The sequence below is a fragment of the Microcaecilia unicolor genome, chromosome 3, assembly GCF_901765095.1.
Source record: "Microcaecilia unicolor chromosome 3, aMicUni1.1, whole genome shotgun sequence".
NCBI classification, from domain to species: Eukaryota; Metazoa; Chordata; class Amphibia; order Gymnophiona; family Siphonopidae; genus Microcaecilia; species Microcaecilia unicolor.
The window spans coordinates 321,593,070-321,737,248 of record NC_044033.1 but is presented as its reverse complement, the minus strand read 5'-3'; the positions used below and the strand labels follow the sequence as shown (position 1 = coordinate 321,737,248).

General features: G+C 43.0%; 2 protein-coding genes across 2 annotated transcripts; one reads left to right on the top strand and one right to left on the bottom strand.

Annotated features, from left to right (window-relative positions):
* The first annotated feature begins 10,749 nt into the window (after nucleotides 1-10,749).
* Nucleotides 10,750-38,034, top strand: LOC115464691 (vomeronasal type-2 receptor 26-like). The gene is made up of 6 exons (XM_030195049.1): nucleotides 10,750-11,051; nucleotides 12,865-13,156; nucleotides 23,686-24,192; nucleotides 27,516-27,743; nucleotides 36,520-36,646; nucleotides 37,148-38,034. The coding sequence occupies exons 1-6, from the start codon at nucleotides 10,750-10,752 to the stop codon at nucleotides 38,032-38,034; spliced, it is 2,343 nt and encodes a 780-aa protein (XP_030050909.1).
* A 28,582-nt stretch (nucleotides 38,035-66,616) lies between these two features.
* On the bottom strand, nucleotides 66,617-130,982 carry LOC115464690 (vomeronasal type-2 receptor 26-like). The gene is made up of 6 exons (XM_030195047.1): nucleotides 130,819-130,982; nucleotides 98,039-98,330; nucleotides 96,165-96,947; nucleotides 75,015-75,218; nucleotides 72,023-72,149; nucleotides 66,617-67,515 (listed from the first exon to the last, which is right to left on the bottom strand). Exons 1-6 carry the CDS (start codon nucleotides 130,980-130,982, stop codon nucleotides 66,617-66,619), a joined length of 2,469 nt encoding a protein of 822 aa, XP_030050907.1.
* Nucleotides 130,983-144,179: the final 13,197 nt, after the last annotated feature.

Here is a 144,179-nt window from a genome sequence, read left to right as displayed (position 1 = left end):
TATGATTCGTTTTAAATTTGCTACTTTGTAAATTCATCGCATGCCCCCTAGTCCTAGTATTTTTGAAAAGAGTAAACAAATGATTCACGTCTACCTGTTCTACTCCACTCATTATTTTATAGACCTCTAACATATCTCCCCTCAGCTGTCTTTTCTCCATGATGTGGTGACCAGAATTGAACACAATATTTGAAGTGTGGTCACACCATGGAGCGATACAAAGGCATTATAACATTCTCATTTTTTTTTGTTACATTTGTACCCCGTGCTTTCCCACTCATGGCAGGCTCAATGTGGCTTACATGGGGCAATGGAGGGTTAAGTGACTTGCCCAGAGTCACAAGGAGCTGCCTGTGCCTGAAGTGGGAATCAAACTCAGTTCCTCAGGACCAAAGTCCACCACCCTAACCACTAGGCCACTCCTCCTAATAATACCTAACATTCTATTTTCTTTCTTAGCCGCCGCAGCACACTGAGCAGGAGGTGCGGTCTCCAGAATTGCATGCAGTACTCTAAGTGGGGCCTCACCAGGGACTTATACTTATCCCTTCTTTTTTTCCTGCTGGTCAACCCTCTCCTTATGCACCCAAGCATCCTTCTGGCTTTGGCAGTCACCTTATCTACCTGTTTGGCCTCTTTAAGGTCATCAGACACAATCACCCCCAATTCCCGTTCTTCTTTCATACACAGAGGCACTGTAACCCCTATATTGTACCTTTCCCTTGGTTCTTGTGACCCAAGTGCATTACCCTGCATTTATTAGCATTAAATCTTAGTTGTCAATTATTGGACCATTCTTCGAGCTTCACCAGATCCTTCCTCATGCTATCCACACCTACTACAGAGTTTGGTATCATCCACAAAAAAGACAAATCATACCAGACAGTCCATCTGCCTTATCACTCACAAAGATGTTAAAGAGATCCAGCCCGAGAACTGATCCCTGTGGCACACCATTGATAACATCCCTTTCCTCAGAGCATGCTCCATTTACCACTACCCTCTGTCTCCTCCCACTTAACCACTTTTTGACCTAGTCAGTCACTATAGGACCCATACCCATACCAAGGGCACTCAGTTCACAATCCAATCCAACCTATTATATGTCACCATAGAATCCTTTACAAAGAAGAAAACAACAGCCTGAAGCGAATTATGTTGCAATTCCACTAACCACCAAGAAATTACTAACCGATGTTAAAAGGAATTTGACAACCAGGACATATGTAGAAGAAAGCATGTACTGAAGTAACGCATACAAGGTGGTTAGTCTCCAGAAGAAGACGTAGCAGTCTCTGGTTAGTCTCCAGAAGTTCGAATAACTTCTTGGCAGTTATCTCTGTTGAGTTTTTCAATAATCTAAAACTTCCTACAGTATTAAGGATATTAGCCTAATATAAAAGTGTCTTTTAGTTTATACAGTATATTGTATGATTTATTTAGTGTTTCCTTCTTAGATGGTAATGAAATGTATTTAAAACTCTGTAAGAGCACTCGTTGCTTGTTACCCTAATTACAATAACTAACTATAAATGAAGCGTTGTCCTAGGGGTGGGTGTGAAGACTAAACTAGATCCTGCAGTGCCTGCTAGATCTGTTAATGCTGTGGTACAAAGTGGAAAAGACTATGGTGATTAGTTGATAAAATTTGCTTTTTATATTTTTATTTGCCTAACACTAACCTACAATTCCTCCTTTAAACCCCAATATTTAGGTTCCCAAAGCACAAAGCAAAATAGCATTCACTTACCAGAGAAATGTCTTCTCAGAAAGAAAGTTCAGTGGGACCTTTCCTATTTATATAGTTTTGAATCTAAGGGGCCTTTTTTAAACAGGCTCTTTGAAGCTGACTCAGCAACCTATGCAAGTATTCTACTTCCCCAACACCTTAATTAACACTTAATTGAGGTCACTGGATGAGCTACCTCTCCAGCAGCCAAGGAACAGAAAATAACTGCCTTTAAGAACAAGAGTTTTTGGCTGTTTAGTTTCTACCTCTAGAAAAGGTTTCAGTTTAAAACTATGGGAAAAATGCCTATTTCTAGAGAAAATTTCAGTTTAAAACTATGGGAAAAGGGTTTGTACACTATCAGGCTTATTTTTGAAAGAGAAGGGTGCCCATCTTTCGACACAAATCGGGAGACAGGGTCGCCCAAATCGGCATAATCGAAAGCTGATTTTGGGTGTCCTCAACTGCTTTCCGTCGCGGGAATGACCAAAGTTCACGGGGGTGTGTCGGTAGCATAACGAAGGCGGGACTGGGGCGTGCCTAACACATGGGCGTCCTTGACCGATAATGGAAAAAAGAAGGGCATCCCTGACGAGCACTTGGACGACTTTACTTGGTCCATTTTTTCTTACGACCAAGCCACAAAAAGGTGCCCGAACTGACCAGATGACAACTGGAGTGAATCGGGGATGACCTCCCCTTACTCCCCCAGTGGTCACTAACCCCCTCCCACCCTAAAAAAACTTTTAAAATATTTTTTGCCAGCCTCTATGCCAGCCTCAAATGTCATACCCAGATAGCTCCCTGACAGCAGTATGCAGGTTCCTGGAGCAGTTTTAGTGGGTGCAGTGCACTTCAGGCAGGCGGACCCAGCCCATCCCCCCTACCTGTTACACTTGTGGTGGTAAATGTGAGCCCTTTAAAACCCACCACAAACTCACTGTACCCACATGTAGGTGCCCCCCTTTACCCCTTAGGGCTATGGTAGTGTTGTACAGTTGTGGGGAGTGGGGAGTGGGTTTTGGGGGGTTTGGGGGGCTGAGCTCACAAGGTAAGGGAGCTATGCACCTGAGAGCAATTTCTGAAGTCCACTGCAGTGTCCCCTAGGGTGCCCTGTTGGTGTCCTGGCATATCAAGGGGAGCAGTGCACTATGAATACTGGCTCCTCTCATGACCAAATGTCTTGGATTTGGTAGTTTCTGAGATGGGCGTCCTCAGTTTCCATTATCGCCGAAAATCAGGGACGACCATCTCTAAGGTTGACCTAAATTTCGTGATTTGGACATTCCCGACCGTATTATCGAAATGAAAGATGGACGCCCATCTTGTTTCTGTTCAATATATTTGTGAGTGACATTGCCGAAGGGTTAGAAGGTAAAGTTTGCCTATTTGCGGATGATACTAAGATTTGTAACACAGTGGACACCCCGGAGGGAGTGGAAAACATGAAAAAGGATCTGAAAAAGCTAGAAGAATGGTCTAAGGTTTGGCAATTAAAATTCAATGCGAAGAAATGCAAAGTGATGCACTTAGGGAGTAGAAATCCAAGAGAGGCGTATGTGTTAGGCGGTGAGAGTTTGCTAGGTACGGATGGGGAGAGGGATCTTGGGGTGATAGTATCTGAGGATCTGAAGGCGATGAAACAGTGTGACAAGGCGGTGGCCGTAGCTAGAAGGTTACTAGGCTGTATAGAGAGAGGTGTGACCAGCAGAAGAAAAGAGGTGTTGATGCCCCTGTACAAGTCGTTGGTGAGGCCCCACCTGGAGTATTGTGTTCAGTTTTGGAGGCCGTATCTTGCTAAGGATGTAAAAAGAACGGAAGTGGTGCAAAGAAAAGCTATGAGGATGGTATGGGATTTGCATTACAAGGCGTATGAGGAGAGACTTGCGGACCTGAACATGTATACCCTAGAGGAAAGAAGAAACAGGGGTGATATGATACAGACATTCAAATATTTGAAAGGTATTAATCCGCAAACAAACCTTTTCCGGAGATGGGAAGGCAGTAGAACGAGAGGGCATGAAATGAGATTGAAGGGGGGCAGACTCAAGAAGAATGCCAGGAAGTATTTTTTTCACGGAGAGGGTGGTGGATGCTTGGAATGCCCTCCCACGGGAGGTGGTGGAGATGAAAACGGTAACGGAATTCAAAAATGCGTGGGATAAACATAAAGGAATCCTGTGCAGAAGGAAGGGATCCTCAAGAGCTTAGCCTAGAATGGGTGGCAGAGCTGGTGGTTGGGAGGTGGGGCTAGTGCTGGGCAGACTTATACGGTCTGTGCTGGGGCTGGTGGTTGGGAGGCGGGACTAGTGCTGGGCAGACTTATACGGTCTGTGCCAGAGCCGGTGGTGGGAGGCAGGGATAGTGCTGGGCAGACTTATACGGTCTGTGCCAGAGCTGGTGGTGGGAGGCGGGACTGGTAGTTGGGAGGCGGAGATAGTGCTGGGCAGACTTATAGGGTCTGTGCCAGAGCTGGTGATTGGGAGGCGGGGTTGGTGGTTGGGAGGCAGGGATAGGGCTGGCCAGACTTATACGGTCTGTGCACTGAAGAGGACAGTACAAATAAAAAAGTAGCACATATGAATTTATCTTCTTGGGCAGACTGGATGGACCGTGCAGGTCTTTTTCTGCCGTCATCTACTATGTTTACTATGTTTCGATAATACAGGTTTCCTGGCCACTTCGCCGGGACATCCTGCGAGGATGTCCTCAGGAAAACTTGGGCACCCCTTTTGATTATGCCCTCCATGGCAACTAGTTTATGATGCTTGCTTCTCTCTCTCTCTTTTTATTCCCCCCTTAATACTAAACTAGGTCCTGCTTGCTTTTCCCTCTCTCTCTCTTTTTATTCCCCCTTAAAACTAAACTAGATCCTGCAGTGCCTGCTAGATTCTATCTGTTAATGCTGTTGTACAAAGTTTTTAAAACTAAGTGGAAAAGACTATGGAGATTAGTTGATAAAATTTGCTTTTTATATTTTTATTTTGCCTAACACTAACCTACAATTCCTCCTTTAAACCCCAATCTTTAAGTTCCCCAAGCACAAAGCAAAATAGCGTTCACTTACCAGAGAAATGTCCTCTTCTTCTGTACACGCAAGGGACATAAGATTTCTTGATGAAATCAAGGACAGCTTCATGGAACAGCTAGTTCAGGAGCCGACAAGAGAAGGAAAAATACTAGACTTAGTCCTTAGTGGTGCTCATGATCTAGTGCAGGGGGTAACGATATGAGGGCCGCTTGATAACAGTGATCATAATATGATCGGTTTTGATATTGGCATTGAAGGAAGTGAAACTAGGAAATCAAGTACGCTAGCGTTTAACTATAGAAAAGGTGATTACGACAAAATGAGAAAAATGGTGAAAAAAAGACTGAAAGGAGCAGCTCGCAGAGTAAAAAACTTGCATCAGGCGTGGATGCTGTTTAAAAACACCATCCTGGAGGTTCAGGACAAATATATTCCACGTATTAGAAAAAAGGGAAAAAAGACTAAACGTCAGCCGGCGTGGCTAAACAGTAAGATAAAGGAAATCATTAGAGCCAAAAAACAATCCTTCAGAAAGTGGAGAAGAGAACCAACTGAAAGTAACAGGATAGATCATAAGGAATGCCAAGCCAAATGCAAAGCGGAGATAAGGAGGGCAAAAAAGGACTTTGAGAAGAAATTAGCGTTGGAAGCAAAAATACATAGTAAAAATTTTTTTAGATACATTAAAAGCAGGAAACCGGCCAAAGAGTCGGTTGGGCCGCTGGACGAAAATGGTGTTAAAGGGGCGATCAAGGAGGACAAAGCCGTAGCGGAGAAATTAAATGAATTCTTTGCTTCGGTCTTCACCGAGGAGGATTTGGGGGGGACACCGGTGCCGGAAAGAATATTTGAAGCGGGGGAGTCGGAGAAACTAAACAAATTCTCTGTAACCTTGGAGGATGTAATGGGTCAGTTCAGCAAGCTGAAGAGTAGTAAATCACCGGGACCTGATGGTATTCATCCCAGAGTATTAATAGAACTAAAAAATGAACTTGCGGAGCTACTGTTAGAAATATGCAATCTGTCCCTAAAATTGATTGTAGTACCGGAAGACTGGAGGGTAGCCAATGTTACTCCGATTTTTAAGAAGGGTTCCAGAGGAGATCCGGGAAATTATAGACCGGTGAGTCTGACGTCGGTGCCGGGCAAGATGGTGGAGGCTATTATTAAGAATAAAATTGCAGAGCATATACAAAAACATGGACTGATGAGACAAAGTCAGCACGGATTTAGTGAAGGGAAGTCTTGCCTCACCAATCTAATGCATTTTTTTGAGGGGGTAAGCAAACATGTGGACAATGGGGAGCCGGTTGATATTGTATATCTGGATTTTCAGAAGGCGTTTGACAAAGTGCCGCACGAAAGACTCCTGAAGAAATTGCAGAGTCATGGAATCGGAGGTAGGGTATTATTATGGATTAAGAACTGGTTGAAAGATAGGAAGCAGAGAGTAGGATTGCGTGGCCAGTATTCTCAGTGGAGGAGGGTAGTTAGTGGGGTCCCGCAGGGGTCTGTGCTGGGTCCGTTGCTTTTTAATGTATTTATAAATGACCTAGAGATGGGAATAACTAGTGAGGTAATTAAATTCGCCGATGACACAAAATTATTCAGGGTCGTCAAGTCGCAGGAGGAATGTGAACGATTACAGGAGGACCTTGCGAGACTGGGAGAATGGGCGTGCAAGTGGCAGATGAAGTTCAATGTTGACAAGTGCAAAGTGATGCATGTGGGTAAGAGGAACCCGAATTATAGCTACGTCTTGCAAGGTTCCGCGTTAGGAGTTACGGATCAAGAAAGGGATCTGGGTGTCGTCGTCGATGATACGCTGAAACCTTCTGCTCAGTGTGCTGCTGCGGCTAGGAAAGCGAATAGAATGTTGGGTGTTATTAGGAAGGGTATGGAGTCCAGGTGTGCGGATGTTATAATGCCGTTGTATTGCTCCATGGTGCGACCGCACCTGGAGTATTGTGTTCAGTACTGGTCTCCGTATCTCAAAAAAGATATAGTAGAATTGGAAAAGGTACAGCGAAGGGCGACGAAAATGATAGTGGGGATGGGACGACTTTCCTATGAAGAGAGGCTGAGAAGGCTAGGGCTTTTCAGCTTGGAGAAGAGATGGCTGAGGGGAGATATGATAGAAGTGTATAAAATAATGAGTGGAATGGATCGGGTGGATGTGAAGCGACTGTTCACGCTATCCAAAAATACTAGGACTAGAGGGCATGAGTTGAAGCTACAGTGTGGTAAATTTAAAACGAATCGGAGAAAATTTTTCTTCACCCAACATGTAATTAGACTCTGGAATTCGTTGCCGGAGAACGTGGTACGGGCGGTTAGCTTGACGGAGTTTAAAAAGGGGTTAGATAGATTCCTAAAGGACAAGTCCATAGACCGCTATTAAATGGACTTGGAAAAATTCCGCATTTTTAGGTATAACTTGTCTGGAATGTTTTTACGTTTGGGGAGCGTGCCAGGTGCCCTTGACCTGGATTGGCCACTGTCGGTGACAGGATGCTGGGCTAGATGGACCTTTGGTCTTTCCCAGTATGGCACTACTTATGTACTTATGTACTTATGTAACTGATTAAAGAAAATACATATTGATAGAAGTGTATATATTAAAAAAATAGGCAAGAATGTCCTGGTATTTAAGAATCATGGTCAACTTATGTGTACACATCATACAGAGGAACATGATAAAATGATGTAATATCTTTAAAATGCAAAAAAATAAAAATAAAAAATGTGTGACAAAAAAGGGGGAGGGAGTGCAGAGCAAACAATAGGAAAAAAGTAAAAAAGCAAAAATATGAAAAAAGGCACTAAAATATCATTAACATTGTGATACTAAGGATAAAACAACAATGCAAACTAAAAAAGTTGGTTGCAAAAGAATAAACATAAACCTGCTACAAAAACTATGAAATATCAGAGCTGTGCTTTCCTAGGGTGGTTATGGAGCAGTGGGGAGAAAATGTAGAACCACAGAATGAACTGAGTGAAAATGGCGTATAGATAATGCTGAAAACTCAAAGTGCCAAAAAGGAAAAATAAAAAGCAAAAACATGGAACAAAAAAAGGAGAAAATATAAAATTAAAACTGCCAATGTTGGAAAAAAGTGCTGAGAAACATGTTGATAAGAAAAAAATATTCAGAAGCCAGACTGCAAGCATTGGTTATGTGGAGAGTTCACACAATGCACATCTTTTCCCAATGGCCAAAATGTACACCTGAGGTCTCAATAACCCAACTTCTTTTAACTTTGAGCTCCTGTGTGCGCTCCAGTATTCCTCTACCCTGGCAGCCAACTGACCCCAAGATGAACAGGGGATTCAATTTACTAACAGAACACTGGAGCCCAGTACAGCTCTCTTGAGTTGTGCCGAGAGCTTTCATATGCCTTACCATGCCTCCTGCACTGGGCCACTCTGAGCAGGCTGCTCTTCTGTGTATATGCTCTAGCTCCAGTATCCCCAGCACTGATAAGTGCTGCTTTCTGATGTCCCAGACTGCCTCAATTGGACCCAGGGTGCCACTTTCCACAATTCTGCGGTTACTTCTGGGTGTGATCCCTTGTTCTGTCTTGTGAATGCCTGTCTGTGCTTTGTGTGTGAAGAAGTCATTTAAACTTGTTTTGTGTATGGTAATAATGGTGGGTGGTGAGATCAGGAGAGGGACAGGGAGGAGAGGGGATTACAGGGATCCCAGCATGTCTAGCACCAGCCCTGGTTGTGATTAAAGGAAAGAAAGTTATCAGGTAAGACATATTTTTTCCACACCCATTCTCCTAACACATTAAAAAATTCTTCATGTGTTTATGAAAAAGCAAAATCTTTTTATTAACAGGAATGTGTGAAACTTGCCAAATCCATTTCTGAATTAAGGGAAATAGTCTGCAAATTTATTTATTTATTTAGTAATTTATTTATTTATTTATTTGTAGCATTTATATCCCACATTTTCCCAACAATTTGCAGGCTCAATGTGGCTTACATTTGCCGTAATGGCGGTTGCCATTTCTGGGTAACAGAATTACAAATGGTAATGTGTAAAGTTGCATACATACATGATAACATACATGTAACATAACACACGTGAACAGATCATGGTATAGATATATATCATGTGCATATATATGTTAAGGAAGAATAAATTATGGTAATATATGAAAGTTCCTGAGTAAGAAATTGGAAGAATAAATTATAGTAATACATGAACGTTCTTGAGTACGAAATTGGGTTGTATCATTCTTTAGGCCTTCGGTACTGTGTTCCATAGCTGCGTGCAGATGTATGAGAAACTGGTCGCGTATGTGGATTTATATTTTAGTCCTTTGCAGTTATGGTAATGGAGATTGAGGAATGTGCGTGCTGATCTCTTTGCATTCCTGGTAGGCAAGTCTATAAGGTCTGACATATAGGTTGGGGCTTCCCCGTGAACGATTTTGTGGACCAGGTGCAAACTTTGAATGCAATTCGTTCTTTTAGTGGGAGCCAGTGTAGTTTCTCTCTTAGGGGTTTGGCGCTTTCGTATTTCGCTTTCCCAAATATGAGTCTGGAATTAAACATTTGAGCTCCCAAACTGTACAATACAATGTCCTTACAGTGCATGACATCAACAGGGAGAAAATGCTAGTCTGAGAGTTTTGAAAGTGCTTGATATGCTGACACAGACTGTATATGGTGCTCAGCAGCCAAGGGATAGATTAGGCTGTTAGGTTACCTGAGAGAGTAAGTGGGAAATGTGGGGCATTAATGAGAACGTGGAAGGAGGAGGCTAAGACAGAGGGTCAGAAACTGTATTGTAAGGAGGAAAGGATGGTGAATTTGAGGAACAGCCTCCCAGGGCAGATGAAAACAGTATCTGAATTTAAGAAAGCTTGGGACAAGTACATAGGATCTCTAAGGGAATTAAAAGGAGAGTAGATGGTATGGATGATGAGACTGCATAGGCCATATGGTCCTTGCCTACATTTTCTCTGTTTCTCTGTGTTCTCAGCCCACTGACCTAACCATTAGGTTCCTGCTCCACACAACTCAGTTTCTTGGTGTAGAAAGTGGTACATATAAAGAAGCAGCCTGACCATTGTTCCATTATCTTTTCCAGAACTTATGGGGGGGGGGGGGGGGGGGGGGGGGGTCAGTATTCAGTCAGCATAATATCTGGCTTAAATTAAGAGTTGACACTGGTGTTTAACATAATCTATACAGTCAAGGCCATTATCTATGTAGGTAGTAGGACTGAATCTACTGATAGTGTGATGATCTTGCTGGTTTTATTTGTTTTGCTTAGGCCATATGAATAAATCTGTATCAAGCAGATTTAATTATTGCAAAGTCTTGCGGTTAAAGATGAGAAAGATGGGGTGCAAGATGGTAGTAATGGGGATCAGATGTGCTCTGCTATTCAAGGTGTTGGATTACCAAGGAAGGGACACAATAGACTACTCTGGAGAGATACTTTGTATCAGACTCACTCCAACTGGAATCTCTGATGTATCTAAAGCAGTATAGACACAATAACTGCAGAGTGGATGTGTTGTAATACATGTTACACAATGATACATAATGTGTTATCCTTAACTGTATTATAATGTGTTACAGTGTGGTCCGCATAAACATTCTAATCAAATTTATATTTGTCTCTAAGTCAATGAAGACAGAAGATCCATAAGGATATATTTAAAAAGAAGCAACCTATATTTCTTGGTAAATGCAGATGTCAGGAGCAGATATCCCTTAAGGCTGAACCTCTGAGCTGTAGGGCCCAACAGAGACCATATTGTGTCCTCACAGGCATTGGAGCTCATCTAGAAATAAATAGAGTGGTACTTCACCATAAGCGTTACAATTTTGCTGTCTTTCTTCATCTTCCTTCTGTGTAAATGCACAGGTCTACTTCACTGCAGATTAATACTTAATGTTTTCTGCCTATTATTTAAATATTCAATTAGCTAGCACCATCAGGAACCATACAACATCCCACGCCATGCTGAGCTATAACATTTGGAGCAGGAAGAGCAAACATTATCACACTGGCAGAAGCAGAAGCTCTTTCACATCCTTAAAGGTGGAAGCTCATCTGATTCTGCTTCTATTGATGCTTTGTGACATCCTGTGGAAGATGACTGAGTGTCAGTGCACACTTGGAAACTACCTATCAACACAGCTACAACCAGGTTACCGTAGGGATGGGGACATTATGATCGGGGGACTTGTAACTGTAGAAACCTTTTACCCAGATAATCATCCATCCTTCACAACTGTTCCCCCATTTGTTGGACTGAGCTTGTAAGTAGCATCCTGGTTTAATTCCTATATGAGACAGGCTTGAAGGTGTTATTTTTGGTAGGTCACTGGCATGAGCTGCAAATATATCCTGATGACATTTTACTAATACTCTCACATTAAATCTGAGTTTTTTCCCTTTGAAATAGGCCCTGGGGAAGAAAGACCTGCTAAGATTTTTATCTGCTTTATCTGTGAATACATTGTGACAATACACAACTAGATGTGTTGTTGTCTCTCTCAAGCCCTCATACCTTTTGGGCAGGTTAAAATATACTTTTACCTGCATCTAATTTTTTCAATGAACAGAGTGGAAACTTTTATGACAGTTTGAAACCCTGGGTAAAAGTATTGTGAAAATTGACCTCCCCACATTTTTCCAAAGCACTTTTGCATTCTGGTGCTGTTTTGTATTGAATTACTTTAGATATCCACCATACTCTTCATGAAAGAACAAATTCAGATCTTTTTTTGAGGTTCTCCCTTTCTTAATTCCTTTGACATCCTGATAATATTCAGCTTTTCATTCTTTTGAGAATACTACTCGTTTGTACCTTCTTCAAAGCAAGTAAATATTTGAAAACTTGCGTTATATCTTGCTTTTTGTTCTATTGTCGAGTATGTCTTTAGCTCCTGCAGCCCCTCTGTGTGTGACTTCTTCTGCAAACTATCCACCATTTTGCTCACTTTCGTATGAATTACCTCCATCCTAATTCTCCTTTAGTGCAGAAACTTTACTTCAGCTGAGGTAGCCACCCCACCCAAGGTTGATATCTGATCCCGAGCAACCTAGTAGCCACAGCACCACTGACCTTTCACTCCCACCAGTTCCACACCCATTCTCCTAACACATGTTTAAAAAAATTCTTCATGTGTTAAAAAAAAAACTTTTATTAACAGGAATGTGTGAAACTTGCCAAATCCATTTCCTGAATTGCTGTTCCTTCTTTGTCTACTGTTAACTTGAAAAATGGTGACACCTGACAGGAAGGGAAATAAACACACCCGATACAGCAATCCATAGTGTGTGCTATTTTTCTATCATTGCACATTTTCTAGTGCATCAGTAATTTGCTTGTCATTAGTTTACTGTATCAAGAGTAAAGTTCTGCACCTGCATTAGAACATTTTGTGCTGAAGCTCAATGCAACCCTCTAATGCACAGATGACTACATTCATCACTTGACAGCACATAACTAGTGAAGTGTTTGTCTGGAATGTCCATTGAAACCTAAAAACACACAATCTGTGCAGTAAGATTTAGGAAATGTATTTGTGTAAACAGTTTTCAGCCACAGATGTAGTAACCTGAGGGGTTTCTTGAGTTGTCTGCCGTTTTGCACAATAGTCAACTAGAGTTACCCATAAAAATGAATTGGATAACAAACTTATCCATGAAACTTTAATTTAGTCAAATAAGTTGAGGTTTAGTGGTCTTATCCCACCTCACCTCCTTTTCCTCATGGGTCTGGCCACATTTTTTTGCTGTGGATTGGGAATTTCCACATGTACTTCCAACCATGCTGTCTCCCCTGATACCATTTCTTCATCCTACGTTCTTTGGCTCCTGAATAATCTTCAGTGGGGAGTTTATATTTTTAGTTCAGATGGATGAGCAGAGAAACAGCCGTGCTAAAGTCCATGTTGGTAGGATATGCATGTATCTGCTAAACCTGGAGAATGCACATTTTGGACTTTGATATCAGACCAATATGTAAAGTTTGTAACAAACAATGCTTCTAACCCTAATCCTAAACCTTTTTCACTCTTGTCTACTGTTAATGTCATATTTTAATGATACTTATTGTCCTTAAAGTCCTGTACCGTCGAACTATTACAACTTCCTGGCCTTTGTGTCTGCGGTGGAGGAGATTAACAACAGCTCGGAGCTTTTACCCAACCTCACACTGGGGTTCCACATTGAGAACCCTTATGACAACTTTTTCTTAATGTATAGAGCTGCCATGAATATATTTTCAGGAATGGACACCGGGATCCCAAACTACAGCTGCAAAACATCTGGCCCACTGTTTGCTATCATTGAAAGTCTTCCACCTGAGCATTCGAGCCAATTTTCCAGCCTGTCCAGGATATACCACTCCCCACAGGTCAGGGAGCATCTTTGATTTCACTTTGTTTCCTCTTCTATAATCTGGTTCAAACTTTAAGGACAATATGATTAATAAGTTTGATGAATTATTTGAACCCATGAGTGTAAAATTATTATCGCTCAGTGTAAGAATTCTGAGAGGGAAATTTCTTGTAAGTATTGATTTATTGTATAATAGCCAAACTAGTGTGTGTGTGTGTGGGGGGGGGGGGGGGGGGGGGGGGGGAGGGATTAAGCAGCAGTTTCATTATAACTATTGTAACCCAAGGGGTTAACATTTATAAATATGTTCTTACCTGCGGCGTTGGTGGAGGATGGAGAGGCAGGGCAGACTGTTTGAAGGGGACTGCGGGAGGCGTGTGCCAGGTTTAAAGGGAGAAGTTTCAGGCTACAAGAGCCTTAAGGTATAAAGATTTACATTAATTCAACATGCTGCCTGTATATATATATATATTTAAAAACTGTGTATTTTGGTTTAAAAACGCTGTGGTTGTCTGCTGTGGGGATTTAGAATGTGAAAGCTTGTGGCAAGTGCTCGAGCCTGGGACAGTGATGTCAGTAGGTTCTAAAAATTACGGTTGGTAGTTGGGAGGTGAGTGTTAAGCTGGTCAGACATGTGTTAAAGGTCTGAGAGCAGCTGTGGGGAAAATAAATTCATTTTCAGACATATTGAGTGTTCATTAAGGGTACTGGTGTTAGAGAAAAGTGTGATTGATGTTAGCTGTACTATTTTAAAAGCCTTCCGCGTCTGTACAGGCTTATAGCGTGTGACAAGTGTGACTGAGAGCCGTGGCTCAGGGCTGGTAACTAAGTAGCACAGCTCTGGTATGTATTAAAATGCTGTAATTGGCTTAAAGTTTTAGGGATTAAGCTAAATTACGCTACAAACTGAGAGGGCATATTTTTGGTTAATGTGCCTGAAGAAATTCTAAAAGTATTACTATTGAGCCTGATTAGCTTTGTGAGGTGATTTTAAAAGAAAATACCTCTCTGAAGGCCGTGTATGTGGTTGTCCCTATTAATTGCAGGGATTTAGAATTCTAATTTTGGGAAATAAAAGAAATTATTTATGTGTCATATTTTCTAACGAAATATTTTGTGGGAGGGATAGCGTAGGGAGTAATAATTATCTGTTTTTTTATTGGGATGAGCTAGAGAGGGAAGTAATGAACTCTGGTACATTAAATTTTTTAGGTTACAGTATTAGGTAGATTTTAGGGTCTTCCTTCCCTTTCTGTTATTAAAGTTCAGTGTAGTAGGTTCCTGATCGGGGGGTTCCAGTGATCTTCAAGCAAGAATATGGTACCCAATGTTGAAAGAAAGAAAGAAAGAAAGAAAGAAAGAAAGAAAGAAAGAAAGAAAGAAAGAAAGAAAGAAAGAAAGAAAGAAAATAAAGTATCCTTTAACGCCATCTATAAGCTGAGGAGAAACTACAAAAGGACATTAGTTGTAGAAGTGTAGAATCATATACATTTTATATTTACCTTGCGTTATGAGAAGAAAAACCTGAAAGAGAAATAAAAAACAAAGAATCAATTCTTGACAGCTGACATATCCTGAATGGTTACTTTTTGTTATTGCATGCATGTTTAAGATATAAATGGAAGAAATACTTATCTGATGTTAGTGGTATACTTTAGCCGGGTGAGTGAACCTATGGGAAAAAAACAAAGAAACAAATGTCAACAGCTACTGTTGTAAAACTTGTAAAAGTCAATAAGCAATCGAAACAAATGCTCTAGAAAATTTAAACATAGAAGTTTAAGTGTTATGTGTTTGTTGTGTAAAGAACAATTTGTGAATTTATTACAATCCGCTAGTGAGCAAGTTATAAATACTGAATTGCTGAGTTTAAAACAAATGTTTTAAATAAAGTAACTTTTAATCAATTCTACTTTTCACTAGTTTTTTTTTTTTTTGTATCTCCTCTCCGCTCCTGGTGTGTTTGTGTCACTCGGTCCAGACTACATTGGAAACCTGAATCTGAGCACATTTGGTAAACCAGGAGTGGGGGAGGGGATTACACTATTAATATTCCTGAAAGAAACAAACCAAAGTATCAGGTAGCCTGGCTTCTACTTCATGGAATCAAAGGCAAGTTGCTCTAACTGATCCCAAGCTAAAAGGAGAATAAAATAAACAGTCATACAACTTTTTGTGGCAAACAATATGCTGACTGAAGATCCTGTTCCAAAGAATGGCAACTGCTACAAGGTGGGTAGATTTATTCTTCTAACCCTTACTCAAGCCAACAAATTCTCCAGATGGTTAGCCTCACATGTGAACCTCAAATTAAAGCCACAGTTATATAAAGGGACTAGTAAAACATGCCCGTTTCAGGTGCAAATGAAACGGGCGCTAGCAAGGGTTTCCTCCCGAACCCCCTCTCCTTGCTCACCCCTTCAGCGTTGTGAAGGCACTGACCGCCATTGTTGCGGACCTCATCAACGCACGCCAATGCCACCTTCAATGTGCTGAGTCGTTGGTTGTGAAGCCACTGAAGCCATTGCTCCGCCCTCAACGTTATCACGTTTGACGCAAGGGCGGGGCCCCAACACAGTGATTTCGGTGGCTTCACCACCACGAACCCTTCGAACCGGAAGGAAGTGCCCGGAGGAACTGACAGTGACGTTAGTGTCCTCAGAACGTTGAGGGGGAGTTTTATTATAAAGGGATAATTGAGAAAGTCAAATGTTTAGAAAAGTCTATGAGTCTTATAGGTCTTGCCTTGAACTGCTACAAAGAGAATGTATACCCCTCAGTTGGGACATCTTGCCTGGCACAAAGATTGTATACCCAGTGCTTTTTTTGTGAGGTCCATCCGGTGGTGTGCTGCCTGGAGCCGGTTGTTCTTCAGGGAAAGCCGGCTCTCCTCCCTCCCTCCCCCGAGCTACAGCATCCCAGTCATACCTGAAGGCAACGGATTCTTCGGGGCAGGCAGGAAAGATCCCCAGTCTTGCCTGCCCGCTGCCAGCACTGACCCTCCCCCGCTGCCGGATCGCTCTTTAAAAATGGCTGCCGAGACTTCCAGCGGCGGCCTTGTGAGACTTCTGCTGAAGTCTTGGAGGCCGCCTTTTTTGTCTCGGTGGCCATTTTGAAGAGCGATACAGTAGCGCCACAGGACAGTCAGCGCCAGCAGTGGGCAGGAAAGACTGGGGATCTTTCCTGCCTGCCCCGAAGAATCCACTGGACAACCTAGGTGGCTGGAAGGGGGGGCAGGGGAGAGAGGACAATTGCTGGGCATGGGTGGCTGGAGGGGGGCAGGGGAGAGAAGACAATTGCTCGGCATGGGTGGAGGGGGGCAGGGGAGAGAAGACAATCATTGGGCATGGGTGGCGAGAGAGGGGGCAAGGGAGAGAGGACAATCGCTGGGCATGGGTGGCTGAAGGGGGGCAAGGGAGAGAGGACAATCGCTGGGCATGGGTGGCTGGAGGGGGGCAGGGGAGAGAAGACAATTGCTGGGCATGGGTGGCTGGAGGGGGCAGGGGAGAGAGGACAATCACTGGGCATGGGTGGCTGGAGGGGGACAGGGGAGAGAGGACAATCGCTGGGCATGGGTGGCTGGAGGGGGGCAGGGGAGCAAGGAGAATCGCTGGGTATGGGTGGCTGGAGGGGGGCAGGGGAGAGAAGACAATTGCTGGGTATGGGTGGCTGGAGGGGGGCAGGGGAGCAAGGAGAATTGCTGGGTATGGGTGGCTGGAGGGGGCAGGGGAGAGAGGACAATCGCTGGGCATGGGTGGCTGGAGGGGGGCAGGGGAGAGTGGACAATTGCTGGGCATGGGTGGCTGGAAGGGGGCAGGGGAGCAAGGAGAATCGCTGGGTATGGGTGGCTTGAGGGGGCAGGGGAGAGAAGACAATTGCTGGGTATGGGTGGCTGGAGGGGGCAGGGGAGCAAGGAGAATCGCTGGGTATGGGTAGCTGGGGGGGCAGGGGAGAGAAGACAATTGCTGGGTATGGGTGGCTGGAGGGGGGCAGGGGAGAGAGGACAATTGCTGGGCATGGGTGGATGGAGGGGAGGGCAGGGGAGGGGAGGAAGGTTGCTGGACATGGGTGGATGGAGGAGAGGGCAGGGAGAGAGAAGAAATGCTGGACATGCGGGGGATAAACATAAAGGAATCCTCCTCAGAAGGAAGGGATCCCCAGAAGCTTAGCTGGCGGTGGGAGGCAGGGCTGGTGGTTGGGAGGTGGGGATAGTGCTGGGCAGACTTATACGGTCTGTGCCAGAGCCGGTGGTGGGTGGCGGGGCGGGTGGTTGGGAGGTGGGGATAGTGCTGGGCAGACTTATACGGTCTGTGCCAGAGCCGGTGGTGGGTGGCGGGGCGGGTGGTTGGGAGGTGGGGATAGTGCTGGGCAGACTTATACGGTCTGTGCCCTGAAAAAGACAGGTACAAATCAAGGTAAGGTATACTCAAAAAATGGCACATGTGAGTTTATCTTGTTGGGCAGACTGGGTGGACCGTGCAGGTCTTTTTCTGCCGTCATCTACTATGTTACTATATTACTCTGGATGGAGGAGAGGGAAGAGTGAGGAAGGAGATGAGATGAGGGAAAAGGAAGAGAGGAGAAAAACTGCACATGGATGAAGAAAATAGGCAGAAGCTGGATCCACTGGATAGTCAAGTCTGCAGAGAACCCATCTTTTACTTACTGATGTAGGGCAAGAAATGAAGAAGAAAGGCGGAAAGTAAAGAAATAAATGGAAAGGAAGCCCTGGAAACAGAGTTAAGAGGACAGATAGCAGCAGAATCGGATACTGGGCCAGTATGATCAGAAAAACAAAGTCACCAGACAACAAAGGTGGAAAAAAAATCATTTTATTTTCATTTTATTGTCTGGAATATGTCCAATTTGAGAATTTACATCTGCTGTCTTATTTTGCACTGGGTATACTAGAGCTGTAACAGCTTACAGAAATTATTTATAATGAAAAAAAATCATGTTATTTTTTTTTTCCTATACTAGTATAATATTTTCAATGATGTCTGTTTATATGCGCCATGGCTGGTATAAGGGGTGTGGCTAATGTGGGTGTGGCCACAATAGAGGTGGAGTCATATGTGGTGACCCCGCCCATGAGTTCCAGCACCTTTTTTTCTACAAAAAAAGCACTGTGTATACCGGTTACTTTTATTCTCCTTGAGCTTGAGGTCAGTAAGAGACATTTTCTTTTGTTTTCAGGAATTCTAATTCAGGCTGATGCCTTCATTTATTTTATTTGGGAAAATTCATTAGTTGCTATAAAAGAGTTTGTAATGAAACTACTGCTAAGAAAATATTACTAGTTGGTTTTGATCCTGGTGAAATGGGTTCAGTTCCCACTGTAGCTCCTTGTGACCTTGGGCAAGTCACTTAACCCTCCAATGCCATAGGTACAAAAGCTTAGATTTTGAACCCACTAGGCCCATTAAAGAAAGTACCTGCATATCAGGCTATGTTCTATATATCACACCTAAAACATTAGCTCTGAAAAAAGATATGCCAGTGGCGTAGGAAGGGCGGGGCGGTGGGGGCGGTCCGCCCCGGGTGTCAGCGGGTGGGGGGTGCTCCGCTCCCGCTGCTCCCACCCTGTCCTGCCTTAAAAAAATTTTTTTCGAAGCGCCGAAGTGGCAGGCAGCGCCTGCCCTGCTAGTAAAAATCTCCTCGACGTCGCGTCCCGCCCTCCTCTGGGGTAACTTCCTATTACCACGAGGGCGGGCGGGACTGAATGTGGGAAGGCCCGATGCGATGTTGAGGAGATTTTTACTAGCAGGGCAGGCGCTGCCTGCCACTTCGGCACTTCAAAAAATTTTGTTTTAAGGCAGGACAGGGTGGGAGCAGGACACCGGAGCTGGTAGGTGTGTCGGGTCGCGTCGGGTCGGGTGGGAGGGGGGACTCAGATGGAAGAAGGGGATTAGGGAGCCCGGGGGAGCCCAGATGGGTGCCCAGAGAGGGGAGAAGGGGATTGGGGAGGGTGGGGGAGCCCAGATGGGTTCCCAGAGGGGAGAAGAGGATTGAGGAGGGTGGGGTGCCCAGAGAGGGGAGAAGGGGATTGGGGAGGGTGGGGGTGCCCAGAGAGGGGAGAAGGGGATTGGGGAGGGTGGGGGAGCCCAGAGGGGAGAAGGGGATTGGGGAGGGTGGGGACAGACCCTGGATGGAAGGGGGGAGTTTGAGGGAGGGCAGACCCTAGATGGATGGGAGAGGGAGGGCAGACGGATTGAAGGGGCAGAGAGAAAGGGCAGATGGTGGGTGGAAGGGGCAGAGAGAAAGAGGGCAGACTGGGGCAAATGGTGGATGGAAGGAGCAGAGATAGAGGGCAGATGTGGATGGAAGGGAGAGAGAGAGAGAGAGAGAGAGAGAGAGGGCAGATGTTGATGGGAGGAGGAGAGAAAAATGGCAGACTGGGGCAGATGGTGGATGGAAGGGGCAGAAATAGAGGGCAGATGTGGATGGAAGGGAGAGAGAGAGAGAGGACAGACAGTGGATGGAAGGGGCAGAGAGAGAGGGCAGACAGTGGGTGGAAGGGACATTAGAGAGGGCAGACACTGGATGGCAGAGAGAGAGAGCAAAGACAGATGCTGGATGGAAGAAAGACAGTGAAAAGAAGATGAGGAAAGCAGAAACCAGAGACAACAAACTGTAAATATATATTTTTATTATTTTGCTTTAGGATATAGTATTGTAGCTGTGTTAATAAATGTTTATAAATAGAACATGTAAATAAGGTAATCTTTTTATTGGACTAATTTTAATACATTTTGACTTAACTTTCAGAGAACAAAACCCCCTTCCTCAGGTCAGGATAGCATACTGTAACAGCACTATACTGTATTGACCTGAGGAAGGAGATTTTGGCCTCTGGAAGCTAAATGTATTAGTCCAATAAAATGGTATTATTTTATTTTCTGTATTTATTTTATTTCTATTTGTTAATTTGTAAAGTGGTGATTGGTACTTGTTTTTCAAATTTACATCTGCTGTCTTTATATTTTGCACAGTACTAGGGGACATTTTCTGTTTCTGTGGTGTTGCATTGTATGCAGAGTCTGGCATCTTGGGGGTTGTTTAATTTTTGTCTAAATAGAAAGTTTATTATTATTCTATAGTGGATTAGGGTGTATCTGTGTTTATGAAAAAGACATGGCTTTCAGTTGGCATTGACTGTGCAGGATTGACGATTTGTACTATTCTGTCTGGTTTTGTTTTACAGTAGGTGAATTGATGTTCTAGTGCTCACTGTAGTGTTTAAGATGCTTTCCTTATCCTTGTGTGACTTGTAGAAATTACTGCTTATGGTATGGTAGAATTGCTCTATAGGTCCTGAGTGTTTTGTATTCTCGGTATGCCTAGTACTAGATTTGGGGGGGGGGGGGTGTTAAAAAATGACCGGCCCCGGGTGTCAACTACCCTAGCAACGCTACTGAGATATGCCAAGGAGTATTCTATAAACTGTACCAAAATTTAGGCGCAGTTTATAGAACTCACCTAAATCTAGTTGTAGTTTATAGAATATGCCCAATGCCTATTATCTTTGACTAGATTTAGCTGCAGCAATTTATACCAATGAAAACTTGGTGTAAATGCTGACGCCTAATTACTCGTGGAACGGGCATATTTTATAACACTGCATATCATTTCAAGTAATGCACGTGACCTGCCCATGCTCCTCTCATGGCCACACCGCCTTCTCAGATCCACATCTTAGAATATACACACATCGCTTTTAGAACATGCCTAGACAGTTGTGCATCTAAATCCTAATTAATGACAATTAGTGTTAATACTTGCTTGTTAAGTTCAATTATTGGTGCTGATTGGCTTGTTAGCTAATTATGTTGCACTTGCAAATCCAGAATACAACCGGATTTACGCGCGCAACTTAAGTTGCACTATATAGAATCCATAGGATAATGTGTACAGTGCTGTGTATGTCTAGTAGTAGGAAATCATTTCATACTCAGAACTATCTCTCTGTTTTCCTATTGTTAGCAAATAGTATTAATCCGAGACCGAGTTGCTTGGAGACTCTCTTTGAGTGAGGAAGTAGTTTCAGGTTGGGGCAGGCCAGTCTTTTAGGGGTCTCATGCATCCTTGCTTTCCTTCAGAAGGGTCTAGACAAAGGGCTCTTAATGAACTCCTTGATGGTCCTGGTGCTGGACAAGCTCTAAGTCTCCAAATGGTCTGTCTTCAACTCTCTATAATGACAAAGAAATTGAATCAGCTCAAAGAGGAGCTAGCAGCAAAAAAAAAGGAAATCTCCCTTTCATTTAAACTCCTGATCCTTTACCAGCACTCCCAGAAAGAATGAACTGACCCAGGAATAGATGGATCACAGTGGACTCTGGTAGATTATAACCTGTATTATAATTCACAGTTAATACCAGAATTCAAAATAATCAGATCTATACAAAAAACTTTTTTTAATTTTTAATATGCAGTGCTCAGTGTGTTGCTGTGCCTTTTACCATTTGTCACGCTAGTAGCATGCCACCTTTCAACCATCATTCAATGCTGTTAACCAAGCACAAGGTGAAGCAGCGCATTGGGGAACATGTAAGCAATTTACGTATCAAGAAGAGAGAAGCACCCCTAACGGAACACTGGGAACAGTATGAGCACTCTATATCTGAGCTAAAGTATGTAGTCTTGTCTCAGGTAAACTTGCGTTGGGGAGGAGACATTTCAGCTATCCTTGTACAAATAGAACAGAGATTCTTATACAACTGGGGCACGGTTCAGCCCAATGGACTCAATAAAGAAATAGAATAGCTGCTTTAATGAATGGGAGTAGCCTGGTTCATCTGACACATCCTTTTCAGCTGTTGGATACATATATAACACTGTCACTTAGAGAGCATGACCTTCAGCTTTGATTGTAGGGAGGAACTAGCAGCTATTCAGCCTCCTGACGAGACCACATTTTTTGAATCTTGAGAGAGCCGTTTATAAGGTAAATTAAGCAACCGCTATTGAGCAATTGAAACATTAAGGAAGGAGTACTTACACTGTGTTTATTTTATAGACTGGAACTTATGTTCCCCTGAAGCTGCAGTCAAGGTGAAACGTGGCACCACTTTAGGAACAACAATAGTATATACAGAATTGTTTTTAAAGCACTAATGCACACAGACACTTGTGGATGAAAGGCACAGTAACAGAGCACACAACTGCACAGGACTTGACCAAGATAAGTTACATTGGATTTGTTTCAGATAAGTCAAGCGCTTTGTTTTCATTCAACATTGCACGTTTAAATTGATAGAGACAGCATGCTTAACAGCATTGAATGATAAAGGAAGGGTAGGCAGGTCCAGTGCGATGATGGTTGGAAGTTGGCATGCTACCAGCAGTTACCGTGACAAATGGTAAAAGGCACAGCAACACACTGAGCACTGCATATTAAAAATAAAAAAAAGTTGCTATTTTCAAAACCAATTTTTAGATGTTTTTCTATGAAGTCTGTTAGAAATGCATTCAAATCACAAGGGTGTGTGTCAGGGGTGTGGTATGGGTGGGATCTGTGCACTTGGACATTTTGCTGCCATAATGGAACAAAACAAAAACATCCTGGGCTATGTTGGACATTTTGGTCTAGACCTGTTTTATTAATGAATAAGCCACATAAAAAGTGCCCTAAATGACCACTGGAGGGAATCAGGGATGACTTCCACTTACTCCCCCAGTGGCCACTATTCTCCTCCCACCCACTCCCCCCAAAATTTAATTAAAAACATTACTTGCCAGCCTCAGGTCCATTAGAGCAGCATGTAGTGCTGGGAGAAATGCACTTCAGACAGGTGGACCCAGGCCCATATCTCCTCGTACCTGTAACACTTGTGGTGGAAACTGTGAGCCCTCCAAAACCCACTATACCCATGTATAAGTGCTCCCTTCACCCATAAGGGCTATTGTAGTGGTGTACATTTGGAGGTAGTAGGTTTTGGGGGGGCTCAGCAGAGAAGATAAGGGGAGCAACAGTGAAATGTATACCTCAGAGCATTTATTTGAAGTCCGCTGCAGTGCCCCCTAGTGTGTCCCATTGCTCTCCTGGGGATGTCTGTGTGGTTAAAGAATGCTGGTTCTTCCTACATCCTAATGGTTTGAGTTTCTGCGTTTTTCACTTAGATATTTTTTTTTAAATGGACCAAAAAGATAAATGCACAGAGCACAAAAACATCTAGCAAATAGCCATTTTGGAAAAAATAATATATAGACATTTTTCTGTTTCAAATCCAAAGTTGGATTTAGACGTCATATCAAAAATGCTCCTCTTTGTCTTATTAATCCATGCTTATCTATATGCTCTGTAATTTTGTTCTTTACAATAGTCTCTACCATTTTGCCTGGCACTGACGTCTGTAATTTCCTGGATCAGTTCTTGAAACCTTTTTAAAAATCGTTGTTACATTGACCACCCTCCAATCTTCCAGCACCATGCTCGATTTTAAAGATAATTTACATATTACTATGCTCTAAGTACTTGATATGTGAATGAAATATGATCTTTTCATGACAAAGATGCTGATAAATCCAATCTTTTATTTTAAGCAGATCAGTTACACCTCAGGAAATCTTGTCATGAGCGACACAGCTAAGTTTCCTTATTTCTACCGGACTGTCCCCAGTGAGCTGCACATCTGTGCTGGGATAGTCAAACTATTAAAATATTTTGACTGGACCTGGGTTGGTATCATTGCATTTGAGGATGAAAACAGCATGAGGGCTGTGCAGATTCTGAGAGAAGGAATTGAGCAGAGTGGAGGTTGCATTGAATTCATAGAAACCTTCCGTCAGTCCCGCTCATTCATGCTTCCAAATAAAAATAATATTTATAACACCGTCAGTACATCTTCAACTAAAGTGATTATTTTGTATTGTAATAAAGACTACAGAGAGCCTATAAGACATACACCCATTTGGGAAGCATCTGGAAAGGTCTGGATCATCACAGAAGAATGGGGATTTTTGTTCCCCTCAAACAATGTTGATAGAAAAAACATCATAGTTTTTGTTGTTGCAAAAAAGACTATTCCAAGCTTTCACAAATTTGTCCGTGAGGTGAATCCTGCTGTATTTCCAAACAATTCATTCACAGATATGTGGTGGAATGACCTGTGTAACAACCAGTGCCCCAAGAGCATCCAAAGATCCTGCAACAGTGATTTATTTTTCTTCTTTCACTGCAACTCTATAAACTCTGGGGATAGCTTTCATGTTTACAATGCTGTGTATGGCCTGGCAATGCTCTGCATGACATGATCACTTCTGGTTCTGGAAATACCACCCTGTGGAGTGGAGAAAGTGAGAGATATTTAGATTTTCTGCCATGGAAGGTAATATTCTTTGTTATAAGAATGGTATTTTTAGAAAGAAGTGATAGTATATGATTGTGCAGTTTGAAAGACAAGCAGGATGCAGTGAATTCTATATACTCACATTCCTTTCCTTATATATATTTTGTGATAAATAAAAGGCTGTCCTAGCTGGGGCAGGCCACTAGATGGCGCTGTTCCCCTAAAAATGTCCAGGATGTCCGGGGTAGGCCACTAGAGGGCGCTAGGAGAATAATGGAGGTCGCTAGGACCGGGGAGAGTCCCGGGATAGCTACAGGTGCAGGCAGTTATGGGCTGGGTCCTGTGTAGCTAATTAACCACTTTATACCCCACCTGAGATATGAAAAAAAAAAAAAGAACAGAGCTGATGGCTAAAGAAGGAGAATCCCCTTGGAAAGAACTGGCTAAACCCTATGGACTTGTGGTGGACTGTGTGCTCAAGGAAGAAAAACAGGCTGGGGTAAGAAGTCCCTAAAGCATTAGTGTTGGACTGTGTAGCCTCAGTACTTAGAGGAACGGTGTGTTCAAAGAAAGGAAGGACTGGGTGTCCAAAGAAGAAGTAGGGCTGTGTGTCCCAGTACTGAGAAGCAGGCTGCAAAGCCTGGGGTTAGAAGTCCGCAAAGTATTGAGGTTAATGCTGAGCCCAGGAATCTGTGTGGGGAGGCTCAGTGTGAAGATATGTAAATGTATAAAGTATTTAAGCTAGAAGAACTGGGCCCAGGGGCTGGAATAAAGAATTTGCCTGAATATGCTGTTGGTAAGACCTGTTTAATTTTGCCTATGGAGAACCAGGTCACCCTGAGCGTGAAAGGCTAACATGCTAATCTGCATACAATTTGTATACTGAGAACCAGCTCACCCTGAGTGAAAAAGGGGCTCAGGAGCTTGAGGTTGGATTGCTCAGGATGCTGGGGAGAGACTGTTTGGAGTGCTGTTCAGAGGCCACAGGCGTTTTAGATTGTAAACTATTCTGACTCATTGCAGAAGGGTGGTATATCAAGTGTTTTAACTATTAAACAGACATTACATAAATGTAGCTAATTGCAGAGATAAAAGCACATATAAAACTACATGGGCAATATTTATCCTGCAGCTGTCAGGGGTTTTTCAAAATATTGATTCCCATGGGTTGAATTAGACCTGGATATTCTGTTTTGGGATTAACCCTGCTGAAAATACAAAACTTCTGGAGGCCAATGAGGATCTAGAAATGAGTACTTAGATTACCTTCTCCTGAAGCAGGTTACGAACCAGGGAGCCCTTGTCAGGCTATAGAATATGTCTCTGGCTGCCTAGGTGATGCACATTGGAAAGAATAATCTGAATCACAGTTACTTGATGCTAGGGTCCACCTTGGGGGTCAGCACTCAAGAAAAAGATCTGGGTGTTGTTGCAGATAGTACGCTGAAATCGTCTGCTCAGTGTATGGCAGCCGCCAAAAAAGCAAACAGGATGCTAGGAATTATTAAGACAGGAATGGTGAATAAGACCAAAAATACTATAACTCCTTTGTATTGCTCCATGGTGTGCCTGCACAATGAGTATTGCGGTCAGTTCTGGTCACCGTATTTCAAAAAAGATATAGCGGAATTAGAAAAGGTTCAAAGCGTGACCATATCATTTTGTCAAGGGGATGGAACTCCTCTTGTATAAGGAAAGGCTAAAGAGATTAGGGCTCTTCAGTCTGGAAAAGAGACATATGAGAGGAGATATGATTGAGGTCTACAAAATCCTAAGTGGTGTAGAATGAGTAGAAATAAATTGATATTTTACTCATTCCAAAAGTACAAAGAACAGGGGACACTTGAGGAAGTTACATGAAAATAGTTTTAAAATAAATAGGAGGAAATATTTTTTCACTTAACAAATAGTTCAGCTCTGGAACTCTTTGCCGGAGGATGTGGTAACAGTAGTTAGCGTATCTGGGTTTAAAAAAAGGTTTGGACAAATTCCTGGAGGAAAGGTTTATAGTCTGCTATTGAGACAGACATTGGAAGCAGCTGTTTGCCCTGGATTTGTAGTATAGATTGTTGCCACAATTTGGGTTTCTGCCAGGTAATTGTGACCTGCCTTGGTCACTGTTTGAAAAACAGGATACTGGGCTAGATGGACCATTGGTTTGACCCAGTATGGCTACTCTTATGTTCTTATGTCTACTGTTGTGCTAAAAGGCTGGAAGAAAAGAAAAGCTTTGAGGACAGCACGATAAGATACTTCGCTAGATAAGTTGTGTTTGGGGCATGCCTATCTATCCTCTGGAACTGTGGAACTATGGGGTCCTTTTACAAAGGTGCGCTGAAAAATGGCCTGCGGTAGTGTAGGCGCAGGTTTTGGGCACGCGCAGAATCATTTTTCAGCGCAACTGTAAAAAAAGGCCACTTTTTTCCCGAAAATGGACGTGTGGCAAAATCTAAATTGCCACACATTGTTTATTTACACCTTATATGAGTGCAAACAAAGAAACTGACAACTATTATAAAGAAGAATAATCAACAATTTTTATTTTATCAACTGTCCTCCCTTGGACAGAGGCTGTATAAGAACATTATACAGGAAGCAAAGTATACTCACAATACACAATCAGCAACAATACACAGAAATAGGTTTGCTTATGTTACACATATTCTACTCAGCTTATATACACTTACATTCGTTCTGCACCCAATTCCTGCACGTCAGCAACCCATATCCTTGCAGTCTGTTCTTTCTTATCTACAAATGTCAGCAACATTCTTTCTACCCCTGCACAGACTTCCCGTCTCTGTTTCACAGCTCAAGGCTAAACAGCTCAAGGCTAATCCCATGACACCCATATTGTTTTCACATGTTTGCGACTCATAGTTCTTTTGCCTTATACTTACACTCCACTGACCATTGGAACTTTCTACTGTTTAACTGGTTCTCATTATATTTATGCAGCATGGTTTATTATTAACAACATCCATTTTGGGACTCAGACCTTACCGCAAGCCACAGACCTAGCAGTAAAGAATTTGGACTGTAAGTCCATTTTGGTGCACTAAGAAAAATATTTCTCGTTTTCATTAGCTTCATCATTATCTGAAGAACCTCCACTTTAAGAATGTTCTGGGTGAGGAAATCTTTTTTGATGAGAATGGTGATCTCGCCATTGGATATGATATTATAAATGTTGTCATTCTACCCGATGAGACACGGATTAAAGAAATTGTTGGAAGTTATAACCCTTATGCTCCACAAGAGCAGGAATTTACAATCAATAAAGAGGCGATCATGTGGGAGAGCACATTCAACGAGGTCAGATTTAAATTCAATTTAAGCTCCTTGCCCTGGCATTTAAGGCCCTTCACTTTGGCACATCCCCCCCTTACCTCACTGCTCTCATTTCTCCTTACACCCCATAGGGCAGAACTACAAAGAGGGCATGCTCATGGAAAGGACAGGGACAAGTGAGGGGCAGTCCCATAAATTACACGTGATGTTATAGAATACCTGCATTTGCCTAACTGCCATCAATTGAGTGCCAGCATTTACACCAGACTTTAGCAGGCATAAATGCTCACACCCAAAGTTGTGTGTGAAATGTCCATTAAGCTAATATTCTGTAACGGTCAATTCATGCAGAGTGCCCTTTATAGAATACTGGCATATAGCACGTTTTATTTCAGTGCTTAGCTTTAAGATACAAGCATACCCATACTGAGGCAGACCAATGGTCCATCAAGCCCAGTGTCCTGTTTCCAACCGTGGCCAATCCAGGTCAAAAGTACCTGCAGAAACCCACATAGTACCAAGATTCCATGCTATCAATCCCAGGGCAAGCAGTGACTTCCCCATGTCTATCTCAATAGCAGACTATGGACTTTTCCTCCTGGAACTTCTCCAAATCTTTTTTAAACACAGATACACAAACTGCTTGTCTCAAAGTATGGCGTGGAGGGGCATAATGGAACGGGGTGCCAAAGTTTTCCTGAGGAAGTCTTCGCGGGCTGTCTCGGCGAAGGGGCGGGGAAACCCGTATTATCAAAACAAGATGGGTGGCCATCTTTTGTTTTGATAATACGGTCGGGGATTCCCAAATCTCAACATTTAGGTCGACCTTAGAAATGGTCGTCCTTAGAGATGGTCATCCCCGATTTTCAGCGATAATGGAAACCGAGGGCGTCCATCTCAGAAATAACCAAATGCAAGCCATTTGGTCATGGGAGGAGTCAGCATTCGTAGTGCGCTGGTCCTCCTCACATGCCAGGACACCAACCGGGCACCCTAGGGGGCACTGCAGTGGACTTTAGAAATTGCTCCCAGGTGCATAGCTCCCTTACCTGGGGTGCTGAGCCCCCCAAAAACACCCACTACCCACAACTTTAGAACACTACCATAGTCCTAAGGGGTAAACAGGGGCAACTACATGTGGGTACAGTGTTCTACCACCACAAGTGTAACAAGTAGAGGGGGATGGGCCTGGGCCCGCCTGCCTGAAGTGCACTGCACCCACTAAAATTGCTCCAGGGACCTGAATACTGCTGTCAGAGAGCTGGGTATGACATTTGAGGCTGGCACAGAGGCTGACAAAAAATATTTAAAAAGTTTTTTTTAGGGTGGGAGGGGTTGGTGACCACTGGGGGAGTAAGGGGAGGTTATCCCCGATTCCCTCCGGTGGTCATCTGGTCAGTTCAGGCACCTTTTTGAGGCTTGGTCACAAGAAAAAATGGACCAAGTAAAGTCGGCCATGTGCTCGTCAGGGAGGCCCTTCTTTTTTCCATTATCGGCTGAGGACACCCATGTGTTAAGCACGCCCCAGTCCTGCCTTCCCTGTGCTTCCGACATGCCCCTGTGAACTTTGGTCGTCCTCGCGATGTACAGCAGTTGAGATGCCCAAAATCGGCTTTCGATTATGCCTATTTGGGCGACCCTGGGAGAAGGACACCCATCTCCCTATTTGTATCGAAAGATAGGTGCCCTTCTCTTTAGAAAATAAGCCTGATAGTATATTACTTACAATGTCAACACAATATGTAATGGAGCAATAGATCAAGATAAAATTTGCAACAAGTTTAAACAAAAAATATCTAGTGTAGCTGAATGAAACTCACTCTGGTCAAAGGTGTTAGCTAAATGATTAAAGAAACAAAAATACATATGCGTAAATAACCAATGGTGAGCAGATCCATTGTTCAGTCATTGAGGTAGAAAAGTAGGCTACAAAGACATCACCTACTACTACTACTACTACTACTACTACTTAGCATTTCTATAGCGCTGCCAGGGTTACGCAGCGCTGTACAAGTTTAAACATGGAGAAGGACAGTCCCTGCTCAAGAGAGCTTACAATCTAAAGGTAAAAACTATGTAGTCAGTGTAGGTATCAGGAATGGGAAGGTGGTTAGGCACCAAAAGCAAGGGAGAAGAGATGGGCCTTGAGTAAGGACTTGAAAATGGGCAGCGAGGGCGCATGGCGTATGGGCTCAGGAAGTCTGTTCCAGGCATAAGGTGATGCGAGGCAGAAGGGGCGGAGTCTGGAGTTAGCGGTGGTGGAGAAGGGTACAGAAAGGAGTGATTTGTCCTGAGAGCGGAGGTTACGGGTGGGAACATATGGGGAGAGGAGGGTAGAGAGGTAATGGGGGGTTGCAGATTGAGTGCACTTGAAGGTCAATAGGAGAAGCTTGAACTGTATATGGTAGCGGATCGGGAGCCAGTGAAGCGACATGAGGAGAGGGGTGATATGAGAGTATCGGTTCACGCAGTAGATAAGACGTGCGGCGGAATTTTGGACAGATTGAAGGGGGGATAGGTGGCTAAGCGGGAGGCCAGCGAGGAGAAGGTTGCAATAGTCAAGACGAGAGGTAACGAGCGAGTGGACGAGGGTTCGGGTGGTCTGTTCAAAGAGGAATGGGCGAATTTTGCTAATATTATAGAGGAAGAAGCGACAGGTCTTAGCTGTCTGCTGGATATGGGCAGAGAAGGAGAGGGAGGAGTCAAAAATGACTCCGAGATTGCGGGCTGAAGAGACGGGGAGGATGAGGGCGTTGTCAACAGAGACAGAAAGTGGGGGAAGAGGAGAAGAGGGTTTGGGTGGAAAGACAAGGAGCTCAGTCTTTGCCTTGTTCAGTTTCAGATGCCGGTTGGACATCCAGGCAGCGATGTCTGAAAGGCAGGCCGAAACTTTGACCTGGGTTTCAACTGTGATGTCGGGAGTGAAGAGGTAAAGCTGGGTATCATCAGCATATAGATAGTACTGGAAACCATGTGATGAGATCAACGAGCCCAGGGAAGAGGTGTATATCGAGAAAAGAAGCGGTCCAAGGACAGATCCTTGAGGGACCCCAACAGAGAGCGGGACGGGGGTGGAAGAAGAGCCATTAGAAAATACTCTGAAGGTGCGTTGGGAAAGATACGAGGAGAACCAGGAGAGGACGGAGCCCTGGAACCCAAATGAGGACAGTGTGTCAAGAAGTAAATTATGATTGACGGTGTCAAAGGCGGCAGATAGGTCGAGGAGGATGAGGATGGAATAGTGACCTTTGGATTTGGCAAGGAACAGGTCATTGCAGACTTTAGAGAGTGCTGTTTCTGTTGAGTGTAGTGGGCGAAAGCCGGATTGAAGCGGGTCGAGGACGGCCTGAGAGGAGAGGAAGTCAAGGCAGCGGCTGTGGACAGCACGTTCAAGTAATTTGTAGAGGAAGGGTAGAAGAGAGATGGGGCGGTAGTTGGAGGGACAGGTGGGGTCAAGTGATGGTTTTTTGAGAAGTGGTGTGACTACAGCGTGCTTGAAGGTGTCAGGGACAGTGGCAGTGGAGAGAGAGAGGTTGAGGATGTGACAGATTGAGGGGTTAACTGTAGGAGAGATGTTGGTAAGCAGATTGGTGGGAATGGGATCAGAGGAACAGGTGGTGCACTTAGAGGAAGAAAGAAGGCGAGCAGTTTCCTCTTCGGTGATCTCAGGGAAGGAGGAGAAGGAGGCCAGGTTAGGTTGGTTGAGGGAGTGGGTTAAGAAGTCACAGGGAGGAGAAGGCTTGGAAGTGAATTCAAGGTTTATCTTCTGCACTTTATCGCGGAAGTAGTCAGCTAGTGTTTGAGGAGAGAGAGAGGGGGGGTGGGAGCGGAGGGTACTTTAAGTAGGGAGTTGAGGGTGGCGAAGAGGCGACGAGGGTTGGAGCCAAGAGAATTGGTTAATTGAGAATAATATTCCTGTTTGGCAAGGAATAGGGAGGACTGGAAGGAACATAGCATGAATTTGAAATGGGTGAAGTCTGACAGGGTGCGAGATTTCCTCCAGAGTTGTTCAGCAGAGCGGGTGCAGGAGCGAAGGTAACGGATGCAAGGGGTTAACCAGGGCTGAGGATTAATGCGCTTAGTGGGGCGAGAGACAGATGGTGCTAGGGTATCCATAGCAGTGGAGAGAATTTCATTGTAGGTAGAGACAGCCGTGTCGACAGATTCGGAAGACGAGATGGAAGGGAAGAGAGTGGAGATGTGAGAGGATAGGGTAGGGGGGTCGACAGCTTGGAGATTCCTGAAGGCAGTGGTTATAGTTGGGCGAGGTTGAGGAGGAGGGTGATGAAGAGTGAGGGTGATTAGGTGATGATCTGAAATAGGAAGGACTGAGGTGCAGAAATTGGAAGGTGAGCAGGAAGAGAAGAGAACGAGGTCGAGACAATGGCCATCACGGTGAGTAGGGGTGGTAGAGCATAGTCGGAGGTTAAAGGAGGATATCAGAGTGAGGAATTTAGAAGCGTAGGAGTTGGATGGGTTGTCAACGTGAATGTTAAAATCACCAAGAATGAGGGATGGAGATGCGGGATCAAGAAAGACGGTGAGCCAGGCGTCGAAGTCAGTAAGGAATGAAGAGAGGGGCTTATCAGGGGGGCGGTAGATGACTGCAACTCTGAGTGGTAATGGGTAGAATAGCCGGATGGAGTGAGCTTCAAAGGACGAGAAGCAGTGAGACTGTGGTAGGAGGAGGGGTTGGAAACTACAGGAGGGCGAGAGAAGTAGCCCGACGCCTCCACCGCGGCCATCTGGGCGGGGAGTGTGGGAGAAGAGATAACCTCCATGATAAAGGGCCTCGACTGAGGCAGAGTCGTCAGGGGAGAGCCAGGTTTCAGTTAGGGCAAGCAGTTGGAGAGAACGAGCGATGAAGAGATCGTGGGTGAAGGGCAGTTTGTTGCAGATCGAGTGGGCATTCCACAAGGCGCATGAGAAGGGGAGGGAGGAGGGGGGGAGGAGGGGAATAGAGACGAGGTTGGAGACATCATGGAATCGTTTGCATGGATAGGAGGAGGATAGGTGAGGGGGGCCTGGATTAGGATTAATGTCTCCCGCGGATAGCAGGAGGAGGAGCAAGAGAGTGCGGAGGAGGGTGGGGGAGGTCGGGCGACGAAGGCAACGAAGACGGGGTGCACTTAGGAGGAATGGTAAAGGGTTAATGGTAGGAAGGAGGTGTTGGAGATTAAGGGCTAGGAAGGAGGAGGGGGACAAGAGAGATGGTGAGGTGGTGAGGGATGGGGGTGAATAGGGTATTGCCGTAGCGGGCAGGACGGGAGGAAACACAGGTGGGCAATGAGTTCCAGCAGTGGACTGCGGTAAGGGGAGGGGAAAAAGATTAGGAAGGGACAGGCCAAGGAAGAGGATGTGGACAGGGGCCATAGGTAGTGATTGCTGATTGCGGTGTGACAGGTGTAAGTGTAGTGACTGAGGTGAGAAGCAGATAGATAGAGCGAAGAGCCGGAGGCTTGGAATTGGAGGTGTTAATATATGGCCTGGTTTTAGATCTACCACTGGAATTGTGATGGACAAAGCCACAGAGCCAAAAACATCTGAAAAAGTACTGATTAGGCCAAACAAGTAACAAATGAATTAATATTTGAGAATCTGCAGAAAGCAGGTCTGAACAATGAGTCTTAACACAAACAGGTACAATATTCAAATAAAATGTAGCACCTGTAATGAAAGAATGATGGATAAAATGGAAAAAAATGTGGCTCTCAAATGGGGTTTATTTTTGTATATTAATGTATAAAATGATACAGAGATCAGAAGATGTGATGAGAGGTGTTGCAAAAACATTATGTGAAACTGGTATCTCAACAGAAAAATATGTTAGTAACCGCAAAAACAGTTTGTTCCAAAAACATGTTGACATAACCGGAAAATGTGGCAACCTGTTGAAATAGATGGAACGGAAGGAGCTGGGTACAAATGCACAGATGGCAGGACGCGAAAGTATAACCGCAGAAATTGAGAAATAATTGAAAAAAATTGTACCTCACCATAGACTTCTATGGAGAGGTAAGGGTATAAAAGAAGAGAGATTTTGGCTTAATTTGAGAAGTCGTCCTCAGCACTTCTCAGACGGCGGAACGCTGTGCTATTGAACCCAGAATCTGTCCGATGCCTGTACTGAATTGAAACTTTGGTAAGAATAAATATCTTTCTATCTGAAATCTATTTCTGTCTTTATTTTCAAGTATTCCTTATTTTACTAACTAAACAAAACTAAACGCACACCAGACACTCATTTGGTGCACAAAATACTGATAGAATCTAATAGCATATATGTGGGAACATAAATGGCCCAGAATATACCTAGATCCAGAAAGACAGAAAGCAGTAGTTATGGGAATTAGTTTCGAATTGCGGCTGCTGATGCCTGCCCAGAACAGACCCCCATGGGACTGGGTGACAGTGGAAGTAAGAAAAACAATTCAGAATCTTCTGGATGCACTTAATACGTTCAATCCTCCATATGGAATAGCTCAAAGAGGACTAAAACGAGGTCAAACAAAACAGTAACAAAAACAGAGGGATTGATGGACTGGAGAGTGGGTAAGTCAGTAGCTGGCAAGTTAGCAGGCAGGCAAGTGAGGCAGTGGCTGCCAAGCTTGCAGGCAGGGTGGAGCAAGCTGGTGCGGATGGACAGGAACGAGCAGGGAGAGGCAGGGGGGCAGGTAAGTCAATGGCTGTCAAGTTAGCAGGTTGGCAGGTAAATAAATGGTGACAAGCTAGCAGGCGGGTTGGGGCATGATGGGGCTGATGGACAGGAACGAGCAGGGAGATGCTGGAGAGCAGGTAAGTCAAGGGCTGACAAGTTAGCAGGCAGGCAAACAAGTCAATGGTTGACAAGCTAGCAGGCGGGCTGGAGCATACTGATGCAGAAGGACAGGAACCAGCAGGGAGAAACTGGAGAGCAGGTAAGTCAATGGCTGATGAGTTAGCAAGCTAGTAAGCTAGTAGGCAAGCAAGTAAGTCAATGGCTGACAAGCTAGCAGGTGGGCTGGAACAAGCTGGTGCAGATGAACAGGAACGAACAGGGAGAAGCTGGAGCAAGCAGGCTGGAGCAGATGGACTGAAACAAGCAGGGAGAAGCTGGTTCAGGTGGATTGGAACACGCTGGAGCAGATGTACTGGAGCAGGCAGGCCGGAGCAGGTACTGGAGTAAGCAGGGAGAAGCTGGTTGAGGCAGACTGGAGCAGGTGTACTGGAACAAGCAGGGAGGAGCTGGATCAGGCGGACTGGAACACGCTGGAGCAGATGTACTGGAGTAGGTAGGCTGGAGCAGGTGTACTGGAGCAAGTAGGCTGGAGCAGATAAGCTGGAACAAGCAGGGAGAAGCTGGTTCAGGCGGACTGGAACACGCTGGAGCAGGCAGGCTGGAGCAGGTACTGGAGTAAGCAGGGAGAAGCTGGTTGAGGCAGACTGGAGCAGGTGTACTGGAACAAGCAGGGAGGAGCTGGATCAGGCGGACTGGAACACGCTGGAGCAGATGTACTGGAGTAGGTAGGCTGGAGCAGGTGTAGGCTGGAACAAGCAGGGAGAAGCTGGTTCAGGCGGACTGGAACACGCTGGAGCAGATGTACTGGAGTAGGTAGGCTGGAGCAAGTAGGCTGGAGCAGATGGGCTGGAACAAGCAGGGAGAAGCTGGTTCAGGCGGACTGGAACACGCTGGAGCAGATGTACTGGAGTAGGTAGGCTGGAGCAGGTGTACCGGAGCAAGTAGGCTGGAGCAGATGGGCTCGAACAAGCAGGGAGAAGCTGGAACAGTCGGACTGGAACACTGGAGCAAGCAGTGGAAGCTGGATCGGCGGACTGGAACAAGCTGGGATAGGGCGGACTGGAACAAGATGGGATCATGCAGACTGGAACGAGCTGGAGCAGGCGGACTGGAACACACTAGAGCATTTGGACTGGAACAAGCAGGCTGGAGCAGATGGACTGGAACAAGCAAGGGGAAAGCTGGATCGGCGGACTGGAACAAGATGGGCTCAGGCGGACTGGAACAAGCTGGGATCAGGCGGACCGGAACAAGCTGGATCAGGCGGACTGGAATGAGCTGGGATCAGGCGGACTGGAGCAAGCTGGTGACAGGCGGACCGGAACAATCTAGGATCAGTCGGACCGGAACAAACCAAGCTGGGATCAGGCGGACTGGAACACGCTAGGGCAGCTGGACTGGAACAAGCAGGAACTAGTCACACCCACTAAGTTTGAAAAATGTGGGGGAAGGGAGGTCAAGAGCCTAAGAGACAGAGCTGTTCTCTGCAGGGAGACTATCTCTAAAAGGTGGCTTCTCTGAAAAAGCAGTTGGTTTTGAGGCAGAAATCTGCTCTCCCCAGAAAGAACTAGTCACACCCACTAAGTTTGAAAAATGTGGGGGAGGGGAGGTCAAGAGCCTAAGAGACAGAGCTGTTCTCTGCAGGGAGACTCTCTCTAAAAGTCCTTTTCTCATAGCCCAACTCTTACGAGAGGATGGAGAATTCAGAGTTATTTGAGGAAGCAGAGGTATTTTCTCATACTTTTAATCAAACCATTAAGGGTGACCAGCACAGAAACATTGCTCAAAACATTCCCCAATCAGCCTGAATGACTGATTGCAGATCAAACTTATTTCATATTGTTTACATTTCCAATGAAAATACAGCTCATACTGACCTCCATATTCTACTGAATAGCTTGGCAATGTGCACAAAAAATAAATGGGAAAAATGCTCATGTTTAGACAGAAAAGTAACACTGCATTTGAAAAGTCATAATCCAGTATTACCTCAAGTAAATCAGTTTCTTTCAAAATCCTCAGACACCTCCAGAGTTCAGATGCAGCCCGAGTTGCTCTCCTGGGTTCAGGAAATTAACCAGGGAAGGGGAGCCCGTCTGTTGCTATGACTGTATTCCCTGTCCAGAGGGAGAAGTCTCCAGCCAAAATGGTAAGTGATTTCATGTTATAAGGTGAAAGGCTCATATTAGGCACATATTCAGCCTTCATTGAAGACCCAACATGGGCCAGCAAATATGCATGCACTCCTGCCTTTTCCAAAACATCAATACAACTGAGAACTTCCTGATCTGGACGTCTCAATTGCAATCTCAGTATTCTAAGAAAAATGGGTCTTCACATGTACAAGTGGAATACCTGGTGTTTAATCCAAAAATATGAGCTGGGTACCGCTAGCAGAACTAATCACACCCTTATTAGATAAGATGTATGGAATCCTTTAAAAACATCCATTTTAGGTGAAATTTCATCTAAAAGATAATGCATGATTCCATTTACAGGAAGCTCATCGTTCATTATTGTTTAATTTTTTGTTATTTAATGTTTGCTACTGTCTGTCATTTTAAAACAAGCCTTACATATAAAGGAAAAGTTACTGTCCTATAACTGATGCTATTTGTGAGATAACGGGACAATATTTTTTCATTCTCAGATATAGACACGTGTACAAAATGTCCAGAGGACCAATGGCCCAATCAGAAGAGGGATGCCTGCATCCCAAAAGTGATATCCTTCCTGACCTATCAGGAGCCTCTGGGGATAACTTTGACTTTCTTCTGTATTATCTTAATTCTCATTAATACTGTCATTTTGGGGATCTTTATTCATTACAAAGACACCCCCATAGTGAAAGCCAACAACCGAGAACTCAGTTACATTCTTCTCATCTCCCTCATGCTCTGCTTCCTCTGCTCCTTGGTATTCATCGGCCACCCTGACAAAGTGACCTGTATTCTCCGACAGACTGCCTTTGGGATCAGTTTCTCCATCGCTCTCTCCTCTATATTGGCAAAAACCACCACTGTGGTCATGGCCTTTCATGCCATCAAGCCTGGAAGCAAGCTCCGGAAATGGATGGGTTCCAGGATCTCAATTTCTGTAGTCCTTTTCTGTTCCCTTATTCAAACTGTTCTGTGTCTTGCCTGGTTGTTCACTGCTCCCCCATTCCCATATCTTAATATGAAATCAGAAATTGGAACAATACTAATTGAATGTAATGAAGGGTCAATACATGCATTTTACTTTGTTCTGGGTTACCTGGGATTTCTGGCTGGTATTAGCTTCATCATAGCTTTCTTAGCAAGAAATCTACCCGACAGGTTCAATGAGGCCAAGTACATCACCTTCAGCATGCTGGTGTTCTGCAGCGTCTGGATCTCTTTCATCCCAACGTACATGAGCACCAAGGGCAAGTACATGGTGGCAGTGGAGATATTTGCTATCCTGGCCTCCAGTGCTGGACTTCTGGGCTGTATTTTTTTCCCTAAGTGCTACGTTATTCTGCTGAGACCTGAAAGGAACAGCAGAACATGCTTATAAAAAAAACTAGATTAATAAAGGATGGATTAATTTAAATATTGTTATCAGTTGTTTGGCAAGTCCAAGTTGAATGTTCTTTTTTTTTTTTACCCAGAAACTGCATCATTGGTTGAGTCCATTCTAAATTTCATATATTTTATATTATAGCTAAATTAGATATTATACACAATTTCAATATAACATTAAGTAGATATAGTGGTCAATAATAAAGTTGTTGTTGATATGTTTTTATTGTAATAAATTCATTTCTGAGTCATTCTCCACTCAACGGGTCTAATAGTGCAGTAACACTTGGGGCTAGTTAGCAAAGCCTTTCTGTGGTTGCAGTCAAAGCAGTTTATGTATTATATACAGGAACCTATTTTGTACCTGGGGCAATGGAGGGTTAAAAGGCTTGACCAGAGTCACAAGGAGCTGTAGCAGTGACGTAGCAAGGAAGGCTGCCACCCGGGGCAGTTCGCCGTTGCACCCCCTCCGGGTGCAGCACGATGACACCCCCCCTCAGCGCATCAACACTCCCCCGACCCAGTGCCTACCTTCCTCAGCTCCCTCCAACCAGCTCCCATGCCCTACCTTTAAAGAAATTTCGGAAGCCGTGGAGAGGCGAGGTGCAGCGCCTCGCGCCTGCAAGTAAAAGAAGCGTGCATCGTCATCGGGCCTTCCCTCACGCTCTCTGTCCCGCCCTTGCGGAAATAGGAAGATGCATCAGTGGGGGGCGGGACAGACAGCGTGAGGGAAGGCCCGATGATGATCCACGCTTCTTTTATTTGCAGGCGCGAGGCGCTGCGCCTCGTCTCTCCACGGCTTCTGAAATTTCTTTAAAGGTAGGGTGCGGGAGCTGGCTGGAGGGAGCTGAGGAGGGTAGGCACTGGGTCGGGGGGTGGGGGTGTCATCGTGCTGCACCCGGGGGGGGGGGGAGCTGGCAGGGAGACCCCCCGAGCTGACACCCGGGGCGGACCGCCCCTCCCGCCCCCCCTTGCTACACCACTGAGCTGCAGTGAGAACTGTACCCAGTTCCCCAAGACCAAAATCTGCTGCACCAACCACTAGGCTACTCTTCCACTAGTATAATTCTGTGTAGAATCTCAAATAGGGAAAGGGAAATGGGACTTGATATCCTGGCTTTCTGTAGTTTTTGCAACTACATTCAAAGCGGTTTACATACAGGTACCTATTTTGTACCTGGGGCAATGGAGGGTTAAGTGACTTGCCCAGAGTCGCAAGGAGCTGTAGAGGGATTGAACCCAGTTCCCCTGGTTCTCAGCTCATTGCACTAAGCATTAGAATCCTCCTTCACCCTAAGCTTCATTAAGTGCTTACATGAAAATTCAAATGTACCAATAGTTAATATGGTACCATAACAACTCTTAACACATGAATTATGACAGTTACTCCAAAGCAGATGGATAAATTCACAGACTTTTCACTTAAATAGTTCAGTCAGTTTTTCATTGCTTACATATGCTGTTAAAACTGAGTAAAATACAGTGGTTGATGTGTAAGAAAAGGCTGTTGAGGCAGATGACGATTTTAAAAAACCTGGAGTAGAAGAGTAGCCTGGTGGTTAGAATGGGAAGCCTGGTCCGAATCCCACTGCTGCTCCTTGTGATCTTGGGCAAGTCACTTAACCTCCCATTGCTTCAGGTGCAAACTTAGGGCTGCATATATTAGTGTGGTAAAATCTGGACTCAATCCCCCTGATATTTAAAACCAACGACAGGGCCGGTCTTAACAAGTGCGGGGCCCTGTGCAGACCAATTTGATGGGGCCCCATCCTAGCCCCGCCCCTGCCCTAGCCCCACCCCGCCCTAGCTCCACCCCATTGATTATTCAATTTTTAGAAACTTTTTTATTTATGAAATTTCAAATAAAGACAAATGAAGCTAAACTTGTACAGAAAAACTGATTGAAATAAGCACAATGCTATCACGACCCCCCCCAAGAAATTATCAGTTCAAGTCCACTACAATTAGTAGTTCCAATTCTCATAACAAAGGAGAATAAAGGAAAAATATTAATTAAGAAATGATCCAGTACTTTCAAATTCCCCTATTACTCTGTAACCCATCAAACCAGAGAGGTAACACTGAGATCCCCAAGTAGCCAAAAAAGATATAAGTAAGTGCATAGGTTCCTATTAAAGACAAAACCACAACACATTTACAGTAGCAAATTTTTCCATAAATCAGCTATATTGGAGATAGACTGACTGTCCTAAATCTAGTCCTCCTGCTCCTGGGTGAGCTGCTTTGAAATCAGCTCCCCCTGCTGCTGCGAAACTTCCATGAAGAAGGAAGAATTGACTTTTGTATCTGAATGTAACTCGCCTTGAGCTACTGCTGAGAAAGGCGTGCTCTAACATCACATCCCAAAGACTAGTACCACACATAATATAATATATAATAAAATGATATAAAACACAAAAACTGTCCTTAGGACCTAAAGAACAATTCTACAACACCATAATAGCACTAACTTCCAGGAATCACACAGCAAGGGCAGCAGCGTAAACAATGCAATATCAATATTGGAAAACTAAACAAGCCAGATTAGAACAGATCAGCCCTACATAGACATTCAGTGTTAACAGAATACCTGGTCTTTCACACATGCAGAACACGGATAGACCCTTACCAGGTATAGAATAAGTAACCATGAACTAAAAATAGAAATATGTAGACAAAAATGCTTATGGATTAATTTACAGCAATATAACTAGGCATACCTCAGATGTACAGTCATATGTAAAGTATTTAAATTTTCTTGAACCCATATTTTTTTTTGTTACATTTGTACCCCATGCTTTCCCACTCATGGCAGGCTCAATGCGGCTTACATGGGGCAATGGAGGGTTAAGTGACTTGCCCAGAGTCACAAGGAGCTGCCTGTGCCTGAAGTGGGAATTGAATGCAGTTCCTCAGAACCAAAGTCCACCACCCTAACCACTAGGCCACTCCTCAGCTTCTTAAATATACACTAATATGATTTTAAGAACTTCTGAAATTAAACCAAACCCCAAGAAACTAGACTCTCCAATGAATGCAACACTAAAATATATGCCAAAATGTAAAGATAGCAGATGTAAATTTTAAACTATGACATATTCCAATCACATTACAAATTAACAAATAAAAATAAAGCAAAAAAATGGAAATAAGGCATTTCTTCTTTCCCCCTTCCATCGAGTGTATCCCCCTCCCCATTCATCCAGTGCCCCCCCCCAATCTCCCATTCCAACCAATGTGTCTCCTCTCTCCCCCTTCCGTGTCTCCCTTTCTCTGTCTCCTCTCCCCCTTCCATCTAGCATGTCCCCACTCCTCCCCTTCCATCCAGCATGTCCCCTCTCTCTCCTCCATTCAGCTTCTCCCCTTCTCTATCTCTACTTGCATCCAGCTTTTCCCACCTCTCCCATCTTCCATCCAGCATGCCCCCTCTCTCCCTCTTCCATCCAGCATGTCCTCTTTGTCTCCCCCCTTTCACCCAGCATGTTCCCTCTCTCTCCCCCCATCACATGATCTTTCATCCAGTGTTTCTCTCTTTCTTCCCTCCATCCAACATCTCCCACTCCCTCCCCCTTCCATTCAGCGTTTTCTCTCTCTCTTTATCCTTCGGTCTCTCCCCTGTCTCTCTCTTCTTATTCACCCTGTCCACCAGTGTCTCAGTGTCCCTGTCTTTACCCTCCCTCTATAGTCAGCATCTCTCCGCTTGCCCTATGCTCCCTTCCATGGTCTGCATTTCCTGTTTATGTTCCTGTTCCTTTCCATGTCCAGCTTTTCTCTCTTCTCTACCCTCTGTACCCCCACCCTTGGTCCAGCCTCTCTCCCTCCCTCACTCATAGTCCAGCATCTCTCCTCCTGATCCAGTCTGTCTCTTCTCTCCACTAATCCACCCAGACCAGCATTTCTCCACACCTTCCACCTCCCCTTTCCTTCCCACTGTTTCCCCTATCTCTCTCTCAAAATCACTGAGAAATTAGGACTTACCGGCTGCTGCTGGTGCTGCTGCTATTTTCCATTTATGTCCATCACCAGACCACCAGTGCAGCAGAACCAGGCTGTAGGTGTGCCCTCCACTACAATGCGGCCCGCCCTTGAGGAAGGAAGTTGACTGTGTCGCGGCAGGCTGCTAACTCAAGCGCTATTAAGTTACAATTAAATTTACAGGCAGAGGTACCAAGTCACAAGCATCTGCTTGCCCTCGCTCTCATTACACGCTACTGCCCCCGTATAGTCTGCTATCTTTTCCTCTCTTCACCCTCCCCAGTCCAGCACGTCTCCCTCCGCAATCCGGCAACTCTCCCACAATCTGAAGCTCCCCCTGCCCATCCTACCATCAAACTCATGCCTGTAGTCACTCGCCAGAGTCGCCACCACTCTCACAGTTTCCCTTCTCCGACGCTCCACCCCCTCTGACGCGTTCCACCCTGCAGGAAAGAGGAAGTTGGCGCATCGCGGGGGTGGGCGGGCCACGCGTCACGGGGGTGGGTGGGATCACACGCCGCATCAGCGGTCAGGAGGTGTCATGGGGTGACAGAGTGCGTCATGGCACTGGGAGCGCAGAAGTCACTCAGGCACCAGCAGTCTCATCTGGCTGGGTCTGGCGGCGGCGGGACTCGGAGCGCAGTAGAACTGTTGAAGACAGCACCCGGAGGCCAGAACAGGATGGAGGAGGCGGAGTTGAGGCGTGCCACGCGGGGCCCCCCTAAGCGCGAGGCCCTATGCGGCCGCCTCGGTCGCCTTGGCCTAAGACCGGCCCTGACCACTGAATTGGCCAGGAAGGGCTCCTGGTCGGTTAAATGGCATTTAACAGCATATCCGGCAGTATTCAGTGGGAAATAGCTGGTTATCTCCTGCTGAATATTGCCGGTTAGCACTTAGTGGATAGCCGGTTATATCCTGTGATAAAACCGGCTATCTGGTTATATTACATTCCTCCCCATGAACTCCGCTCACTGGACAAATCTCTCTTGTTGTCCCCCTTCTCCTCCACCGCTAACTCCAGGCTTCGTCCCTTTTCCCTCGCGGCACCTTATGCCTGGAATAGACTTCCTGAGCCTGTACGTCTAGCTCCATCTCTACCTGTTTTCAAATCTATGCTGAAAACCCACCTTTTCACCACTGCTTTTGGCTCCTAGCTACTACTCAATTGCCTCCCCTTGTTCCTTCTCATCCAGTACTTCCCTCGCCCTTAATTGTCTTGTCTGTCTGTATTATTTTTAGATTGTAAGCTATATTGAGCAGGGACTGTCTCTGCCTATGTCAGGTGTTCAGCGCTACGTGCGTCTGGTAGCGCTACACAAATGTTAATAATAATATTTGGTGCATCGCTGGCTAAATTTGGCAGCCAAATTAGGCCACCAAAATAGCTGGCCTATCTTTGGCTGGTTCAAACAACCAGCCAGGGCTGATTATTGGCTTAGGGGTCCTTTTACTACACACATCCAATGCACATCAATTTGGAACTACCGCCCGGCTACCATGTGGCCTGGGTGGTAATTCCATTTTTTATGTGCATCCGATACACGTGTCAAAAAATATTTTTTATTTTCTAACATGTGGTGCTAACAGGGCAGTAATCGGCAGAGTACACGTGAGAGCTTACTGCTAAATCAGTGGGTGGCGGTAAGGTCTCGGACCCAAAACACGAGCGCCAATTTTTATTTTGCCACACGTCCCCTTTCGGCCAATAAAAAAAGGCCTTTTTTACAGGCGCCCTGAAAAATGGATCTGCATGAGTGCAAAGCACGCGCCTACACTAGCGCAGGCCATTTTTCAGTGCACCTTAGTAAAAGGACCCCTTAGTTAGTTAAGTTTACACAGGCCACCAATGCCAGTCACCGGAAATAACCCAGGCTCAGAGCCGACTGCGCGAAGCAGCACAGCAAACTCCTGTGGTGTAAATATCGGCTCCAGTGAGCTTACTTATTAATTTAAAGTTTTTTAAATCACAGTTTCTAGACTGCTCTATCCCAGGTTCTAGACGGTTTACAATATAAAAACCATTCATGAAATGTTCTAATGTGGGACTTTCTCATATGCTAAGCCCAGATTTAATGAGGCACTTATGGAGAGGGAAGGGGTGTTGTAAAACTATTAGTTGTACACTAATCTTGTCATTTGTGTGAAGGTAGAAGAGAAAGAGAGGTGAGGTCAAAAGAAGCACTAATATCCAGCAAGACAATTGGTGCAAACTTCCCTCCATCCAGTTGGTTACGAATCTCACTGGAGAGAGGCACAAAACTAGTTTCTAAACTTTAATGCTCACAAAAATCTGATTGACGTGGGTGAAGAAGATTCCGTTTATCTACACAATCTTTCAATGAAATGCCACTCTATCAACTATGCTAAGAAGAGATTGTTAAAAATGGGGCCAATACAGTAACCAATCAGCAAAGAGGGTTCCAATAGTCCTTTTTTCAAAATTTGTTTTAAACACAGATGATTTCAATAAAGGTGAAATGCCAGAATGGAGACTTGTGTTTATTGTAGATAGAATAAACGAGTGGCGAGAATGACACCAATTTTTCACGACTATTGACGATATAGGATCATTTTCAGAAGAAGTTGGATGTGAAGTCGAATACATTTTTGATAATCGAATATAGGAGACAAAACTGAATGATGACCAACACACCGTATGAATGATCAGAGAGGCAGCAGAATTTGAGGTATCAGCTGGGATGTGACTAAATAGGACAGAAAGCAGATAACAAAAGAGACCTCACTATCTGGCCTGATTAAAGATGACGGCAAAGGAGAGCCATTAACATATGCTTAAGATTTTTTCAGGGAAGAAAGCAGCTAATTAATTTGCCATTGGTAGCAAAACTGATCTTACCTAGGAGATTCATCTTTCCCTAACAGCTTCTGTACCACACAGATAAGCTTCGTACCTGGATAAGAACCAGTTTCTACCTTCCTCATTCTGTATAGTGTACCAAACGTTAGATGCTAATTCAGCAAGTAACTTCCGCTCTACAACACGCCAAAATGGGGGTGAAATGGTAGATATTAGTGTAAGCACACTTAAGCCCTATATGGTTCTAATGCTAACTACAACCTGGCAAGGGGATGGGCATGCTCCAAGGAATAAAGGATGACACATGACTTCACACATATAAGGAGAACATAAATCCTTTATTCAAAACACCTTACTTGACCCAACAAAGGTCTGTTGGGGATACCGCCTGCATCAGGGGTCAGATACAAATTGCTCTAGATGACAATGCCCTTATAAGTGGTGCTAGAAAAGCACAGAAATACAAATTGAATCACAGTATCACTACTTCTCCATGACAAGTAAAACCGCTATTCTCCTGGGCGTATCACCAAGCAATGTATGCAACATAGGATACTGTCAGTTGCACATGCTGGATGCCACATTTGACATTGCATAATTGAGTGCACCTAAATGTTGGTGCTTAGCTGTAGACTTACGCTAGTACCTACAACAGATTTGGCATGCAAATTTGCAATTATAAAATACTAGCTAAGTGCTTAGATTTTTGGCAAGTAACTTTTTATGCCTTTTGAAGAATTGTCTCCTATACGTTTAGAGAAATAATCAAGTTTTCACTGGCTATCATAGCTCGATATTCTCTGAATAGCTCAAGATAATCTTTGGTTTTAGATTTCCTTCAGAGTGTTTCGACTCTTCACAGTTGTCTGTAAACAAAAACCATCTTGAAACATGGATTTCCCTTCTTGCAATCAGCAGCTAAAGACTTAGCAGGAACTATCATATTGAGGGTAGGGCTGCATTGTGTTTTGTTATGGGCCCTAGGCATATTTCCTGTCATGGGACCTCCCACAGTGGCATTTAATATATGACTGAGCTTTTAATTTGAACTTGTATGCATATTTTATTTGTATATCTGTATTCTATTTATTGTATATATTTTCAAGGCTGAAAGGGAAGGCATGAAAATAAACAACTTCATTTTTATTCTTTTTGATTTAAAAACAAATTAAAATATTTTTTATCGGCCCTAGGCATTGTGCCTAATGTGTTTAATTTTTATTAAACACATTAGGCACATTAGGTTGAGTGTCTGAGAAAAGATAAAATTCCAAATGGATGGCTGTGCTTCAAACAGGTGAACAATTATCAGGAAAACGACAAAGGGTATAATCTAGCAGGCAGTGGCCAGTGTTTAACAAAATACTGACTGCTGCCAGCTGAATATTTCCACCATGTGTGTTTGGAGTAGAGAGCTGCACGGCTTCCGTCCCCGCAGGAATCCCGCGGAACCCGCGGGATTCCCGCAGGGACGGAGGCAGTTCCTGCGGGGTTCCCGCGGGGATGGAAGCAGTTCTGTGGGGTTCCCGCGGGGACGGAGGCAGTTCCTGCGGGGTTCCCTCGGGGATGGAACCAGTTCTGTGGGCTTCCCGTGGAAGTGTAATCTGCACCTGCACCAGCCTCTCATCTACCGAATACCAATTTATTTGAGTGCTGTCTCCTCCTCCTCCTCCTCCTCTTCTTCCTTGCTTTAACAGCATAAATGTGGAAAGTCTTCCATTAAGGAGGTGGTAGAGTCACAAATGATGACGGAATTCAAAAAGGCGGGCTAACCTTAAATGGCTGCATGTGTGTGGATATGTCAAGTGACACTTAGTTGGCGACTCTGGCTGTGATGAACTAGAGCTGATACCTGGCAGACTTGTATGATCTGTGTCTCATACATGGCAATCTGGTGTAGGATGGGCTGGAAAGGGCTTAGGCAGCAACTTCAGTGGCTGGAACATGAGGACAGTGCTGGACAGACTTTTATGGTCTGTGTCCCACAAATGAGAACATGAATAGGCTGGAGTGGGCTTTGATGGCAACTCCAGCAGTTGGAACATAAGGATGGGGCCAGATAGACTTCTGTGGTCTTTGTTCCAGAAACACGAAAGAAAGACCATAATCAAGTATATAATATCACACTCATTGATTTAATGATGAATTGATCATGAGTGTGACTATTGGGCAGAGTGGATGGACCGTTCAAGTCTATTTGCTGTCACTTACTATGTTACTATTAATCCTCTTTGCTCCCAGGCTGGTGCACAAACCTCAGCTCTGACACAGGCACGAGAATCAGATGTCACCTGACCTACTGGCGCTTGCATGTGGCGACCTCTCAGCACACACTGCCAGTGAAGCAGAGACAAATCTTACATGTGCGCACCAGAGTGTTCCAAGTTCCAACTTCCGTTCCTTCCTTGCCTACAGTGCTGTGGCTCAAATCCAGAGAGAGACTGAGGGAGCTGACTGGAACTTTCTTTTATGTACTATTACATTCTTACGGGGATGGGTGGGGATGGGTTAAATTCTTGCGGGGACGGGTGGGGACGGGTTGGGATGGTTTAAATTTTTGCGGGGATGGGTGGGGATGGGTAAGATTCCAGTGGGGATGGGTGGGGACGGGTAAGATTCCAGCAGGGACGGGCGGGGATGGGTAAGATTTCTGTCCCCGTGCAACTCTCTAGTTTGGAGCCACAGATGGAACCACAAGGTGGAGCCAAAGACAAAAGAAGCAACTTTACCAATGACCCGACACGACCCGTGTTTCAGCAAACGACTTCATCAGGAGTCAGGTAATATTCCTTTTAAACGTCTTCACTTCATAACAAATGAGGGTACCAAATGCACCCACTTCAAGTGTTTAAAGCAAACAGGCAGAATGTCCTGCATCATGCAAAAAACAAAACCTGGCAGAACTTCCTGTGTCATGCAAGAAACTGTGCAAGTGCTTCATAACTCTGCCTAAACTATGCTCCTAAATATAGTTTAGGTGTGTAAAAGTGCATATCTTCTTGTCAGCACCCATATGGCTCCGAACCTCCCCCCCCTCCCACATTACGCGCTATTCTATAAATGGTGACCAAAGTTAGACGCCATTAATAAAATGGCGCTTAGCTCTGGGATCCAAGCCATGAGGGCTTACATCACTAAACCCTGGTGTAAATTCTTGCTCCTAACTTAGGTGCATAAATTGCAGGAATACCCGTGATCTACCCCTGACCCTCCTGTGCCCCCTTTTTTAATGTGCAGATCCTGATGCCTAAAAGTGCACATGTAAATTTTAATTGATGCCAATTAGCAGTGATAATTAGCTCCCAGTTATCGATGCTAGTTGGCTTGTTATTCAACTAAATTGCACAGGCAATTCTGAGTGCCATATAAAGAATTTGGGGGCATATCCCAGGGCAATTCTATAAAAGCCCAATTCTGTGGATAAAACAGGATTTACCCATAGAAACAAAAATGGGAAAATTGCCCCCTTTAAGTTCCCAAGTTTGGAAATAATCAGTAGGACACCAGGAGCCCAAAATAATAAGGTAAAGAATAATGGGAAATAAACCACATCAGACACAACAACCCCACATATCATATCCATTAATACCCCAAATAGAGACCCATGTTCTTAGTCTTTTGGAAGACAGAAAAAATAATATCTCATAAAATACATTTTTATAAGTAATAGGGAAAGGATATACTGAGATGTTGCTGGGTACTTGTGACATGAATGAATCACTGTCAGAGACAGATTGTTGGGTTTGATGGACTATTTGCTCTGACTCAACATGACGTATCTTGCACTCTTACAAGATGGATTTGGATAGGCTGGAGTGGGCTTTGATGGCAACTCCAGTAGTTGGAACATAAGAACAAAGTCGAGCGTACTTCTACTGTCTATGTCCCAGAAACATCAAAGAAAGACCATGATCAAGTATATAATATCACATTCACTGTTGATTTAATCTTGAATTGATAATGAATGTGACTACTGAGCAGACTTGAAGGACCATTCAGGTCTTTAACTGTCATCACTTACTATGCATCTTTTTTACAAAGCTGTGGGAGGGCTAACGCGCAGGTAGCACATGCCAAATCGGCACTGCCACTGGGTCCAGCTTGCTGAATCCCACAGTAGAAAATATTTTTCTATTTTTTACTGTGTGTGTAGCGGGGGGGGGGGGGGGGGGGGCGATCCTAGTGATAATTGGCAGCATGGCCATGTTGGCGTGTGCTGCGTGGTTACCACGCAGGTAAAACATGAGCCCCTACCACTAGGTCAATGGCTGGTGGTAAGGGCTCAGGCTGAAAATAGGCATGCACTAGTTTTGAGTTTTGCACATGCCCTTTAAAAAATGGCCTTTTTCCCAGTCATTGTAAAAGTGGCCCAGTACGTGTCCAAAAGAGGCACCCACCTTACCGCAGGCCACACTTTACCATGTCATTGTAAAAGGACCCCTATATTTATTTATTTTAGTACATTTATACCCCGCTTTTTGCCACATGGAGCAGCCCCAAAGCGGCTTACAATGGACTAAGAAAATCAATTACAATGCAGTTGTAGGCAGAAGAGAAAGGTAGGGAAGGGATGATTAATACAATATATAAACGAATAAGCAGCAGGTAGGGAAAAGAAATCAAGAAGAAAGGAAAGAAAGAGAAATGAATCATGAGTCTGGAATCAGATCTTGACTCGCCGAGACACGGTAAATCAGAGCCTGCGTCTACGCAAAAGAGAAGACCAGCAGCCAATGTCGACCACCTCAAACCAGAAGTAAAGCTGAGAAGGCCACTCAGTAAGGATATGCCCATTGCAGCTGGAAGCCGTTCTTCTGCTTCTCTTGACAGGCGAAATGATGGAGACTCGAGAAGTGCAGCAATGCAGGCCGTTAACTTTCCCCGCACAGCAGGCCTTCCCTGAGGTGCCCCGCCTTCGTCACTGTTCATCTCAATGGTTGTCGGTCAGCAACCTTCAGCTGATCGCTGCCACAGTGTCGCCGCCAGAGAATGCAGTTTCCAGCGCTGCCTCTACGCCACTGCTGCTGCCCTGAGGAGCTGGACAGTTTGAATTCGCCGGCAATCTCCTGTCTGCCAGCTGATCGCTACTTTACTATGTTATCAATTGCATTTTTTAGTTTTTGAATTCAGTATTTCTGAATTGAGTGATCAAGGGTCTATTGTTCAAACTTGCAAACATAACAAAGTAGATAGTTTCTATCTAACATACTCCAGGGATAAGCAGTGGCCTTCCTCAGTTCCATTTTAGTAATGGTTTATGGACTTTTTCTTCAGGAATTTGTCCAAATCTTTTCAAAACCCATCTAAACATTTTTATTTCATCCTCCAGCAACAAGTTTTAGAGCCTAACCATGCAATGAGGGAAGAAATATTTTCTTCTATATGTTCTAAATGCATAACTTTGTAGTTTCATGGCATGCCCCCTAGTCTTTGTACTTTTTGAAAGATAATACAACAGTTCACATTTACCTGTTCCTCTCATGATTTTACAGACCTCTATCATGTCTTCCCTTAGCTGTCTCTTCTCCAAGCTGAAGAGCCCTAACCTCTTTAGCCTTTCCTGATAGGGGTGTTGCAGGGGAGTAGCCAGACCTGTCATTTTGGGTAGGCCCAGAGTTAAGATTGGTGGGTCTTCCAACCCCCTCCCCCCCCCCCCGCCTTTGTTCTGTACTGGTAATTACATCATAAAAGGAAGGAAGAACAGATAATCACAGAACCTAGTAAACCTCTGCCAACAGACAGGAATTCACACAGTATAGTAATTCTCTGGACTCGTGTCTAGGGGTTGGTACTACAGAAACCAAATAGGAATTGCTCCACGCTGATAAAACCCAATGAAGAAATATGCCAATGTGGAAAAAACATATAGATACAGATATTTATTATATAATAATAATAATTAGCAAAATAGCAAACAAGCACACAAAATAAATACCAGTAGGATTACACCAACGACATAACTAAGAACTACACAAAATAGAAATCTGTATATATTCTGTTACAGTAATAAGGATTATACCTGAGAATACCAAAAGCCATATATATCTTGGCTCATAAACCATGCTCATGACCTAACACAGCCTTCGGTAACTATCTGATCCCCAACCTATAGAAATTAACCCCAGAGTTTCACCATAACAGCCAATCTCTGGATGAAAAATAGAATTTCTTCATTCAGCTCAAGCTGTTTACACAGCCAGCTTACCAGTACATCTGCTTAGTATAGAAAGATGACAGTTACAGCTCAGCAAGCCCAGGTAGCTAGTCCATATCAGAAGGTTAGCAGCGTAATTATCATTGACTTTATTAATGGCTCATATTTAGCTCTCTTTGTCTGAGTTGCAGATTGATCCGTCTTCAACATTTGACTTGGTGGATCATCCTGTGTTGTTAGATATTTTAAGTAATTTTAGAGTAACGTGGAGGGGCATAATCGAATGCAAACGCCCATCTCCATGGGCGTCTATGTCCAAAAACGGGTATGTGAAGAAGCGGGACAGACCGTATTTTCGAAAAAAATGGGCGTCCATCTTTTGTTTCGAAAATACGGTTTGAACGGACCAAATGTCCATGGATTTGGTCCTTTCTGAGCTGGGCGGTTTTTTTTTTTTTTGGGATAATGGAAAATAAAAACGCCCAGCTCAGAAATGTCCCAATCTAAGCCAGGTGGTCGTGGGAGGGACAAATGTACAACACTGCCATAGCTCTTAGGGGTGAAGGGGGCAACTACATGTGGGTACAGTGGGTTTCAGAGGCCTCCCATTTACCACCACAGGTGGTACAGGTGGGGGGGGGGAGGGATGGGCCTGTGTCTGCCTACCTGAAGTGCACTGCAGTACCCACTAAAAGTGCTCCAGGGACAGGACTTGTTGCTGGTGTATAACCTTGGCACAGCAGTTCACACCTGAAGACTAATCTTGCTGAAAACGTCCTTTATTTGAATAAGCACCTTTACTCACAGTTAACTGCAGATCACAGGTTGTGCCCCACTGGCAACGAGTCTCGCTAGTACTGAGATTAGCAGTAGGTCCCAGCTGGCAGAATGGTGTACAATGCCCTCTTTCAGCCACATTCAAGGTAAGAAACAGCACTTTCTAAAGTCTGTAATGACCTGTTCCTTGCCAAATCCAGAGGCCACTACTCCATCCTCATCCTCCTGGATCTATCCGCCGCTTTTGACACTGTCAATCATGACTTACTTCTTGCCACACTGTCCTCATTTGGGTTCCAGGGCTCTGTCCTCTCCTGGTTCTCCTCCTATCTCTCCCACCGCACCTTCAAAGTTCACTCTCATGGATCTTCCTCCACCCCCATCCCCTTATCTGTTGGTGTTCCCCAGGGATCGGTCCTTGGACCCCTTCTCTTCTCAATCTACACCTCTTCCCTGGGCTCCCTGATCTCATCTCATGGTTTCCAGTATCATCTCTATGCTGATGACACCCAACTGTATCTCTCCACACCAGACATCACCGCGGAGACCCAGGCAAAGGTATCGGCCTGCTTATCCGACATTGCTGCCTGGATGTCCAACCGCCACCTGAAACTGAACATGTCCAAGACCGAGCTTATCGTCTTTCCACCAAAACCCACTTCTCCTCTTCCTCCACTTTCTATCTCAGTTGATAACACCCTCATCCTCCCCGTCTCATCTGCCCGCAACCTCGGAGTCATCTTTGTCTCCTCTCTCTCCTTCTCTGCGCATATCCAGCAGATAGCCAAGACCTGTCGCTTCTTCCTCTTTAACATCAGCAAAATTCGCCCTTTCCTCTCTGAACACACCACCCGAACTCTCGTCCACGCTCTCATTACCTCTCGCCTGGACTACTGCAACTTACTCCTCACCGGCCTCCCACTTAGCCATCTATCCCCCCTTCAGTCTGTTCAGAACTCTGCTGCACGTCTCATATTCCGCCAGAACCGATATACTCATATCACCCCTCTCCTCAGGTCACTTCACTGGCTTCCGATCAGATACCGCATTCAATTCAAGCTTCTCCTTCTTACCTACAAATGCACTCAGTCTGCTGCCCCTCACTACCTCTCTACCCTCATCTCCCCTTACGTTCCCGCCCGTAACCTCCGTTCACAGGATAAATCCCTCCTCTCAGTACCCTTCTCCACCACCGCCAACTCCAGGCTCCGCTCATTCTGCCTCGCCTCACCCTATGCTTGGAACAACCTTCCTGAACCCTTACGCCAAGCCCCCTCCCTGCCCGTCTTCAAGTCTTTGCTTAAAGCCCACCTCTTCAATGCTGCGTTCGGCACCTAACCCTTACCGTTCAGTGAATCCAGACTGCCCCAATTTGACTGCCCCTATCGGACCGACCGTTCACTTGTCTATTAGATTGTAAGCTCTTTGAGCAGGGACTGTCTCTCTTTGTTAAATTGTACAGCGCTGCGTAACCCTAGTAGCGCTCTAGAAATGTTAAGTAGTAGTAGTAGTAGTAGTAAGAACTAAGTGCTGTAACGTGGCTAACATATGACCGGGATCTAAAACTGGCTTACAAAATGGCCACTACCTCATGGACTACCGGAAACAAAACAGGGCACACTCTGACCCTGTAAGCAGAGGGAAAAGCACCATGGGAGTACAGCCTACCAACTACCAACATCGTGAGCATTTAACACAAGCTAGTGGAATCACGGAGCACAATACCCTACCCCCACCACAATGCATTGCTGATGTGACTCTGCAGTGCCCTTAACAGAAAAGGTGTCACACTCACCCGAGAGCCACATCAGAACCAGGGAAAGGCTGTCAGAGGATAGAACACATTCTGCTGTCAAGGAGGAGGGTATGGAATTTGAGGCTGGCATATAGGCTGGCAAAAAAAGTTTGTAAAGTGGGTTTCTTTTGGTGGGAGGGGGTTAGGGACCACTGGGGGAGTCAGGGCAGGTGATCCCCGATTCCCTCCAGTGGTCATCTGGTCAGTTGGGGCACTTTTTTGGGACTTGTTCGTGAAAAAAAGGGTCCAAAAAAAGTGACCCAAAATCGCGGTAAAAACGCCTTTTTTTTTTCCAATTATCACCTAAAGATGCCCATCTCTGCTCAGCCGATAACCACGCCCCAGTCCCGCCTTCACCATGCCTCCGACACGCCCCCATCAACCTTATTCGTTCCCGCGACGGAGTGCAGTTGAAGACGCCCAAAATCGGCTTTCGATTATACCGATTTGGGCACCCGCGAGAGAAAGACGTCCATCTTCCGATTTAGGTCGGAATATAGGCGTTTTTCTCTTTCGATTATAAGGTGGATAGTAACATAGTAGATGACGGCAGAAAAAGACCTGCACGGTCCATCCAGTCTGCCCAACAAGATAAACTCATATGTTCTACTTTTTGTGTATACCTTACCTTGATTTGTATCTGTCATTTTCAGGGCACAGACCGTATAAGTCTGCCCAGCACTATCCCTGCCTCCCAACCAACGGCTCTGACACAGACCGTAGAAGTCTGCCCAGCACTATTCCCGCCTCCCAACCACCAGCCCCGCCTCCCACCACCGGCTCTGCCACCCAATCTCGGCTAAGCTTCTGAGGATCCATTCCCTCGGAACAGGATTCCTTTATGTTTATCCCACGCATGTTTGAATTCCGTTACTGTTTTCCTCTCCATCACCTCCCGTGGGAGAGCATTCCAAGCATCCACCACTCTCTCTGTGAAAAAATACTTCCTGACATTTTTCTTGAGTCTGCCCCCCTTCAATCTCATATCATGCCCTCTAGTTCTACCGCTTTCCCATCTCCGGAAAAGGTTTGCTTGCGGATTAATACCTTTCAGATATTTGAACGTCTGAATCATATCACCCCTGTTTCTCCTTTCCTCCAGGGTATACATGTTCAGGTCCGCAAGTCTTTCCTCATACGTCTTGTAACGCAAATCCCATACCATTCTCGTAGCTTTTCTTGCACCGCTTCAATTCTTTTTACATCCTTAGCAAGATACGGCCTCCAGAACTGAACGCAATACTCCAAGTGGGGCCTCACCAACGACTTATACAGGGGCATTAAAACCTCTTTTCTTCTGCTGCTAACTCCCCTCTCTATACAGCCTAGCAACCTTCTACTTACGACCACCACCTTTTCACACTGTTTCGTCGCCTTCAGATCCTCAGATACTATCATCCCAAGATTCCTCTCCCCGTCGGTACATATCAGACTCTCATCGCCTAACACATACGTCTCCCGTGGATTTCTACTCCCTAAGTGCATCACTTTGCATTTCTTCGCATTGAATTTTAATTGCCAAACCTTAGACCATTCTTCTAGCATCCGCAGATCCTTTTTCATGTTTTCCACTCCCTCCGGGTGTCCACTCTGTTACAAATCTTAGTATCATCCGCAAAAAGGCAAACTTTACCTTCTAACCCTTCAGCAATGTCACTCACAAATATATTGAACAGAATTGGTCCCAGCACCGATCCCTGAGGCACTCCACTACTCACTTTTCCCTCCTCTGAGCGAATTCCATTCACCACCACCCTCTGGCGTCTGTCCGTCAACCAGTTCCTAATCCAGTTCACCACTTCGGGTCCTATCTTCAGCCCGTCCAATTTGTTCAAGAGCCTCCTGTGGGGAACCGTGTCAAAAGCTTTGCTGAAATCTAGGTAGATTACGTCTATAGCAAATCCCTGATTTAATTCTCCAGTCACCCAGTCAAAGAATTCAATGAGATTCATTTGGCACGATTTACCTTTGGTAAAACCATGTTGTCTCGGATCTTGCAACTTATTGGCTTCCAAGAAATTCACTATCCTTTCCTTCAGCATCGCTTCCATTACTTTTCCAATAATTGAAGTGAGGCTTACCGGCCTGTAGTTTCCAGCTTCTTCCCTATCACCACTTTTGTGAAGTAATGGGAATGGTACTTCAATGGTTTGAGGGATTTTTAAGATGGAGAAGGTATAGAGTTCAGCATGGACTCCTGTATTTTGGAACTCCACTGTTGGGGTTCCTCAGGGTTCACTCCTCTCTCAAATACTTTTTAATGTGTTAATGACTACTTAGAGAATATTTTTTTTACTTTTCCAGAGATATTATCTACTTATATGCAGATGATACTACGATTATGTTGCCTCCAGTGATCTCATCTGAAGACAGTATAGGGGTGCAGGGGGGCACCTACATGTGGGTACAGTGGGTTTGGAGGGCTCAACATTAACCAGCACAAGTGGAACAGGTAGGGGGGATGGGCCTGGGTCCGCCTGCCTGACGTCCACTGCACCCACTAACAACTGCTCTTTCTTCAGTCTCTTGTGGGTTATGAAGGCTAATCTCTTTTTCTTACCTATTCAACTACTACTAACTTTGGTACCTTCTTAAGAGATTTACTCCCTAAATGTAAAATGGGAACTCAGATAAGAATTTCCTTTCTTTGTTAGAAGACATTCTGCCACTGATATTTAGCTGGCAGCAGACAGCAATTTTTTAAGTGCGAACCAGTGCCAAGGCTAAATATGGTGTAGATGGCTGCCAAAGCTTATGCGGGTTATGGCCAATATTCAGCTGGGGACTGCATATCAGTCAGGACCCACATAACTTTTTAATGTACTTTTATTGTCGCAGTCCCCCTCCTGGCACCCTCCTTCTTTCCTAACCTCCCTCCCTCCAGCCCCAGCCATGTATAAGCCAAGCCCCTTGGAAGGTCACCAGCCTCCAACCTTCAACCCCCCACCCCTTCCAAGAGCAGATTAGGTGGATACCCCTTGGGCCTACCTCTGCTGCCTGGTGGTTCTGGGATAATTAGGGGCCAGAGCACAGCCTCCTCATTCCTACCCCTTGTAAAGGAAGGAGGGGAGCCAGGAGGGGGTTCATGGCAATAAAAGCACATTAAAAAAGTTAATCAGGTGCCAGCCAATATTTAGTGCTGGCACCTGCATCTGTCAGCGGCCTAATTTACGATAACTTTTGAGTTGTCCTAAATTAGGCTGCTGAGTGTTGCAGGTGACGGCACTGAATATTAAAGGCATCTGCATAGCCCTAGGCTCTTCCCTAATGCAGTACCCCTTAATGCCCATTTTTGTTTTTAGCAGCGGTCAGAAGTGATATTTAGTGAAACTATCCAGGTTAGTGACGCTGAATATCGGGGGTTAAGCGGCCTCAGGGGATTTATAAGTGCAGGAGCCATTCCTACTCATTTAAATCACATTGAATATTGGGTCCTTTGAGTATTTGGGTCCTAGGAGTGAATGCATGACTAAGGGATAGGAAAATCTAAGAATTGATTATTATATGAATTAAAGATTCAAATCAAAGATAATTCCACAAATTTGAATTATCACAGGTTTAACTTCCACAGCATTTAATAAAAATATTAATTTCAGTTGTTTTTAGTTAGATATTTCCTGCTGTTTATTTCAGGCCTCAAAACGATAATGCAACATTTTGGCATAAAGATACATCCCAGCAGTCCAGCACTGGAAGCTTGTATCTCCACTGCTACCATGTATTTTCCCCTTGTGCTCAGATAGGTTGGGATTAAAGTTATCCAAACACTGCAAAACACCAGCATGCAGAAAGTAATGCACTTGGCCTCTTTGAAACTGTCAGGTAGATTTCTTGATAAGAACGCAATGATGAAGCTGATACCGGCCAGGAAACCCAGAACACAGTAAAATGCAATCATTGACCCTTCATTACATTCAAGTAGTATTGACCCAGTTTCTGACTGCATATTAAGATATGGGAATGGGGGAGCAGTAAACAACCAGATGAGACAGAGAATGGTTATCACCCGAATAAATTGAAAAACAGAGCAGGAAAGTAGTATAGTATGTGAGATCCTGGAACTCATCCATTTCCGGAGCTTACTTCCAGGCTTGGTTGCATGAAAGGCCATAACCACTGTGATGGTTTTTGCTAGTATGGAAGAGAGTGATATAGAGAAAATCATCCCAAAGGTAGTATGGCGTAGAATGCAGGTCACAGGTTCAGGACGACCAATGAACATCAAGGAGCATAGAAAACAGATCATAAGGGAGATGAGGAGGATATACTGTAGCTGATGCCCCGGTTATTGGCTCTCACAATAGGTGTATCTCAGTAAATAATGAAGATTCCCAAAATGATTGTATTGATAAGAAAGTGAGCAACATTAACAAAGTAAGATTGATATTCAAAATGATTTAAATAGCTGCAAATGGCTTCTGGCTGGTGAATTCACTTGTTTAGGGCTATCTGCGGATATTCAGTTGCTCTTGACTGGTTGGTGCCACGGAATATAATCACAGATCAAGAAAATTAAAGCTAGCTAATTTGTGGACTTTCTAGGGATGGAGTCAGCCCTTATGCAGTTATGTGTCAATATTCAGCACTTAATTGCCAAATCAGACCCTATAAAACACAGCCCTTTCTTTTTGCAGTGTCATTTGGGTAGTTAAATTCTGAATATAAAAAAGCCAGCCACATAATCCTTGATATTCAATGCCTGGACATGGCCCAGGATTGAATATCTAGGAATAACACTGGTGGCAGCTATAAAAAACGCTCACGACTACTGGCTGAATATTGACCCTTGCATGTTTGGTGTCCAGCTAGACCAATCATGATTGAACCAAATGGAATACTCAATCAGTATCTTAAGAAATCATTTTGTTTCTTTTAGAAAATCAAAATATGGAATAACTAGCAACAGTATATGTTAGAATATCTTTTTTGTTTGCATTGTTATCATATCTGTGCGACCATAGATATCAACCAGACACATGGATCTGAAGGAAGAAACTCTGAGACAATAGGGTCAGGATGGTTCCATATCAAGGCAGTTGAGGAACTGAAAGGATAGACTGGCTGAATTGCTTCCAAATAATAAATCCCACCTCCCCAGTCTCATTTTATAGTATGCAAATGGACAGAAAAAATTTAAAAGATTTTCTAGGGCAGTTATTTTCATAGCTCTGATCTAAATTCATCTTTTTTGCTTTGACCTTCTGACAGCTGCTTGACCAAGGTCAATGGACTTCTTTGCATCATATTTTGGTAGTAAGGACTAGTGTATGAGCTTCTACAGAGGGTCTGATCTCATTTCAGATCCTACTTGATGCATATCCATTCATTATTAAAATATCCCATTCCTTATGAAGATTGGAGATGTGGAGAGGCATTTTTGATATGACATCTAAGTCTGACTGTGGACAATTTGCACAAATGTCTAAAGTCAGAATAGGAAAGTTCATTTTAAAAAAAGAAAAACATATGTATAGATATATTTTTTTAAAAATACTGTTTCGAAAAAGGTTTTGTGATTTGTACATTTTTTTTGACCATTAAAAAAAATGTCCACGTGAAAAACATAGAAAAATCAAGCCATTGAGGTATAGGAGGGGCAGCATTTTTAGTAGACTGGTCCACCAGTCATTCCAGCAGAGCAATGGGGTACTGCAGTAGACTTCAAAAAAATGCTCCCAGGTACACATCTCACCATTGCTCCCTTATCTTATCTTCTGAGCCCCCCCAAAACCCACTACCCCCAAATGTACAGTAGGCACTTACTTTCCATGATACACACATATACGCTTAAGCAATAGCCTTTAAACCAATGATAGAACTAGTATAAATGTTCACACCTAATTGTTGGAGATAGGCTTGAAATATACAGTAGTCTATAAATTACACTTGTTAAGTGGGAGCCAAATCCATATTATCTTCATGCTTGTATACACAAATCAAGATTGAAGGGTCCAGTTCTTAAATGATTTTGCTTCTATTTCTCTGATTGTACTTTTCATGTATTCTATGATGACACTTTTTCCAGTTCCTTTCCCTTCTCCTGTGAAGTTCCACATGGTTCAGTACTTTCCTCCTGACCCTTTAATATCTTCTTATCACCCTTGCTACTCTAACTCAGCAACTAGGTTTTCCACCTTATATGTATGCTGATGACATCCATCTTTGATAGTTCATGATACCTGTGACCAATCTTTTCAATGCATTGTTACCTCTGGTTTAAATGAGTTATGTTCCAGGTTCAGCAATAACACTTTCCTTAGACCCTCGCAAATGTGAAGCAATTTGGTTTTCAGGATCAGATTTGGTACCATTTATTGCTCTGCTGATTCCCATATTGTTGAGCAGGGTCATTAGTATTGCGTGATCTACTAGGTCGAATGCACTTGACATGTCAAATTGTAATAGCAATATGTTTTGTCCTTGACATATTAAATTTCAGTTTGCATTTCCTATTTCTTTTCACTTCCCTTTCTATTATGTTCAGTTATTTATGTGTTGGTTCCACATATTGTAAAGTTTGATTTTCTTGCTCTATTCTCTCCCCTTCCCTCATGTTTTTCTCTTGTTCTGTATTTATTTGCATCTTTGTTTTTATAGTTTGTTTTGTTTACATATTCTATATGCTGTTTATATAAAATGCTTTGATATCCATTGGACAATATGGCAGTATAACAAATGTCCAAATAAATAACATGACTGACTGAAACAGGTAACAATGGAACAGTACAAGGATCGATACTGTCACCTATTCTGTTCAATGTATACCTCAATCAACTAGCTGAGCTGATTTGGTCAATGGACACTCAGTTCTACATCTACATGGATGATGTGCAGCTACTCATACCCATTGAACTTGACTTACCTACAACCTTGAATAAACTGATCATTTATCTAACATCAATTCAAGAATGGGCTAAACACAACAAACTTTGCCTGAACCCAAGTAAAACTGAGCTTGTCTGGGTCTCTAACACAAGTGGATACATACCTGACATCAAAATCTCTTTTGAGAAGTATGAACTCCCCCTTAAATCAGAAGTCAGGAGCCTTGAAATACAATTAGATTCAACACTTACTCTGATTCTCCAAATCCAAGCAACCTTCAAGGGCTGCTTCTACTATTTGTGACAGCTACACTGCCTCTCTCCTTATTTCGAGAAGGTAAATCTTAAACCCAGTTGTACATGTCTTGATAACATCAAGACTGGATTACTGCAATGCACTATACAATGGTCTGACTATGAAGGGCCTGCACCAGCTTCAATTGATTCAGAATTCTGTAGCAAGACTCGTAGAAGGTTGCAAGCAATGGGACCACATCACACCATTCTTACAAAAACTTCATTGGCTACCAGTACAATACAGGGCTAAATTTAAAACTCAATGTCTGATCTTCAAGGCCCTTAAAGGAAATGGCCCCGAGTACTTGAAGAACAGGATGACTCTCTACACACTGCCAAGGACACTAAGGTCCTCTCAATGACTATCACTAACCAAACCCTCTCCAAAAGACATTACACAATGTGATACCCGCAAGTGAGCCTTCTCTGGAGTAGCCCCCACACTCTGGAATGTACTTCCTGAAAGGCTTCGCTTAACACAAGACTATCTCTACTTCAGGAAGCAGGTGAAAGCTTGGCGTTTCAACCACGCCTTTAATGGAAGAAGTAACTAACTTGTTAGCCTCACTCTCACACACAAGGAGTGACATGGGCTGCACATACTGCACCAGGACATGTTTATCCACTCCTACCCTAGCTGATATAAAATTCAACCATCTTTCTAACCTCATATGCACATTTCCTTAAAATAATCACCTTATTGTCGAACTCCTCTTATTCTCTTACCTATCTATATGTTAACATACTGCAGCAGGACATGTTCATCCACTCCTACCCTAGCTGAGAAAACATTTAATTATCTCTCTGACCTGAAGTGCAACTTTCTTTACATTGGTTGCCTTACTTTATGTCTTCTTATTCTCTTACTTATCTATCCTGCTTATAATCGAACGAGAAAAATGCCCAAGTTCCGACCTAAATCGGGAGATGGACGTTTATCTCACAAAAACGAATAACGTGGTATAATCGAAAGCCGAACTTGAACGTTTTCAACTGCACTCCATCGCGGAAGCGTACAAAGTTGACGGGGGCATGTCGGAGGCGTGGTGAAGGCGGGACTGGGGCATGGTTATCACCCGAACAGAGATGGGCGCCTTTCGCCGATAATGGAAAAAAAGTATGCGTTTGTAGCTAGAATTTAGGGCACTTTTCCTGGACCCTGTTTTTTCACGAATAAGGCCCCCAAAAGTGCCCTAAATGACCAGATTACCACCAGAGGGAATCGGGGATGACCTCCCCTGACTCCCTCAGTGGTCACCAACCCCCTCCCACCACAAAAAAATGATGTTTCACAACTTTTTATTTTCACCCTCAAATGTCATACCCACCTCCCTGGCAGCAGTATGCAGGTCCCTGGAGCAGTTGTTAGGGGGTGCAGTGGACTTCAGGCAGGTGGACCCAGGCCCATCCCCCCCTACCTGTTACAATTGTGCTGCTTAATGCTTAGTCGTCCAACCCCCCCAAACCCACTATACCCACATGTAGGTGCCCCCCTTCACCCCTTAGGGCTATAGTAATGGTGTAGACTTGTGGGCAGTGGGTGTTGAGGGGGATTTGGGGGGCTCAACACACAAGGGAAGGGTGCTATGCACCTGGGAGCTCTTTTACCTTTTTTTTATTTTTGTAAAAGTGCCCCCTAGGGTGCCCGGTTGGTGTCCTGGCATGTGAGGGGGACCAGTGCACTACGAATCCTGGCCCCTCCCATGAACAAATGCCTTGGATTTATTCATTTTTGAGCTGGGCGCTTTCATTTTCCATTATCGCTGAAAAACAAAAACGCCCAGCTCACAAATTGTCGAATAAAACATGGACGTCTATTTTTTTCGAAAATACGGTTCGGCCCGCCCCTTCACGGACCCGTTCTCGGAGATAAACGCCCATGGAGATAGACGTTTTCATTCGATTATGCCCCTCTATATGTTCCATCTTTGCTTACACCCTTCACTGTCAATTAAAATGTTCTATTATATATTGTGTTGATATTGTAAGTAGTATACTATCATACTTTGTATTGTTATTTGAATATTTTTACTGCTGTAATTATCTATTGCTCATGTTTGATTTATTTTTACTGCATACTGCCTTGAGTGAATTCCTTCACAAAGATGGTAAAGAAATCCTAATAAATAAAATAAATAAATAAAATGTATACACCCCACTTTCACATACACACTATGTAAATAAGCTGATATTTACAGAATAGCCCTTTGGGTGGAATTATGGCACTTTGGGGTCTATGTGTATACCTGTTGTTATTTCAAACACAAGTAATGGACAGGTAAATGTTAGCACTTATGCCATAGAATTGACCTTTATTTGTAGGCTGAAGAGAAATGGATAGATCCCTCCAACTGATACCAATACCAATACGATTCTTATGTATCACTAAATCCCCCAAACTGGGTTCAGCACGGTATACAAGATAATATCATCAATCAAATAAACATACAAACCAGAATCTATACAATATAACAAATGTAAACACTATAAAAACAATCCAGAATTAATACAACATGACAAATATAAATGCTATAAAAACTATAACAATTATCATTTATCAAATACAAATGTTTTAAAGCTTTTTTCAAAAACAATAATGACTCAACTCACATCTAATATGAAAAGGAAGAAAATTCCAAAAAGAAATAGCCAAGAGTGAAAAAAGAGAATTTGCCAGCCTTAAAGAACGTACTCCCTTTATGGCAGGAGGGCAGAAAACTAGTTGATTTTGCAGACAAAGAGAAAATCTTAAAAGAGATTTGCTCAATACTTTCACTAATTCAGAACCTATTTCATAACTGGCCTAAAATAGAAGGCTGCCTGAAATAACATTCTTTATTGAACTAAAAGCCAGTAAAACTCCACAGTATTGGATAAAGCAATGTACTGTAAGTAAGGTTTTTTGAATTAGTTGAAGTTTCGTGATAACACGTGACGTAACAGGTTGGGAAATTTCACTCTTTAGGCAAAGTTCAAATTAGATGTGTTTTATTTCCTCTCTCTCTCTCTCCACTTAGAAGGCAATTCTATAAAGGGGCACCTAGAATTAGGCTTCTATGCAAAGTTTATTTTGTTGTAGAAGCTAGGCACCTACTTTTCTTAACAGAATGCTAGCATGAGTCCTTATATCAGTTTAGGGTTGCCAGCTAGATCCAGATTTACTTAACAGGGTTGATCTAGTCCTGGGTTTACCCCATTGAATACAAGGTCTTGTAGTTCTGATTTCCCCAAAAGCAAGACATGCAATGAGGTAAACCTAGGACTGGATTAACCCCCTCAGGCCTACCTCTGCTCACTGGTGGTCCAGGGGTCATTAGGGGCATAAGGAGTGCAACCCCCACTCTCCTGCACCTTGTTCTGTGCTGAGAACATAACTGCAGGGACCCCTCACAGCAGCTTACGGTGAGGGAGGGAGGGTGGGAAGAATGGAGAGAGGCCAGGAGTGGTATCATACCAATAAAAGCACATTAAAAAAGTTCATTGGGTGCTGACAAATTGTCAGTGCTGGCACCTGCTTCTCTCAGTGGCCCAATTTATTTTATTTTATTTATTGCACTTGTATCCCACATTTTCCCACCTATTTGCAGGCTGAATGTGGCTTACAAATACCTGTAATGGCAGCACCATTTCAGGGTACATAAATACAATTGGCGTTACAAAGATGACAAGAATAGTAAGCTTAGCATATTGATCTAGTCAAACAGTTGTAGAAAAAACATTCGTAATCAGGGAGGCGTGGTGGTGTGTTGTAGTTAGTTATGGATTTTCGTAGTAAGCTTTGGTGAAGAGATAGGTTTTCAATCTACCACCCAGAAATGCTAAAAGATCATCCCGAACTTTCCTCAAACTCCACTTCCCTAATTGCAAAGGCTTGAAATACAAGGCGCTGCACGCGTCAACCTTTTCTTACATGAGCACGCAATTCTGGAATTCACTGCCGCGCAACTTGAAAACGACCTACGAGCAAGCCACCTTCCGCAAACTATTGAAGACCCATCTTTTTGAGAATACTTACGGAAAGAACCAAAACACATAAAGCCCATACCCACGGTTCAATAATGCTTCAATACAGCCACTCTGAATTCTCATCCCCTGTAATCTCACCACACTCATACTTCTACTCACAGAAAATGTATACCATATGCTTTCTTGTTGTTATGTACTGCCCATTTTAGTTTCCCGTTGTTCCCCCAATGTTTCACTGCTCTTTTCCATTGTTATATTCCTTAATGATACTCTGAGTTTGTCTCGCATAACTCCTCACAATGTAATCCATAACCGAGTAGTAACAAATTGTATTTCTATCACTCACAACTTATTGTAAGCCACACTGAGCCCGCAAAAAGGTGGGAAAATGTGGGATACAAATGCAATAAAATAAATAAATAAATAAATGATTTGCGAAAGTTAATTATTTCATTAATTGTTTTTAGGTGTTTTGGGAGTGCATTCCACAACTGCGTGCTCATGTAAGAAAAGCTGGATGCATGTGTCAGTTTGTATTTTAATCCTTTGCAACTGGGGAAGTGCAGATGAAGAAAAGTACGGGCAGATCTTTTGGCATTTCTGGATGGGAGGTCCACTAGATCAAGCATGTATGACGGGGCTTCTCCGTAAATGATTTTATGGACTATTGTGCAGATTTTGAATGTGATACATTCTTTAAGAGGGAGCCAGAGTAGTTTCTCTCTTAGGGGTTTTGCACTTTCATATTTTGTTTTTCCAAATATAAGTCTGGCTGCAGTGTTTTGGGCAGTTTGAAGCTTCTTGATAATCTGTTCTTTACATCCAACGTAAAGTGCATTGAAGTAGTCCAAGTGACTTAGTAGCATCGATTGTACCAGGTTTTGAAAAATGGCTCTTGGGAAGAAAGGTTTTACTCTTGAGTTTCCACATGGAGTGGAACATTTTCTTGGTTGTATTCTTCACGTGGTTTTCAAGTGTGAGATGTCGATCTATGGTAACTCCCAGAATTTTCAGCATGTTAGAGACGGGGAGGGAAAGGTTTGAGGTGGTTATGTTGGGGAAGCTATTTGTGTTATGTTGTGAGGTAAGTATAAGGCATTGTGTTTTTTCTGTGTTGAGTTTTAGCTGAAATGTGCTTTTCTAAATTAGACCGCTGAATGATGCAGGTGATGGCATTAAATATTAAAGGCATCTGCATAACCCCGGGCTCCTCCCTAATGCTGCCCCTCAAACTGCCCCTGACCTGTCCATTTTTTTAGCAATGGTCAGAGGCGATATTCAGCAGCACTGTCCAGTTTAGTGCTGCTGAATATTGGGTATTAGGCGGCCTCAGGTGATTTCCGAGGGCAGAAGCATCTCTTGCCCATTTAAATCGCTTTGAATACTGGCCTCTTGAGTATTAGGATCCTAGGAGTGAAAGCAAGACTGAGGAAAAGATAAACCTAAGCACTAATTATTATGGGGCCCTTTTACTAAGCCACAGCAAAAAGTGGCCTGAAGTAGTGTGGGCGCATGTTTTTGGCGCACAGCGGGCCAATTTGTACCATGTCTGGGAAAAAGGACTTTTATTCAATGGGCCAAGAAAAGGGCCTGTGGTAAAATTAAAACCAGCGAGTGCCTATTATTTGGCTGAGCCCTTAATGCCACCCATTGATCTAGTGGTATGGGCTCACGTGCTAAATGCTCAGTGACCGGTCGACATGCACCAACTGCCGAATAATGCCGGAAACGTTGCATGCAGTAGGAAAAAAACAAAATAATTTGTCCTGGTGGTACGAGCGTGCACCAAATCTGAAATTACTACTATTGGGGCTCGGTGGCCTGGCGGTAGTTTCATGTTGGCGTATGCTGCATGCGTATAGAGCCTACTGCATCTTTGTAAAAGGGCCCCTATATGAATTAAAGATAATTCCACAAATTTGAATTAGCACGGCTTTAACTTCCACAGCATTTCAGAAAAAAACATTCATTTCAGTTGTTTTTAGTTAGATATTTCCTGCTGTTCATTTCAGGCCTCAATAGGATAATGCAACATTTGGGCATAAATATACAACCCAGCAGTCCAGCACTGGAAGCTTGTATGGAAAATATCTCCACTGCTACCATGTATTTCCCTCTTATGCTCAGATATGTTGGGATAAACGTTATCCAAACACTGCAGAACACCAGCATGCTGAAAGTAATGTACTTGGCCTCATTGAAACTGTCAGGTAGATTTCTTGATAAGAACGCAATGATGAAGCTGATACCAGCTAGAAATCCCAGGAAACCCAGAACACAGTAAAATGCAATCATTGACCCTTCATTACATTCGAGTAGTATTGACCCAGTTTCTGATTGCATATTATGATATGGAAATGGGGGAGCAGTAAACAGCCAGATGAGACAGAAAATAAATTGAAAAACAGAGCAGGAAAGTATTATAGTATGTGAGATCCTGGAACCCATCCATTTCAGTAGTTTGCTTCCAGGCTTGGTTGTATGAAAGGCCATAACCACAGTGATTGTTTTTGCCAGTATGGAAGAGAGTGAGATAGAGAAGGTCATACCAAAGGTAGTGTGGCGGAGAATGCAGGTCACGGGCTCAGGATGGCCAATGAACATCAAGGAGCATAGAAAGCAGATCATAAGGGAGATGAGGAGGATATAGCTGATGTCCCGGTTATTGGCTTTCACAATAGGTGTGTCTCGGTAATTAATGAAGATTCCAAAAATGATTGTATTGATAAGAAAAAAGAAAATGCTGCTGGTAGTCAGAGCTATCCCAAGAGCGTCTTCAAAAGACAGGAACATTATCAGTTTTGGGATACAAGTTTCTCTCTTATGATTGGGCCAATGGTCCTCTCGACATTTCACACAGTTGTCCATATCTGAGGAAGATTAATATAGTCTCAATATCTCATAAACAGCATTGATTTTAGGATAGTGCATGAACATTAAATTAATTCTCTTTACCTCAGACTACAGCAGATAATGTTGCTCTATAGTATCCTGATGTTTAGGATGGTGAAGTAGTTTTCATGCACATCAACCAATTACTAATCAAAATCAGTATGTACAGTAGAAAGACACTTGCCCGAGAATAATTTCAACTCTTCTCACTAAATAAAAACCACATAGTTGCTATTGTTTACTATATATCTCACCCCTTTTCTTCTTTTTATTTTATGATCTATTTTCTAGAAAGTGAGCAACATTAACACTGTAAAATTGATATTCAAAATTATTTAAGCAACCGTAAATGGCTTCTGGCTTAATTCATTTGTGCAGGGCCATCTGCTGATATTCAGTGGCATTGACTGGTTAGTGGGTCCAAAAAGGGGGATGTCCATGGGAGGGTCATGGGTGGATTGGGGGCGTTCCTTTACTTTATGTGCATTGTTATGCAATAAAGGGGATCCGTGCCTAATTTAGGCACAGGGATTTATACCAAGGTATCGTTGGTATAAATGGTCACGCCTAAATGTAGTTGAGGTTCCTGGCTTGAAGTGCTGTTCTATTAATGGTACCCAACTTCATGCATGTGGTGCTAGTTTTTTTCAGCACCGATTCTTTTGGCACCATTTATGTAAGTGGAAAAAAACAATAAAACACTGGCGCAATATGTGAGAGCGGAATTGAATCACACTTGCTTTCCTCTAGTAAAGAAAATTGGCAAATAGCCATTAGGTTGTGCTTCTAGTTTCACCTCTAGCAAATTGCTCCAGAATTTTAATGGTTTTTTCCACTTACATACTCTGCGAAGCTGATTTATCTGAACTGCTATGACCTCTGAGGAAGGCATTGTGCTGAAACATGGCCTGTGTAGGATCTTTTGAGTCAGCTTACTTTGGCAGATAAACTCTTGGATGCTTTTACTCCTTGTTTGCCTTGGTTATTTGGAAGTCTCCTCACTTTCATCCATCTTGTTTTTGCTTGACTTTTTGTGTAAGTTGTGAGGATCCCCCTTTTTTTCTTGGCACCATTTATAGAATTTGGTCCTATACACTCATATATTGGCATATACATATAAAATGACTTTATTAAATTATCTCCCAAAATTGTAGACAGGACAAATTATTTGTCTGCTTCTGCCTGACATTTACTGCCACTTATCATTGCAGTATGATTAGCTAAGGCTAAACAAAAACAAAATGATTCCAGATAAATTGGAAAAGTTAAGTATGAGCAGAAGCGATGGGGTGTTTTCAGTAGCCTCTCACATTGATAATCAGGCTTTGATCCCCAAAGAGCTGCTACATGATTTGGCGGTGCAACCCAGATCTTCTCTGTAGTTCAGACAACTTATGGAAGCCCAGGATTGATTTAGCTCCTCTGTTGTTTTCTATTTAGAAATAATTCATCTACAATTTTCATGTATTAATTACCAGCAGGCTGGACTACTATATTCTTTGTACCAAGGATTACCATTGAGCATCCTATGTCAGTTGCAGCTGTTGCAGAATTCAACCACAAAAATGTTGGTGGGCAAGAAGGCTAAAGGATCATGTGCTTCCTAATTTGAAGGATTTGAATTGGCTTCAAATGAAATGGAGGAAATAGTTTACACTTGAGTGCTGCTGTTAAAAGCATAACATAAGAACACAAGTGTTGCCATACTGGGACAGAGCGAAAGTCCATCAAGTCCAGTATCCTGTTTCCAACAGTGACCAATTCAGGTTACAAGTACCTGGCTAGATCCCAAAACAGTACAATTCATTTTATGCTGCTTATCCCAGAAATAGTGGATTTTCCCAAAATCCAATTTAATAATGGTCTATGGACTTTTCCTTTAGGAAGTCATCCAAACCTTTTTTAAACTCCGCTAAGTTAACCGCCTTTACACATTCTCTGGCAACGAATTCCAGAGTTTAGTTACATGTTGAGTGAAGAAAGATTCTCTCTGATTCATTTTCGATTTACTACTTTGTAGCTTCATCACATGCTCCCTAGTCCTAGTATTTTTGGAAAGCGTAAACAGATGCTTCATGTCTATCCGTTCCACTCCACTCATTATTTTATAGACCTCTATCATATCTCCCCTCAGCCGTCTTTTCTCCAGCCACTTTAGCCTTTCCTCATAGGGAAGTCGTCCCATCTCCTTTATCAGTTTGGTCGCCCTTCTTTGTACGTTTTCTAATTCCACTACATCTTTTTTGAGATGTGGCTACCAGAATTGAACACAATATTTGAGGTGTGTTACAAAGGCATTATATCATCCTCACTTTTGTTTTCCATTCCTTTCCTAATAGTACCTAACATTCTATTTGCTTTCTTAGCCACAGCAGCACACTCAGCAGAAGGTTTCAACGTATCAACGATGACACCTAGATCCCTTTCTTGGTCGGTGACTCCTAACGTGGAACCTTGCATGACGTAGCCATAATTTGGGTTCCTCTTTCCCACATGCATCACTTTGCACTTGCTCACATTAAATGCCATCTGCCATTTAGATGCCCAGTCTCCCAGTCTGATAAGGTCCTCTTGTAATTTTTCACAATCCTCCTGCGATTTAGCCACTTTGAATAACTTTGTGTCATCAGCAAATTTAATTACCTCAATAGTTACTCCCATCTCTAGGTCATTCCACAATGAGGTGGTAGGTTAAATTCAGCAAAGTTGGAAGATATCAATATAGGCTACTATTATGACAGGTTATTGTACTGCTAACTTATGCTATTTTAGCACAGGTCCCACTTTATGCAATTTATTTATTTATTACATTTGTACCCCACGCTTTTCCACATACAGCAGGTTCAGTGCGGCTTGCAATGATAGGGAAGTTATCAATGTGGGCTACTCTTAAGTCAGGTTATTTTACCATTGTAAAAAATGGGACCCTGTGCTAAAATAACCCAACTTGTGCTAAAATAATCCAATAGTCCACATTGATAAATTCCCCCCTAATTATTAAGTATCCAGAGTAACAGTAAAATAACACACCTTAATGGTAGCCCATGTTGATAACTGCCCCCTAAAGTCTCAATTCGCCAAATTTCTGAGCCATTATGGGGAATAGTTATCAACATGAGCTAACATTAAGATGTGTTTTTACCACTAAGGGGTGTAGCTATAAATGTGGGATACCATTAAGCTATGTTATTTTACCAATAACTTGTGCTGTTTCAGCACTTAAGATCTAGTTAATACTAACTGGGGTTAACAGTAAAACACTCCTCTTAATGGTAGCCCACATTGATAACTTCCCTCCTAAAATGAAGGGTGAAATTGGGAATTACTATCTAAGGCAATTTTCCTCAAACTACAAAATAAGAAAGACGTTCATCCCATGAAGAAAAATGGATGACTATGGCTTATGTAGATTTTATCTTTTCCATAATTTTTTGCATACCTCCGAGTTTCACACAGCAAGAGCTGTGGAGGAGCATTTTTGTCATTACATCCAAGTCCAAATTTGAGACGTTTTCCCTAAAATGTTTCAATCCAATGTCTAGCACACAACCATAATCAAACCAGAAATATGTCTAAACTTCTTGTTCAATTATGACCTTGAGCTAGATGTTTCTGGCTCAACACATCCATCTGTAAGTACCATTTTTGAAAAAATAACCATAGAAAAATAAGCCATAGGGAGGTCTTTCTGGCAGCATTGCTAGTGAACTGACCACACAGACATCCCTGCAATGCAGAGGGGCAGCCTAGTGGTCAGTGCAGTGGACTTCACATAAGGGGACCCAGGTACAAATTCCACCTAAATCCCTTCATATTGTATGGTAAGACTTCCAGGAACAGAGAAAACCTAAATTGTACCTAAAGGTCCACCATTTCAATAGCTTTCTGGCTTGCAGGTCATCTATCTATCTATCTATCTATCTATCTATCTATCTATCTATCTATCTATCTATCTATCTATCTATCTATCTATCTATCTATCTATCGAGTGGGAATTGAACCTGGATCCCTTGCAATGACCACTAGGCTAATCTATCCATTTGCTTTTATCTACTGTCACATCTTTGGGGGGATAGGAGGGAGTCAGTGACTTCTAGAGGATTAAGGGGACATTATGCCTTCATCCCTCCAGTGTTCAGTTAGGACACCTTTTTCAGACTTAGTCGTCATAGAACAAGTCTAGATAAAAATATACTTCTTTTCTGCCCTGGACCTTTTTTTCTGTTCCATTATAGCAGAAAAATATCCAGATTGAAAGCCCACCCAAGACTCAACCAAAACACACCTCCAACATGCCCCCTTGCAATTTAGACGAACTGCAGAGATTAGCTCAACTCTGAGTTTTGAACATCGTGATTTAGACGTTTTGGCGAGAAAAATGCCCATCTGCCTCTTTATGCCATGTTTGAGACATTTTTCTTTTTTGAAAATGAGCACCATAGCTAATAACCCATGGTCACTGACATGCCACATGATATCACTCACCACTTTGGTTGGCGATCTCTCCCTGTGGACACGGAATACAGTCAAAGCAGCAGATGGGCTCTCCTTCCCTGGTTAATTTCCTGAAGCCAGGTGGGCAGCTCTCACTGCATTTGGCCTGAGGAGGTGTCTAAATATTGAAAGAAAAGTTTGAGTAATTTGATCAAACCTTCATTTGTGATTGTTAAAATGCAGGTTTTTATATCTGTCCACTTATGTGACAATTCATATTTTCAAGCCTCTGGAATCTGAAATTCAGCTTGACATGGAAATGTCGTGTACTGATCTTTCTTATTTTACAGTTTACAGGTTACTTTTAAAATTAAAAACCCTCCTTACTAGACTGTTCACATCCACTTATACTGAATCCTTTTTGCTTTCAATAATTCAGTATAGACTCAAGCTGGATATCTGAACCAGCAACTTTTCTTAAAATGTATCTCTTTCAGCAAGAAAGGAAAGTATTTATAACAGCGACAAGAGTTAGGCAGATGCTAACAGTAAATGGCTATTTACACGATATTCTCCTCCTCCTCCTCCCCTTCAGCTGTCTTGGTTTAGTCAGAAATAGGGATGAGCAACTCAACGAATGTCTGGTTTTTCGTTTCATTTTCCATGTTGTTTGCACCGTTGTTTATTTTGGTTTGGTTTAGTTTGGATAGTCTTTATTTTTCCCTTAGGATGATATTATTAAAAATGTGCATGCGTTTTGAAATGGTGTACCCTCTTTCTAAAGAGTGTGCACTATTTGCAATCAGAAACCACAAAAAATGGCGGAAGATTTGGATTTTCCTTTTGTCTGTTAGATTTGGACTTTCCTTTTGTCTGTTTGGAGATTTGGACTTTCCTTTTGTCTATTTGCAATCAGGGCAGATTATTTCAGAAAGAGTGTACACTCTTCCCTGATAATGCTGTACATGTGCAATGGTTGATGCATGCACTGCAGTTCATGTATGCCCATGCTATTTTTAAAAAATGTGCAATCTTTCTAAAAGAGGTTCACTAGCCACTGCTGCTGCCACAGCCCAGTGGGCTACTCTCTCAGGGCTCCATTCAAAGTAATTTCTTCCCTATTCTACTTGAGTTGCCTGTGCGAGAGTGTGAAGAGCTGCTGCATGGACAAAACCTTTTCCCTACTTTATTTGTCCATTGCTCATATTTTGAAGGGATTAGCACAAGCCTCCTTGAAGCTCCAGGTGGCAGCGCTGGCTTGTTTCACAGGTCAGATGCAGAATTCTTCCACAGCTGCTCACCTGGAAAATGTCCATTTTTTGAAAGGAGTTACTTATCTCCGTTCTCCCTTGCAGATGGCTTGCATGGAATGGAATCTTAACCTGCCACTCAAATCCTTGGAAAGTGTTCAATATGAACCACTTACAAGATTTACACTTATGGAACTTACTGTAAAAACAGTTTTCTGGTAGCCCATGCATTCGCCAGGAGAGTTTCTGAGTTCCAGACACTCTCTTCCTACTATTTATGGAAGCAGATTGGCTCAAGCACTGACAGGAAAGATGGCATTTAAAGTGTACTGTGGCATTAATCAGTCCCATACTTCCAATACAATACCTCTTACCACCCCACCAAACATATCTCTGGTGTCTAGCATCACCCATCCCTCTCCCACATATCCAACCCCCTCTTCTTCATATTTAAAAAAAAACACCATGGTGGTTTAGTGGGCCTCAACCCCCAAGCCTCCCTCCCAGCCCCCCACACAAATTTCCTGGTAATCTTATAGTCCTCTCCCTTCCCACCAAGTCCCCCCCCCCCCCAAATCTCCGGTAGTCTAGTGGGACTTCCCACCCACCACACAAAGCCAAATCTATATCCCAATACTATACCTGGAACAAGGCGGGAGTGATGGCAACTCTTGCCTCTGAGTGGGAATTGTTCCTGCCTTGTTCAATATATAAGGTTGGGAGCTAGGCTTGGAGTGTGTGTGGGGGGTGGGGTTGCTAGACTAACAGGGGTTGTTTTGGGATGAGGAGGGTAAACTGGTAAAATGAAATCCTTCTGAATCCCTGAACTTTTTGGGTCTGCCAGTTAAACATAAAACATGTGGTATGCTCTTTAAAAGGAAGGAACATGTTTGTTTTAAAGTTTGACTATCCAGCTTATTTTCGAAAGAGAAAGACGCCCATATTTCGACCCAAATCGGGAGATGGGCGTCCGTTTCCCATGGGCGCCCAAATCGGTATAATCGAAACCTGATTTTTGGCAGTCCGTCACAGAGAAGAACAGAGATCACGGGGGTGTGTCAGAGGCGTGGCGAAGGGAGGGATTTCTAGGCTACCAGGGAATTTGTGTGTGAGAAGGTGAGAAGATGAGGAGTGGGAAGGAGGGAGGGGAGGGCTGGCAGCCACTAGACCAGCAGGGCAATTTTTTAATGTTAGTGGAAGGGGGGTTCAGGTCAGGTTGAGGCCATTGTTAAGCTGAGGAGACCACATGACCGCATTAACATATTTTTAAATGTTAATACCTGCAGTGAAACCATTTGAGCATTGCTTGGCCAGTAAAAATGTATTAAAGCCATGTTAATACTTTGTGAATTAGCCCCCTTTAGTCCGGACCCTCCTTCTGCACCACTTTAACACTCCAAAACCTTACCCCTTAGATCCTGCAAAGACCACCATTTATCTGAGGCAATTTTCGTAGACTTTGGTCTATCTAGCTAAGTCTTTACTTAGACATCTAAATCAGTTTGAAAATTGGCCTTCTCCTTTTTAATCTAGTCTCCTCTTCACCCTTTCTAATATCCTCTTCCAGAATGGTGGTTGTTCTTAGCTTTCTCGGAACATAAATATTCATGCCTTTATCAATTCAAAACCTATTTGTAAAGTCTACTACTCTATTATTTTTGCATTGTGTAAAATTGTGATAGTCCCATTACACAGCTGAAGTTAACAACATGCATGATGCAACTTAGTCCAGTGTGTTCCCTCATTCTCTATTGGGTTTTAAATATGACCTGGGTGAATGTAGTCTTCCATACGATTGCTTTCTCATTGATGATGAAATCCTTTCCGTCAGAAGCATGAGGATTATAACTTCCAACAATTTCACGATGCACTACTCCATTGGGTAAATAGATCTGATTGATAATATTGTAGCCAATGTTCAGTTCTCTATTCTCATCAAAAAAGATGTTTTCATCCAGATTATTCTTAAAGTGGACATTCTTCAGATAATGATGAAGCTAAAAATTAGATTTTCAATAGTGATCTTATCTGTCAAGTTAACTGCCAAGATCAAAATATTTCTGTTCAAGTTTATTTTATTATGTAATTCTGTTGGAATGTATTGTATTTTTACATGCATTGCCTGTCACCTATTATTTCTCTGTGATTACTCTGTGACCTCTGATGTGAATTACTTAGAGAGGTCACACAGCTATGCAACTTCCTGTGGGGGTTAGACACAGCAGATGCAGCACATGCAGCACATGGAGCACATGGAGCTCATGATCTCTCCTAACCTGAGAGGATCTATGGTGGTGTGAGCATCCATTACCATCTAAGCACATGGAAGGAGCTGATAATACAAATGTATAGTAATATGTATATATAAGCCTGTCTGATTATAATCTAACTGCAAACTGTGAGTAAACAGATGTTTTGTTACTTCAACTTTAAAGTGACTCAGCAGTGAATTATTCAGGGGTGAATGAGAGAGAGATGAAGAAAGAAATTAACATTTCTAAAGCTGAAGCTGTGTGTACTAAAATCTGCTAATTATTTACTACAAATAATCCAACAAAAGGGTTATGGGCCCAGGGGCCAGGAATTGAAAAAGAAGAGAAATATTACCAGGCAGAAAAAAAAGCCACATTTTTTCTCTTAAGTTTTAAAGGAAAGATTCAGTCTGTCTCTCTCTCCCCCCACACAGCAGACAGAAGGCTAAGAAAATGGCTGAGGGAAGAAATTCACTATTGTTCTATTCTCTCAAGGTGCCTAAATTAACTGAGTTTAATTATCAGCAGTGGGAACTAAGATTCATATGTCTCCTTCGAGCAAAAAGATTGAATATATGCTTAGACCAAGACAGAACAGCTGAAAATATGGCTGAATGGGACAATGCAAACTATTATGTGAAGTGCATGCTTTTGGAAGCTCTCTCAGAGAAACAAGCCATATTAGTGGAGGGAAAAGATACACCAAAGGACATTTTATATAAACTGAGAACTATGTATGCAACTACATATGCAAAGCAGCAACCAATTTGGCTGGCAGAGTTGAATGAAACCAAATTAAGGGATAAAAGTAAATGTAATGATCACATTATGCATCTTATGTCTTCATTTCAAAAGTTAGAACTTTCTGGAATTCCCATGTGTGATGCATTGAAAAGAGCATTTCTTTTTACCTCACTATCAAAGAAGTTTGATGTTTTTAGGTCTGTAAATGAGGCCATTGAAGGGCAATCTTTTGAACAGACAACATCAAAACTAAGGCAGGAATGCATAATAAATGATTCTGAGGAGATGTGTTCTCAAAGCAAGTCAGAGAGAAATGAAACAAATTTCTTGGCAAAGAACAGAGGAAGGCGGAGCTATGGGAAAACTCCACCCAAGGGCAAGCTGATTTGCTACTCATGTGGAAAGGAGGGACATGTATCTAAATGGTGTAAGGAAACACAAAACACTCCCTCTAGCTCACCTAAGCCAATGGAACTAAAGAATTTTCAAACCAGGAAATGTATGAAGGACAAAGATAAACACAAGGGCTTTCTAATGGCAGAAAAATCTTTGACTATGGTAAATAATAATTCAAATGAAAGTACTTGGATTTTGGATTCAGGGAGCACATGCCATTTAACCAATTGTAAAGATTTCTTTCAGGAAATGTGTCCAGAAGAAGGAATTCTTAAAACTGCAAACGCAGGGACTGCTAAGATCCAAGCAAAAGGTATTGGATTCTTAAAATGCAAAGTGTCTAATGAAGTTAAAGAAATTCCTGTAAGTGATGTCTTGTATATTCCCCAAGCAGTTTGCAATATGCTTAGTGTATCTACATTAGATAAGAAGGGATTTGCGATTCATTTTGAAGACAGTAAGTGCACAATCTCTAAAAATGATGAAGTGTATGCTGAAGCTTTTATGCATAATGATGTTTATAAGCTGAACATTTCAGGTGAAGCCTCACATATGGCGCAAGTAAGGAAGAATGATGGTAAATGTAGTCTGGAAATCTGGCACCGCCGCCTGGGACATCGTGATTCTAAGGTGATCCAGGATCTTTACAGTAAGCAACTGGCCACCGGCATTCAGATAAGTGCAGATGCTGGTAAAATGGAGAAATGCATAGACTGTGTTACTCAAAAAGGTGTGAGACCCTCATTTCCTGCATACACAGGAAATAGGAGTAATAAAGTACTGGACTTAATACACAGTGACTTATGTGGACCGTTTAATATCCCATCATTGGGAAATAACAGATTTGTGCTAATATTCTTGGATGATTTCTCTAGATATTGTGTGGCCTATTTGCTGAAAGAGAAAAGTCAAGTCACAGACATGCTGAAGAAATACGTAGCCATGGTGAGCAATAAATTTGAAAGAAAACCAAAGGTTCTTCAGACCGACAATGGTGGTGAGTTCACTTCACAAAGCATGCGCACATTTCTAGAACAAGAAGGCATTCAGCATATCAAAACAGTAGCTTATACACCAGAACAAAATTCTGTTGCAGAGAGAAAATTTAGGTCACTTGTGGAAATGACCAGATGTATGCTGTCAGATAGCAATCTCCCTAAAAGACTATGGGGGGAAGCCATTCTCACAGCAGTGTACCTACAAAACAGAATGCCAACTAAAGGCGCTGAGCGCACACCACATGAGACATGGCATGGTAGGAAGCCAAACCTGTCACACATAAGAACATTTGGAAGTACAGCATATGCTCATGTACCAAAGCAAAGAAGGCATAAGCTGGATTCCACAACAGAAAGGGGCATTTTAGTTGGCTATACTCCAGGACACAAAGGATATAGAATTTTGAATCTGAAAACTGGCATTGTTGGCATCGACAAGAATCAACCATCCAAGTCTAATAGGACACCTTAACACAATCCTATTCTACAGGCCACCAGGAAAATGGCAAGACGCCCAAACACAACTCATGGATTTCATCTCGAATACCTGCGTATCAACTTCAAACATCCTCATACTAGGAGACATCAACTTACACCTAGAAGATGACACCCTACCAAGTACACGAGAATTCAAAGAATTCCTACAACTCTGGGATCTGCAAACACCCAACTTACAACCAACACACGAAAAAGGACACACACTAGATATCATAACAAATAGACTCGAACCGAACTCAACTATCACACTCACCAACACAAGATGGACACCCACACTATGGTCAGACCACCATAAAGCAAATGTCACACTTTACTGGCAAAAAAAACCACAACCAAACACAATCAACAAACATGAGCGAACAACCTACACAACAAGAGGAAAAATAGACCCCACAACATTCTGGCAACAGATCTACCAGAGTGAATGGACTGCAAACGCTGGCACCATCCAATTCCTCCAAGAATGGGACGATATAAGCACAACAACATTAGACAAAATCGCCCCAGTCCAAACCAGAACATCACACAGGAAAAATGCAAATCCATGGTTCAACGAAGAGCTGAAAAAACTGAAAACACAAGTCAGGAGACTTGAACGAGCCTGGAATAAAAAGAGAGATGAACAAACACTAAACGACTGGAAACAACTTCGGAGAAAATACAAATACACCATCAAACAGACAAAAAGACTACACTATAAAACATTAATAGGACCAAACTACAAAGACACACATAAACTCTTCAACCTCGTGAACAAACTGTTAGACACCACACCTGTTACAACCAATGGCAAAGATACACTAAGTGTTGACAACCTTGCAAAATACTTCAAGGAGAAGATTGTACAATTACGACAAAAAATACCCGCCAGCACTATAGAATACACCACTCTCCTAGACTGTCTAGATCCAGAAGAAGGAACACACCCAGCAGACAGAACCTGGACCGAATTTGAACTACTACCAGAAGAACTCATCTCTAAAACTCTCAAAAAATATGCCAAATCCAACTGCAAACTAGACATATGTCCAAATAGCCTCATGCAAACTGCTCCTCAACAATTCATAACAAACCTAACAAATCACATAAACTACATGCTACAAAATGGACTCTTCCCAAAAGAAAAAGGAAAAATCCTACTCACACCAATTCCTAAAGACACAAAGAAAAACACGAGCGAAATAACCAACTACAGGCCAATTGCATCCATACCACTAATAACCAAGCTAACCGAAGGTATGGTAACCAAACAGCTCACAAACTATCTAGACAAACATTCAATACTGCATGATGCCCAATCAGGATTCCGTTCGAATCACAGCACAGAAACAGTATTAGTCACCCTAATGACCAGATTCAAACAAAGAATTGCAACCGGCAACAATTTACTCCTCTTACAATTCGACATGTCCAGCGCCTTCGACATGGTTGATCATGAAATCCTAATACACATACTTGAATACTTTGGCATCGGAGGAAATGTCTTGAATTGGTTCAAGGGGTTCCTAACCCTGCGCTCGTATCAAGTCACATCAAATTCAACCACGTCCAAGGCATGGATACCTGAATGTGGAGTCCCACAGGGATCACCTCTCTCTCCAACTATATTCAACCTAATGATGATCCCTTTGGCAAAACTCCTATCAAACCATAACCTCAACCCGTACATATACGCCGATGATGTGACAATATACATCCCATTCAAGCAGGACATCAAGGAAATCTCCAGCGAAATCAATAAAAGTCTACACATCATGAACACATGGGCGGATGCATTCCGCCTGAAACTGAACGCAGAAAAGACCCAGTGCCTGATACTCACCTCCCAATACAACACAACAGAATTCAGCGTGATAAACACACCAAACCTAAAACTTCCAATCTCAGAAACACTAAAAATCCTTGGAGTGACTATCGACCGCCACCTAACACTCGAAACTCACGCAAACAACATAACCAAGAAGATGTTCTTCAGCATGTGGAAATTGAAAAGAATTAGACCATTCTTCCCAAGATTCGTCTTCCGCAACCTAGTGCAATCCCTCGTCCTTAGCCACTTGGATTACTGCAACTCATTATACGCTGGCTGCAAAGAGCAAATACTAAGGAAACTTCAAACAGCCCAGAATACAGCAGCCAGGCTCATCTTCGGAAAACCTAAATATGAAAGGGCAAAACCACTACGAGAGAAACTACATTGGCTTCCACTCAAGGACCGCGTTACTTTTAAAACTTGCACACTAGTCCATAAGATCATTTACGGTGAAGCCCCAGCGTACATGTCTGATTTAATAAACCTACCACCTAGAAACGCCAAAAGATCATCCCGAACTCACCTCAACCTTCATTACCCAACCTGCAGGGGCTTGAAGTACAAGACGATACACGCGTCAACCTTTTCCTACAAGAGCACGAAGTCTTGGAATACATTACCACGCAACCTAAGAATGATCAACGAACAAGCCTCCTTCCGTAAACTACTGAAGACACACCTGTTCGAACAAACTTATGGAAAGAGCCAATACACATAGAGACCACCCACTGTCCACAATGCAATACACATCCACATCTGATCCATCATCCCTTTATCCAGTCAACCATACATTCGTCCACGGAACTATGTACACTATATGTCTAGGCGCCTAATAATGCCCTTTTTTCCCATTGTCTCTTTCTAATGTCTCTGTGTTTTGTCCCATTGTTATACTACCAACGATATTCGAATGCCTCGCACAACTCTGTTCAATGTAATCCATAACTTAGTTGTAACAAATGTATTTCTATTATTCAAGTCTTATTGTAAGCCACACTGAGCCCGCAAATAGGTGGGAAAATGTGGGATACAAATGCAACAAATAAATAAATAAATAAATAAGACATGTTACATATTTTGATGAAAACAAAAGGGTTGATAAAGGCTGGATTATCCCAGATGAGCCTTATCATCCAGAATATGAAACTAGAACCATAATAGACATGCCAGTGTATATAAATGCCATACCAAGGCAGATGTCTGAAAGCAACTCATCTGTATCTAACGAGGAACAGGCAGAGGAAGCAGACACAGAAAGGATCATTGAAGAAGACAGTACAGTTGGAGAAGGGGAATCAATTGGAGAAGGACTCTCAGATTTAGAGGATGCAGAAAGGTCAGACCAACCTGTTGTCAGACGCTCATCCAGGGAAAACAAAGGTGTTCCACCCCCAAGACTGTCTTACCTAACAAAGTCAGCAGAAGCTCAAGAGCCCTTAACATGGGATGAGATTGAGAAAATGCCAGCAGAAGAAGCTGCTGAATGGCATAAAGCTGCACAAGAAGAAATTGATGCATTGGATAAAAATAATACTTGGATTCTTACAAAATTACCTCCTGGCAAGAAAGCTATAGGATGCAAATGGGTATTCAAGTTAAAAAGGAATGCACAAGGAAAAGTGGAAAGGTATAAAGCCAGATTAGTGGCAAAGGGATATCTTCAAAATATGGAGAAGATTTTGATGAAGTGTTTGCACCTGTAGTGAAACACACGACAATCAGAACACTTCTGAGCATTGCAGTCTCAAAAGGCATGCAAGTCAACCACATTGATGTGAAAACAGCATTTCTTCACGGAGATATAACTGAAGACTTGTACATGGAACAACCAACAGGTTTCATAAATACAAAACAAAGACAGCTAGTGTGTAAATTAAACAAAGGTCTTTATGGATTAAAGCAAAGTGCAAAATGTTGGAATGATAAATTGCATGAAATATTGACAAATTTAGGATTTAAGCAAGGTGAAGCAGATAAATGTTTGTACACTAGGTGCAGAAATGGACAATATGCATACATTTTAGCTTTTGTTGATGATCTGCTCATTGCAAGCAAAAGTGAGCAAGAGTACAAGGACATTGTAAAGTGTTTAAACCAGAATGTTGAGATAAAAGAACTGGGTAATGTGTCATACTATCTTGGTATAGAAATTGAGAAACAAAATGATGGTTCTTATCTTCTAAGCCAGAAGCAGAAAATAAATGAGCTTATTGAAAGTTTAGGTATGCAAGATGCCCAAGTTGTAAGCACTCCCATGATCACTGATTTTCTGAAGGATGAAACAGTAAGAGAACCTTTACCAGATAACATCCAATATAGATCAGCCATAGGTAAGCTTTTATATCTAGCTACCACATACAGGGCTGATATAGCAAATGCAGTAGGAATTTTGAGCAGAAGGGTCAGCTCACCTACCAAATCAGATTGGACTGCAGTTAAAAGGATGGTAAGGTATTTAAAGGGTACCATTGATTGTAAATTAAAGATTTCAGCCAATAGTAATCCAAAACTAATATGTTACTGTGATTCAGATTGGGCAGGGGATCATTCTGATTATAAATCCACAAGTGGATATGTGTTTATGTATGGAAATGTACAAATTTCATGGGCCAGTCATAACAAAGTATTGTGAGTTTGTCTTCTACAGAAGCTGAATACGTGGCCGTATCGGAAGCGTGCAGAGAACTGATGTGGATTGAAAAACTTATGCTGGATTTCGGAATAGCTGAAAAGAGACCAATCCAGATAATGGAAGATAATCAGAGCTGCATCCGACTGTCACAGAATGACAAGGTTCAGTCACGCACCAAGCACATCGCAACGAAATACCACAACGTGCGAGAGTTGGCGAAAGAAGGGGTCATCAGTCTACACTATTGTCACACCAGTGAGATGACAGCTGACATCATGACCAAACCGTTACCCAGAGAACATTTTGAAAATCTGCGTATAAAGCTTGGACTTTGTATGAATAAATAATTGCATGACAGTTATGCATGAGAAGGGGTTTGTTGGAATGTATTGTATTTTTACATGCATTGCCTGTCACCTATTATTTCTCTGTGATTACTCTGTGACCTCTGATGTGAATTACTTAGAGAGGTCACACAGCTATGCAACTTCCTGTGGGGGTTAGACACAGCAGATGCAGCACATGCAGCACATGGAGCACATGGAGCTCATGATCTCTCCTAACCTGAGAGGATCTATGGTGGTGTGAGCATCCATTACCATCTAAGCACATGGAAGGAGCTGATAATACAAATGTATAGTAATATGTATATATAAGCCTGTCTGATTATAATCTAACTGCAAACTGTGAGTAAACAGATGTTTTGTTACTTCAACTTTAAAGTGACTCAGCAGTGAATTATTCAGGGGTGAATGAGAGAGAGATGAAGAAAGAAATTAACATTTCTAAAGCTGAAGCTGTGTGTACTAAAATCTGCTAATTATTTACTACAAATAATCCAACAAATTCTATACACAGTATACTAGATATTAGAGGTTGGATATAGATCTCTAGGTATTGGACACTTTCTAAAAGCCTAAGATACTTCACCTTGAGTATTGTGTTCAGTTCTGGTCGCCGTATCTCAAAAAAGATATAGTGGAATTAGAAAAGGATCAAAGAGGGACCAAAATAATAAAGGGATGGAACTCTCATGAGGAAAGGCTACAGAGGTTACAGCTCTTCAGCTTCGAAAAGACATGACTGAGGGGAGATATGATCAAGGTCTACAAAATCCTGAGTGGTGTAGAATGAGTAGAAGTGAATCAATTTTTTACTCTTTCAAAAAGTACAAAGACTAGGGGACACACAAGGAAGTTACATGGAAATACTTTTAAAACAAAGAGGAGGAAATATTTTTTTTCACTCAATGAATAGTTAAGCTCTGAAACTAATTGCTAGAGGATGTGTTCACAGTGGATAGCGTATCTGAGTTTAAAAAAGGGTTGGACAAATTCCTGAAGGAAAACTTCATAGAGGGGCATAATCGAATGGGACACCCAAGTTTTCATGAGAGAGTCCTCGCAGGATGTCCCCGCGAAGGGGCGGGGAAACCCATATTATCGAAATAAGATGGGTGTCCATCTTTCGTTTCGATAATACGGTCGGGGATGCCCAAATTTCAACATTTATGTCGACCTTAGAGATGGTCGACCTAAATGTTGAGATGGTTGACCTTAGAGATGATCGTACCCGGTTTTTGGCGATAATGGAAACCGAGGACGCCCATCTCAAAAACAACCAAATCTAAGTCATTTGGTCGTGGGAGGAGCCAGCATTCGTAGTGCACTGGTCCCTCTGACATGCCAGGACACCAAGCGGGCACCCTAGGGGGCACTTTAGTGAATTAACTGATGCACTAACTAAACGGAAAAAGCCCTTTCCTTACAGATCCCTTAGCGATTTGGAAAGGAACGGGCATGCTTGAAGGAAATCGTATGCAAATGAGCTGCTCGCTGTTAGCTCATTTGCACATGATTTCTTTCCTAAGGAGGGGAAGCCAATGCAGAGCAGCCAAGCGTTATGTGTGGTTGCTTTGCGCATGCCAAAGACGGCTTCATACAAGCAGACAAACTGCGGGTATAATAGCCGTCTACAACCTTTAAAAAACTACAAGTCCAGGTGAAAACATCCAAGGGCTCATCAGGGATGTCTTTTTTTTTTTTTTTAGTATGGGTGAAGGACAGGAATGTCCAAAATGTGGATTTTTCTGTGAGAAGGATGTCCATGTCTTTGCTATGCCTCTGACACCCTCTTTATTTAGATTTTGGATCACAAGTAGCAGCAGGGGGATTTGAACCAGCCTCCTTTGGATTGCAAGACCTGTGCTCTAACCACTAGGTCACTCCTCCAGTCCACTCCCTTGAAATTTGGCCATCCCTGTGTGTGTGTGTGTGTGTGTAGGGGGACAGTTCAGGACGTCCAAAATGTTTGAAAGAAGGACATCCACGCCTTCGCTATGTCTTCGCTATGCCTCCGCTGACACACACACACCTCCCACCCACGAACCTGCATACTGCTGCGATGGACCTGAGTATGATATTTGAGGCTAGCAAAAAAAGTTTTTAAAGTTGTTTTTTTCAGGGTGGGAGGGGGTTAGTCACCACTGGGGGAGTCAGGGGAGGTCATCCCCGATTCCCTCTGGTGGCCATCTCGTCAGTTCGGGTACCTTTTTGAGGCATGGTCGTAAGAAATAATGGACCAAGTAAAGTTGGCCAAATGCTCATCAGGGACGTCATTCTTTTTTCTATTATCGCTTGAGGATGCCCATCTGTTAGGCACGTCCCAGTCCCACCTTCGCTACGCCTCCAACATGCCCCTGGGAACTTTGGTCGTCCCCGTGATGGGAAGCAGTTGGGGACGCCCAAAATCTGCTTTCAATTATGCCGATTTGGGCAACCATGAGAGAAGGATGCCCATCTCCTGATTTGTGTCAAAAGATGGATGCCCTTCTCTTTCGAAAATAAGTTTGATAGCCTGCTATTGAGACAGACATGAGAAAGCCACTGCTTGCCCTAGGAATGGTAGCATGAAATGTTGTTACTATTTGTGTTTCTGCCAGGTACTTGTGACCTGGATTGACCACTGTTGGAAACAGGATACTTGGCTAGATGGACCATTGGTCTGACCCAGTATGGCAATTCTTATGTTCTTAAGCATTATCATAGGATATGGTTTGTGGCAAATAATGCTGCTTTTTGAAGTTGACAGCTGGAAATTGTATTAATATTTAACACAAGGAAGGGGAACCACAGTCCTTGAGGTCCGCAATCCAGTCGGGTTTTCAAGGTCGCCACAATGAATATGCATGAGATTGATTTTCATGTACTGCTTCCATTGTATGCAAATAGATCTTATGCATATTCATTGTGGAAATCTTGAAAACCTGAGTGGGTTGTGGTCCTCAAGGACTGTGGTTGCCTACCCCTGGCTTAATGTGTTTAGATAGTGGTCCTGGTTATTGGGGATTGCACCAAAAGTGCTGTTTATTACTGGCAATACTGTTGCCTTTTTCCTCCACAGACATTTCTCTTCAACTGTACTGTCATTCAGCAATTCATACCTGTTTTTTCTTATCTTAAAACCACTGTTAAATCATGTTTAATATGTGCTAGGAACTTGTCCATTTGTATCCTAAAATCCCTTAGTACATAATACACCAGACTGAACAGTGGTTGAAAAATAAGACAAGCAGGTATGAATCACTGATCTATCGATACCAGGTGACAGTATGATTATTATTAAGAAAATGTAACAAATAAAGAGAGCGGGCTATAGAAGAATCAGATATTTAAAATCTGATTTCTAATACCTACTTATTTAGATTTTATAGTCTGAAAAAAATGGAGAAAATGAAAGAAAAAGAAAAACAGAGAAATGAGAAAGAATGGGAAAGAAAGAGGTGGACCAAAAACAGAGATATTGAGGGTGATTGTCAAAACAATATGCCAGGATAAATAGTCATGTACTTGGGTAAAACAGCTGAGCTAATAATCACATTTTCTTAGTTTCGGACTGCAGTTTTGGTACTTGAGGATCTTCTCTCTCTTTCCAATTGATTTATCGAGTAATCGCTTGGGACCGGCATCTCTATAATCACTTAGTTTCGGACTGCAGTTTTGGTACTTGAGGATCTTCTCTCTCTTTCCAATTGATTCATCGAGTAATCGCTTGGGACCGGCATCTCTATAATCACTGCTGTGCTGATGTTTTTCTCTTTTACCACTATATCCAGTTTGCTGCCATGAAGATGCACCAACATGGGGGCGGAGCAAGATGGCGGTCGTAATACTCTACCGCGAATAACCTCGAGAAATTTTGCCGGAGTTAAAACCTTTCTCAAGTGTTTCTACTTTTGTTAAAACAACGTTTTACTTCTTACTTGTTTGCCACGATGCCTCATACTAAGAGAAAGGCTTTTGTTAGAACAGGAGCCCAGCCGGTTCTTACATCGACACCAACCCAGCAAACAATCGAGGGATATCTCGCGAGAACCAGTCAGGCGTTGGGAGTTCCCGCAGAGCAACGTGTGCAAGGAGAAGCCGTACTCCAGGGACAGGACATATCGTTGTCCCCCCAACGCATTCTCCTCCGCCGCAACCGGCAGAGATCAGCTCTAGAGGTGAAACAAGAACCCACGAAAGTGGAGGACTGGTATCTCATCTGGGCCCTATAGCTGAAACTTCTCCCGAGGTCCTTCTACCACCGGAGGCTCAAGCTGCGCCGGTAACACTTGAGGCAATATGGGGGACGCTCCAGACTGTTTTGGCATCAACAAGTAAGATAGAATCTTTAGTAGTAAATGTTCAGACTTTGACTTCATCTCTTACTACTATGAAAAATGATGTTGCAGATAAGATAAATTATTTATCTGAAGAAAATATTAAGTTGAAGGAAACCACTGTAAAATTAATACAAGATAATACTTTGATACATGGGAGGTTGGAATATTTTGAGAATTTTAATAGGAAATTAAACCTACGCTTCTTGAATTTCCCCAAGACTCCAATCTACCCACCGCATGACATTTTCAAAAGATATCTAATAGAAAATTTGAAGCTCTCTGAAGACAATATATCTCTGCTGAATAAAATATATTATCTTCCAATGAAAAAAGTGAAGGAAAAAGATTGCGATATTCAACAGGAGGGAAATGATCTCAACGTATCAGAACTATTGGAATCTTCATTAACAGAGTTAACTGAGTGCCAAACTCTTCTGGTATCATTTATTTTTCATCAGGACTTGGAAAATGTTAGGAAAATTGCGCTGAGAAACTTACAAACCCCATTCTATGGGGGCAAAATCTGGGTATTTCCAGACGTTACAAAGCAGATGCAAGCCAGGAGAAAAGAGTTTTTGGCACTTCGACCAGCAACATTGGCTCTAGGAGCCTCTTTCAACCTGAACTATCCATGCAAATGCAACATCAAATATCTTGGGGTTAAATATGTTTTCTTAAATCCTGAACATTTAAAACAATTCATTGCTCAGAAAAAGATAATTTAATACATGTTGTGACTAACAGGTATAATTTGCCTCAAATAATAGATCTAAAGAGACACAATGTAAATAACTGGTTTAAATTAGGCTAAGCCTTTCTGTTAGAGATTATGTTGTATTGTTTTTCTTAATTTGAATCTCATCTCCTGAGTAACTGCTCAACCCCCCACCTCATGGTGGTCTAATGCAAGTGATACAATTTTTGCTTTATTATTTATGGGTATATTATTTAATATGTACTACTTTACTTATTCAAGATGTAAATGCTTGTGAAAAAATTGAAATTGATAAATAAAAGATTAAAAAAAAAAACCAGATGCACCAACATGCACAATCGATATGATGGCAACTATCTCAGGAGAGAAATATGAATAATTTCCAGATCGTTGTCTAGCACTCTAAGAAGAGCATGTGTAGTCAATATGTGGCCAGTGTTTTTTTTTATCCAACCAATATCTTGGACCCACATCTTGTTATATACATTCTATTGGAAGACTTGATTATCCATCTTGAATAACTGCACTTTATTTTTCAGTGATACATGACCTAGATACTGTCAACTCAAACTGGATGTCGCTGTGAATCTTGGAGCTGAGTAACAATAACCTATTGCAACACTGCAAAATGTGTAATTAGCCATACTTGAGCATTCATTGAAGATTTTGGAAAACTTCCCTTGACTACTATTGGTTCACAATGGCTCAAGCAGCTCTCCTCTAAATCATTAATGTGTGTCATTGTGCCAAGAGGATTTCTTTTGGATATCACTCCTCTACTATTAATTCAATCATTATTTCTTCCTCTAGTAACACTGAGAAATACATAAAGGGTTATGTCGCTTTATATCATCTTCGTCTGATTTTCAGATTTAGATTTGTATTTTCAGCTTGTTGGAGACAGAGACTGACTAGGATAATTATGTTATCTCAGATCAAGCCTCCTGTTTTGTATATTGGCTTACTTCATCATTACTGCCATTGATTCCTCCATTCTACTTTATATTCAGTTTAATTGATACATTGAAAAGGATACTATAAGAATCATCTATATATTTCATAACTGAATGCAATCAATATTCTCAAGTTTCCATCTTCTAGCTACTGGACACTATGTTGGATAGCACTGTGATAGACTCTGCATGCTGACACTATCAGGCTTATTTTCGAAAGAGAAGGATGCCCATCTTTCGACACAAATCACAAGATGGGCGTCCTTCTCACAGGGCAGGGGCGTAGCCACGGGCGGGCCCGGGTGGGCCTGGGCCCATCCAATTTCGGGTCAGGCCCGCCCAGCAGCAAAGTTCCTGACGGCGATTCCAGTCGCAGCGATTCCCACACGCTGCCTGCCAGTGCCGGCTGCCGCTCAATCTCCTTGCGCTACTAAGCGCTAACCCGGAAGTCTCTCCTCTGCAGGACAGACTTCCGGGTTAGCGCTTAGTAGCACGAGGAGATTGTTGAGCGGCAGCTGGCAGGCAGCGTGTGGGAATCGCTGCGACTGGAATCTCCGTCAGGAGCTTTGCTGCTGGGCGGGCCTGCAAGGAGGGTGAGATGCTGCAGCTGCACGGGGGGGGGGGGGGGGGGGGGGAAGATGTCGCATGGGGGAGGGAAGACGGGAGGACACAGCAGCTGCACAGGGGGAAGGGAAGATGGAAAGAAAGATGCTGCACAGGGGGGAGGGAAGATGGAAAGATGAGGCTTGGTTGGTGGGTGAGAGAGATGCAGCAAAGGGGTGGAGGGGTGAGGAAGGGAGAAGTCTTGGCTGTGTATGAGGTGGAGGGGAGGGACACATGCTGCATACAGAGGGGATAGGTGGGGAGGGGGAGAAATGGTAGGCATAGGGGTGGAGAGGAGGGAGAAATGGTGGGTATAGTGGTGGAGGGAGGGCGGAGCAGAGAAAATTTTGTGCCCACCCACTTTGGGCTCAGCCCACCCAAAACTGGTTGTCTGGCTACGCCACTGTCACAGGGTCGCCCAAATCGGCATAATCAAAAGCCAATTTTGGGCGTCCTCAACTGCTTTCCATTGCGGGGATGACCAAAGTTCACAGGGGTGTGTTGGAAGCATAGCGAAGGCGGGACTGGGGCATGCTTAACACATAGGCGTCCTCGGCCGATAATAGAAAAAAGAAGGGAGTCCCTGACGAACACTTGGACGACTTTACTTGGTCCTTTTTTTTTACGACCATGCCACAAAAATGTGCCCTAAATGACCAGATGACAACCGGAGGGAATCGGGGATGACCTCCCCTTACTCCCCCAGAGGTCACTAACCCCCTCCCACCCTCAAAAATTTTTAAAAATATTTTTCCAGCCTCTATGCCAGCCTCAAATATCATAACCAGCTCCATGACAGCAGTATGCAGGTCCCTGGAGCAGTCTTAGTGGGTACTGCAGTGCATTTCAGGCAGGCGGACCCAGGCCCATCCCCCCTACCTGTTACACTTGTGGTGGTAAATGTGAGCCCTCCAAAACCCACCAAAAATCCACTGTACCCACATCTAAGTGCCCCCCTTCATCCCTAAGCACTATGATAGTGGTGTACAGTTGTGGGGAGTGGGTTTTGGGGGGGGGATGGGGGGCTCAGCACACAAGGTAAGGGAGCTATGCACCTGTGAGCTTTTTCTGAAGTCCACTGCAGTGCCCCCTAGGGTGCCCGGTTGGTGTCCTGGCATGTGAGGGGGACCAGTGCACTATGAATGCTGGCTCCTCCCATGACCAAATGGCTTGAATTTGGTTGTTTCTGAGATGGGCGTCCTCGGTTTCCATTATCGCCGAAAATCGGGAACGACCATCTCTAAGGTCGACCATACTGGGTCAGACCAATGGTCCTATGAAGAAAGACTAAGGAGGCTAGGGCTTTTCAGCTTGGAGAAGAGACGGCTGAGGGGAGACATGATAGAGGTATATAAAATAATGAGTGGAGTGGAACAGGTGGATGTGAAGCGTCTGTTCACGCTTTCCAAAAATACTAGGACTAGGGGGCATGCGATAAAACTACAGTGTAGTAAATTTAAAACAAATCAGAGAAACGTTTTCTTCACCCAACGCGTAATTAAACTCTGGAATTCGTTGCCGGAGAACGTGATGAAGGCGGTTAGCTTGGCAGAGTTTAAAAAGGGGTTAGACGGTTTCCTAAAGGACAAGTCCATAAACCGCTACTAAATGGACTTTGGAAAAATCCACAATTCCAGGAATAACATGTATAGAATGTTTGTACATTTGGGAAGCTTGCCAGGTGCCCTTGACCTGGATTGGCCGCTGTCGTGGACAGGATGCTGGAATCGATGGACCCTTGGTCTTTTCCCAGTGTGGCATTACTTATGTACTTATGACCATCTCTAAGGTCAACCTAAATGTTGAGATTTGGGCGTCCCTGACTATATTATCGAAATGAAGGATGGACGCCCATCTTGTTTCGATAATACGGGTTTCCCGCCCCTTCGTGGGGACGTCCTCAGGAAAACATGGGCGCCCCGTTTGATTATGCCCCTCCACGTATGTTAACACTAGAAAAGCTAATCCAGTCTAATTATGTTCTAATACTTCTCTTTATAATGTGGTTTAAATTACAGTTGTAGCTTGCTATTTGTATTACATAGACAGGAACTCCAGGAGCCATGGACACAGGCAGCTACTTTAGAACGTTGGAGGTGAGAATTTTTATATAAGATTTTAAAACTGTATTATATGTGATCCTCTGAGAGTTGTAGGATCATGCAGAATAGAAATGTTTTAAGTAAATAATTAAATAAATTTGTCCCTATTCTTCACACCCTCTTTGTCTAGCATGTCTCTTTCCTGCTTCCCCCCCCCCCACCCCCGCCTTCCATAGCTAAATATTTCCCCATGCAACATCCCCTCCCCCCAGTGTACCTTTCACCATGATTTTCCCCTTAGGAGAATTAGCAGTGGCACATTAAGATGCCTGCAGCAGCCCTGGAGTCCTTCTGTCTGCTGCGCCCCTTCAGAAACAGGACATTATATCAAAGGGGGCATGCAAGCACACACACATCTATCTATATCTATCCATATACGTATGTATGTGTGTATATACATATAAAAAAATATGCACACAAACATCCTTTCTCCTCTCTGTCTCTCTCTGTCGGCCTGTCTGTCTGTCTCTCACTTTCTCTTTGAGGGTACAAATACAGTAAATCAGTATTTCTCAGTGTTGTTACTAAACAGGCATTATTGTTGGATACCTTTCATGATGGAATCTGGTATGCCTATTTGTGTCACTTGGGTGTGCCTAGGGGAAGATATAAGACAATGCAGAGGGTATAAAATCCTGAGTGGTGTAAAACGAGTAGAAGTAAATCGATGTTTTATTCGTTCCAAAAGTACAAAGACTAGGGGACACTCATAGGCAGTCGGCGGCCCAACTGTTTGGGGAGGCTAAAGGGGGCGGGGTTAGGGGTGGGTCCAGGGGTGGAGCTTAAATCCATAATTGTCTGATAACACACAGAAAAAATAAATAAATAAAAATAAAAGTCACAATACCTTTTATTACATTTAGATATTAGATATGTATCATATGTCAAAGAATAAAGTGGTTGCTCAAAGCATATTCTAACCACAGTCACTCAACTGCAAAACACTATGCACAACTTTGTGCAAAAACACACTCAGAACCTTATTGTACCATAAATATTACACTGGGCAGAACCTAATACACCAACATACCATGACCCATACGGAAAATGCAGACCGTCAACAATATGAAACAAGGGATCATAATATCACAATTCTCATGTAGAGCCATAAAACATCCTAATTCATGTTTAATGTGGGATAAAATGCCATACATAAGTAAATAAATATAAACTTTTAATGTTGAGCACCTGATTCTCAAAGTGGACATATTCCAAACACTATAATGAAAATAAAATAATCTTTCAAATACTTTTAAAACTTATTTTTAGCACTTTTAAAATTTCAGGGGTCAGTGCAACTCTCTTTGGTATGAAGTGCTCATGTGCAGGAATTCAGCCTAATTAAATATCTCCATGGCAACCCAGGACAAGTCCAGCCAACCCCCCCCCCTGCTCTGCTCTCCCAGCAGGTAATCAAATTACAACTGGTTACAAAAGGCTACAGACGGCTTTCACTGCAGCCTGCTGCTATTTAAGATTGGACTCACCAGAGAACTACTACTACTACTATTTAGCATTTCTATAGAAACAGCTGATCCATCCTGCCTCCCAAGCCTCTTATACCGGGCGCCTATGGGGACACTCAAGGAAGTTACATGGAAATACTTAAATAGGAGGAAATATTTTTTCACTTAACGAATAGTTAAGCTCTGAAACTCTTTGCCAGAGGATGTGGTAACAGTGGTTAAGAACGTAAGAACATAAGAGTAGCCATACTGGGTCAGACCAATGGTCCATCTAACCTAGTATCCTGTTTTCCAAACACCACCACTTCTCGCGCTATTCTTCTGCTGTGCGTGAGAATGTGCCTTTCCTTCTGGAGGAGAAAATGTGAATGGGCGAGCTGTGGAGGACATGGTTGGAGTGTCTGAGTGTTCCGTGACTGCTTCTTCTGGGAAAGGGAAGGAGAAGAGTGCATCTGGATTTGATGCAGTTGCTGCAGATGTGTTGTTCTTAGGAGTTATGCTTGAGATAAGTTAGGCAAGCAGGTTATAGAATATGGGTGTTGGGCAGTTCCATGTGGAACCTCAAAATAACTTCAATTAGCACATGTTAAGGCCAATTAACACAAATTTAGCCAATTAATTTGCACAGATCTGCAATTCATGCCCAACCTTGTACGTCCAGCTTAGGTCAACCTATATAGAATTTGGAGGTTAGAGCCTAAATGCTATAGTGTGCAAATTCATAGGGAACATATACATGGATGAACAGGGGTGGGTTTTCCAGTTGCATATAAAAGTTACATACGCAACTGGCACGTTTAGGTGCAACTATTTACACCAGCCTTTGACACGGTGTAAGTTAGATACACATGCCCTCTTCTGCTATGTGAGGACTGTGCTGGGCAGAGTATTACAGTCTGTGTCCTGTAAATGACAAGATGGATACGGATAGGCTGGAGCGGGCTTTGATGGCAGTTCCAGTAGTTGGAACAGAGGGACAGAACCGGGCGGACTTCTACGGTCTATGTCCCAGAAACGCCAAAGAATGAAAAAAGAAGCAGATCGCTACTACTGCTTTTCAGGAGAGAAGGTCTTTTAGTCCAATAGGTGGAACTGCTTAAACTCTAGAACTGGGTTGTGATTTCAAGCCCCTGACACAGCCCTTTAAGAGTGGCCATGTCAAGATTCTAACTATTTATCTATTTAAGCTTTTAGTGGTGAATAAATTATTTTTTAATGAAAACTCTGTGGCAATTTGCTTCTTTTTTCATTCCTTACTGGATTTTGTAAGTCACCTGCCTTCTTGTTTTCTTGGACCAGAAACGTTAAAAAAAGTTCATGATCAAGTATATAATGAGGGGCATTTTCAATATGACATCTAAGTCGACATTGGATGTTTTGCAAAATCTGAATAGGAAAGAAGGTAGTTTTTAAAAAGAAAAATGCCTTTTTTTTTTCAAAAATACTGTTTTGAACAAGGTTTTGTGATTTGGACATTTTGTTTTTTAGTCCATTTTTGAAAAAGAAAATGTCCAAGTGCAAAACACACAAAATCAAGCCATTAGGATATAGGAGGAACCGGTATTTTTAGTAGCCCGGTCCACCTGACATCCCAGGAAAGCAATAGGGCACCCTAGGGGGCACTGCAGTGCACTTCATAAAATGCTCCCAGGTACACATCTCACTATTGCTCCTTTACATTGTTTGCTGAGCCCCCCAACCCCCCCCCCAAAAAAAACCCCAATATCCCCAACTGTATACCACTACCATAGCCCTTACGGGAGAAGGGGACACCTATATGTGGGTACAGTGGGTTTCTGGTGAGTTGTGGTGGGTTCACACTTTCCTCCACAAGTGTAACAGGTAGGGGGAGGTAGGAGCCTGGGTCCACCTGTCTGCAGTGCACTGCACCACCACTAGACTACTCCAGGGACCTGCATGCTGTTCTAATGGACCTGCGAATTACATCTGAGGCTGTATTTTCAAATCACATTTTAGTGGGTTAGTGACCACTGCGGGAGAAAGTGGAAGTTATAAAAACAGGTCTAGCTCAAAACGTCTTAGTTTTAGTCCTTGATGGTTTTGTTTTGTTACATTATGGCTTAAAAATATCCAAGTGTTAGGAACACCCAGATCCCACCCTTAACATGCCCCTGACATGGGGGCATGTCAGGGGTGTGTTAAGGGTTTGTTAACAGACTTCTGATTGACTTCATAGAAAAATGTCTACAAATTTGTTTTGAAAATACCAATTTGGATGTTTTTGTGAGAAAAACGTCCAAATGTAGATTTATGCCAGTTTTTTGTCCTTTTTCTCTTTTGAAAATGAGCTCCAATATCATGTTCATTGTTGATTTATTCATGACTTGATAATGAGATTGACTGTTGGCAGACTGCCGTCACTTATTATATTACTATGTTACTATGTTATGCTCTATTCTATAAAGGCTATTGTACATACAATTCTCATTCAAGAATTGGCGTTTCACGCTCATATTTTTGCTGCCTATTTTTTGGCCACCTTATTTGAATCTACCCTATAGGCTAGATTCTATAGATGGCACCTAAAAAATTGGCACTGAAAAAGCACTATTCTGTAAGGCATGCCTAAATTTAGGTGCAGAGTTTCCCTTATTCTATAATTGCACATATAACCCAAATCCACGCCCACACTCCACCCCAAGCCTCCCATGAACCTCCCATTTTTGTGTCCCCTTTTCCATGATGTGCGCAAAATTTAGGTGCAGATCCTGCACCTAAATTCATGTGCGTACCTCATAATTGATTCCAATTATCACTGATAAATGATCAATTGACACTAATTGGCTGATCATTCAATTAAGATTTGTGCACAATTTGCACCTTGAAGCTTTTTATAGAATTGGAGGGAGTATCTGTATGTGTAGAAAAGGTGAAAATTATTCCATTAGCCATGCTTTGTATGCTTTCCCCTTTTCTTTCCCCACTTCTTTAGCTATTCTTCTTGTAAAGGATCTTATCATGAAAAACACTCTATGATCATGTGGAATCAGTGTCTCTCTGGGATCATAGAGTCTCCAGTGCACTCGGCCTCCTTTTCCTCAAAGTCTTTCCTTTTATGTTTTGACACAACATAACAAATGATGTTACCTTCCATGGCAAATAATCAGATAATTTCCTCATGTCATTACTCCTTGAGGTGATGTTTCTAGAGCCAGACATGAGCATGTCATACAGTGCATGTGCCAGGGTGTACACAGCGTTATATACACTATTGCTTTTACCAAAATGTTTGGTGTTACAGGGTCGTTCAAATGACAGTTTTACATCAGAACTACAGGATCTTTTGATGTATTTTGGACACTGGCTGTCACACAGGCCCATCCAAGTGAAAATATCACTTGGAAGCAAGGTAAAGTTCACCTCCTGGATAAATTTTGTAAAGCTTGAGATCTTCTTCTTCACAATTGCAAATGATAAGATGTTGTTCTTTATATCAGTTTTCCCTTCAAATTTAGAGGGCAAATTAAGTTCAGTTTTGGTGATCAAGACCTTGCCAGGGTTCAGTAAAAGATCAGGAAGATAGACTATATTCTCTGCATCAGTATAGAGAATGATCACTTTAATAGATGACATGTTCATCTTTTTCATTTTAGATACTTTCTCTGCTGCCATGAAATTGATCGGAGTGTGATTGAAAGTTTCTATGAATGCAATGCATCCACCATTCTGCTCAATCCCTTCTCTCAGGATCTGAATTGCCCTCAGGCTGCTTTCATCATCGGATGCAATGATACCAACCCAGGTCCAGCCAAAATGCTTCAATAACTTGACAATCCCAGCACAGAGGTACAGTTCACTGGGGACAGTTCGGTAGTAAAAGGGAAACTTAACTGTGTCACTCATTAGAAGACTCTGTGAGATGAAACTGATCTGTTCAAAAACAAAAATAATAATAATCTATCATCATCTTTGTCACTGTGAGATTACACCTCAGATAATTTCTACAAGCTTTTAAGCTCCTACATTTAGGTGATTTTTCAGCAGAAAACTTAAGTGTTCTTTTACTAAGGTGCGACGAAAAATGGCCTGCGCTGGTGTAGGCACGTGTATCGGACATGCGCAGGTCCATTTTCAGCATGCCTGCAAAAAAGGCCTTTTGGGGGGGAACAAAAATGGATGTGCAGCAAAATGAAAATTGGCACGTGTCCAGTTTGGGCCTGAGACCTTACCGCCACCCATTGACTTAGCGGTAAGATCTCACATGTTAACCAGGTGCTAATCGTCGGCATGCGTACAATGCCAATTACTGCCCAGTTAGCGCCGCATGCCGGAAAATATTTTTTATTTTCCAGCATGAGTAGCAGACGCTTGTAAAAAATGAAATTACCACCCAGGTCACGCGGTAGCCGGGTGGTAGTTTGAAATTGATATGCATAGGACACACATATGCGCCTATGTGGCTTAGTAAAAGCACCCCCCAAGAACTCCTTTCACAAAGTGGCTGTAAATATTAATGAAGAAACGTCAGTACCCAAACGTTAGGTGCGGGAGCCACATCACATGCATTCTACAAAACGTTTGTTCCCTTTATAGAATAGAGCTTAGTGCTCAATTTTAGCATCGCAATTCTTGAATTCCTTTCATACTGCCTAGCACAGGAATAGCATGTGAGCCCTTACTACATAATTTATTTTTAATGGCCACACACTAAGGGCAACATTAATGCATGGTCATTAAAGCAAAATTAGAAAAAGGCTATTTTTATGGTCACAGTAAAAATGTCCTTAGCAGGCAGGAAAAACCTACGCAAAGGCATCCTAAAGCCACTTTCTAATGCAGCTTAGTAAAAGGGCCCCTTAGTAAGCCAAACGTAGGCACTGAAAAGAAGACCTAAATGCAATTAGTCACACTGCCCCCTCCCAATGGTCTTTTTAATTTAAACTGGGTCATCACAGCGTTCCCCATCCTTCACTCTTTCTTAATGGATTATATAGTCAGAGAATACAGAACAGTCCCTTTACCTGTGGATAGTGGTACATCCTGAACATACTGGACATCTGACTTGATTCCTCTGGTTGCAGACCTTCAATGATAGCGGCCAGCGTGCCAGATGTTTTACAGCGATAATTAGGAACCCAGGTGTCCATACTAGTAAATATACTCATGGCATCCCCAAACACAAAGAATAGATTGAGGTAAGATTCATAAAGATGAAACCCTAGTGTGATGTTAGGTAAGAGCTCTGAGCTATTGTTAATCTCCTCCACTGCAGAAACAAAGGCCAGGTAATCGAAATAGTTTTCTTTATGGTAACTGTAAGGACAATGAAGATCAGACAATTAATCACTCACTGAAAGATGGAAAGAAAGCTGTAGAACTATTTTCAAAGTCAATGGTCAGTGGGTGTTTTTAAAAGCCAGCTGCAGAATTTGAAAAATAAATATATTAAGCACTGCTATATGGATAGGCAGTGACACTGAATATACAGATAAATCTCAGGCTGCCATCCATTATCCTTATAATTTTAGGCCTAAACTTAAATACAAAGGCTACCTGTATACAGGCTGAATATCACCACGATGGGAGCAATTCTATAAAATGGAACCTGTATGTAGGTGACTGAAGGGCAACTGGTAGTTGCCTACCCTCCTTTACAGAAAACTATAGAAATCTCTAAGATACGTGTGTGATATTTTCTAATGTTTTTCCTCCCCCCTTGTGTCCTATCTAATATTGTAGTTCTACCCTTTATCCTGGAAGTCATATCTCAGTGTCTAAAGTTTTAATTTGATCTCTTTGCTTTTTGCCTCTCTCTTTTATTTTAGATTGTTTTCCATAGTGTGGGATTGTAAAAAATAACTGCCCGATATTTAAAACAAAAAGGCCGCTAAAATGGCACTTAAGCAGCTATCTGGCAAAATTCAGCCCAGGATAGCCGGCTATCCGAAGCTGAATATCACCGGATAGCAACTTAAAGATAGCCAGTTATATCGCAAGATATAACCAGCTATTCCCCAATTTAAAAAGCCCAACCGACCAAGTTTGGCAGCCATATTTGGCCTCTCTCTTAAAAGAAAACCCAAGTAATTAAAACGTATATTGAACATATTCTATAATACCATCAATAATAATCTTTTATTAATGTTATAATAGTGCTCAGATAATGCATTATACTAAACATGGGTCAGGATCCATCTCCTCCACAACGCACTCCTCACCATCATTGCACTGAGTTCATCCTGCCTACCTAAAATCATTGGATTTTGATAGCTGACAATCATACAAATATAAACTTTACTTATTATCTGTAAAGATGATGTTCCTTGGACGTAATTTTCTTTTAAACAGTGTGACTGTAGAGAAGGATCCCACTGTCATGTAAACCCAGTGTCCATAAATGCAAAACAATATCAGGCTCATTTTTGAAAGAGAAGGATGCCCATCTTTCGACACAAATCGGAAGATGGGCATCCTTCTCACAGGGTCGCCCAAATCAGTATAATCGAAAGCCAATTTTGGGCGTCCCCAACCACTTTCCATCGCGGGGATGACCAAAGTTCACGGGGGTGTATCGGAGGCATAACGAAGGCAGGACTTGGGTGTGCCTAACACATGGACGTCCTCGACCCACAATGGAAAATAAAGGGCGTCCCTGACAAGTACTTGGACGACTTTACCTGGTCCTGTTTGTCTTATGACTAAGGCACAAAAAGCTGCCCGAACTGACCAGATGACCACTGGAGAGAATCGGGGATGACCTCCCCTTACTCCCCCAGTAGTCACAAACCCCCTCCCACCCTCAAAAAGGTTTTTAAAAATATTCTGTGCCAGTCTCTATGCCAGCCTCAAATGTCATACTCGGGTCCATCATAGCAGTATGCAGGTCCCTGGAGCAGTTTTAGTGGGTGCAGTGCACTTCAGGCAGGTGGACCCAAACCCATCCCCCCCCCCCACCTGTTACACTTGTGGTGGTAAATGCGAGCCCTCCAAAACACACCAGAAACCCACTGTATCCACATCTAGGTGCCCCCTTCACCCGTAAGGGCTATGGTAGTGGTGTACAGTGGGGTTTGGGGGGCTTAGCAAACAAGGTAAGGGAGCTATGTACCTAGGAGTAATTTCTGAAGTCCACTGCAGTGCCCCCTAGGGTGCTCGGTTGGTGTCCTGGCATGTCAGGGGGACCAGTGCACTACAAATGCTGGCTCCTTCCATGACCAAAGGGCTTGCATTTGGTCGTTTCTGAGATGGGTGTCCTTGGTTTACATTATAGCTGAAAATCAGAAATGACCAAGTCTAGGGACAACCATCTCTAAGGACGACCTAAATTTCAAGATTTGGGCTTCCCTGACTGTATTATCGAAATGAAAGATGGATGTCCATCATGTTTCGAAAATACGGGTTTCCCCGCCCCTCCACCGGGACGTTTTGTGAAGATGTCCTCAGCAAAACCTGAGCATCCCTTTCGATTATGCCCCTCCACATGAATCTTCCAAATCTCACTTCACTGTGCTATTAATTATCTGATTTTATACTCTGTTGTCATTATCTACAAACTGTTCTCTCTCATGCCAGTTTTACTCTACATAGTTATTGTTCGTTCCCAACATGGTTGTCATGTTTTGCCCGACTGGGCATCCTCAGGAGAACTTAACTGCAATGTGCTCTCACTCCTTTCTTTGGCACCTTGGAAAAACGCCAACGCATGGGCATTCCCAACTAGAACAAATAACAACTACATGGACAACCATGTTGGGAACAAACAACTATTTAGCATTTCATCTCAAAAAGCATGGGAAGAAGCTACTGGTGAACATATGTCAAACAATGGCCTTTCTTCTGGTTAAGTGGCCCGAGACTCTCCTCTCTTCTTCTATCACTCAAGCTTCATATTTTTTACAGCACAGAGCTCATTGGACTCCTATTAAATCCTTTAAAAGTAAATTATCTCCCAATGTTTTATGTTGGTCTTGCTCCAATCAGAAGGGTACACTACACTTAAAACATATATTATTTGAATACAATAATGTCTATATATTTTGGCTGGATATTTGGCCTAAAATATTAAATATCTTACAACTTTTCAACTCTTTACCTATATCTTTTCAGCAAAGAGTTTGGAATTCTATTGCCCTTTCAAACTCTCTTTCTGATGAAGATGCTTATTTGATTTTTTTTTTATTTTTTTCACTGCTCTTAAATTGATCATTCAACATTGGAAGGATAATTCCAGTTTATCCATTTCCATGTGTTCCATCCACTTAGTTCAATCTGTTCAAAATTCTGCTGCTCGACTTATATTCCGCCAGTGCCACTATGCTCATATTAGCCCTCTTCTTAAGTCACTTCACTGGCTCCCTATCCATTTCTGCATACAGTTCAAACTCCTCTTATTGACTTATAAGTGCATTCATTCTGTAGCTCCTCAGTACCTCTCCACTCTCATCTCTTCCTACACTTCTCCCCGGGAACTCCATTCACTGGGTAAATCTCTCTTATCTGCACCCTTCTCCTCCACCACTAACTCCAGACTCCATTCCTTTTATCTTGCTGCACCATATGCCTGGAATAGACTTCCTGAACCAGTACATCAAGCTCCATCTCTAGCCGTCTTCAAATCTAGGCTAAAAGCCCACCTTTTTGATGCAGCTTTTAACTCCTAACCATTACTCCCTTGTTCAGTACCCTTATTTTATCATCCCCACCTTAGTAATTCCCTTATCTCTTATTTGTCCTGTTTGTCTGTCCTAATTAGATTGTAAGCTATGTCGAGCAGGGACTGTCTATTCATGTTCAAGTGTTCAGAGCTGCGTACGTCTAGTAGCGCTATAGAAATGATAAGTAGTAGTAGTGGTGGAATGCTGTTTTATTGTTTAAGAAATATGAGCCCATTTCATTAAAATTTCTTCCTGCTACATGTAAACATAAATGCAAGTGGGGTAAATTAGATCAATATTTATCTATTTTTTCATCCATTGATGAATCTTTGTAATTGATGCTAAATCCTTCTGCTCAGATGTTTTGTCATGTTATGTTCATTGTGTTTCATGTTTGAAGCACAATATACCTATGCTATTTCATTGATGTTTGCAATTTGGCAATAAAATGATTTAAAAGGAAAGGAAATAAAATGCAAATTTTAACTTAGATCAGCTGCCTACAATTAGAAAGCACTTGCACGCCTTATCATCTAGTAAATGTAAGAAAGGAGAATATATAAAGAATACTGAATGGCAAATCTATGATGAAAGGATTTCATTGATATGCTGAATTTGGGAACAGGATTTGGATTTTGCATGTGATATACTGCCTTTCTCTGGTACAAGCAAAGTGGTTTACATATCATTTGCAAGTCATTTCTCTGTCCCTGTTGGACTCACAATCTAAGTTTTGTACCTGGAGCAGTGGAAGGTTAGTTGACTTGGCCAGGGCACAAGGAGCCACAGTGGGAACTGAACACAATTCTCCTGGTTTTCAGACCACTACATTAACCATTAGACGACTCCTCTACTCACAGGGAATGTTTTTGATTAGGATTTGATACAAAATAGTCAGCATAGGTCACTACCAGAATCCTCATCCACATTCTTATCACCTCTCGCTTAGACTATTGCAACTTGCTTCTTACAGGTCTCCCACTTAGCCATCTCTCTCCTCTTCAATCTGTTCAAAATTCTGCTGCACGACTAATATTCCGCCAGTGTCGTTATGCTCATATTAGCCCTCTCCTCAAATCACTTCACTGGCTTCCTATCCGTTTCCGCATACAGTTCAAACTCCTCTTATTGACCTATAAGTGCATTCACTCTGCAGCTCCTGAGTACCTCTCCACTCTCATCTCTCCCTACATTCCTCCCCGGGAACTCCGTTCACTGTGTAAATCTCTCTTATCTGCACCCTTCTCCTCCACTGCTAACTCCAGACTTCATTCCTTTTATCTTGCTGCACCATATGCCTGGAATGGACTTCCTGAGCCGGTACGTCAAGATCAATCTCTGGCCGTCTTCTAATCTAAGCTAAAAGCCCACCTTTTTGATGCTGCTTTTAACTCCTAACCCTTATTCACTTTGTTCAGAACCCTTATTTTATCATCCTCACCTTAATATTCCCTTATCTCTTGTTTGTCCTGTTTGTCCTAATTAGATTGTAAGCTCTGTCGAGCAGGGACTGTCTCTTCATGTTCAAGTGTACAGTGTTGCGTACGTCTAGTAGCACTTTAGAAATGATAAGTAGTAGTAGTAGTAGTAGTGGTGAGACCCTCACTGGAATGCTGTGAATACCACAGGTGGAAGAAGAGATTGATAATACAGAGGAAAGTCCAAGGAAATGAGCAAAAGTGTAAGTGGATATAACGGTAAGACTCATTTAGAGAGTTTGGAGGAGCTAAAAATGTATTCTTACAAAGTAAAAAGGTGAGGGGAGAAATATGTAATAGGCTGGAATAATATGCCCCAGCCACAAAACAAGCACCTGTATATAATATGTAAACCACTTTGATTGTAACCACAGAAAGGCAGTATATCAAGACCCATCCCCCTTTCCCTTGTTTCAATCACACTATCCATTTAAGTAGGACCAATGAATACATATTCCTAAACTTAAATGAATAAGTTTTCTGTAGAAGTTAGGACAGCTATTTATGTACCCTACTTGGATGGCTATTTCGGCTATAAAGAACTAAGGCCGGTGCCAGGCAGACTTTGTAGGTCTGTGTCTGTATATAGCAATACGGTTTAGGACAAGCCAGAAAGGGCTTCAATGACAACTTCAGTAACTGGAACTGAGGACAGTGCTGGGCAGAATTTTATGGTCTGGGTCCCACAAATGATAAGACAAATTTGGTTAGGTTGGAGTGGGCTTTGATGGCAACTCCAGTAAGTGGAACATTAGGAAAGAGCCGGGTGGACTTCTATGGTCTATGTCCCAGAAACGCCAAAGAAAGACTCATGATAAAGTATGTATTATTACATTCATTGTTGATGTAATCATGAATTGATAATGAGTGTGACTATTTGGCAGACTGGATGGACTGTTCAGGCCTTTATCTGCCGTCACTTACTATGTTACTATGCACTTGAATAGATAAATGTAATCAGAAAGAGGATGAATATCACTACTGTCCAGTTGAGCTTTAGCTAAGCCTCAGGAACAATTCAGTTGTCACAGCCTTTTATGCATATAACTCAGACAAGATATTTTGATATCTGACAAAGTTATCAGTTTGCTAGCCCCAAATTTAAAAAAAGAGAAAAAAAGACTACTGTGGTTAAACCGGAAGTTAACTGTTTAAAACATTTTGAGTATCTACCTCTGTGTGTTTTGGTAATGGCAATTAATTTATTGACAGAACATGATTTATAACTTTAAACCCTCAGATTATGATAAAATTCCAAGCATCCATTGAATACAGATAGGCAAATGTAAAATCCTAAGATCTCCCTTATCTAAAGATCCTTCATTAAGCTAGAAATTAAATTGGCAATTCAAGGCAGAGATCATCCTAAACATATGAATCATATGTGTGCCTCCAAGAGGAACTAAGCCACTGTGCTACTTACAAGTAACCACGACTCCAAGTGGGAAAGGTTGTATAGGACAGTGGTTTTGTGATTACTAATTCTGTCATTGTAACAATTCCCCCAATCATGATGTCTCCATCCTTGTGGTATCCTGGTTTTAGGCTTCCATATTTCATTGGTGGACACTGGCCCTCAGTGGATTGGATGTAACAAAGTATCAAAATCAGGACCACAGGAGCTGCCATCTTTCAGGTTGTGAAACAGCTTTTCCTATTAAATAAACTCCTGCCTGCCCTGCTCTGCAATTGTGGTATGAGGGAAGAAGTTTCAGAGGTCTTGGTATTAAAATAATGTGCAGAAAAAGTTATATTATGACCAAGAATTTTCAAACTGCACACCTGTAAATCTGTGCAAAAACACACAGGACACTGAGGACAGACAGCTTACGTCTCATACTGATGTACACAGATCTCTGTATTATTAGCTGTGATTCAGCTGCTGGTGAGGACACTGTTAAGTCTTTAAAGAGTCCTTCTCCTTAAAGATTCAACCTCAAAGGATGTCTTCTCCACCTATGTGTGTTTCACATTAAATATAGTTTTTTTTCTTTTATAATATAATCTTATAGAAATTGCACATTTATTAACCAACAATTATTAATTATATAGAAAGTCTTTGTGACAAGAAAATAAATATAATCAGTAATACTGAAGACATGTCTACCATCAATTGTAATTTTCCTTTTTTTTTTCTTCCTTTACATATTCCTTCATATTTTTATAAATTAGTGTGGTTCAATGTTATACTTTTAAACAAAAGAAAACTTTATGATGAATAAAACAATAAACTTGACAACTGCAAAGAAGTTTCAGACACAGGTAGAAATCACAACTTTCCTGCAAAAATCAATCAATCAATCAATCAATCAATCAATCAATCAATCTAAATTTCCAGAGGGTGGGGGTGGGAGGAGATATGCTCATGGCTTGTGTCTGTGTGGCTTGGGGACAGACTAAGAAGGCTGTCAACATTGCTTTGTTATTGACCAATGTCTTAAGGCAGGTTCAGGTCTGTTAACAGGAGGTCTCTATTCTTTGATGGGTTCATCTTGTGAATAAAGTGGTTATGTATTACTTATTATTATAGAATCATGTCCCTTTAAGAGTAAGGTATAGATTGAGGACTGGGAACAAACTTCCAAGAGTGTGCTCGATGAGATGGCCCCTTTGAAAGTGAAGAGTAAGATTGTTAGAAATTCCGATAAATGGTTCACTAAGGAATTACTTTTGTTAAAAACGGAATGTAGGAGGTTGGAAAAGCATTGAAAGAAAAATCCTACAATGGAAAATAAGATACTTTGCAGATCAAAGATTGGGGTATATAAACAGTATCTGATTGCAACTAAAAGAGATTATTTCTCAAACTAATTCAACCTTGTACATTCACTTACATATGTTATGGACTACTACTACTACCACGTGGGTGTTGTCTACAGACCCCCGACACAATTAGAGGAACTAGATAAAGATCTGATCGCAGATATTCAAAAATTGGGAAAGAAGAGAGAGGTTCTGTTGATGGGAGATTTCAATCTGCCAGATGTAGATTGGAAGGTTCCGTCTGCGGAATCGGAAAGACGTAGAGAGATAGTGGATGCTTTTCAAAGTGCTCTGGTCAGACAAATAGTGACGGAACCCACAAGGGAGGGAGCGACGCTGGACCTGGTGCTCACAAATGGGGATAGTGTATCAAATGTCCGAGTGGGTGCCCACCTGAGCGGCAGTGACCATCAAACGGTTTGGTTCGATATGACAGCTGAAGTGGAGGGCGGCCACTCAAAACTCAAAGGTTTAGATTTCAAGCGTGCTGATTTTAGTAAAATGGGGGAATACCTGAGGAAGGAGCTGATGGGCTGGGAGAACGAACAAGAAGTGGAAGGACAGTGGTCCAGACTGAAAGAAGCTATAAATAGAGCCACAAGCATTTATGTAAGGAGAGTAAATAAAAGCAAGAGAAAAAGGAAACCGATATGGTTCTCCAAGCAAGTGGTTGAGAAAATAAAGGCTAAAGAGTTGGCGTTCCTGAAATACACAAAAACTCAAGAAGCCAAACACGGAGAGGAATACCGGAGGAAACTGAAAGAAGCCAAAAGAGAGACACGTCTGGCGAAATTGCAAGCGGAAGAAAAAATGGCTAGAAATGTAAGGAGGGGTGACAAAAATTTCTTCAGGTATATTAGTGAAAGGAGGAAGACAAATAAGGGAATTGTGAGACTGAAAGACGCTGTGAACCGCTATGAAGATAATGATGAAGAAAAAGCAAATTTGCTAAATAGATACTTTTGTTCTGTTTTCACAGAAGAAAATCCTGGAGAAGGACCGTGATGGACTGGCAAAAGTACAAATGAAAATGGAGTAGATATAGCACCATTCATGGAAGAGAGTGTGTATAAACAACTTGAAAAGCTAAAGGTGGACAAAGCCGTGGGACCAGATGGGATCCACCCCAGGATATTAAAAGAGTTCAGAGAGGTTCTGGCGGGTCCTCTTAAAGATTTATTTAATAAATCATTGGAAACGGGAGAGTTTCCGTGGGATTGGAGAACGGCGGATGTGGTCCCTCTTCACAAAAGTGGTGATAGGAAAGAAGCTGGAAACTATAGGCCGGTAAGCCTCACTTCAATTATTGGAAAAGTAATGGAAGCGATGCTGAAGGAAAGGATAGTGAATTTCCTGGAAGCCAATGAGTTGCAAGATCCGAGACAACAGGGTTTTACCAAAGGTAAATCGTGCCAAACGAATCTCATTGAATTCTTTGACTGGGTGACTGGAGAATTAAATCAGGGATGTGCTATAGACTTAATCTACCTAGATTTCAGCAAAGCTTTTGACACAGTTCCCCACAGGAGGCTCTTGAACAAACTGGATGGGCTGAAGATAGGACCCGAAGTGGTGAACTGGATTAGGAACTGGTTGATGGACAGACTCCAGAGGGTGAGGTAGTGGAGTGCCTCAGGGATCGGTGCTGGGACCGATTCTGTTCAATATATTTGTGAGTGACATTGCTGAAGGGTTAGAAGGTAAAGTTTGCCTTTTTGCCGATGATACTATGATTTGTAACAGAGTGGACACCCGGGAGGGAGTGGAAAACATGAAAAAGGATCTAAATGGTTTAAGGTTTGGCAATTAAAATTCAATGCGAAGAAATGCAAAGTGATGCACTTAGGGAGTAGAAATCCACGGGAGACGTATATGTTAGGCGGTGAGAGTCTGATAGGTACCGACAGGAAGAGGGATCTTGGGGTGATAGTAGCTGAGGATCTGAAGGCGACGAAACAGTGTGACAAGGCGGTGGCCGTAACTAGAAGGTTGCTAGGCTGTATAGAGAGTGGATTGACCAGCAGAAGAAAAGAGGTTTTAATGCCCCTGTATAAGTCGTTGGTGAGTCCCCACCTGGAATATTGTGTTCCGTTCTGGAGTCCGTATCTTGCTAAGGATGTAAAAAGAATTGAAGCGGTGCAAAGAAAAGCTACGAGAATGGTATGGGATTTGCGTTACAAGATGTATGAGGAAAAACTTGCTGGCCTGAACATGTATACTCTGGAGGAAAGGAGAAACAGGGGTGATATGATACAGACATTCAAATATTAATCCGCAAACAAACCTTTTCCGGAGATGGGAAGGCGGTAGAACTAGAGGGCATGATATGAGATTGAAGGGGGCAGACTCAAGAAAAATGTCAGGAAGTATTTTTTCATGGAGAGAGTGGTGGATGCTTGGAATGCTCTCCCATGGGAGGTGGTGGAGAGGAAAACGGTAACGGGATTCAAACATGTGTGGGATAAACATAAAGGAATCCTGTTCTGAGGGAATGGATCCTCAGAAGCTTAGCTGAGATTGGGTGGCAGAGCCGGTGGTGGGAGGCGGGGCTGGTGTTTGGGAGGCGGGGCTATTGCTGGGCAGACTTATACGGTCTGTGCCCTGAAAATGACAGATACAAATCAAGGTAAGGTATACACAAAAAGTAGCACATATGAGTTTATCTTGTTGGGCAGACTGGATGGACCGTGCAGGTCTTTTTTCTACTGTCATCTACTATGTTACTATCGGGCTTATTTTCGAAAATGATCGCCGGCCATCTTCCGACATAAATTGAGAGATGGCCGGCGATCTCGGAAAAGTGGCGAAATCGGTATAATCAAAAGCTGCTTTTTGACAGCATCGCCACTTTCCCGTCGCCTCGACGGTGAAAGTTCAAAGGAGCGTGTCGCCGGCGAAGCGAAGGCGGGACATGGGTGGGCATGGGCGTGGCTACCAGATGGCCGGCTTTCACAGATAATGGAAGAAAAAAGCGGCGTTAACCAGTATTTCGCCGGGTTTACTTGTTCTTTTTATTTTCACAACCAAGCCTAAAAAAGGTGCCCCAACCAGGGGCGTAGCTACGGGTGGGCCTGGGTGGGCCTGGGTGGGCCCAGGCCCACCCAATTTCAGCTCTGGCCCGCCCACCCACTTTTCCTTCAGGCTGACTGAGCTGAGCGCCAACACAAACGACGACTCAACGAGAAAAAATGTTTTAAAAAAAACGCGGCACCGCAGGCAGCCTCAAAGCATTGGCTGCTGGCTCTGCTGGCTCTGCAGGCTCCGCCCGTCTCTTACGTCACTGCCCCTGGAGCGAAGCAGGGGCAGTGACGTAAGAGACGGGAGGAGCCTGCAGAGCCAGCAGCCAATGCTTCGAGGCTGCCTGCGGTGCCGCGTTTTTTGAAAAACATTTTTTCTCGTCGAGTGAGTCGTCGTTTGCGTTGGCGCTCAGCTCAGTCAGCTGAGTGCTTCTTCTTTTTGTAGCGCCGGCCCTGCTGCTCATCAGGAAAAGCAGCAGTGGCCGGCAATGGGAGCTGGGGCTGGTGGTCCTGAATCGGGAGAGGGAAAATGGATGACAGGATGGGGAGAAAGAGGGAAAATGGAAGGATGGGGAGAGAAAGAGGAAAAACAGATGGGAGGATGGCAGAGAAAGAGGGAAAACGGAGGATGGGGAGAGAAAGAGGGAAACAGATGGGAGGATGGCAGAGAAAGAGGGAAAATGGAAGGATGGGGAGAGAAAGCGGGAAAACAGATGGGAGGATGGCAGAGAAAGAGGGAAAACGGAAGGATGGGGAGAGAAAGAGGGAAAACAGATGGGAGGATGGCAGAGAAAGGGAAAACGGAAGGATGGGGAGAGAAAGAGGGAAAACAGATGGGAGGATGGCAGAGAAAGAGGGAAAATGGAAGGATGGGGAGAGAAAGAGGGAAAACGGAAGGATGGGGAGAGAAAGAGGGAAAACAGAAGGATGGCAGAGAAAGAGGGAAAACAGATGGAAGGATGGCAGAGAAAGAGGGAAACAGATGGAAGGATGGCAGAGAAAGAGGGGAGATGGATGAAAGGATGCAGAGAAAAAGGGGAGAGACTGGAAGGATGTGGAGAGAGAAGGGACACTGAACAGAAAAGGGTAGAAAGATAGACCCTGGTTAGAAGGAGGGAGAGAGACAATAGATGGAAGGATCAGGAGAAAGGGTAGATGGGTAGAAGGATGGGGAGAGAAAGAGGGAAGACGCTGGATGGAAGGGTAGGGAGAAAGAGGTGACACGATGGAAGGATGCAGAAAGAAAGAGGGGAGACTATTGGAAGGATGGGGGAGAGAGGGGAGACACTGGAAGGATGGGGAGAGAAAGAGGAGAGCTGCTGCATGGAAAGGGGGAGTAGTGAAAGATTGGGGAATAAGAGGAAGGGGCATGGGGAGAACAAGGGTGAGAAAAAGATGAAAAGCCATAAGTAGATGAAGGAAATTAAAGAATGGATAGTAAGAATGAATTAAATCTGGACACAGAGAGAGGCAGAAAAATATTGAAGAAAGCAAAGAAAAAGGAGAGAAAAATGACAAATGGCCAGGAAACCCTGGCAGAAGAGTTAAGCGAAAACGAAGGAAAGCAGAATCTAGAGACTGGGAGCAACACAATGAGAAAAAGTAAATGGCCATACAACAAAGGTAAAGAAAATAATTTTATTTTTAATTTAGGATAAAGTAATATGGTACCTGTGTTAATAAAGTTTCAGAGACCAATACTTCCTTCCTTAGGTCAGGAGAGGATACCGTAACAGCATTATACTGACCTGAGGCAGGAGGTTTTGGCCTCTGAAAGCTCACTGAAAAGGATTAGGCTATTAAATAAATTGCCTGAAATCGGATGCACTGAAAAGCAGCACTTTACCCTGTGTGACAAATGCATCTGAGTGTGACTAAATTTTGCTGGGGGGGGGGGGGTAGAGAGAAAACTTTGTGCCCACCCACTTTGGGTTCAGGCCCACCCAAAATTGGCAGTCTGGCTACGCCATTGGCCCCAACTGACCAGATGACCACTGGAGGGAATGGGGGATGACCTTCCCGTAGTCCCCCAGTGGTCACCAATCCCCTCCCACACTAAAAAAATAAAAATAAAGCACTTTTTTGCCAGCCTCTATGCCAGACTCAAATGTCATACCCAGCTCCCTGACAGGAGGCAGACCCAGGTCCATCCCCCCCTACCTGTTACACTTGTGGTGCTAAGTGTTGAGCCCTCCAAACCCCCCCAACATCCACTGTACCCACATGTAAGTGCCCCCCTTCATCCATAAGGGCTATGGTAATGGAGTAGAGGTGTGGGGAGTGGGTTTGGGGGGGATTTGGGGGGCTCAGCACCCAAGGTAAGGGAGCTATGCACCTGGGAGCTTTTTTTGTATTTTTTTTGTATTTTTAAAACATTTTTAGAAGTGCCCCCTAGGGTGCCCTGGCATGTGAGGGGGACCAGTGCATTACAAATGCTGGCTCCTCCCACGACCAAATGTCTTGGATTTTGCCAGGTTTGAGATCGCAGGCATTTTTTCCATTATCGCTGAAAAACAAAACTGGCCATCTCAAACCCGGTGAACTCTGGCATTTGGCCGGGCTAAACCGTATTATTGAAAAAAAAGATGGCTGGCCATCTTTCTCGATAATATGGTTCCGGCCAGCCGTTGTGCCACCGCCAAAATAGATCGCCGGCGGTCTATTTCGCCGGCGACATTTGATTATGCCCCTCTATGTTACTATGAAACTACTACTACTACTACTTATCATTTCTATAGCGCTATTAGATGTACGCAGCACTGTACACTTGAACATGAAGAGACAGTCCCTGCTTGACAGAGCTTACAATCTAATTAGGACAAACAGGACAAACAAGAGATAAGGGAATATTAAAGTGAGGATGATAAAATAAGGGTTCTGAACAAGTGAATAATGGGTTAGGAGTTACAAGCAGCATCAAAAAGGTGGGCTTCTAGCTTAGATTTGAAGACGGCCAGAGATCGAGCTTGACGTACCGGTTCAGGAAGTCTATTCCAGGTATATGGTGCAGCAAGATAAAAGGAATGGAGTCTGGAGATTTCAATTTTTATTTATTACCCATTATTTTTGCTCCATGTACATTACAATCAATTATCGATACCATTTTTGCCTTTTATTAGAATTTTTACACAATTTTAAAAATTTTTATTTTTATTTTACTTTTTTGATATTTATATATATATCTCAAATTATAACTTGGAATATTTTTTACTTTGTATTTAGGCAATATACAATAATATTTTTACTATATTTTTGATTTGAGGTTTATTATTTAATTCACATATCATTCTATTTTTATTATTTATTGTTTAAATAAAATGTATTCATTTTTTAAAATGTCATTATATTGTTCTTCAGAATTCACATTTAATTCATTTCAGAAACCCTGTGATTGCGAATATATTAACTAGGCACAATTATATATATATATATGTATATATAAATATTTTAAAAAAGATTAACTCACTTTGTACGCATATATATACTTTTTTAATATATTTGATAAACCTCATTTTTTTGTGTTTTAGTAAGGTTCATATTACCAATGTTATTGGTTGGCATTATATTTAACTATATATCCAAGTGCTAGCTCTTCCTTTATTTATGAAGAAATCAGACATTGTCCTTTATATATTTTTATTAACCATGGTACATCTTATCATCATTAGGCTACAATTTTTATAGCAATTCCTATGTGTTATTTTTATCCTCCACATATATATATATATATATATATATAAATTATTGTCTTTTTATAAGTGATTTCTTCTATCTCCTGCATATAACTTAGTATATTATGTATGGCTGTGTTTGCATTATTGACGTCACTGTTTGGCATCTGAAACCACCACAATCCATACACTTTTTCCTCTCTTCATTCGTTTTTAGGTCAAATCATTTCCGTTATCTGGTTATATTTGTTAGTTTCAACATGATTTGATTCTCTCTTTAATGTGAGTTATGATACTCGATGTATTTTGACCTTTGACCTTTCACTTTTTTATTGTATTCTCTGAATATAATTTAATGCATTTTGATGGACATGCATTACTGACGTCACTGGTTGGCATTCAAATTCACCACAATTCATACTTTTTTTTCTATTTTCGTTCATTTTTTCAGTTTTTTTGAGTCTTTTTTCAATTTTAGGTTCAATCGTTTTCGTTATTTATTTATTTATATTCGTTATTCTAAACATGATTGGCCACAATCACAGTGACATCACTCGTTTATATATATATATATATATATATTCGCTATTTTAATCAGTTCATTTATACAATTCATTTACTTCCCCGTTTTTTACTTTTTATCTGTTATCTTTTTTTTTTTTTTGAAAGTATCTTTATTAAGTCAAGGTAAAATTACATTAACCAACAAGGTATTCATGGATATACAAACTGTCCATCCTAACAAGCAAAAGCACAACAATGGTTACGAGAGCTTCATAACAGTGATGTTTCCCACCTTACAGCTCAACCTTGCCTCATTTTTCTTTATAAACAGTTATCTATAATACTCCCATCCCTCCCCCCCACACCTTCCCCCCCCCCCAACCCTCCCGTGCTATTGACCATAGTACATTGGTGCCTCCTGTAATAAACAACTGGCATATACCTTCAAGGATTTTCCCATTACTCACCAGCCGGCACACCGCTCCCCCGCTCCATAAGAACCAATTGCAGGGGATCATTAGACAATACATTTTCTCCAATGAACCTTTCCCATAACGCTTTGTACTGCCTCGACCCCATAGAGACCGTGTATGCAAGGGACTCAAGCACCCATCGAGCCATCTCTTTCATCAGTCCCAACCAGGTCTGTAGCTGTGGGGGAGACTTATCCACCCATGACATCAAAATGCATTTCTTAACCAGCAGGACGGCCACTAATATGAATTTACATTGAGCCTCACTCAGCCCTTGATCCCTCAGATTGGTAATACTTCCCATATAAATCACCAGGTAAGACCATTCAAACTCACTGTGTACTATATATGTGTGAGAGCTCCTGTCCATAAGACCTTTAATGTCGGACATTCCATAAAGGAATGTAGAAGCGTGCCCACCTGACCCCCACATTTAACGCACTGATCATCTGGCCAAAACCCCATAACCTTCCCCCGGTCTCTTGAGATGTGGACCCTATGTAAGATTCGGAACTGGATGTCTTGCAATGCGGCATTGGGCGTTAACCTACTAAGATCCCCAAACACCCCCCCTAATAGCTCGGGGCTCACAGTTTCACCTATGGCTCTGCTCCATGCTATAGCCAACTTCCCCAATCCATTATCTCTTGTATTGGCCCGGATGAACTGTTGCCATTGTGACAATTTATTTAAGGAAGCAGGGAGATGTAAAAAAACGGAATCCACCCGCCCAAATATTGCAGGCCCCCGGGATTTCCTCTCTAATGTCATTACAAAGTCCTTTGCTTGCAAAAATGCAAAGAACTGGGATCTCGGAATTGTCCATGCACGCCCGACTTGCTCAAAAGAAGGGAACACCTGTCCCCCCAAATTCCTAAAATCACCTATATATCTACAACCATTAGTTCTCCACCGTTGAAAAACTGTCGTTCCCAAACCCGCCAAGAAATTCCTATTACCCGTCAATGTCAAAAACGGACACGGCCCTTTCTGAATCCCACCTAAAGTTCACCACCATTTCCATGCCTTCCTTAGCGCCAACAAGTAAGGATTCTTCCCGGCCTCTCTCAAACCCCTGGTGGTGCCTAGCTCTAAAACCACAAAAGGATCTAGCGGCGAGCACCAGCTTGCCCAAAAACCAGCCGGGGAAAAAAATTCCGCCTCTGTGTGGAGCTCATGGATCCATTGCATGAGTGCCGCCACGTTATAAACCCTAACTGCCGGCAAACGAAGCCCTCCTTGGTCTCTTTCCAGTGTTAGCTTATCAAATGCGATTCTAGGCCTCTTCACATGCCATATAAAGGACACCACTGTACTCCGATACTGCGTTTCCTTGTTCCTCCTCACCCACAAAGGTAGCATCTGCAACGGGTATAATATCTTGGGAAGCAACACCATTTTCACTAAAGCTACCCTTCCCATAAAGCTAATTGGTAGATCCTTCCATTTCCTACATAGATGTTTAATGGCTTCCATCTTATCAATGATATTCTTTTGATAAACCCATGCTGTGTCTGCACTCAAATACACCCCCAAATATTTAATCCCACCCCTGGCCCACATTAAGGGCAGCTGGCTACTAGCACATGGACTACTTACTGGCAACGCCTCCGACTTTCCAAAATTAATGCTTAACCCAGAAAACGCTCCAAACTCTTTAATAATCTCCATCATGTGGAAAATACCCGAAGAAGCATTATCAATAAGCAGCAACATATCGTCTGCAAATATGTTTATATGGTATTCTTTGCTTCCCACCTGTATCCCCTTTAAATGAGGGTCTTGACGAATTTTGGCTGCTAGCGGCTCAAGTGTAAGAAGAAACAGGAGAGGAGACAGCGGGCATCCTTGCCCTTTTTGTAATAACATCGTTTCACCCAGTAATGTTAGTCACAATAATCGATGGACTTTGACCCTTGACCTTTCACTCTCCTATTTAATTTCCTGTGTTCGTCACAGCGTTTTTTCAGCGCTTTCAGAGATATGAGGCTGTCCGATTGATTTCATGTAAGTCCTAACGCTTGTCACACTTCTTATTCTTTTTGTAAACTGTGGTAGCTGATTAATGTTTGACCATAAGGTTGGCATTATATTTAAGGGATAAAATCTATAGCCCTTTAGCTGTTTAGCAATTACACTATACCATAGCACTGTAACCACTATCGTCTCTACCCAACATTTGACCAACACATAATGACGTTCTTGGCCACTATGTCCTTTATTAAGTTGCAGGTATAATATTTCTATTAAATCAGTCTTTCATGGCAACGTTTTTTTAACTTTTACTTTTTAATTACTGATATATGATATATTTACATTTAGGTCAATATTCTCCGTTTTTTGGCATTTCTGATTGAGCTGTTTTTTCAAGATATAATCAAGGTGATCGTCTGTACATGTGAGTCCTTCTTTTTCTTTTAACATTCTTCTTTTTTTATTTCTAATAGTTATATATTTTATATTCTCATATGCATATTTCTATACTCTTATATTTATTATTTATTTTTGATTTTTCTCAGTTTGTTTCAGTCGCTTTCATCAATATATCCATTATACTTCGACAGTAAAGGATTATTGTGTAGGTGGGTGTCTTCTGTCTCTTATTTGGTCATGTTAATTCTATTAAAACAATATTTTTTACTCATGTAATATAAGTTATATGTTTTATTAAATTAATATGCTCTCCTTGTCGTGTTAAGCAAATATGCTTTCCAATTTAAGGTGGATGTCCATTAGTTGATATATATTTTTGTTATTTCTTCTCATTATCATTTGATTATTTCAATATGACTGTGAGATTTTCTGCTTTATTTATGTGATCAACATATTAGTCATTCATAATTAACATGCATAGAATTTACAGTCTATCTTTTGATTAAGTATCCAGTTTTATTTAGTTTTATTTATTTATTTATTTATTTATTATTATTGTGGGATATTGGTGTCATATTTTATATTTTACATTCTATATTTATGTACATTTAAATGTAAATATGAACACACACACACATATATATATATATATATATATATGTAATTTTTGTTTATATTTCTACATTCAATGAATATGTGTATAATACAATATATATGTTTTTATTATGTGATTTTTAAAATGTTATATTACTTATTTTGTAGCCCCTGAAGCAGCCCTGCTGGGCGAAACACGGCCTGTGTAGGGCTGTTTTTATAAATATATATTTTATATATATTTTATTTGGTTCTCATCAATAAAATACATTTTGTCTTTCAACGATCTGCTTTGTCTATTTTCCGTTTTGGAGTTTGCAGATCGTCTGCCTTTGTGCTTTCTTGGACCCTCCCTATTTAGGTGTTCATCCTGTTTTTTAAAAATGATTTTATTTCTAGCTATATGAAAAATCAATTTTTTTTGATTTTCCTCATTTTGCCATGTAAAGGCAAAGAGGATTTTTCAATCTACTTTTTGGGCTGCACAGTTTTGGAGTTATCTTCCATCTTTTCTTTTCAGGATTTGTGGTTATCTTCAGTTTAGGAAAGCTCTTAAGTTATTTCTTTTTAAGAAAGTTTACAAATTTGTGGTAATGGTGTATTTTTTTAAACTATTGTATAATTTGGTTTAAAATATTGTAATTCCTGATGTTTGTTCAGCTTTTGTCTGTTGTTACCCACAGTGAACTTTTGGTATTTTGCGGGTTATAAGACTGCAGTAATAATAATAATAATAATAATAACAACAACAATAATAATAATAAAACACACTCCTATTTTTACGAGCAGAAGAAAATGGATGCATGCACAATACATGGGATTGAATAATGTATAAAGTACATGTGTACATCATGCTTCCGCTCATGTTTTACCCTATCTCTGTCCAATTTGCATGCACAATTTTATTAAATTTGTTAGCTGATAATTCAGATTTTAACAAGCAATTATTGGTGATAATGTGTGGGTCCTAAAAGAGGGTGTGGCAATGGGTGGATCAGAGGCATTCCTTTAATTTATGAACTTTGTTAGAGAATAACGGGATTAGGCACAGAGATTTATACTGATGTTTCATTGGTGTTAATGGTCGCACTTAAATGTAGTTGCGGTTCCTAGCGCTATTCTATTAACTGCTCCTAACTATGTTATTTATAGACTAGCGCTAAGTGCTATTTTTTGGCACTGATTTTTAAGGTGCCATTTATAGAATTTTGTCCTATATGTTCATGACAATTATTTAACAAATAATGCAAGATGAGAAATAACAAATTGTCCAGATGGATCATCCCAATCATAAGCCGGACATTCCCATTCCATAACAAACTGGTAGGTTAAATCCAGCTAAGGGGGAAGTTATCAATACAGACTACCATTATGACAGATTTTGTTTACTGCTAACTTGTACTATTTTAGCACAGGTCCCATTTTATGCAATGATACCTAGGGGGAGGTTATCAATGTGGGTTTCTGTTAAGTCAGGTTGGAGTGGAGGAGTAGCCTAGTGATTAGTGCAGCAGACTGATCCTGGAGAACTGAGTTTGATTCCCACTGCAGCTCCTTGTGACTCTGGGCAAGTCACTTAACCCTCCATTGCCCCAAGTACAAAGAGGTACCAGTATATACAGTGGAGGAGTAGCCTAATGGTTAGTGCAGTAGACTGAGATCCTGGGAAACTGGGTTCAAGTCCCACTGCAGCTCTTTGTGATGCTGGGCAAGCCATTTTACACTCCATTGCCCCAGGTACAAAAAACTTAGATTATGAACCCACTAGGGTCAGAGAAAGCAGCTGCATATAATGTGTAGCATTATAGAAATGATTAATAGTAGAAGGGCTTTTTTTGAGGGGGTACTGAGAACCGGCACCTTTTCCATTGGCTACTAAAATTGAGCCATGGTCCCCAAGTTTTAATGAAAGAGCTCAGGCTCTACACACCAATTCTGCCTTGTCATAAGTTCTGTGACTGGTTGCAGGGGGCCTGGCTATTGTGGAGAGGGTCCCTCAGTGATTACCCCCACCCCTGAAGGGTGGCCTAGCATTTGAGTACCGGCACCTTTTTCACTAGAAAAAGTGCACTGAATAGTAGTAATAGGTTATTTTATCATTGTATAACATGGGACCCTGTGTTAAAATAACACAACTTAATAGTAGCCCACATTGAGAACTTCCCCCTAGTTACTAATAACCCAGGGTAATAGTAAAATAGCACACCTTAATGACAGGGGCGTAGCCAGACCTCATGGTGGGAGGGGGCCAGAGCCCAAGGTTGGGGGCACATTTTGAGTGCCATCTCACTGCCCCCCTCACCCACCGCCATGCCTCACCTCACCCCCCCACCGCCTCGCAAACAAATACCTTTGCTAGTGGGGGTTCCCAACCCCTGCCAGCCGAAGCCTTCTTCAGCGCTGGTCTCCGGCGCAGCTGCGTTCACTGTCCTGCTCTTCTTTCTTCTTGCTTCTCCTGTGCACGCTGACGCTCCTTCTCAGCTGAAGAAGGCTTTGCCTGGTGGGGGTTGGGGACCCCAGCCAGCCAAATCAGGGGCCCGGATGAAATTTGCAGGGGCCCAGGCCCCCGGGGTCCCCCATAGCTACGCCCCTGCTTAATGGTAACCCGTGTTTATAATGTCACCCTAAAGCCTCAATTCTACAAATTTCTGAGCTATTACAGGGAACAGTTGTCAACATGGACTAACATTAAGATGTTTTCTTTTTACCACTAAACTTGTGCTGTTTCAGCACATAAGGCATAATTATTATTGACGGTAAAACACATATCTCATTGGTAGCCCACATTGATAATTTCCCACCTAAAATGGAGGGTGAACTTGGGAATTACTATCTAGGACAATTTTCCTGAAACTACAGAATAAGAAAGATGCTCATCCCATTGAGAAAATGGTGGCCTATATAGATTTATTTATTTTCTATGCTTTGCATACCTCTGAGTAGGAGCTGTGGAGGAGCATTTTTGATATGACATCCAAGTCTGAATTGAGAAGTTCTGCTGAAAATGTTTCAATCCAACATCTAGCCTGCTGCCATATTTGAACCAGAAAAACATCTACATTTCTTGTTCAATTATGGGTTTGAACTAGATGTTTTTAGACTCAACATGTTCATCTGTAAGTAACACTTAAAATAAAACAAAAAGTCCCAGGAGAAAATGTAGAAAAGTAAAGCATAAGAAGAGCTGTCTTGCAGCACTCCTAGTGACCTGACAAAACAGACATCGCAGCAGTGCAGAGGGGCAGCCTACTGGTCAGTGCAGTGGACTTCACATAAATGGACCCATGTACAAATCCCACCTAAACCTGTTCATATTGTATGGTGAGCCTTCCAGGGAGAGAGAAAACCTACTGTACTTAATGGTCCACTACTACAGTAATTCTCAGGCTTGCAGGTCACTTACATATACATATATAGATACTGGAGTTATTTCTGTCCCATAAGGGCTCACATATTTGTACTGAACTTAAACAAATAAAGTAGGAATTGAACCTGAGTCCCATTGTTCACTGTCCACTGCACTGACCACAACACTACTCTATCCACTTGCATGCTGCTGTCTTAGGAATGGTTATAATATCTGGGGCTGTCATAGAGCCTGGTATCTACCGTCACTGTTTACACCTTTGGGGGTTGGGAGGGAGTCAGTGACCCTTGGGGGATTAAGGGGGAGTCATACCTTCATTCTTCCAGTGGTCAGCTCATCAGTTAGGGAAACTTTTCAGACTTAGTCATGACTAGAACAGGTCTAGACAAAAACGTACTTCTTTCCTGCCCTGGACCATTTATTCTGTTCCATTGTATCAGAAAAACATCCAAATTTAAAGCCCACCCAAGTCTCACCCAAAACACACTTCAAATATGCCCCCTTGCAATTTAGATGAACTGCAGAATAAAACATCCAAGTTCTGAGCTCTGAAAATTGCAATTTAGATGTTTTGGCAGAAAACACATTCATTTGCAACTTTGTGATGCTTTTGAGGCGTTTTTCTCTTTTGAAAATGAGCACCATAGCTAATATCCCACAGTCACTGACATGCCACATGATATCACTCACCACTTTGGTTGGCGATCTCTCCCTGTGGACACGGAATACAGTCAAAGCAGCAGATGGGCTCGCTTTCACTGGTTAATTTCCTGAAGCCAGGTGGGCAGCTCTCACTGCATTTGGCTTGAGGAGGTATCTAAATATATCGGGATAATTTGATATAACATTGTGATAAGGCAGGCGAAAAGGGATTAAGAAAGTCACGAGGAAAGGGGGCGCAGAGAACAGGGGAACCCCGGTGGGACAGATTTCATAATCAAAACTCCAGCATTCAGAAAGCCGCGCTTCCGGAGGCCGAGAGATTAGCAGGGTTAAGGAAGAAGGGGAGGAACTACCATTCCCAGAATCCCTCTCTTACACACCCAGCTATGCAGGAGCTAGGGGAGGAGATAGAAGATTGGGAAATGGTTTCTGAGGAAGGTAATGAGGGCCAGCTGGAGAGATTTGGGGTGGAGGAAGCTGGGGATGAGGATAAAATGGAGGTAACTGAAGGACTAGGGGAGGAACAGATGGAGATTGCGGCTCTGGCCCAAATCGGGAAAGGTATCGTAAGGGGGTGGATGGCAGCTCTTTGGAGACGGTGGTGGAAGACCGGAGGCGAAAGATTGAGGCACTGGGGAAGTTCTCTGTTAAAGAGGGGACAGGTGTTGACCTCAGGGAAAAGCCAGGAACTTGGTACAAGTCAAACCCCAGCAGGAACAAGGTGAAAAGGAGCTGCTTATCTGTGCTGTAAGTTTGAGCAAGAAAAGTTGTATAAACTGTGTTGAGACTGGAAAGGGCTTGGACTGCAAAATACAGAGCTACTGAGTTTTCTTTCTGGTTATGTTATGTTCCAAAGAGAAGTTATTTTGGTTAAAAGGAGTGAAGTTACTTGGACTGTTTAAACCTGAAAGGTACTTTTGGCAGCAAAGCCCACTAATGTGATATGTCCTGATTAGAAAAGGACTAATCAAGAAGAGTTATTTTGTGTTAAAGTGAGGACATTGTTGGAGCTGCTGGCATGACCTGCAAAAACCTGGAATTAAGGTGTCTTCCTTTGTGATTATGTTGAATTAAAGCCAGAAAATAAAGCTTTTTACTTATAAACGATTCTCCTTGATTGAGCCTCTGTGGAAAGAACAGAGGGAAGAGGGAATCCTGTGAGCTCTCCAGGGTCTGGAGCCAAATCCCAGAGCAAAGCAAGGTGGCATGGAGCAGGGAAATGACCATGTGAGGAAGGAAGCTAAGCAGGTTAAAGTTCAGGTTTCCATTTCTGACCACCTATGGGCCAATTCATACTTTCAAGCCTCTGAAATTCAGCTTGAAATAGAAATGTCATGTGTACTGATCTTTCTTATTTTACAGGTTACTTTTAAAATCAAGGCTCACTCCTGAAGAGTTATGCTAGCCCTTGCTCTCAGTAAAATACAGGCCAATGGCTCATAATAAGAGCTAGCCCTCTTAAAATCAAAATCATCTCTGATACAAAAGAGAGCTAGCTTGTAAAAATCAGAGATCACCTTTGACACAGTTACATTTCACTGTGGCAAGTACTGAGGTAATTGAGAGCTGGCAAGGGTGGGGGCAATCTACTCTATAAACAATCCTAAGACCGGCACCTGCAAGACGTCATAAGCAAGAGTTGCTATGGTTATGTAGAGATAGTGCTGGGTCAGCTGCACCCCGGGTGAAAACATCCAAAGGGGGGCTAGTGGAAGGTTTGGGAACATATGAAGTCATTCTGATCAACTGATAAGAACCAAGAGCCCTGGTGAGAAAGACTGGGGTCCATTAAAATGAATGGGGCCAAAATTGTATATAAGCAGCAGTTTGAGGAGTATTAGAGCAGACAAGAGGAGAAGAAGAACAGAGAAGGAAGACTCCAGAAGGCTAGAGAGAGAGGACGTGCCATGATACGCTGCTCCATTATGTGAATGCTTAACTTACCTGTATTACCATTGGTAAGATTGTAATAAACTATCTTATTATATCTACTACATACTGGGTTCCTTTCTAATTACTAGGGTCTATACTGCCTTGACCGAGTAACACTGTCATGAGCAGATACCAGGTTGGGGTAATTAAGTATCTAGAGGGGATTTGCAGTTCTCTCTAGGATAGTACAAGAGAGCCCATGGCTTCCGCTGTGCAAATGGGTGAGGCAGATCCTAATTATAAACACTCCCTACTAAGCTGTACACTTCCATTCATGCTTCATCCTTCTTGCTTTCTGTAACTCACTATGGTCCCAAGTTAGAGTTCTGAACCAGAAACCTTACTCTTTCAGCAATAAATTACAGTACTTTTAACAGTGACAAGAATTAGGTAGAGTCAAAGGACAACAAGCTATTTACATGATATTCTTCTCCTCCTCCCCTTCAACTGTCTTGGTTTAGTCAGAAATAGGGATGGGCAGCTCAATTGTTTGTTTGTTTTTGCTTCATTTTCCATGTTGTTTGCGCCATTGTTTATTTTGTTTTGTTTGGATAGTCTTAATTTTTTGGCAATATCATTAAAACTGTGCATGCTTTTGAAATAAGTGTACCCTCTTTCCAAAGAGTGTGTAGTAGGTACATTTTTTCAGAAAGAATGTACACTCTTTCCTGATAATTTCATACATGCGCACTGGTTCACACATCTGCAATGGTTGACACATGCACTGCAGTTCATGCATGCCCATGCTATTGGAAAAAAAATGTGCAATCTTTCTAAAGCCACTGCAGCTGCCACAGAACAATGGGCTAATCTCTCGGTGCTCCTTGCAAAGCAAGTAATATCTTTCCTATTCCACTTGAGTTGCTTGTGCAAGAGTGTGGAGAGCAGGTGCATGGACAGGGCTTTTTCCCCCATTTCATTTTTCCAAAGCTCATTTTTTTTTTGGCTTTTCCTAAAGACGGTAAGAAGAAGGGATTAGCTATGGCCTCCTTGAAACTCCAGGTGACAGCACTTGCTTGTTTCACAGGTCAGATGCAGAATTCTTCTGTAGCTGCTCACCTGGATGATGGCTATTTTTTTGAAAGGAATCTTAATCTGGCATTCAAATCCTTGCAGAGTGTGACATATGAACCACTTTCAAGATTTACACTTACTGTCAAAACAGTCTTCTGGTAGACATTGCCTTCGCCAGGAGAGTTTCTGAGTTCCAGACATTCTCGTTCAGGTTTCCCTACTTTTTATGAAAGCAGATTGGCTCAAGCACTGACAGGAAAGTTGACATGTAAAACATACTGTGGCATTTATCAGCCACTTACCCCCAATTCAATACCTCTTACCACCCCACCAAACATATCACTGGTGTCTAGCAGCACCTACCCTGTTCCCACATATCCGAACCCCCTCCTCTTCATTAAAAAGTCATCCTGGTGGTATAATGCCCTACTTGTTCTTGCCTCTGAGCATCGTAATTTGCAAAATGGTGATACTCCATCCCACACGATGCACTGCACGCTGCCATTTTGCAGGTGCAGCACCGAAAGGCTGGAGCAAGTGAGAATTGCTCCTGCCTTGTTTGAGGTATTGGGGTTGGGAGCTAGGCTTGGAGTGGGTAGACTCCTGGTAGACTACCATGGAATTTGTGTGTGAGGAGGTGGGGGTGGGTGGGAGGGAGGGCTGGGGGCTACTAGACCAGCGGGGTATTTTTTAATGTTAGTGGAAGGGGGAGGTCAGGTCAGATGGGGGCCATTGTTAAGCTGGAGAGGGGAGTGTTTGGATAGGGTTGGGACTGGTACATGAAGCAGTCCAGGTTGTAGAGAGTGAAGGGGTGCTGCTAGACACTGCTCCTCTCAACCAACTCTTCTATGCTGCCATGGACATAAGTACATAAGTATTGCCATACTAGGGTAGACCCTATCATCCTGTTTCCGACAATCCAGGTCACAAATACCTGGCAAGATTCCCAAAAAGTTCAATACATTTTATGATGCTTATCCCAGAAATAAGCAGTGGATTTTCCCCAAGTAATTTTATTAATAGTCTATGGATTTTCCTTTAGGAATCCATCCAAACCTTTTTAAACCCCACTAAGCTAACCACCTTTACCACATTCTCTGGCAACAAATTCCAGAGTTTAATTGCACGTTGAGTGAAGAAACATTTTCTCTGATTCATTTTAAATGTACTACTTTGTAGCTTCTTCGCTTGGCCCCTAGTCCTAGTATTTTTGGAAAGAGTAAACAAACAATTCACGTCTACTCATTCCACTCTGCTCATTATTTTCTAGATCTCTATCATATCTCCCCTCAGCCGTCTTTTCTTCAAGCTGAAGAGCCCTAGCCACTTCAGCCTTTCCTCATAGGGAAGTCGTCCCATCCCCTTTATCATTTTTGTCACCCTTCTCTGCACCTTTTCTAATTCCACTATATCTTTTTTAAGATGCGGCGACCAGAATTGCACACAATATTCATGGTGCGGTCACACCATAGACCGATACAAAGACATTATAATGTCCTCATTTTTGTTTTCCATTCCTTTCCTGATAATACCTAACATTCTATTTGCTTTCTTTGCCACCGCAGCACACTGAGCAGACCTGGTGAAAAGTTTAAAATGCACAACACGCATAAGAAAGTTTTATTTTTTGAACATGGACAGGTAATACCACATGACTGCATTAACACACTTTAAAATATTATTACCTGCAATGAAATCTGTGATAAAGTCACATCCAGGATAGTTGGGTTAAGGCAGTTCCAGTCTGAAATACAAGTCCCAGAAGGCATTGTAGGCAAGGAGCCAGAGGGTGAGATGAAGAACCTGGACTGGACTCCTAGCTGCAATCGGGGAAGACATGGGTGTAAGCTGGCAGGTTGTGTAGAGTGGCTGCCACTAGGCGGAAAGAGAGTTAGGAAACCCTGTGGGCAGGAGCTCATCATTGGTCTCATTAGTCTAATGTTTAACTCAGCTGGTATGGGTGTGGGGAAGCTAATGGAAGGAGAATGATTGGTTGTGGTAGCTGAAGCAAGGGATTGATTAGGCAGGTGGGAAGGAGTCTCAGGAGTTCAGCTCAGGAGAGAGAAGCAGAAGGAGAGAAGCAGTTGCAGGCTGAAAACCCTTGGGCAAGGAGGTCCCTAAAGTACTGAAGCAGGCTGAAATTCCTTGGGTGAGAGGAAGTTCCAAAAGTATTGAATTTACCGTGAAGCTGATGCAGGGGAAAACCCTTGGGTAGAGGGAGTCCCTAAAATATTGAACTCTCCTGAAGGTAAAGAGGATAGAAGGTAGAAGCTGCTGCTTGGTGACTGAACTGTGATGATGAACTGAAAGAACTGTTTGTCTTGGGAATTGAACTACTGTTTATTTTCAATATTTTTATTGATGACAATCTTGTTACAGAACATTCAAATTTTGGTCTAAACAGAAATGCTAGCATCAGAACATCCATAATCGAACTAAAGGATAACATCTGTCATCAAACAATTTTAACATTTTTCACCCCTTCCCCTTTCCCTCCCCCTCCCCCATCCTTAATGTTAACATAGTCACCACCATGATAACCTAGATTAGATTAACCTTAATCCATTTTCTCCCCTCCTCCCTTCCACCTCTGTCAATATACATCTAGGAATTTGACAGTTTTATTACAGTCCCTCATCTCTTATCACATCGTAACCACAATTTTATTAACCAGATCCTATGTTTCATTTTCCCTTCTTCCCCCTTTCCCCCCTCCCCCCTCCCTTCTGCTAGCATGGTTCAGCCTTAACTCAATCTACCTTCCTTACTTCCCAAGGCAACCCATTGAGCACCTGACTTCTTGCTCTCGGTGAAATCATATTTATATATGATCTCCAGACAGTCAAAAACCTTGCTTGCCGTTTTGGCGTCTCTCTCGCCCCTCTCGCCTCCCATAACATTATTTGATGCATCTTATTCCTCCAGTACCAGTAAGAGGGGGGTGTGCCCGATATCCAATGATTCATAATACATTTTTTCCCCACTATACAGGATTTGCTCAGGAACACTCTATCTCCCTGAGTCCCTACACCCCACTGTTCAGGTACACTCAGCAGCATCCTATCAAATGTAATGAAAACCTGTGTGCCTAAAACCTCCCTTGCGAATTTTCCTATTCTCCGCCAAAATGCCTGTATGGGCTTACACTGCCATATGCAGTGCGCTAGGTTGGCATTGCCCTGCCCACATTTTAGGCACTCATCTGTCCCTGTTACCCGTGCATGGAATGCCCTTCTGGGAGAGAGGTAAGCCCTATGTAGTATTCTGTATTGGCATTCTTGCAATTCTGCACTATATATTACCCTCTGTATGCCCCTCAGTGAGTGTTGTAATTTGCGTTCAGAAATAGGCCTATGAGTCTCAGTTTCCCACTTCATCGCTACCTCTGTCACCTGCTTCTCCGGTTGCCCCTTCTCTAGTTCTCTAAAAAACCAAGATATGGATACCTGTCCCAACGCATTCCCCTCCAAAAACTCCCGCAATTTAATCTCAAATCTATGGGTCAGCCCTTCTTTGGGGATACTATGTATGTAATGAGAAAGCTGGTGGTAAGCCAAGATTCCTAAAGACCCCCCTGAGTATTTACTTTGAAACTCAACTAGGGAGATTACAGTGTCATCATCCTTAAGAAAACTGCCCAATAGTTCCACACCTTGGCCATGTAGCTTGCGAAATACTGCATTATCACTTCCCGGTGTGAAATCCCTATTCCCAATCATGGGGAGGAGTCGACTAGCCGCTATCTCTAAACTTTTCAGGTATTTGTCCTTTTCTCCTAACATGTAGTAAATAATTCAGGTGCCAAGGATAAAAGTATGCCCTTTCTAGACCTACATCTGTGTATGTGTGTGCATCAAGGATCCAATCCCTCAAATGCCTCAAGAGACAGGCCTGATTATATGTCCTTATATCTGGGATGCCCAACCCTCCCTGTCTCCAATTCCCAATAAGGTACTGCCACTTCATCCTAGGTTTCCTACCAGCTCAGCAGTATTTCACTACTAAGCTTCGCAATGCCACCAGCTCCCGCCTTCCCAGGCGTAACGGTAATGCTTGTAGTACATAAAGCCAACGTGGGAATACTATCATTCGAAATAGCTATATCCGACCCATAAGTGACACAGGTAGCCCTGACCATCGTGATAATTGTTCCTGAGTGTCCTTTAGCAATTTGGCGATATTCAGGTGATAAATTTGCCTGGTATCCATAGGGAGCTGTATTCCCAGATACCTAAAGGAACCCCTTGCCCACCGTATCGGGAATCTATCTCCCCACTCCCCCTCAAGTTCTACATTGCTAGCTAGGGCCTCGGATTTCATGAGGTTCAGCCGGAATCCTGAGAAGTCCCCATATTCCTCCAAACTTTCCATAAGATATGGCAGTGATCGCTTTGGGTCAGTGATTAATACCAACAGATCATCTGCAAAAGCTGCTGTTTTAAAGCTATGGTCTCGTATCATAACTCCCTGAATATCTGTATTATGCTGGATTTCTCTAAGGAGGGGGTCCAATGCCAATATAAAAAGTAGTGGCGATAATGGGTACCCCTGCCTCGTACCTCTCTTTATTGGGAACCAGTCGGACCTTAAACCATTTGCAAATATCTGCGCCTGCGGGCCCGTGTACAAAGTTCTGACTGCCCTCGCATATAGCCCTGTGATCCCATAAGCCTTCAACACTGCGAACAAATAGTTCCAATCTACTCGGTCAAATGCCTTTTCGGCATCGAAACTAATAAGAAGAGCTGGGTTCCTATCGTGTCTTATTTTCTCCAGAGCAACCCAGATTCTACGCATATTCTTTGCTATGACTCTCCCACATGTAATCCCACTTGTGAATCTATTATTAAAGATGGTAAAAATCTGGCTAGCCGATTTGCCATTATCTTTGCAAATAGTTTCAATTCAATATTCAGCAATGATATCGGCCTATACGAGTCTGGTTTATCTGCTGGCTTACCTGGTTTTGGTAGTACACTAATTTGTGCTCTATTAAGATGCCTGGGCATCTGTCCCTGTTGTATGGTGTCATTAAACACTACAGTCAATACGGGCCTGATCTCACTATTCAGAAGCTTGTAGAATTCGTTCCGCAGACCATCCGGCCCTGGTGCCTTCCCCAATTTGCTCCATCTAATTACTAGGTCTACCTCCTCTTCTGTAATTGGGGCATTTAACACCTCTGCATCTTCTTCTGAGATCTGCGGCAGTTCTACACTATGAAGATAAGTCTCGCTTGGTCTCACTAGGTCTTTTTGTTTTGCATACAGACGACCAAAAAAGTCCTCCAGAATTTTTACTATACCTTCATCCTTAGTAACCCGCTTTCTCATACTATCCTCCATCACGAGTATTTTTTTGGCATTGAATCGCCTTTGAGCAATCCTGGCTAGGAATCTACCACTTTTATTAGCAAACCTGTATAACTGATACTTATAGTATATGTTCGTTTTTTGTGCCTTCTCATGTAAAAGTTCATTTAGGGCTTGTTGCGCCTCCAATAATTGTCTTTTGAATCGCAACTCATGATGTACCCCATATTTCTTCCGCAACTCTACTACTTGTCTTTCCAGTCTCATCACCTCTCTATTTCTGATCCGTTTTTTGAAAGCTAGATAAGATATTATATCTCCCCGAAGCACTGCCTTTGCTGTTTCCCAAAAGAGCACAGGGTCTATCCTATGTTGTGCATTGGTACTACTATAATCCCTCCACTTCTCCACTAGGAAAGGCAGGAACTGGGGATCACGGTAGAGATAGGCTGGAAATCGCCATGCCCCCATCTGAAAGCCTCCCTCTCCTACTGTAATTTGTACTCTCACCCAAGCGTGATCAGAGATCGTAATGGGGCCTATCTGTGCCTCCTCCACTTTTGTGAGTAGCTCCCTTGAGATCCAAATGTAATCTATTCTAGACAATGTTTGATGTGCTCTGGAGAGGTGTGAGAAATCCTTGTCTGTCGGATGTAGCGTTCTCCACACATCCACTAGTTCTAACATATCACAGATTCTAGAGTTACCTCTCTCCCTTCTAGCCAGATCCCTCCCAGTTGGGTGAGACCTATCCCATGCCGGATCCAACACGTCATTCAAATCTCCTCCCACCACTATGGGGATATCACCCATTATATGGATTTTACGTGTGATGTGATCAACAAACTTCTTATCATATGTATTGGGAGCATAGATGTTGCATAGCAGAAGTGGTTGCCTCTCCACAACCACTGAGGCTAGCACATACCTTCCCTCTCTATCGGCCACCACCTTCCTGACCTCTACATTTTGATTTTTCCGTATCAATATCACCACTCCTCCCTTCTTTCCGACTGCTGGTGCACCATATTGTTCCCCCACCCACCAAGTTTTCAATTTCTCATGCTCATCCTTTGTAAGATGCGTTTCCTGCAAAAATGCTATAGACACTTTTTTATCATTCAACACTTTCAATATTTTTTGTCTCTTAATCGGGGAGTGAATACCTCCCACATTCCATGTTATACACTGCAAAGTAGTCATGTCACTCCTCTCTCTGTTCTATATTTTAATTGTGAGACTTCATAAACACTCTTTTTCCTTATGTGCAGAGAGAGCGTCCCAGCCTTCGCCCCTCCTGCACCCAAAGATTCCTCCATCGTTCCCCTTTGGGTCACCCTTAGATTCCCTTTCACATTTCTTTCTTTCTCGCCCCATGCACACAGAAATATCCCCCTCCTATCCCCCCTCCCTCCTTCCTCCCCACCACCCTCCCCCCACCCACCCACCATCTCTCTTTCCCCCTCTATACCCACCATCTGTCTCCCCTTGCCTGTTGGCATACTTCCAGCTTTTCAAGGCTAAGGCACTTCCTGGATCTATAACTATCCCCACCCACCCAACCCCTCGCCAGGGCTCTGCTTACCAAACCTCTTGTGTTTAGTCAAGGTCCACTATATTGTCCCTTCTATTCATGTCATCGTGGGTACACCCAGTTCTCCTCAGGCTAGTAGCCATACCAGCCCCTCTCTGTCCAGCTGGTAGATGCGGCCCAACTAACTCCATGTCTCCTGATGCTATCAACCACAGTTATCCACTTTACTTGGAACAACAACGTCAAATCCCTGCAGACCACCGGCTCTCCTCTCGGTAAGGTACTCAGGACTGCTTTTTTCCCCAAAGCTTTGTAGTGGTGTCTCCATCGTTTGGACTCCATTCCCTCATGCTGCTCTCAGGTATTGTATGTCTCATTACGTCAATTTGGGCTGGTTGAATAGCGGATACCCATCCTGTATCCTAGCCCGGGCAGCTCAAAACACGACAAACCAATGGTCCAAGTAATCACAGTCCACATCAGCCTTGCCCATTGCTCCTTTGACTTGTCCTGTTAGCCTCTGTTTGCTATGCCAAGTATCCTTACTGTTGCCATCAACTGGCCCCACTGCAGACTGCAAATTCTCAAAAAACAAACAATCAATAGGGGCAGGCATCATCCCAGAGGGCGGTGTTCCCCATTATCAACCAGTCAAACTGTATTGTAACTTGCAACTGGCAACTTGAATATCAATACTCCTTAACCCAAAACATGTCAGTAACTTTCGTTTGTAGACTGCAGTCAAACTCCGCTGGTGTTGTTAACTTGTGAACGATGCTCCGGGATCTCAAACTCCCTCTCAGTCTCAGCTCTCACGCCCCTTTGCCAGCATTCGATCTACATACTTAGTTGCATCTTCTACTTTGTCGAAGTATACTGCTTGTCCGTTTTCCAATAGTTTGAGCTTGGCTGGGTAAAGGAGGCTGAATCTGTACTTGAGCCCAAAAAGTTTTGTGCACAGCGGTGCAAAACCCTTTCGCGCTGCAGACACTGCAGTTGAGTAATCCTGAAAACAGAGGATTTTTTTGCCTTTATATTCCAGCTGCTTGCCTGCCCGCAGCTCTTGTAAGATAAGTATTTTATGGGCATAATTCAGAATCTTAAAAATCACCACTCGGGATCTTTCTGTGTCCTCCCTCCTTGTGCCAAGTCTATGTGCTCGTTCTACCCGTAATGCCGCCGCCAACTCCGCGTTGCCAAGCGCCTCTGGGAGCCATTTTTCCAGGAATACGCAAAGGTTCCGCTCAGACAAAATTTCAGGCAGCCCTACTAGGCGTAAATTATTCCTTCTCGAGCGATTTTCAAGGTCGTCGAGCTTTGCCTCCACCTCCGCTAACCGCGCCTGCATTCTGGGTTGTTCCTCTGAGACCTTTTGTATATCCTCCTCAGCCTGCCCCACTCTCTGCTGCACCGCCTGAAGTTCATTAAACAGTTGTGTGTGCTTCTCCGTCAGCCCTTCTAATTTGTCCAATATTAGCTGTAGTTTATTACCCACCGCTTGCTCTACCGCGTACCTCACTTCTTCCGTGAGCTCGGCCGCCCACAATGGACCAGGCGACGGCGATGCTGGAGCGGCCCTGTCCGCCATTTTGTTCTCCGCGCGGGCTTTTTCCTTCAGGTCTTTACGGGTCGTTTTTGCAGCCATCCGTGTCACCCTAGCCGCCACCAACAGCCAGTTCCTGATCACTATGCCTTCGCTGGTTTATTGTTCCGTTTTTTTTGGGTGGGTGTGCGATTCTTTCGAGCGCAGATTTAAATAGGTGCCCCGGAGCAGCTCTGTGTCATGTCCTCACTGCTCCATGCCTCCACCGGAAGTCCCTTGAACTACTGTTTATTGTGCACTGGATAGAGAGCCCAGACTGGAGCTGACTGTAAGCCTGTATTGAATCCTGGTGTGTGCTGATAGCCTGCTGCTTAAAGGGGACTATTTGCCACACACTTTCAGGTGGTTTATATGTGCTTAAGATTGAAGGTGAATGCTGCTGTTGGAACTGTGTACTAGAAACCTGCATGGAATAAAAGTCCTTAAGATTGAAGTTACTGGTGGACATCTATTTCTTCATTGTACCGGGAGCCTGTGGCTGGAGGAGATTGTTCTAGCCTTGGCTGCACAAGAAATGTACCTGGTTACAAACCATTTGAGCTTTGTTTGGCCAGTAAAATTTGGATAAAGCCATGCTAATGCTCTGTGAATCGACTTCTTTTAGTCCAGACCCTTCTTCTGTACCACTTTAACCACCCAAAACCTTAGCCCTTAGATCCTACAAAAACCACCATTGCCTGCACTCAGGCTAACAGAATGACTCTCTGTTCCCTCATCACCACAGCATGGCAGCAAGACTGCTAGTGTTACTACCATAGAAATATTACAGGCCAAGCTGGCAGGACAGTAGAGAAAGTCCTCTTTTAAGCAGTGGCGTAGCCAGACCTGACATTTTGGGTGGGCCCAGAGCTAGTATGGGTGGGCACTATGTATATAGGTGTGAGTAACATTTCTTGGGATACTCCTAAATAATGCCTTTAGAGTGCACTTGATGAAGGATTTCTAATGAACAGTCTGCCCAACAAGTGTCCTGCATCGACATAAATCACATAAATACTTGGAGCCTATGTTGCAAACCTTAACACCACCAATTCTGAACACACAAATATCGATAACAGCACCTTTAAAAAGGCAGTGGTGAATATACACAACAGCAATATGTGTCCCATTGGAAAAGCCAAACAAGTCAGACTGATATAGATCCCCTCACAAGCCACATGCCAGAAGAATCTTTCACCTCGGTCACATGCAGAACACAGACCAACCCTCATCAATTACAAAATAAAGAACCCAAACTTTTAAATTGTCCTATAACTCAGCATCAGCCCTACTCTTCCTTGTCCCACCCCCCATCCCTCCCTGTAGCCTGACATCAGCCCTACCCATTCCTTCTTACCACCCATCCATCCCTGTAGCCTGGCATCAGCTTTACCCTTCCCTGTCCTCCATATATTCCTATAGCTCAGAATCAGCCCTAGCCCTACCCATCCTTTCCTATCTCCCATCCATCCCTGTAGCCCAACATCAGTCCTTCCCTTCTCTACCTTACCCCCTCCTACCCCATTCAATGCAATAGCCCAGTATCCATCCACATAGCCCAGCATCAGCCCTTCCTTTCTCTACCCTACCCCCCCCCATCCATCCCTGTAGCCCATCATCAGCCCTTCCCTTCTCTACCCTACTCCTATCCCCACAGCCTGGCATCAGCCCTTCCCTTCTCTGCCCTCCCCTCCATCCCTCCCTCCCTGTAGTCTAGTGTCAGCCCTGTCTACAACCTTATGCTTGGAAAGGCAGCACTGTAATTACACCGGGCTCTAAAACACCAGTACACTACCTAGTGAAAAAAACCAAAAAAACAAAAAGGGCTACAAATACTACACGTTAGCAGAATACTGCACCTTGATCACACATGAAAAGCACATGACACAACAGATATGACACAAGGAACTAAAAATAAAAAAAATATGAAGGCAAAATACTGAACTGGAAAGTTAGCTCAAGAAGTCAGACTCAGCATGCAGCAATACCAGAAAAATTGAAACTTACATGTAAAATATCACAGATGCACATTTCCAAAAGCTGACGTATTTCAATTAATAAATTCTGAATAAAATACTTTTTTCTACCTTTGTTGTCAGATCATTTAGTTTTTCTATTTGCTTTGGTCCCATTGTCTTCTGTTTTATGCAGTGTCTTCTTTCCATTCAATATTTTTTCTCTCACCATGTTCACCATCCTCCTGTGTCCTTATGCATCCTGTCTACCATCTGTAGCCCTGTCCCTATCCTTCCTCCAGTTTCAGTATCTGCCTTCTAAGTTTTCCGATCCAGCCCTTAAATTCAGCAGTTTTCCCTCCGTCCATATCCAGCATTTCAGCATTTCTCCTCACTCCCTTCCACTCCATCCGTGTGCATCTCCTTCCTTTGTCTTTCCTTCCCTCCATCCTTGTCCAACATTTCTCCTCTCTTCCCTGGCCTCCACTCCATCCATGTCCAGCATTTCTCCTCTCTTCCCTCCCCTTCATCCATGTGCATCTCCTTCCTGACTTCCCTCCCCTCCATCCATCCATGTCCAGCAACTCTCCCTTCTTCCCTACCCTTTCCTCCATCCACCCATATCTAGCAAATTTGCTCTCTCCCCTGCCCCCTCCATTCATCTATCCATGTCCAGCAATTGTCCTCTCTCCCCTGCCCTCCCCTCCATCCATCCATGTCCAGCAAGTCTCCGTTCTTCCCTGCCCCCTCCTCCATCACCCATATCCAGCAAATTTGCTCTCTCCCCTGCCCCCTCCATTCATCCATCCATGTCCAGTAATTCTTCTCTCTCCCCTGCCCTCCCCTCCATCTATGTTCAGTAATTCTCTTCTCCCCTGCCCTCCCCTCCACGTCCAGTGATCTCTTCTCTCCCCCTGGCCTCCCCTCCTCTCCATGTCCAGCGATCTCTTCCCTCCCCCTCCCCTCCCATCCATGTCCAGCGATTCTCCCTGCCCTCCGTCAGCTCCCCGACAGCCTTCCTCTCCGTTCCTTCCTGCCCCCCCGTGCGTGTTTAAACCTTTTATTTTCCTCGCAGCGATGGCAGTGAAGCAAACAACAGAGCAGGCTCGCCTCCAGCCTTTCCCTTCCCTCACTCAATGCCCTGCCCTCGCAGAAACAGGAAATACATCAACTCAAGAAGGCAGGACACTGAGTGAGGGAAGGGAAAGGCTGGAGGCAAGCCCTTTGTGTTGTGTGCTTCACTGCAGTCACTGCGAGGAAAATAAAAGGTTTAAACGTGCGCAAGGGGGGGGGGGGCAGGAAGGAACGAAGAGGAAGCCTGTCCGGGAGCTGAGGGCAGGAAGAACTGCCTACAGCGTTGCTCTAGCCCTGCATTTGGGGGAGCAATGCCCCATCGCCCCTCCAAACTACGCCAGAGCTTCCGGAGGACTAAAATCTGGTGAGCTGCTGTTTTTTCTGCCAGTTTTAGACATTGCTGCTCAGATGGGGCACAACCAAAAGACTGTTCACTCTCTCTCCCGCTGCAGCCTAATTGGCACCTAGAGGACCGGCATCAATTGGAGGAGCAGGACAAACTGGGTGGGCCTAAGCTGAGATTGGGTTAGCTATGCCCCTGCTTTCAAGTACAACTTGTGGGAAATGAGATGAGATTTTGGAAGTTTTAGGTATGCCATGGAGGTTTGAAAAGGAAATGGCTAGTCATATTTTGCAATTGCTGGGAGAGTTATCACATAGGTTTAGCAGTTAAGCAGCTAATCTTAAGATGTTCTATAGGAGAGAGAGAGGACCACAAAGTTCTGCCATTTTCCATATGATTCCTTTAAGGATGGGAGGGAGGAAGGGAAAATTGTAGAGGTGGGCAGTCAGCCCATGCATCTCTACACTCATCAGAATTTATCAATCAGTCCCGATGGAGGGCAATCTGTCTAGATTTAGGCTTCCTGTTACAGCATCTAGGCCTGATTGATTAAGTTAAGAATCTTGCATTGACAGTAAGTGATCATCTAACTCAATCAGATCCCCTGGACTGACTGAAATTTGATCAGCTAATGTTAGTTGCTTATTGAAGATGAAATGGGTAAATTTACCCATTTATCTGAGGCAATTGTCATAGACTTTGGTTTTATCTAGCTAAGACCTTAATTAGACAACTAAATCATTTTGAAATCTGGCCTTCTCCTGTCTAAACTAGTCTATTTTTGACCCTTTCTAATATCCTCATCCAGAATTGTTCTTATTCACAGCTTTCTCTGAACATAAATATTCATGCCTTTATCAATTCAAAACCTATTTGCAAGTTCTACTTCTCTTTGCATCATGCAAAATTGAGATAATCCAGTTACACAACTGCAGTTAACATTATGATGATTCAATATGACCTTGTGACTTCCCCCATTCTCTAATCTGACCTGGGTGAATGTGCTCACCCATAAGATTGCTTTCTCACTGATGATGAAATCCTGTCCTTGGGAAGCATAAGGATTATAACTTCCAACAATTTCACAACACACTACTCCATTGAGCAGAGAGATCAGATTTATAATATTTTAGCCAGTGTTCAGGTCTCTATTGTCATCAAAAAAGACCTCTTCATCCAGATTGTTCTTAAAGTGGACGTTCTTCAAATAATGGTGAAGCTAAAAATGAGAATTTAAATAATGAACTTATCTGTAAAGTTAACTGTAAAATTCAAAAATAATTTTGCTCAACTTTATTTATTTACAGTCTACCAGATTTTAGAGACTGGATATAGATATCTAGGTATTGGACTCTATCCAAGAGCCTAACCAGCTCATTTTCGAAAGAGAAGGGCGCCCATCTTCCGACACAAATCGGGAGAGGGGTGCCCTTCTCTCAAGGTCGGCCAAATTGGCATAATCGAAAGCCAACTTGGCCCTTCCTCAACTGCTTTCCGTCGCAGGGGTGACCAAAGTTCCTGGGGGCGTGTTGGCAGTGTACCGAAGGCGGGACGGGAGCATGGTTAAGAGATGGGCGTCCTCGGCCAATAATGGAAAAAAGAAGGGTGTCCCTGACGAGCATTTGGCCGACTTTACTTGGTCCAATATTTTTTCACGTCCAAGCCTTGAAAAGGTGCCTGAACTGACTAGATGACCACCGGAGGGAATCGGGGATCACCTCCCCTTACTCCCCCAGTGGTCACCAACCCCCTCCCACCCCCCCTCAAAAAAAACAAATTCAATAACATTTTTTCCAGCCTCTATGCCAGCCTCAAATGTCATACCCAGCTCCATGACAGCAGTATGCAGGTCCCTGGAGCAGTTTTTAGTGGGTACTGCAGTGCACTTCAGGCAGGCGGACCCAGGCCCATCCCCACCCTACCTGTTACACTTGTGGTGGTAAATGGGAGCCCTCCAAAACCCACCTCAAGCCCACTGTACCCGCATCTAGGTGCCCCCCTTTACCCGTAAGGGCTATGGTAGTGTTGTACAGTTGTGGGTAGTGGGGTTTGGGGGGGGGTTGGGGGGGCTCAGAATCATGGTAAGGGAGCTATGCAGCTGGGAGCAATTTGTGAAGTCCACTGCAGTGCCCTCTAGGATGCCCGGTTGGTGTCCTGGCATGTGAGGGGGGGATAAATGCACTACGAATGCTGGCTCCTCCCACAACCAAATGGCTTGGATTTGATCATTTTTTAGATGGGCGTACTTGGTTTCCATTATCGGCGAAAACCAAGGTCGTCCATCTCTAAGGTCGGCGATCTCAGCATTTAGGTCGACCATCTCTAAGGTCAATCTAAATGTTGAGATTTGGCTATCCCCGACCGTATTATCGAAATGAAAGATGGATGCCCATCTTATTTCGATTATACGGGTTGCCCCGCCCCTTCACCAGGGCACCCTTAGAGATGGGCACCCCCGTTCGATTATGCCCCTCCACGACACCTAAAGTTATCGTCATAGGGTATGGGTTGTTCTGAATAGTGCTGCTTTTGAAGTTGACAGCTGGAAATTTTATTAATATGTAAAACAGGAAAAAGCAACCCAGTCCTCAAGGACTGCTTTGACTGTATGTAAATAGATCTTACTCACATTCATTGTGAAAATTTTGAAAACTCAATTAGGTTGTGGCCCTCGAGGTCCGTAGTTGCCCTCCCCTAGTAATAGGGATTGCACTAAAGGTGCTAATTACTACTGGCATTAATGTTACCTTTTTTCTCTACAGACATTTCTCTTCAACTCCGTTGTCACCTGCTATTTACAAGTTAAAGATTCACACCTGCTTTTTCCTATCTTAAAACCTCTGTTAAGTCATGTTTAATATGTGCTAGGTGCTTGTCCATTTGTGTCCTAAAATCCGTTAGTACATAATATACCAGACTGAACAGTGGTTGAGAAAACAGGATAGGAAGAAAAATCCACCAAGGTGGAAGAACGCTGAAGGACAGTGGGAAAGGGACCATGAACTCAAGAGACAGGGACTTGATCTTAACTTCTCAAGTTGGTTTCATTGAGCAGCGACTCAACACGGTACTGTGTTTTGGCCACAGGTCTGCTTCAGGAGTCTAAAATAATAAATATACATATAATAGAATATTGATATAAAGATGATAGTGATAAATATAAAAGGTTTATGGTACACACATAAAAGTACTGGTAATGTAAAAAAAGCATATCTAATTTAAATCATATGTTCCTTAAAAAGTACATATAAAAAGATTAAAAAATTAAAAATTTAATGTATACTGTTATATGGCTTGATAATGGAACAACAAAGAACAAATGATCTAGCTCCTAGCCTGTTTCACAGGCGCTTGTTGAGCCTGGATCAGAGTTGAGGTCCCAGAACGGAACTTTGGGGTATACCTGGTGGTGCCAGGTCCCTCCCCCCCAATGACCCCTCCGTGTTCCCGGGCATCTGTACCCTGCTTTCTATGGCCCCAGCTTCCTCTCCTGCCTCCTGATAAAAATGAAACAAAAAAATTTTAAAGAGAGAGAGAGACATCTACAACAGGCCACTGAGGTAAGCACTGCCAAGGTAGTTAAAAAAAAAAACACGTAGAGAAGGAAGGGAACCTGGACAGAGTGGGGGGTCCGCAGCATTCACCTTCAGCGCTCCCGATGTCTGTGCTATCTGAAGCTGCAAAATGCTGCTCCCAGTGTGGGAGCTGGAGAGCAGAGACCAGAGAGTGTGATATGTGCATGTAGCAAAGCGCGCCAGACGTGAGGTCGTCTGTAGCAGACAGCGTGGTTTTGGGTAGCAACATGGAGGAGCTGATTCTGGTTTTGGCGGGAACTTCAGGCCTGACTGGCATGCCCTGCTGTGGGCGCCATTTTCTCAGCACTGCCACATTCAGCACTGCATGTGGCAGCGGGAAAGACACAATCTGAGCAGGCTTTTGTACTGTCAGATCCCGATCTGTCAGAAGACCCAGCTCAGGCTCCTGTGTGCGATGGCACCTCTTTTTCACTGGAGTTTGTGCTTCTTATGCACAAAGCTTTCATGTTGAAATGGGTGGGAAGTTCTCGGTGTCAGGATGCCTCCCCTCCCCTCTGGGATCTTTTTCCTTACCACAACCACTCTTGGACAAACAACCTCAGGTTGAGGCCTTTGATTTGGATGCTGCCTCTGTGGCGTTGGATGCAGATGATACTCTCCTTTCGGGAGCCATAGACCTTCTGGAAGAATAAGAACTTCTGACAGAAGAGGGGGATGACCCCACAGCGGCATGTTTATTTAGAAAAGAGGAACTTCCCACACTGATCGAGATTTTGAATATCTATTCTGATTCCACAGCTGGGTCGCCGCCCACCTCCTCTATCATGTCTGGGACCAAAATCCCCACAAAATCAATTCACATCCATGAAGCAATGAAGGTCCTCATCTTACTGCACTGGGGTACACCAGACGTGGGACTGAGGGTAGTGTGATCAATGGCATGCCTCTGTTCCCTCTCAGCATCAGATCTGGAGTCCCTGAGACTTCCTATGGTAGACTGTTTGATTACGGTGGTCACAAAAAGACCTCTTTACCAGTTGAGGGCAGTATGGCACTTAGGGATCCTCAGGACCTTAAGTTGGAGTCTTCACTCAAGCTTTCTTTTGAAGTGGTAGCTACTATGCAGCACGGGTGTGCCTCTCATAGGTACAATCTCATTTGGGTTCTCCCAACTCTGGAGTCTGGTCTGACCTAATTGGCGGACCTGCTTTATGATCTGTTGTGGGCATCAGTCAAGGAGGTGTCGTTGGCCATCACAGCACGTCGCTGGATTTGGTTGTGGCATTGGGCGGCAGATGTAGCCTCTAAGTCATGACTGGCACGACTGCCTTTCAGAGGGAAACTTCACTTTGGGGAGGATCTGGAAAAGATTGTTAAAGCCCTGGGTGATTCTAAGGGTCAGCGCTTACCTGAAGATAGATCAGAGGCGGGATCCCGCTCGGGAATGTTCTGATCTTGGTTCCGAGAGGCAAAGTGTTACCGACCAGACATGTGGGGGCCTTCCAGAGGCCTCATTTTCAACAGAAATAACAGTCCTTTTGTAGCGACTGCCGTTTTTCATCCTCTGCCTCTAGGGCACAGCCCAGAGCGAGAGTCCCACAATGATGGGGTCGTGATCCATCCCTACTGGTTATTGGGGGATGGCTGTCCCATTTTCTGGGGAAATGGGCCAGGTTAACTTCCGGTGAATGAGTCTTGGAGGTAATCTGGGACAAATGCAAACTAGAGTTTACCCAGCCCATGTCAGACTTCTCATTGGAGTCTCCCTGCAAAGTTGTGGCCAAGGTAGCGGTGTTGTGAGAGACCCTGGCAGACTTGTTATGCCTCGGTGTGGTTCAGCACATACCACCTGAGGAGTGTGGCCTCAGTTGTTACTCCATATACTTTGTGGTACCTGAAAAAGGCAGCACTCTCATGATTCTTGACACCCGGATTGAGACAGTGTCCCTGTCGGCAGCGGGCAGACTACAACTCCAGGGCCAGCTGGAGAGTCTTATACGGAACCTGGCACCCCAGGCCTGGGATTACGTACAAGTGGTCCATAGCAGCCACTTTGGATGTGGTTTTGTTGGCCAGTCGTTACATATAGCCTCTTCAGATGTCCCTGCTCAGCCAGTGGTCGCCTCTCAGAGGATTAGCAAATCAGGGTGCCATGGATACCTCGAGCAAGATATATTATATTTATATTATATTATATTATATTATATTATATTATATTATATTATATTATATTATATTATATTATATTATATTTATTGCATTTGTATCCCACATTTTCCCACCTATTTGCAGGCTCAATGTGGCTTACTTAGTTTTGTTAAATTATTTAGGGGCTTACATAGTTTTAATAAGATTGTTATGTCAGTTTGTCGAGTACAGTTAGTGATGTGTGGCGATTGGGTAAAAGAGTAGAAAGGAAAGAAGGGTGTGATTAGTGGCTTACATAGATTTAATAACATTGTCATTTCAGTTTGATGAGTACAGTTAGTGATGTGTGGCGATTAAGTAAAGGAGTAGAGAGGAAAGAAGGGAGTGATTAGGGTAGTTATGTAAGGTGGGAGTTCATAATTGCATGGATTGATGCAGTGATTCGGTAAGGCTATAGGTTCTCATTGTAAGCCTTGTTGAAGAAAAATGTTTTCAAAGATTTTCAAAAGTTTTTTGTTTCATTGATTGTTTTAAAGTCTGTAGGCAATGCATTCCATATCTGTGTGCCCATGTAAGAGAAGATGGAGGCATGCATCAGCTTGTATTTAAGTCCTTTGCAGCTGGGATAATGCAGGTTGAGAAATTTGCGGGATGATCTTGTGGCGTTTCTGGGAGGTAGGTCCACCAGGTTTGACATGTATATTGGGGCGTCTGCGTGAATGATTTTGTGAACAATCGTGCATATCTTGAACGCAATGCGTTCCTTAAGTGGTAGCCAATAAAGTTTCTCTCTTAGGGGTTTTGCACTTTCAAATTTAGGTTTCCCAAAGATGAGTCTAGTGGCCGTATTCTGGGCAGTTTGGAGTTTTTTGATTGTCTGTTCTTTGCATCCGGCGTACAGTGCATTGCAGTAATCCATATGACTTATTACCATTGACTGTACCAGGGTACGGAAGATGTGTCTCAGGAAGAAATGTTTTACTCCTTTGAGTTTCCACATGGCGTGAAACATCTTTTTCGTCGTGTTTTCACGTGGGTATCAAGAGTGAGATTTCGATCAATGGTGACTCCAAGGATTTTCAAGTTTTGTGAGACAGGAAGGGAACAGTATGGTGTGATTATGGTGGAGAAGTTCTTTGTGTTATGTTGTGAGGTGAGTACAAGACACTGTGTTTTTTCTGCATTAAGTTTTAATTGGAATGCATCTGCCCAGGTGTGCATTATTTGGAGGCTTTGGTTGATCTCGTTAGTGATTTCGTTTAGATCCTGTTTGAACGGGATGGAGATTGTGACATCATCTGCATATATGTAGGGGTTGAGGTTTTGATTGGCTAGTAGTTTGACTAAAGGTATCATCATTAGGTTGAATATGGTTGGTGAGAGGGGGGTCCTTGGGGAACTCCACATTCAGGTATCTATGGGGGTGATCTGTCCTCGTTTGTTGTGACTTGGTATGATCTTGTGGTCAGGAATCCTTTGAACCATTTGAGCACTGTGCCTCCTACTCTGAAGTATTCTAGTATATGTATTAGTATACCGTGATTGACCATGTCAAAGGCACTGGACGTATCGAATTGTATGAGGAGAATGTTGTTGCCAGTCGCAATTGCCTGTTTGAATGAATTCATTGTGGACACTAGGACGGTTTCGGTGCTATGGTTCGACCGAAATCCTGATTGAGACTCATGCAGAATTGAGTGCTTATTTAGGTATTCCGTAAGTTGTTTCGTCACTATGCCTTCCATGAGTTTGGTCATGAGTGGAATAGTTGCTACTGGGCGATAGTTGGTTAGGTCCATTGTGCTTTTCTTAGCATCTTTCGGCAGTGGGGTGAGTAGGATGTTTCCTTTGTCCGTGGGGAAGAGTCCATTTTGAAGTCTGTGATTAATGTGGTTTGTGAGGTCTATAGAATTGTTTGGGTGTGGATCTTATTAGATTGTTAGGACAGATGTCTAATTTGCACTGCGATTTGGCGTATTTTCTGAGCCAATGTGAAATTTCATTTGATGTGATCGTGTCAAAGTCGGTCCAAGATCGATCTGCTGGGCATTCTTCGGGTTTTGGGTCTAGACATTCAAGGATACTTGTGTAGTCCGTTGTGTTGGTGGGTATCGTAAGTCGGAGCTTTCTGATATTTTCATTGAAGTATTTTGCGAGGTTGGTTGCTGATGGGGTATCTGAGTTGTTGGAGGTGACCGTGGTAGTATTTAGAAGATTGTTTACAAGTGTGAAGAGTTTGTGTGTATCCTTGTAATTTGGTCCTATTTTGGTTTTGTAATAGGTCCTTTCAGTTTGTCTGATAGTATATTTGTATTTTCTTTGTAGTTGCTTCCGGTCTTTGTGTGCGTTTTCATCTTGTTTCTTGTTCCATGCTCTTTCTAGTCTTCTGACCCGTGTTTTTAGTTCTTTCAGTTCTTCGTTAAACCATGGTATTGAATTTTTTCTATGTGAGGTTCTGGTTTGCATTGGTTCTATATTGTCTAGTATTGTTCTGCATCTGTTATCCCATTCTTGGAGAAATTGGGGTGAGTCTGTAGTTATTGTCCATTCATCGGTGTAGAAATGTTGCCAGAATGTTAGTGGGGCTATTTTGCCTCTTGTATTATATGTCTTTTGTGTTTGTTGTGTCTTTTTTGTGCTCCAGTGGAGGGAAAGGTTTGCACTGTAGTGGTCGGACCATGGCTTGGCTATCCATTTTGTGTTTATTAGTGTGAGTTTTGCCAGTTGCCCGGGGGTCTGTAAAATAAGATTAGGTTTAGGTGGTCGTGTAAGTTGAGGTGGTTGATTCTGACTGAGGCTATTTTGAGTTGGGGAAGAATAGATTCTGCTGTTGTTGTGACTGTGAATTGAGATTTGTAGATTATTGCTATGCCTCCTCCTCTTTTTCCTTCTCTTGTCCAGTGGGTAATTTTGTATCCTGGGGGACATAGCTCTAGTATTATTGGGTCTTTGGGATCATGGATCCAGGTTTCACTGATGAGAAGGAAGTCGAGGTGGTCGGTTGTGATCCAATCAGTTAATGTTGTGGTTTTATTAACTGCTGATCTGGCATTGATGTATCTTACTTGTATTTGTTGGTAGTGGTGTTCAGTTGAGTTTGGAATGGTGTTAATTTTTATCAGTTGTCTATCTTCTTGATGTTTGAGTTTGCTATGTCCTTTCATTCCTTTCTGTT

What these genes read in the sequence shown, in the direction of transcription:
- LOC115464690 (XM_030195047.1), bottom strand. Translation starts at nt 130,982, where the DNA reads ATGCCTGCCCCTATTGATTGTTTGTTTTTTGAGAATTTGCAGTCTGCA. An exon ending in TGTGATTACTTGGACCATTG is followed by an intron (nt 98,331 to 130,818) that starts GTTTGTCGTGTT and finishes TTGTCCTTACAG; the next exon opens with TTACCATAAAGAAAACTATT. An exon ending in GGATGTACCACTATCCACAG is followed by an intron (nt 96,948 to 98,038) that starts GTAAAGGGACTG and finishes GTTTTTGAACAG; the next exon opens with ATCAGTTTCATCTCACAGAG.
- LOC115464691 (XM_030195049.1), top strand. Translation starts at nt 10,750, where the DNA reads ATGCTGAGCTATAACATTTGGAGCAGGAAGAGCAAACATTATCACACT. An exon ending in CCATTTGTTGGACTGAGCTT is followed by an intron (nt 11,052 to 12,864) that starts GTAAGTAGCATC and finishes TTGTCCTTAAAG; the next exon opens with TCCTGTACCGTCGAACTATT. An exon ending in TTCACAAATTTGTCCGTGAG is followed by an intron (nt 24,193 to 27,515) that starts GTGAATCCTGCT and finishes CGTTTTCATTAG; the next exon opens with CTTCATCATTATCTGAAGAA.